The sequence below is a fragment of the Budorcas taxicolor genome, chromosome 11 (assembly GCF_023091745.1).
Source record: "Budorcas taxicolor isolate Tak-1 chromosome 11, Takin1.1, whole genome shotgun sequence".
Lineage (NCBI taxonomy): Eukaryota > Metazoa > Chordata > Mammalia > Artiodactyla > Bovidae > Budorcas > Budorcas taxicolor.
Window position 1 is genome coordinate 39,161,460 of NC_068920.1, and position 144,179 is coordinate 39,305,638.

Sequence of the window (144,179 nt, forward strand, 5' to 3'; positions counted from 1 at the left end):
GGGTTTGATCCCTGGGTCGGGAAGATTCCCTGGAGAAGGAAACGGCAACCCACTCCAGTACTCTTGCCTAGAAAATCCCATGGATGGAGGAGCCTGGCGCAGGCTACTGTCCATGGGGTCCCAAGAGTTGGATACGACTGAGCAACTTCACTTTCTATTGAGTAAGTCTTCTCAAGAGGAAATTTTACAAAGACTTGGCCTGAAAATTTGTGTGTGTGTGAATTTTAATGGCAGGCAAATAATCAACATGGATTGTGTAAATTTACCACAGAGGCTTTCTGTGGTAAATATTCTGCCATTTCAAAAAATGTGAGAATTATTATTACTTAAATTATTACTAAGATTTCTTAAAGATCCCCTGGAGAAGGGAATGGCTACCCACTCCAGTATTCTTGGGGCTTTCCTGGTAACTCAGATGGTAAAGAACCTGCCCACAATTTGGGAGACCTAGGTTCCATTCCTGGGTTGAGAAGATCCCCTGGAGAAGGGAATGGCTACCCACTTCAGTATTCTTGCCTGGAGAATCCCATAGACAGAGAAGCCTGGGGGAGCTACAATCCATGGTGTCTCAGAGTCGGACACAACTGAGTGACTAACACTTTCACCTTCATGCCCTCTTAAAACTATCCAATCTCTTATCTATCCCCTTGTCTTCCTTCTCAACTGTTTGAGAAACATTTTGGCAAAAGTAATTTTTTTTTCATTTTCCTATCTCCATTTGTATTTTTTCAAGTTACTGTTGTACAAATGATTTATTTATATTGGCTACTGTGATTCCCAAACACCAGAAGGCTTATGTTTATGCATTTATATCCCCTGGGACTCCACAAAGCAACTGCTTTCATGGCGTTTGGATCCATCCTTCTCATACCAATGAGTTTCTATGAGAATTTTTACAAGGTGAAAATGCTAGTGCATTTTCCTGCAATTTTATCTTGGAATGATTTGGGGCTTGAGAATAGTTATAAAAAGAAAAGAGGAGGAGAGCTACCCATCTATGGTATGATTAAAATAATTAAAGATCAGAGTGCTTTAAAAGATAATTTTTTTCCAGTTCTTCATAATTTCTAAAAAATTCAGAAAATATAGCATTTTAAGTTTTGTTATTAGTTTGGTAGGTACCCAGAAGGTGCGAATCTGCTGTGGGAAAAGGATTGACTTTTTCAAATTACATCTCTTGGTTCTCATTCCTGATGGAAGTGGTTGAGGTAATCCATCTTTGAAAGCTATACCTGAAAATATGAAATATGAACTCATTCATGCATTCAAAATTCATCTGTTGAGTGCCTTTATTGGGGAAGTTGAAAGATGCTATTGGAGAAGGAAATGGCAACCCACTCCAGTGTTCTTGCCTGAAGAATCCCAGGGATGGGGGAGCATGGTGGGCTGCTGTCTCTGGGGTCGCACAGAGTCGGACACGACTGAAGCGACCTAGCAGCAGCAAGGTGAACTGAACCATCATACCGTTCTGTGATGTCTAAGTGACATCTCTCTTTTAGGATACATAATTTGCTTATTTCTCTCCTTAGGATCTTATGTTGCTCTCAGCCCGATATCATCTGCCTTTTAGTGGTTGCTTTCTGTTCTCAGAAATTTGTCATGTTATTTGTAGCCGAGGAGGGGTGTGCTCAAAGATTTGGGTATATCCTTTGTTGCATCACCGTCAGCACTCCATCTTTCTGGGTACCTCCTGCTCTCAGGCCATCTAGGGTCGCTTGGGAGGCTGGTGACAGCTGTGGATTGTTTCATCTGCTTACTATACTTCCCCATCCCCCTTCTTTAGATTACAGCACTCCTTTTCTTTGGGTAATTGTTCCCTTTTTTTTCCTTATTATTATTCTGGTGGGGCTTCTCCCCTACCCCACCCCAGGATGCAGGAATGGTCATGTGACCCACTCAAGGCCAACCAGAGCCCTATTTGAAATTCATCTGGGAATGGAGAGGAATCCTCTCTGTCTGGACCTAAGGCTAGGGCTCCTCTAAGCCAGCTTCTCTACTGTGTGGGGGATAAAACCAAGGGGAAAAAAGCAGGAATGGGTGATGGAAAAAGAGGTGGTGAGTCCTGGTGTCTGGGAGCCCCTCTGCCCTCAAAGCAGATTCCTGCAGCTTATTTCTCATGGGAATTGCCCCAGCATCCATTCCCGATAAGTGAACTGATACATGTCATTTTTATTCCCTTCTTAAATTAGTTTGATTTGGGTGTCTGTTTCTTATGATCTAAAGAGCCCAAGCTAATAGAGTCATTCCTTACTGAGCTGCCCCATTATTGCCCATTTTACCATGACTAGTTCAATTTTCAGGTAACTATATTACTCTCTGCCAATCCTTCCATAATGTAATCAGCCCTGTATTTTCTGGAGTCCTTTCTCAGTTTTTTCTCCCATCTTTCCGAAGGGCAGCTAAGACAATTAGCCCCAATGTCTCAACAGCCTGGTCTTTTCCAGTAACATATTTAAACACTCTGAGAGGGGTATATATATATATATATATATATCCCCAATATATTTGGAGAAGGAAATGGCAACCCACTCCAATATTCTTGCCTGGAGAATCCCATGGACAGAGGAGCCTGGCAGGCTATAGTCCATGGGGTTGCAAGAGTCAAACATGACTTAGCAACTAAACCAATTTATTTATTTAATACAGTGATGGGAGCTACAGATGCTGTGGCCAACCAGTGAAAGAGATGCTTGTTACCCCCAAAGACTGGATTGTAAGTTTCTGTAAGACCCCTATATCTGTGTGATCCAGTCTTACATAAAAGAGCAGTGGGACTTTTCTAGTGGTCCAGTGGCTAAGACTCTGTGCTCCTAATGCAGGGGGGCCCAAGTTTGATCCCACATGCCTCAACTAAAAGTCTGTATGCCAAAACTAAACAGCCCACATGCCACAATGAAGACTGGAGATGCAGAGTGCTGCAACTAACAGCTGGCACAGCCAAAGAAAAAATTTAATATTGGAAAAAAAAAAAAGAGCCATATGGTTCCACTTCACACAGAGATGGCCAGATACTCTTATCATGGACTCTCTTTACTTCTTACTGTGAGCTGGAGGATCTTTATTTTCACAGTAGCCTGTACAGATATTGTTACAGGGTGAGACCCATTATTATTGAGAAGATGCTTGGTTAAAATAATTTTTCAAAACAAAATAAGTTTCCAAGATCTGAATAAAGGACAACTATTCTGCAGATGGGGCTTCCCTTGTGACTCAGTGGTAAAGAATCTACTTGTAATGCAGGAGACACAGGTTTCATCCCCGGGTGGGAAAGATCTTCTGGAGAAGGGAATGGCTACCCACTCCAGTATTCTAGCCTGGGAAATCCCATGGACAGAGGAGCCTGGTGGGCTACAGTCCATGGGGTGCAAGTTGGACATGACTTAGTGACTAAACGGTAGCAACAATTCTGCAGATAACAGGGGGAAAGTGTGCATAGCATTCCAGGGCAGAAGAGGTAGGGAGAATGGTGGTGGGTATTAAGGAATCACTTAGGAATTAATTGGAGAAGGAAATGGCAACCCACTCCAGTATTCTTGCCTGGAAAATCCCATGGACAGAGGAGCCTGGCAGGCTACAGTCCATGGGGTCACAAAGAGTTGGATACAACTGAGTGACCTCACTCACTCACTAGGAATTAATAGAAGAGAATCCATGATAGGGCTTAATTGGTATTTCTGGAGTTACAAAATGCCTTGGTGTGAGTGACATTTGTCTGGAAACTGCTAAAGGACTGGATATCCTATAATACAGCATGCTAAGTTGCTTCAGCCACGTATGACTCTTTGAGGCCATGGACCATAACCCTTCAGGCTCCTTCATCCATGGGATTGTCCAGGCAAGGATACTTCAGTGGGTTGCCATTTCCTTCTCCAAGGGATCTTCCTGCCCCAGAGGTCGAACCCGCGTCCCTTATGTCTCCTGCATTGCAGGTAAGTTCTTTACCACTTTGGTAAAGAATCTGCCTGCAATGCAGGAGACCTGGGTTCGATCCCTGGTTTGGCAAGATCCTCTGGAGAAGGGAAAGGCTATCCACTCCAGTATTCTGGCCTGGAAAATTCCACGGACTGTATTGTCCATGGGATCACAAAGTGTCAGACATGACTGAGTGATTTTCACTTTCACTTTCTTTATCACTAGCGCCACCTGGGAAGCCCTATAAGACAGAAGTACCTATTAGTTGGTGATGCTGGAGAGAATAATCTCAGGGAATTGGCAGCAATATTAGGTAATACCCGCATATGCAGGCAGACTGCAAATTCAAAACAATTTACTCAATAACTACTTGGCAGCAGTGTGTGAGAAACCCCTGCCTTAGCTTGAATTTGTTCCCAGGGGCAAGTTGTCTGAAACAGTAACTGTATCTGATGATATGGGAAAGCAGGTTGCTAGTTCTAATCTTGTCAGCAAAGAAAATGATAGGATTTACATGATCAAGAAACTTTCGATGGCATCTAAAAACCTCAGGCAAAAAGGGCCATTTGATTACTTCCTAACTGGCATACTGTAAGGAAATCTGTGCAGAATTAAAGATAACCTATTTCATCCCTCTGGATTCGAGGCACTAAAGGTCAGTTTATTAGCTCTTTAGCTTTTGTCATTAAAAAAAAGAAAAACAAACAAGAAAGGGCTGAGATCCATGAAGAGGCAATGCCTTTATCCCGGTAAACCTGTCAGCTTAGGGAGGGAGAAACCGAGGTCTAGTTCATTTCCATGACTTTGCAGAATCTGGGTTTTTACTCCCCCAAATTTCATAAAGTTGCTACGAACAGACAAAATTCTGAGGGCTGAGTTAAGTGAGTGAGGCCAATGGGTTAAGGGTTTTTCTTTGAAACATATGAAGAAAAGAGGACCAGGGCAAAATGATTTGGGATGGTAAGGATTTACTGAGAACACATGAAGAAAAGAACAGAAAGTTGTTTCTATTTTTAAGGCTTAGCGGACAGGCTTAGCACAGTTTTATAATCCTTGATCAAGTTAGCTATTTTTACATGCAGTTCTACTTTTATTTTATTTATGCCAAAATTTTCAACTCAGGCAAACCACATCCATGGTGAAAGATTCTTCTTTCTCCAGGAGTTTAACCAAACTGACTGTTTTCCAAATGTCAAAGGACCTTCAGTACAAGCAATAGAGCTCGAGAAGAAGTAGCTTTTCTGGCACTGAGTTAACAACCTATAAACACATCAGTAATGGCGTGCCACTCACAGACATCTTTGTTCTTTTCCTGTTATTCTAGCAACTGCTTTTTCTTAAATTCAGGTAACCAGAATTGTGGGAAGCTGGAATCCAGAGGAACCATTATGACTTTGATTTCCAACGGTGAGGAAGAACATGCATAAGTGGTCACTCAGCATTATATTTATGAGGACAAGGGCTACAAAGATCATGAACATGACCTGGTGTGTAAAGGTTGTCAGTTGGACACATCCTGACGTGTTCCTAGGGAGAGCTAGCCCCCGGCATCTTCTGCAGGTCCAACAAAAATGAATAGGGTCTGCTCTGAAGAAATTTCCAGAGCTGTTGTTCAATCTCTCAGGCGTGTCCAGCTCTTTATGACCCCATGGACTGCAGCACGCCAGGCTTCCCTGTCCTTCTCTATCTCCCCAGGTTTGCTCAAACTCATGTCCATTGAGTCAGTGATGCCATCCAGCCATCTTATCCTCTGTCACCCCCTTCTCCTCCTGCCCTCAATCTTCCCCAGCATCAGGATCTTTTCCAATGAGTCGGTTCTTCAGGAGTAAAATATCATAAACAAAGACGGCACAATAGGACTAACATGGTGGTCCGGCGGTTAAGACGCCACACTCCCAAAGCAGCGGGCCCAGAGTTCAATCCCTGTTCGGGGAGCTAGATCCTGCACACATGTTGCAATGAAGATCCCACGAGCCACAGCTAAGACCCAGGGAAGTCAAAATAATAAATAAATAAAATACTTAAAAACATAAAAGTTAATCTAAATCCACAAAAACACTACAAAAGCATACCTAAATATGAATGGATATAGAGAAGGAGGAGCCCTCTGAACCGCAGCAAATCTCACCAAGGTGGGTGGCTCCCTCTGCTCCATGGCCTCGCAGTGGAGGCCTTTGGAGATAAGAAAGCGGGGAAGGATAATAATGAACACTTTAAATCTAAACTCCCCCATGGTGCTCCTATAATTAACTCCATTAATGTAGATGGCCACCCGTGTTTTTAACATCTGTTCTCCTGCTTTCAGATGGAATATCAAAGCAATATCTTCTGAAGCAATTGCTAGGGGAATGCAAGGGCACCAAGGCCTGAAAAATGCAGCTCCATTTACTCCCTTCCATCTTCATGGTTTTTATCCTGGTTCTTGAAATGCCAATCAACCACACTTCATGCCTGTGTCCCCTCTAGGAACTTTCTTCTCCAAGACATTCTCGCGTCTCATACTTCATGTCCCCTCCTTTTCTGACTTCCTTGTATAAAATAATATCCTTAATCAATCATATTCCTTTACCTTACATCATTTTTATCTAGACACCTGACATTGTACTATAGGTTTATTCAATAATTTATTTATTGCCTTGGGCTCCCACTGGAACATAAGAGACACAAGACAGGTATACTGCCTACTTGCATTGCTTTGTTCTCCGTGCCTAGAACAGAAATTGATGTCTAATGATCTCCTAGTAAATAGTGGTTGACTGAATGCATTTCAGTCTTTCTTAACTTTGTAAGTAAGTGAAGTCGCTCAGTCGTGTCCGACTCTTTGCGACCCCATGGACTGTAGCCTACTAGGCTCCTTTGTCCATGGGATTTTCCAGGCAATAGTACTGGAGGGGATTGCCATTTCCTTCTCCAGTGGATCTTCCCGACCCAGGGATCAAACCCAGGTCTCCCGCATTGTAGACAGACACTCTACCGTCTGAGCCACCACTGCAAATAAAGTCACATCCACTCAGTCAACTACAACAGATTATCTCTGGATGTCACTGGTGCTTCATCCCAACCACTTCCAGATCTAAAATAAGTTCAAGGACAAATAACCCATTCCTTCATTCACCCGTTTGCCCACCAGTTCCTGATGCCTGTTTATATGTCAAGCCTTGGGACATAAAAAACCCAGCACCTACACTGTTGACAATGATACTGATGGTGATGTGATGGTGATGGTGGAAAAGAGAGAGGAGTGGGTGGTAAGATGAACTCCCATTTGTCATCAGAACTCGAGTTTCAGGTTGATACTCATCCATGGGTTACTTCTGCCTACTTTATTTGTGATTTAAATGATCTACTTCTACAGGGACAAGAGCTTTGCCTTCCATTTTGTTTTCCTCTTTGAATTTTCTTTAGATAATAAATATCCTTGTTTGATCAACTTTTACTATTCCATCCAAGCAATTTGTTACTCCTGACTTGAAGGACTAACCAGAAGTTTGGCTACAGGACTGGGCTTGGGGATCTTCCAAACATGGCTCAGTTCATTCATTATGTAAATATTTCAACCACAGACCACTGACCATGGGCAAGATTAATAGAACACAGGAAGGGAATTTATGGCAGATAATGGGAACATGAACTCTCTGAATTTTTTTGATGTGGACCATTTTAAAAGTCTTTATTGAAGTTTGTTAGAATACTGCTTCAATTGTTGTTGTTTGGCTTCAGAGATGTGGGATCTTAGCTTCCTGACCAGGGGTCGAACCTGCATCCCCTACATTGGAAGATGAAATCCTAACCTCTGGACCACCAGGGAAGTCACCCTTGAATTGCTTTTTTATACTATATTGGGGAAGAAAGCAGCTACTGGCGATCCTAATGTAATTATTGAGTACTGGACACCACCCTTATGGCAGAAAGTGAAGAGGAACTAAAAAGCCTCTTGATGAAAGTGAAAGTGGAGAGTGAAAAAGTTGGCCTAAAGCTCAACAGTCAGGAAACGAAGATCATGGCATCCGGTCCCATCACTTCATGGGAAATAGATGGGGAAACAGTGGAAACAGTGTCAGACTTTATTTTGGGGGGCTCCAAAATCACTGCAGATGGTGATTGCAGCCATGAAATTAAAAGATGCTTACTCCTTGGAAGAAAAGTTATGACCAACCTAGATAGCACACTGAAAAGCAGAAACATTACTTTGCCGACTAAGGTCCGTCTAGTCAAGGCTATGGTTTTTCCAGCGGTCATGTATGGATGTGAGAGTTGGACTGTGAAGAAGTCTGAGTGCCGAAGAATTGATGGGTTTGAACTGTGGTGTTGGAGAAGACTCTTGAGAGTCCCTTGGACTGCAAGGAGATCCAACCAGTCCATTCTGAAGATCAGTCCTGGGTGTTCGTTGAAAGGAGTGATGTTGAAGCTGAAACTCCAGTACTCTGGCCACCTCATGCGAAGAGTTGATTCATTGGAAAAGACTCTGATGCTGGGAGGGATTGGGGGCAGGAGGAGAAGGGGACGACAGAGGATGAGATGGCTGGATGGCATCACTGACTCGATGGACGTGAGTCTGAGTGAGCTCCGGGAGTTGGTGATGGACAGGGAGGCCTGGCGTGCTGCGATTCATGGGGTCGCAAAGAGTTGGACATGACTGAGCGACTGAACTGAACTGAACTGAGACTGTAGACTTGGAGAAAGAAATGTCAACCCACTCCAGTGTTCTTGCCTGGAGAATCCCAGGGATAACGGAGCCTGGTGGGCTGCTGTCTATGGGGTCGCACAGAGTCGGACACGACTGAAGTGACTTAGCAGCAGACTGTAGACTATAAATCCCGGAGCGTAGAGATATTGTCTGTTTCCGTAGAGATATTGTCTGTTTCCGTAGAGATATTGTCTGTTTCACTCACCTCCATATATTCAGGACCTAGAACAATGTCTGATATATAACTGAAGGTACATTCATGAGCTGAAGCTTGTTAACTGAATAAATTGAAGTGCATTAACATTAGGTTTACAATGTTTTGAATGAATCACTGAAAGAAGGAATATTGCCTTTGGCGGGGGGAAAGGTTAGGGACACTTGGTTACCTAACTAGATGGGGAAATGAGAAGGACAAACACAACTTTGACCTGTAGTTAGGCTACATAAATAGCAAGCATATTCTGTTCTCTCTACATACCGATCTCAGCTGTGCTCTGAGAGTCCCTGGAATCCTGACCCAATGTTATAAATGAATAGCGCAGCTCTTTTATTTATTTATTTATTGGCTGAGCCTCGGGGCTTGTGGGGTCTTAGTTCCCTGACCAGGGATTGAACCTGGGACCCCCGCTTCAAAAGTTCTGAGTCTTAACCACTGGACCGCAAGTGAATTCCCCATTTACTTTACAGCTGTATTCCTGGTACAGCCTGTCAATTAAAATGACATAAACTGAACCTGATTTCCCTACATTTGTATACAGGAGTCTGAAAAATCTGGATCAAGTCCAGGTCAATTAGATTTTCTAGGTCTGTGATGACATCCTCGAGTCTTGGTTTTTCATCTCCAGAATGATTATAGCTGCCTCCCAGCCCAGTTAGATCTGGTGTGGCTATCTTTAATAACGTTAGCATTCCTGTAATTACTTGAACAATGTCCGTTTGTCACCTGGACTGTATGCACTATGAAGGCATGGACCATCTGTACTGTTCCCTATTGAATCTGCAGATTGTAATAAGAGTACGCTGCACACGGTACATACTTAACAAACGTGTTGAATCAGTGACTCATGCATCACTTGGTATTCCCAAGGACACTGAAATTAAAATGGTTCAGAGTCACCACAGATGGGTAAAACATACGTCTTCGGGCTCCTTGACACACGGTAGAGAACAGCCCATACTCTGATTTCACAAATTCTTTATGTCACAGGCTATGTCACCACTCTATTTTGAAACTAAAATGTACATACCCATGGATCCCAGGGCGTTGTGTGGATGTTTCTTTTACCAGGAAGGGTTCCCTCATTTACCTTTAGAAGTTTTCCAGTGCTGCAGTCTACTGTCATACTTCAGGTATCTTTGAAAAATAATATATATATATATATATATCCAAAGTCCCCTTCATGGGTACATAGTGCATTCTCTACCGTAAAACGGAGCACAAAATTGTGTTAACTAGATCTTGAACAGTCTGGGCAAAAAGTATTCATCTGACTCAGATAATTTGTCCATCTGGAGAAGTTCTGAAATAGATCTCCAGATATCAAGTTTTAGAATAATAACATGACCTCAAAGGTAATCAGTGTGAACAGGTTCTAAGGATGAGGCAACAGGGCAAAGTGTCCGGCTTTTCTTCCTGCTCCTTTGTTTTGATTAGGCCTGGTTCTTTCCCTAGTCCTCCGTTTGCCTGATCTATAACATGGGTGTGTGAGCACCACGCCTTTCCCTAGGACGATAACTTGGACGTCAGCAAGCTTCATTACCTGCAGTTTACCTCGCCTAAGAGAACACAGGACAGGTGGAAAGTGTCTTTTAATTATCTGTGTACCAACATGCCAGGTGCCACTCACCCAGCTTTCAGAACTGAGATTGGTATCAAATAGACCAGCCACACAAGGAAACAGGGAACAACAGAAACAGAAGGCAGAAAGGGAGCCCCAGAGAGGCAGCTGAGTAAGCAAAGCTTTGGTCTGGGTCCTGCGTTTCAGGATGGAGTGATGGAGACATCGTATGCTTGGAGGCTAAGTAGACGCAGAGTCGAATCCCAACTGAGGTCTTTGCAGGTCACTTAAATATCTTACTTCCAAGATCAAAACAGGGCTATGCTATTAAATGTCTTGAGTTGTTTTAAAAATTAGAAGACACACAGGTAAACCATAAGAGGCATCGCAGCACTGTCATGAGTACTCGTCATTGTTTTTGACACTCCAGGGAGAGAGAAGGTCAAGTCTGATAACATCGTTGTATGTTCAGATGGGAGCAAGTAGGAACAGTTCTCTTACATGCTAAAAGAAACTGCTGTCTACTAACTAGACTCATAATTAGATTTTGAACATGAAATTTTGCTTCAAAAATAGTCCCTTGCCTCCCTCACCCGCTTATTTGGTTTCATTTTCCGCTGAAACATCTTGCTTATAAACTCATTTTTGGTTGTAGCTGAGGTTACTGGAAATGAGTTTAAATGACATATAAATTTCTGTCATCCTAATGGGCTTCTCTTCCTATCCCTGACACACCGCTGATGCTGTCTTATCCCATGTGTCCTGCTTGCATTGATGCTGGCCATAGACCCAAGCCTGCAGAAGGATGTCTTAGATCCAGAGTGACCACACAGACACTTGTATTGGTCCCCTGGCCCTTCTGTGTAACTCCTAAACTATTTTATAAGAACACATAATGTTACATGGAGCAGGAAATGCAGCTATAGGTATCTTTGGCAAGTCCAGCTGGTATCACTCTGGTCTTGGGCAGAGCCTTGAGGGAACTGGCATATCAATCCAGGTAAAACTAGGACTTTTACAAAGGTCAGTGATAGAGAACCTAAATATATAGGAGGAGAGTTGAAAAGTAAAGGAGAAGGAGGGAATTCCCTGGGTCCACTACTCCACATTCCCAACGCAGGGGGCATGGGTTCGATCCCAGATCAGAAAACTACGACCTTGTATAAAGAAGAAGAAATGATGAAGAAGAAGGAGGAGAAGGAGAAGAAGGAGAGAGGGTTTCCCAATGGTTTAGCCAAAATATCATCCCATATATTAATAAACAACCTTGGGCATGTTACCTAACCCTAAGTCTTATTTTCCACAGCTTTAAAATTGGGATAATGAATACCTACCACAAACATTTATTGTCATGATGAGGGAAGATGATGCTGGGGAAGGACCTTGCAGATTACCCAGTACATCAGAAATATCAGTTTCCACGTCCTTTCCAAGAGTCCTCTTCATGGTCAATTTCTGCTCTGTTTCAAGTTCAGGGACATCCTGATGGTAGCTTGAAATTTGCTGTAGTTGGAATATTTACACCATGGAAACTGGAGCCCAAGCCTCAATACTTTGGCCACATGATGGGAAGAGCTGACTCATTAGAAAAGACCCTGATGCTGGGAAAGATTGAAGGCAGGAGGAGAAAGGGACGACAGAGGACGAGATGGTTGGATGGCATCACCGACTCCATGGACATGAGTTTGAGCAAGCTCTGGGAGATGGTGAAGGACAGGGAAGCCTGGCGTGCTGCATTCTGCAGGGTTGCAAAGAGAAAGACATGACTGAGCAACTGAACAACAACAAATCATTCAGAGCTTCTTCATCCATGTCCCTCCCCAGAAAATCTGTTAAACGTTTAGCAGCGTTTACATCACTGTTGATGATATATTATTATAAATGTTAATAATGTGTTATTATAAATGTTAATATGTATTAATATCTTTAAGCCTTGATTTCCTTACCTTTAAAGGAGGGAGAATGAACACAGTCGCCCCATCTCAAGGGCTGCTACTGCTAAGTCACTTCAGTCGTGTCCAACTCTGTGTGACTCCATAGACGGCAGCCCACCAGGCTCCCCCGTCCCTGGGATTCTCCAGGCAAGAACACTGGAGTGGGCTGCCATTGCCTTCTCCAATGCATGAAAGTGAAAAGGGAAAGTGACGTCGCTCAGTCGTGTCCGGCTCTTAGCGACCCCATGGACTGCAGCCCACCAGGCTCCCCCGTCCCTGGGATTTTCCAGGCAAGAACACTGGAGTGGGCTGCCATTGCCTTCTCCGATCTCAAGGGCATTTGGTGTCACGTAACAAAAAACTGAAAATGACTGAGCGTAGTAATGATTAAGAGTCACGTGAGCAAGAGGAGGTGACGATGGCATTTCTTCCAGGGAAGAGAGAAAAGCGCTGGAGGTCTGTCACTCCTGGTGAGGTGCCGTGGTCCACGATTGGAAGCTGAGAGGAGAGGGAGCCCATTTGCCACATCCCCTTGGACTGGAGCCTTGGTCATTGAAGAAACACGGGGGAGGGAAGGAGGGAACAGCGGTGGCTCAAATACTGCAGATTCATGTAGTTATTATTGAGATTTAGTGTCTTTTCTTGAATGAATATTTCTTCATAGGCTCTCTGCTCCTAGGACAATTTCCATAATTATTCGAAGTAGAGCCGATTCACATTATTTTATGTTAGTTTCAGGCATGCATCATAGTAATTCAGCATTACAGATTATTTTGTTTACAGTTATTATGAAATCTTGGCTCTGTTTCCTGTGTCATACAGTGTATTCCTGTAGTTTATCCATTTTATACACAGTAGTTTATACCTCTTAATCCTCTACCTCTATCTTTCCCTTCCCCCTTCCGTCTCCCCACTTGCTTGTTCTCTGTATCTGTGAGCCTGTTTATTTTCTTATATTTATTTGTTTGTTTCACTTAGATTACACATATAAGTGATAACATATGGTATTGATCTTTCTCTGTCTGACTTATTTCACTTAGCATAATACCTTCTAAGTACTTCTGTATTGTTACAAAGGCAGATATCATTCTTTCTGACTGAGTGATATTCCATTATATATATATATATATATATATATATATATATATATATATATATTACATCTTCTTTATTCTTTCATCTCTTGATGGGCACTTAGGTTGCTTCCCTGTCTTGGCTATTGTAAATACTGCTGCTATGACATTAGGATGCATGGATCTTTTTGAATTTGTTTCTTTGTTTTCTTCAATTATATAAATGGCTATTTTATGTAACTTTCACCATTTATAGTTGTATCCTGTGGAGTGATCCACAGAGTTCCTCGTGCTGCCATTTTGGAAGTACAAGTAGTAGTGATTTTTTTAAACAAAACTCCAAAATTGTAAAGGGATAAATTTGTTGTTTTTTATTACATTAAAAATTTTTGTCCAAGCAAGGGTGATAGGAACTCACCTAAAGACTTCCAGTTGAAATAAAATATTTACAAAGTTGTTCAGTTGCTAAATCATGTCTGACTCTTTGTGGACCCATGATCTGCAGCATGCCAGGCCTCTCTGTCCTTCACCATCTCCCAGAGTTTACGCAAACTCATGTCCACTGAGTTGATGACGCCATCCAACCATCTCATCTTATGTCGCCCCCTTTTCCTCTTGCCTTCAATCTTTCCCAGAATCAGGGTCTTTTCCAAAGACTCAGCTCTTCACATCAGGTGGCTAAATTTACAAAATAGATTAATAATAAAATATTGTACATTGTTAATGGATATACATCTAGAATACACAAGAATTTCTAAGTCTGCAGGAAAACGATGGGCAATCTCATAGAAAAATGGGCAATTAATGACCTAAGCAGGTCACAGAAAGAGGAAACTCTTACAGCTAGTGAGTTCATGAGGAGAGAATTAACCTCATTAGTAGTCATAAAAAATGCAGTTAAAATAAGTTTCCATTTTACTCTCAACAGGGGGCAAAAGTTGAGTTATAGGCAGTCAAATGCTGATGAAAATGGGGAAACAGAAAGCCTCACATACTGCTGATGAGACTAGAAGCTTTTGGAGAACAATTTGGTACCCATTTAGCCTATAACCCAGGAAATTCCATGCTTGTAGGTACCTTAGAAAATCTTTCACAACATGAATCAGGGGAAGATGATTCATGGCAACATTGTTGTTAATGTTTGTCGGTGTAAAGATTTCAGTTCAGTTCAGTTCAGTCGCTCAGTCGTGTCCGACTCTCTGCGACCCCATGAATCGCAGCACGCCAGGCCTCCCTGTCCATCACTGTCTCCCGGAGTTCACTCAGACTCACGTCCATCGAGTCAGTAATGCCATCCAGCCATCTCATCCTCTGTCGTCCCCTTCTCCTCCTGCCCCCAATCCCTCCCAGCATCACAGTCTTTTCCAATGAGTCAACTCTTCGCATGAGGTGGCCAAAGTACTGGAGTCTCAGCTTTAGCATCATTCCTTCCAAAGAAATCCCAGGGTTGATCTCCTTCAGAATGGACTGGTTGGATCTCCCTGCAGTCCAAGGGACTCTCAAGAGTCTTCTCCAACACCACAGTTCAAAAGCATCAGTTCTTCGGTGCTCAGCCTTCTTCACAGTCCAACTCTCACATCCATACGTGACCACTGGAAAAACCATACCCTTGACTAGACGGACCTTAGTCGGCAAAGTAATGTCTCTGCTTTTGAATATGCTATCTAGGTTGGTCATAACTTTCCTTCCAAGGAGTAAGCGTCTTTTAATTTCATGGCTGCAGTCACCATCTGCAGTGATTTTGGAGCCCCAAAAAATAAAGTCTGACACTGTTTCCCCATCTATTTGCCATGAAGTGATGGGACCAGATGCTATGATCTTCGTTTTCTGAATGTTGAGCTTTAAGTGTAAAGATTTGGAACCAACCTAAAGGTTGAACAGAGAAAAGATGAACATGTGTGGTATATGCATATTATCAAATACAGGCTATAAATCAGAAAGAAGGAACTATATATATATATATATATATATATATAGAAGGAGAGTTCACAAATATACTACTGAACCTAAAATTTAAAAGCATAATGAAATGTTTATCACAATGCAGTTGATGTAAAACAAAATAATGCTTCCTATTGTTCATTGTTACAGAATTTGTGACTAAATGCATGAATGATAGAATAATAGACATTAAAAACAGGAGTATGAAAGTGAATGGAGGGCAAGGAGGTGACAAATGCATTGAGTGTGGAAGATGAAGAGGACAAAAATAAATGCATAAAATTAAACTAGAAAGAGCCTCTTGATGAAAGTGAAAGAAGAGAGTGAAAAAGCTGCCTTAAAGCTCAACATTCAGAAAAGTAAGATCATGGCATCTTGTCCCATCACTTCATGGCAAATAGATGGGGAAACAGTGGAAACAGTTGCTAACTTTATTTTTCTGGGCTCCAAAATCACTGCAGATGGTGACTGCAGCCATGAAATTAAAAGACACTTACTCCTTGGAAGGAAAGTTATGACCAACCTAGACAGCATATTAAAAAGCAAAGACATTACTTTGCCAACAAAGGTCTGTCTAGTCAAAGCTATGGTTTTTCCTTTGGTCATGTATGGATGTGAGAGTTGGACTATAAAGAAATCTGAGTGCCGCAGAACTGATGCTTTTGAAGTGTGGTGTTGGAGAAGACTCTTGAGAGTCCCTGGGATGGCAAGGAGATCCAACCAGTCCATCCTAAAGGAGATCAGTCCTGGGTGTTCATTGGAAGGACTGATGCTGAGGCTGAAACTCCAATACTTTGGCCACCTAATGCAAAGAGCTGACTCATTGGAAAAGACCCTGATGCTGGGAAAGATTGAGGGCAGGAGGAGAAGGGGATGACAGAGGATGAGATGGTTGGATGGCATCACTGACTTGATGGACATGGGTTTGGGTGAACTCCGGGAGACGGTTTTGGACAGGGAGGCCTGATGTGCTGCGGTTCGTGGGGTCGCAAAGAGTTGGACACTACTGAGCGACTGAACTGAACTAAAAGTAAAAAGGTACTACGTGGTTGGTGGCATCAATAGTGCACCAGAAACGGAGTATGGTTGGTCTTATTAGTGCTAGTCTGTGTGTCTGAGAGCCCATAATATTAATGATGATGATACAAGGAGATAACATATGTATGAATGACGAGCAGTGAAACCATTTTTGCTAATTCTCCTTTCCATTCTGTCTACCTTACAGAGATAGCACCAGAATTAGGGAGATACACTTTTGAGATGGACTTTGAAAATTTCTGCAGAAATCAAAGTTTGAATTATTTTTGTAAAAACTAAGCATGAATTACTATTATGAAAATGACTATTTATTTGTCTGAACTAGTCAATGCCTCAGTCAGGTAGAAACATAACTGGGAAGGTAAAGTTTAAAAAGAAGATATTTCAGCAAGGCAAGCTGTCACAGATCATATGAATTAATGCCAGAAAGTGAAAATAAAAATTCCTGGACAAAATCTGTAAGTCCTGAAATATGGTCCAAACATTGCCATCTGCTCATAAAATTATGGAGAGCCTGCTGGAACTTTCCAACACTGGAATGGACTGTCTACGCATAGCTGTCAAGGCAAAAATCTGTGGCACCAGATCATCAGGAGAGTTCCCAAAGGGAAGAGGTCACTGGGATGCTTTCTCTCTCCTTGGCATATTTCTATGCAGCAATTTCCAAAGTTAAAAAAAAAAAGAAAAAGAAAAAAAGAGGATTCACCCTCATAAAACACCAGTCCAAACTATATTTCCTTCCACTGCACTAGCCCTGGAGCACCCCTCTTAGGGGAAGCTCACTGATTGAAACCTCCCACTCTGGCCAAGCTCCATAGTAACCATTTGCATACGTTATTTTAGGACAGGAAGTCTCCCTAAGGAACACAGAACTAACAAGCTAGCACCAACCAGAAAAATTCGGGAAAGGTCAAAAGGAGATGCCACATGCCTTACCGCCTCCCAGAATCCTTCTTGCTGGCGTCCATCTTGGCTGAGCTATGCATGTGCCAACAGGAAGGGCCCTGAGTCAGAATGATTGGCCAAAGACAACCCAGAAATGAATCCCATCACCATAAAATCCAAAGCTGAGAGTCATGTGGCAGAGCAGTTCTCCTGGGTTCCCTTACCCTCCTGCCCTCTGCCTGGGTGGCCCTTCCCAATAAAGTCTCTTCCTTTGTCAGCTCGTGTGTCTCCTTGGACAATTCATTTCCAAGTGTTAGACAAGAACCCCTTTTGGGCCCTGGAAGGAATCCCCCTTCCTGCAACACCCCAACCTTAATACATGGCCCATCCAATTCATATTCATTCCTCCAGTCTCAGGTTCAAGAAACGGTGGGATGAGCAAGGACCTTGGATATAGAAAAACCTAGGCTCCAATCTAAATTCAGTTGCTCATGAGCTGCATGAACTTCGGTAAAGGTTGAAATCTCACCGTGCTGCAATTTCCTGAACAGAATGGGGAAAGTAATACATAATTTTCAAGTTGTGAGAATGAAAAATCTAGAGCAGACATTCAAATCAGTATTTACATATTCTGTCTCCTGGTTCTTGACTCCTCTTGTCCCAGTTGATCTCTCCCCTCTTGGAACTTCCTCAACACCCACAGGTGCAACTCAGTAACTTTCTGTCTTGATTGTAATCTCACTTCCTGGTGTAAGTTTTATCTCACCGCGAAGAGATGGGCGGGAACGTTTTTTTCCCTTCTTCTGACCTTTCCCTCGAAGAACACTCACTAGAACAGGAGCTTGGCTGCCTATTACTAAAGTACCATGAACAGGTAAAGAAGAGAAAGACCCTCACCTTTCTCTTAAAATATCCCCACTGGCAAAGTCAGAATTCTCAACAGAAAATGTTGTTTTAGGTAAAACAAAATTGAGTGCAGTATTTTCAGCCACACAGAGGCTACATTCACTTATCTGTGTGCTTTTAAAGAGGGCGTCACCAAGTGGAAGCAGATCCTTTGTTTTGTGTCCACAAACACAGCGATGACTCAACTGCTCCTTATTTTGTTGTCACAAGTGGAGCAGGACATTTTATTTTTCCTACAATAAATCTAAAGTAGATAATCACTCTTTTCTCCAGATAACCTGGCAATACTGACAGTCAAAAAGGATTCTTTTTTTTTAGTTCATTTAAACTCATAGTTTCATATAGGCCCGGAATGATATACCAAACCACAGAAATAGTTCAATTTCATCCTACTGCTCCCAGTCAGAAAAAATATAAGGCTTCCCTGGTGGTCTAGTGGTTAAGAATCTGCCTGACAATTCAGGGGACATGGGTTTGATCCCTGGTCCATGAAGATCCCATATGCCCTGGAGCAACAAAGCTGGCACTCTAGAGCCTGTGAGCCACAACCAGAGAGAGTCCATGCGCAGCAACAAAGACCAAGTGCAGTCAAAAAAATGAATAAATAAATTAATTAGATTAAATTTTTTTTTAATATTGTATGTTTTTTTAAAAAAGAAAAAAACATAGTTTAGCTGGTAAGGGATGGTATTGAAAGCTAAAATTCATCTCAAATCCTTAAGCCAAATGGATGATTTCATGGCTACATAACTATATAATCAGCCCGTTTCTCCAAGATTCACAGGAGAAAGGGGTGCTTCCTATGTTGGGGGGTGCAGAGAGCCAAGCGCCCCGCATGGTGGGAGTACCCTTCTGGTTTCCATGCTGTGGTTGTCCCCAGGAAGCCAGTGTGACTGTCCCCAACTCCAGCGTGACTGCCAAGGCACATGGGCCAAAGGACTCCACCCCCTTTAATGAAATACAAATTTCTATGAAGGGCTTCTAGCCTTCAAAGGTACTTAAAGTAATTATGCCCTGGCTTTAATAAAGAGGCCATTTGTTTCATACATATAAATCAATCCAGTTCCATTTCGATGTACTCAGTTCATATAACAGCCTTGTTGAGGTTTACTTTGCATACCCATAAAACTGAAGTACAAAGAAGTGAAGCAACTTGCTTAAGATCTGAGAGCTGGCAAGAGGGTAAGTCAGGATGTGAAACCCAGCAGCCTACATCCCATCCTCATAACAACTAAATGGAAATACCTGAGGCTCAGGGAGCTATGGAACTTGCCCAACACAGCCACTCAGTCACAGGGATTAAATTGAAACATGAGTTGTCTATTACCAAGTCTTCACTTTTTTACTAATTACAATGCTCTCACTCCAAATTGTGGGGAGCTTTGAATACAAGAGCTTCCCAACTACTTTAAAAACATTTCTTTCATGCCCATCATTCACTCAATAGTCATGGAATAAGTACATTGAAGTGAGCCACAGAGAACAAAGGCATGGTTTTATCCTGGGGGAATCACAATCTTGTGCGGAAAAAGACACAAAAGCAAGGAATTCTGATGGTAGGAACCTGTAAAAAGCATTTTGTTTGGAGAACAGGAGGGACTAGGTTCTACTCAAGGAAGCAGAGACTTGAAGAAGCAGCCCAGGAGACATGCCAATGGGAAAAGACTCTTAACTCTTTTCTGGGTGCGCTGTGCGGCATGTGAGATCTTCCATCCCTGACCAGGGATGGAACCTGTGCCCCCTGAAGCAGAAGCTTGGAGTCCTAACCACTGGACCACCAGAGAAGTGCTGAAGACTCTTAATTTTTCGTAATAGGGTGCAGATGAGAGGAGAATCAGAGCAGTATTTTGAGACAAGTTGATGGAGGATAGAAATTGATGGACAGGAGACAAATTGTTAGGTTGATCAGGAATAAGATAGAGATACTAGAATCCTAAATTAGCACCCTGAGCACAGAGAAGGGAAGATGAGGGGAGATAGTGGAGACTCTGTGCACAGCGAACACAGTTAGTTATGAAGTCCATCTGTGTGCTCAGTACTGGGCAGAAAGACACACAGAAGGAAAGGACCTGAGGATGCAAGGTGAATTCTCTGATTACTCCTTAATCTATTGGGGAATTTTGTTGACCCAGTGAAAAGGAAGAGAATCCTAAAGTTCTTGGGCATAAAACCTCCCTCCCTTTTCTCACACATGCAGTTCCTTCCTTTGGAGGTCTTTTGGGGTTCGAAAGCTATCCTTTGGCAATGCTAATGATTTTGGGAGAAAGCCTGACATCTGGGAGGAAGTGGATGAGGGGTTAAGACAAATTTTCCTCCATTTTTAATTTTATTAAAGACTCTGCTGACAGTTTGTGAGTGAAAATTCGAATTTTGAGTAGCACTTATTACTACAAGGGTACCATCTTCATTTCCTTATTTGCACTAAGTTATCAAGACCCCATTCTTCTATTTGCCATTTTTTCCACTTCCCTTGTAACCACAGACATGAGGGCTGAGCTCTGCAGTTTCCGAGGGTACAGAGTCTACTTTGAACGTGGGAGGCTCTATACCAGGACCTACTGGAAGGGTCTCCAGTTTCATAATGCAAGCTGCAAGTTGGCATTCCTTTCCAAGAAGAATCCTTGGCAGCTAAACTGAACTGCTCTCCTCAGAAGAAGGCATAAAAAGGACAAGCCTGAATAAAAAAAAAAAAAAGAAGAAGAACTCACAGTGCAAATTTCAGAGGCTATCATGGATGTAGCTGTTGCTAATATAAAGGCTAAGAGCAATTAGGGCTTCCTTGATAGCCTACAATTCAGGAACTTGCCTACAATGCAGGAGACCCCAGTTCGATTCCTGGGTCAGGATGATCCCCTGGAGAAGGGATAGACTACCCACTCCAGTGTTCTTGGGCTTCCTTGGTGGCTCAGACAGGAAAGAATCTGCCTACGATGCAGGAGACCTGTGTTTGATCCTTGGGTTGGGAAGATTCCTTGGAGGAGGTCATAGCAACCCACTCCAATATTCTTGCCTGAAGCATCCCCAAGGACAGAGGAGCCTGGTGGGCTACAGTCCATGGGGTCAAAAGGATTCAGACATGACTGAGTGACTAAGCACAGTACAAGAGCAATCAGAAAGGCTCAACTATAACAACCTAACAAGGCTACCAAGGAAGAAAAGAGGCCTAAGAAAGCATCTAAAAATATAGCAGTGACCGCTGCTAAGCCTCCCTCAAAGGCTCATAAAAGCATCTAAATAAAATGTGAGGCCCATGAAGGTTTCTGCTCCCTGAGCTGATAGGAAATATCAAATTGTCAGATCAGATTATAAAATTAATTTTAATTAATTATTTCTAGATTGATTCTAAAATAAACATCTGACTCTAAAAAAGGGATTCTGTGCTTCAAATAAGTTATACATATTCACATCTTTCCCTTTCTTCAACAAATTTGGTCAGCCTTTCAGGAGTTAGCCATCAGCTGAATCTTCGCTGCTCCCAAATATTCAGACATGATTGCCTTGAAACTCACTCCATGCCCTGTGGGAATTCAAAGTCCACCCTGAGATGACTATTCTCAGGAGGCTTCCTGTGTATTCTGATCTGAACTCCTGTTTTTCCTGAGTTCACAGGTTGGTGACTCACCTGGGAAAATTCTAGGTGCTGCCCCTTCTTCCTTGTTGAAACTTTCACTCCAAGCATGTGATATGGGACTCCCTGAAGACTTAAGGGTACTTAGGGAGGGTTTACAAAGCCGAAAGGCAGGATCTTTGAATCTCCAGTCATCCAGCCTTATCACTAACTGCGATTTTCCTCGGTCCCTGCACAGATGCCCAGTCACACCACCTTCCTCCTTTCTTCCCCGCATCTCTTGAAATTCTTTCTGCGAAGGTATGCAGGTCCCAGGTTCCAGGCTTACTGGGTATTTGAGAGCTCAGTGGCACAGTAGAGGGTCTCTGCAGAATCCAGCCTTGGTAAATGGAAATTTGTGCTTATAAATAGCAGATCTCTTCCTCCCTTCACCCCCATTACTCTCTGCCTTTATTGTTGCATGACACCTTCCCTTAAGAAACTTCAGTCTCTGGGGAATAACACCTAATAAAGATATATGCTAAGTGCTAAAAGGACAACAGGAAAGGAAAGATTTGCAAAGAGATTTGTAGGGATGAAAGCAAAGCCTTATGAGTAGTCCATCCATCGACTCACCCACACATCCATCCATCTATCCATCCATCCTCCCATCCGTCCATCAACTTATCCATCTAACATTGACTAAATGCCAGCTAAGTGCCAGACACTGCTCTAGCCATTGGCTATATAGTCATGGACAAGATAGTAAGGGCTGTGCCCTGTCAGAGTTTACATTGTAGTGGGGGCATGTATTCATTTTGATTCATGTTTTGCAGGAAGAATAGGTGTTCACTGCATAGGTAAGGGAGTCAAGACCTTTCCAGCAGAGAAGACAGGATGCACAAAGGCAAGAAATAAAATGAAATTAAATCACTAGGAAACAATATGACTGGCTCAGATTGCAGTGGGAAGACAAAGATGGAAGCAGGGCCAGGAAGGCACATAGTTGGGAGTTTGGATGTTATTCTGTGGCAAAGGAAAGGTCTAATCAATCTTATAATGTCTCTGCCTTTCTTTCTCCCGCTGCTGTGCTTTCTCTTTGTCTCTATTCCAGTCAGCATGTGTTCTTGTCATTCCCAACCAAATGAGTCCATAGTGATGGGAGCATTAATTTATTTGAGCAGACATGTGTCAACATCATTTGGAGAAAAGGCACCAGACCCATTACATACACTCAAATAATGTAATTAGGACTAGTTTGAAAGCAGCAAACCTCGAGCTTTCCTAATTCAGTCCTGACTGCTTCAGCCCACTCTGTCTCTCAGCCTGTCTTTCGAGCTAATTTCTACTTCTCCATCTCTCCACTCCTAAGCCCTTCCCGCCGCCTCCCCCACCACACCACTTATCGCAGGCTCTCTCCTGTTGTCTTGCCATAACAAACCATAATACTTACTGGATTTCCATGGTAAAGTATTAGTCGCTCAGTTGTGTCCGACTCTTTGAACCCCATGGTCTGTAGCCCGCTACGCTCCTCTGTCCATGGAATTCTCCAGGCAAGAATACTAGAGTGGGTTGCCACTCCCTTCTCCAGGGCGTCTTTCTGACCCAGGGATAGAACCTGGGTCTCGCACATTGCAGGCAGATTTTTTACCATCTGAGCCAACAGAGAAGTCCATGGTGAAGAAGAGAGAAATTTTTAGATGTTAGCTCCCTTAGTGTGTGGGAGAAGGCATTATAATAAAAACATGGCCACCTGATGAGAAGAACCGACTCATTGGAAAAGACCCTGATGCTGGGAAAGACTGAAGGCAAAAGGAGAACAGGGTGGCAGAGGATGAGATGATTAGATAGTATCATGTCCGACTCAATGGACATGAATCTGAGCAAACTCCGGGAGACAATGAAGGAGAGGGGAGCCTGGCCTGCTGTAGTCCATGGGGTCTCAAAGAGTCACACATGACTTAGCAACTGAACAACAACAAACCTTAATCTCTTCTCATCCTAATTGGAGTCATAAAATTTTAAAGGCAGTATTCGGACAGGACCTTGAGACTGTCTAGTGAAATCCTCCTCTTTCATTTTGGAAAAAACAGGCTCAAGGAAACATCTCAAGTTAACCAGGCTCTGGAGCTGAAACCAACAGAGGCTTATTCTGATATCTCCCATTGATGGGGGATATTCATGAGAGACAGTGTGTGTGTGTGTGTGTGTGGTCGAGAGGAGTGTGTGGGTGTGTGGTAGGGCTGGTCCACCTAGTCCAAGCAGAGAAGGTAAGATGCAATCCCATCAGTCATACAGCCATGCTTTATGGATGCTAGAACATTCTTTGGGTTCTGCAGGGGTTAATACAGCACAGAACTCAGGCATCCAGCCACACCCCCCGCATCAGGGAACTCTTAGTCCTTGCCAAGAGTTATGCCGGTGACAGTCTCACTCCTCTTATTTATGCGCCTGCTATTCCTGCTACTTCTGCTGCTTTAGGTTAATAACTTGGGGGAAAAACCCAAAAAAACTCATCTGTCTTTTTGTAGCTCATGCTGACTCTTGGCTTCTCCTGATTGTAGTTTCTGCTTGCTGGGTTTCTGCGGATCATCAGCTTGTTCAGTTCAGTTCAGTCGCTCAGTCGTGTGCGACTCTTTGCGACCCCATGAATCGCAGCACACCAGGCCTCCCTGTCCATCACCATCTCCCGGGGTTCACTGAGACTCATGCCCATCGAGTATGTGATGCCATCCAGCCATCTCATCCTCTCTCGTCCCCTTCTCCTCCTGCCCCCAATCCCTCCCAGCATCACAGTCTTTTCCAATGAGTCAACTCTTCGCATGAGGTGGCCAAAGTACTGGAGTCTCAGCTTTAGCATCATTCCTTCCAAAGAAATCCCAGGGTTGATCTCCTTCAGAATGGACTAGTTGGATCTCCCTGCAGTCCAAGGGACTCTCAAGAGTCTTCTCCAACACCACAGTTCAAACCCATCAATTCTTCGGCACTCAGACTTCTTCACAGTCCAACTCTCACATCCATACATGACCGCTGGAAAAACCATAGCCTTGACTAGACAGACCTTAGTCGGCAAAGTAATGTCTCTGCTTTTGAATATGCTATCTAGGTTGGTCATAACTTTTCTTCCAAGGAGTAAGCGTCTTTTAATTTCATGGCTGCAATCACCATCTGCAGTGATTTTGGAGCCCCCAAAAATAAAGTCTGACACTGTTTCTACTGTTTCCCCATCTATTTCCCATGAAGTGACGGGACCAGATGTCATGATCTTCGTTTTCTGAATGTTGAGGTTTAAGCCAAATTTTTCGCTCTCCTCTTTCACTTTCATCAGAGGCTTTTTAGTTCCTCTTCACTTTCTGCCATAAGGGTGGTGTCATCTGCCTCTCTGAGGTTATTGATATTTCTCCCAGCAATCTTGATTCCAGCTTGTGTTTCTTCCAGTCCAGCGTTTCTCATGATGTACTCTGCATACAAGTTAAATAAGCAGGGTGACAATATACAGCCTTGACGTACTCCTTTTCCTATTTGGAACCAGTCTCTTGTTCCATGTCCAGTTCTAACTGTTGCTTCCTGACCTGCATACAGGTTTCTCAAGAGGCAGGTCAGGTGGTCTGGTATTCCCATCTCTTTCAGAATTTTCCACAGTTTATTGTGATCCACACAGTCAAAGGCTATGTCATAATCAATAAAGCAGAAATAGATGCTTTTCTGGAACTCTCTTGCTTTTTCCATGATCCAGCGGATGTTGGCCATTTGATCTCTGGTTCCTCTGCCTTTTCTAAAACCAGCTTGAACATCAGGGAGTTCACAGTTCACGTACTGCTGAAGCCTGGCTTGGAGAATTTTGAGCATTACTTTACTAGCATGTGAGATGCGTGCAATTGTGTGGTAGTTTGAGCATTCTTTGGCATTGCCTTTCTTTGGAATAGGAATGAAAACTGACCTTTTCCAGTCCTGTGGCCACTGCTGAGTTTTCCAAATTTGTTGGCATATTGAGTGCAGCACTTTCACAGCATCATCTTTCAGGATTTGAAACAGCTCAACTTGAATTCCATCACCTCCACCAGCTTTGTTCGTAGTGATGCTTTCTAAGGCCCACTTGACTTCACCTTCCAAGATGTCTGGCTCTAGATTAGTGATCACATCATCATGATTATCTGGGTCGTGAAGATCTTTTTTGTACAGTTCTTCTGTGTATTCTTGCCACCTCTTCTTAATATCTTCTGCTTCTGTTACGTCCATACCATTTCTGTCCTTTATTGAGCCCATCTTTGCATGAAATGTTCCCTTGGTATCTCTAATTTTCTTGAAGAGATCTCTAGTCTTTCCCATTCTCTTGTTTTCCTCTATTTCTTTGCATTGATTGCTGAAGAAGGCTTTCTTATTTCTTCTTGCTATTCTTTGGAACTCTGCATTCAGATACTTATATCTTTCCTTTTCTCCTTTGCTTTTCACCTCTCTTCTTTTCACAGCTATTTGTAAGGCCTCCCCAGACAGCCATTTTGCTTTTTTGCATTTCTTTTCCATGGGGATGGTCTTGATCCCTGTCTCCTGTACAATGTCACGAACCTCATTCCATAGTTCATCAGGCACTCTATCTATCAGATCTAGGCCCTTAAATCTATTTCTCACTTCCACTGTATAATCATAAGGGATTTGATTTAGGTCGTACCTGAATGGTCTAGTGGTTTTCCCTACTTTCTTCAATTTAAGTCTGAATTTGGTAATAAGGAGTTCATGATCTGAGCCCCAGTCAGCTTGTACCCATTGCTAAGTCCCTCTCTCAGTCCAGCCTTTAAAATGGAGAGGGAGTATAACTGAGGAGGAACCCCTTAGGGCCTTCGCAGAACAGGCTTTCCCCACATCCTCTGCTTGAGCTCCTCTCTGAAGTACCTGATGCAAATTTCCTGAGTTGTTTTGCAGATGTGATCCCCTAACCCCCCTAAATGGAAGATGTTAACTACTTGAGGGCCATGAGCACATGGCCCCAGGCCTTCTGGAGCCAAAAGACTGATAAGTTAACTCCTGTGACATCACCCTACCCACTGTCAGCCAATCAGAGAACTGTGCACGAGCTGATCACAGACCCTGTGACAACCAACACCTGGCTTTTACAAGTGTTTTCCGGTAAGCCTTGGGGAACTCAGTGCGTTTTAGGGCTTGAGCCACCCGTCTCCATTCAGGGCCCTGCAATAAACCTTTCTCTGCTCCAGACTCCGACACTTCCATTTGTTTTGCCTCACTGTGTGTCGGACACGTGATCTTGCCTTAACAGGAGTTCCCTGGTGGCCTAGTGGTTGAGATTCCCGGCTTTCACTGAGATCTTGAAAGTCATACGGTAAGGTCAAAAAAAAAAGCCTCCAAGACTTTCGGTTCTGGAACTGATCATCTCCTTGTTTCATAGTTATTCTTCATGGATCATATTCTTGTGCCAGACCTTCTCAAAGATAGCCGCCTGACCTAGGGATCAGCTGTCCTGGGATCCAGCGCCTGTGCCCAGGGTGGCAGTAATTTGCTTCCATTAGACAGGACTTTTGGTGGCAGTATTGAACTTCCTCTCCATGCACCCTCTCCAGTTAGCTATTAGTGCCCCAGGTAGGGCTTAAATCCATGTGTATAGACATCTAACTCCATGCCCTCCTCTTCATGTCAGACTCCTCTGGGTTCTCACTGGTCCTGTGTGTTTCTTCGTCACCAGCCACTTTAGCATCTCCTGCCCCACGGGGCATTCACTCTCCCATAGAGCAGGGCCTTGGTTCAGATCCTGGAATTATTGAAAAGAACTCGATAAACTAATTATAACTGAGAATAGCTTAGTCTATATCCTGGGTATTTATATTTTAACGATGCCTTAAGCCGAACAAATTACTCTCTAATGTGGCATTTCAGACTGTGCTAGAAGGGAAGATTTGAAAGGGGGCAAATTTCCCAGGGCTACTCCAATTACCATATACACAGTAATTTACTCTTCATGCCAATAAATATAGCTTCCAGTCTCTTCTACATATATTATCTCCCTGGTCACCACCTTAATTTCACTGATGAAGATTCAGAAGTTAATAAATTTTCTGGACACGGCTCAGATTAAGGATGTCAAGATAGGCAAAAATCAGCACATTTTATGCTCTAAAAGCATGCTTGATTTTTTTTTTTTTTTTATTCTATAAGAGGCTTAGAAGATACAAGGGGAAGGATAGGAAAGTCCCTATATAAGGGAAAGTTTTCCAATTTAAAAAATCTCTAACTTTCTGTTACTCATTGTACTATCCTGCAAGGTAGACGTAAGTTGTCATTTATGGACCTGAAGTTAATTTTCATGTACTCCTGGAGAGTTATTGAAATCAAGAGCAGGAACCTGTGGGGCTCCCAGGTACAAATTCTTTCCGTGTCTCCTGTTTCTTGTTTGTAGGAAATAGACTTCATTCAGCCTCCTGACCTTCCCTGAGTTCCAAAGGATAGATTCAAACAGATGCTGATCAGGGAAGAGAAGGGATACAGAAACAAGGGAGGAATGGTCAAGAATGAATAGTGCAGCCTTGGGGCAGGGTCCTACTTCTGGCTCAAGAAATGTATGAAACAATATTTTTGTGTTTCTCTGCAGAACCAACCCCCAACCCCCAGCCCCCCACCCCAGGTAGAGGATGGGATGGCAAATTCAGGCTTGAGTAGATTCCTAGAGCACCGCCCTGGTTACCTCACCAACAACCAATCAGAAGAAAGTCACACACCTTGCAGCCTCACCCCAAATATTGCTTCTTAAAAACTTCCCCCCTGAACCATTGGGAAGTCTGGGGTTTTTGAGCATGAGCCACTCCGTCTCCTTGCTTCGCTCTGCACTCAACCTTTCTCTGCTCCAAACTCTTGACTTTTTGCTTTATTTGGCTTCTCTGCATGTCAGGCACATGAACTTTGTTCAGTAACATTTTTTTTTTTAACCAACAAATATTGTTAGAGTGTCTATTAGGGACTGGGTGATATTTTCAAAAATATTTACTTTTGTAAATATTTTAATTTTTACATTCATTTTACACTTACTGTTCTTGAACCCAAGTCCATGTGCCTGATGCACAGTGAGGCCAAACATGAACATCACAGTTTGGGCAGAGAAAGGTTTATTGCAGGGCCAAGCAGGAGAACAAGTGGATTGTATTCAAAAGACCTGAACTTCCCAGTGGTTTTTAGGGATGAATTTTTAAAGGCAGTATTTGGTGGGGGAGAGCTGCAGGGGGGTGACTTCCTTCTGTCTGGTGGTTGCCCAGAATCTCAATCTTCTACCTTCTGGTTCCAACTAGGGGTTTAGCAGGTAGTTACCTTCCCCCACCTGGGTGGGGGCTTTAGTTCCTGCAAAACAACTCAAAGATTCCTATCAGATTGTTAGGGATTTCCCTTGAGGAGGAAGGAGGACTCCCTTTTATTGCTACACTATTGTTTCTTAACTGCTTTTCCTTTGTTTCTGCATTCCCTCACTTCTGTAGTTAGCAATTGCTTAAATCTGCTCTTTGGAACTCACCGAAGGCCTAGGAGAGTAAAGCCTTTCCCTACAAACATGTTTCAATGCTATTCTCTCAAATCATCCCACCCTTGCCTTCTCCCACAGAGTTCCAAATGTCTGTTCTTTATATCTGTGTCTCTTTGGTTGTCTTGCAATAGGGTCATCATTACCATCTTTCTAAATTCCATTTATATGTGTTAATACACCGTACTGGTGTTTTTCTTTCTGATTTACTTCACTCTGTATAATAGGCTCCAGTTTCATCCACCTCATTAGAACTGATTCAAATGCATTCTTTTAAATAGCTGAGTAATATTCCATTGTGTATACGTACCACAGCTTTCTTATCCATTTACCTGCTGATGGACAGCTAGGGTGGGATGATTTGAGAGAACAGCACCGAAACATGTATATTACCATATGTGAAATAGATCACCAGTCCAAGTTCGATGCATGAAACAGGGCACTCAAACCCAATGCACTGGGACCACCCTCAGGGATGGGATAGGAGGGAGGTGGGAGGGGGGTTCAGGATAGGGGACACATGTACACCCGTGGCTGATTCATGTCAATGTATTGTAAAAACCACTACAATATTTTAACTAGCCTCCAATTAAAATAAATAATTTAAAAAAAGAAAGAAATGGGAGACATGGAAAGCCTTTTGTACCCCAGAGGACTCCATAGGATCCTGCTCGATTTCAATGCTTCAAATAAAAATGAGAATGTGTGTATCAATATATTGATGTATCAATATACTTTATCAATACAATACATGTATTGATATTCTTAATATTTATATTAACTTTAATTAATTTACAGTATTTCCCTCTTGGTAGATATTTAGGCTGTTTTCAAATTTTCAGTATTGCAATGATGCTATAAGGGCTTTTCTGCTAGCTCAGAGGCAAAGAATCTGCCTTCAGTGCAGGAGATACAAGTTTGATCTTGGTTGGGAAGATCCCCTGGAGAAGAAAATGGAAACCTACTCCAATATTCTTGCCTGGAAAATCCTATGGACAGAGGAGCCTGGCAGGCTACAGTCCATGCGGTCACAAAAGAGTCAGACACGACTTAGCCACTGCTGCTGCTGCTGCTGCTAAGTCGCTTCAGTCGTGTCCAACTCTGTGTGACACCACAGACAGCAGCCCACCAGACTCCCCCATCCCTGGGATTCTCCAGGCAAGAACACTGGAGTGGGTTGCCATTTCCTTCTCCAAAATGAAAAGTGAAATTGAAGTCGCTCAGTCGTGTCTGACTCTTAGCGACCCCATGGACTGTAGCCTACCAGGCTCCTCCATCCACGGGATTTTCCAGGCAAGAGTATTGGAGTGGGGTGCCATTGCCTTCTCCTGACTTAGCCACTAAACAACAACAAATAAGTCTCTAAATAAATCCTTATTTGCACTGATGACTCTTCCTTAAGATAGATTTCTAGACTGGGAAATAGTGAAAGAGCCTGATGATGTTCAAGGCAATAAAAAAAAAATTTATCTTTGAGGTTGAGCTATAAAGAAGCTGCAGTGCCAGATTTGGGAACAAGGCCAGGACCCCCTTCCCAAGTCCAGAGAAACATATCTGAGTGAACACTCAGTTTCCTCCAGCAAGGAGATGGAGCCTGCTTTGAGGTGTGGCTTGCATTTTGTCCTCCATTTTTTCTGTTGGAGAAATGCGCAACCAGAGTTGGTGTAACCCAGCAGGACGCTCAATATGGGCCTTCCTGGGACAGGCCTTCCCCACGTCCTCTGCTTTAGCTCCTCTCTGAAGTACTTAGATCATATTGATAGTACCCGATGCACATTTCCTGAGTTATCTTGCAGATGTGAACTCCCTCTCACCCCACCAAATGGCAGATGTAACTACTTGACCAGGGGCACACAGCCCCAGGCCTCTTGGAGCCTAAGGACTGATAATGTTAAGCCCTGTGACACCACCCTGCCACTTCACTGTCATCCAATCAGAGAACTGTACACAAGCTGATCACATCCCCTCTCCCTCACCTGCCTTTTAAAAATGCTTGGCTGAAACCCCTTGAGGAGGTGGAGGCTTTTTAGCACGTGAGCCACTCATTCTCCTCTTGTAGCCCTGCAATAAACCTTTCTCTACTCCAAACTCTTAAGTTTTTTTGGCCTCACTTTGCGTTGGGTGTGCGAACTTGCGTTAATGTTTGGAGGGCAAGTCAGTCCTTTAATATCATTGACGACATCCCACTCTCAGCTTAAACCGTCCTCTCCTTTCAATGGTCTTCACTGAGAATAACATCCAGAGGATTATTGAAGCCCACAGCATCCACATGGTGTGGCCCTGACCATCCATCGGCCGTCTTTGGCATTGTCCCCTTCCTTTAGTGCCTGGAAGGGGTTAAGTTCTTTAATGGCTTTACTCTCTGAAATATTCTTTTTTAAGATCTTCAAAAGATCTTGCTCTTCTTCTTCCTTTGGAGTCAGGTTCTCTGAAGAATCTCTTCAGAGAGTTCTTGCCCATATCACTTAGGATGTTGCTACTTTGTAGAACTTACCAAAACTTTCAATTATTTTACTTTTTTCTCTGTTGTTTTTTCCCATTTGTGATGGGAGAGTCAGCTCTCTGGAATACCCAGAGCCTCACACAGTGGCTGGCATATAACAGACACTGGATAACTATTTACTGTTGAATTTCTGTAGAGTTTGGCCAGTTATGACAAGAGGAGAGAGTGTAAGATGAGATGTGGGATCCAAAGCCAGATTTGCACAGCAGAGACCAGGGTGCCAGGTCCAAGGTTGAGTTCATCTGCATTACCTGCTGAGTTAGCTGAATAATTAATAAAAGATGGCCACGTCCTCAACCCTGGAACCCTTGACCATCTCAGAGTGAAATCCTGAGGCTTGCTTGAGCAAGCAGCTAGCCAAGCCACCACCCCCAAGGTTGGGATAGCTGTGATCTGGTTTCAGAGGCTAGAACACCATTTATGAAATGCCCAGCTCTGCAGAAATCTCAGCCACTGTAGTCATAGCACCCACTGAGGCCCCAGTTAAGCCAAAACCAGATACTGAAGCCAAAGCTGGGTGTAAACCCCAAAGGACCTCAAGACATGCTTTGTTTGTGGGAGTTGAGTATTCGAAAACGGCCTTGGGAATTTCCCAGTGGTCCAGGGGTTAAGAATCGCCTGCCAGTGCAGGGGACATGGGTTGGATCCCTGGCCTAGGAACTAAGATCCCACATGCCTCGGGGCAACTAAGCCTGTGTGCTGCAACTACTGAACCTGTGCTCTGCAACAAGAGAAGCCACCACAATGAAAAGGCCTAGCATTGCAACTGGAGAGGGGCTCTTGCTTGCCGCCTCTAGAGAAAGCCCACAGGCAACAAGGGAGATACGATGCAGTAAAAATAAATAAATAAATAAAGAGTGGCCTAGTGTCACTGAAACAGTGTGGACTGTGATACGAACTTTATTTAAATCTGGACTTGGCCACTTCCTAACTAGTTAGGGAAGCCTTAACAGTCCTTTAACCTAGCTAAGATTTTATTTTGTTGTCTATGTCAGTCATAACAGACCATGCAGGATAGTTGCGAAGCTGAGAAATTCCATTTATAGCATGCCCAGGACACAGTAGTTTGAAAATGGTGATTATTATTACTGGAGTGTCTTCCAGGGACCCACAGCCAGAGTCATGGATCAGGGACTAAGACTCTATCTTAGCTTGGTTCTCATGGATGGGATGTCTGTTCCCCTGCCAAACATCCCCCAAAGGGGAGCAGATTTAAGAAAGGGATATACTAAGGAATCAGATCCATTTCCCCACCAGCTCCCCTACTTCCAGTCTCAAACCCTGTTTAGCACCATTTGGCAAAACCATGAAATGAGAAAAAAGTGCATCTCTACCTGGTAGAAAGCCTATGAAACTTCTGTGCAAAAAGTTAACTTTCAATCCTATGTTCTTCATCTCTCAAATAAGGGTAATAATAATATCTTCCATGGGGAGTTATTATAGATAGGAAATTAAATAATACATATAAAACACTTATCAAGGAGCCTGGTAGATGACGAGAGCTCAGTCAATACTGTTGCTGAGGTCCTGTCAGCAGTGACGGTGATCCTGAGGGTGCTTAGGGAGAGGATGGTGAGGACCATGATGATGATGACAATGATGCCATGAATGTGGCTTCCTGATTAAATTCAGGGGACACCCTGGGAGCTGACAGTCTTTACAGTCTTTTCTATGGAGGGAAAAGGAGGTTTGAAGAAACATGAATTTATTCTCATCATTGTGCAATCAGAACTTTGAAATCAGTTTCACTGAGCTAAAGTCAAGCTGTCAGCAGGGTTGGTTCCTCCTGGAGGCTCTAGGGAAGAATCCATTTCCCTGTGTTTTTCAGCATCTAGAAGTCACCTCCCATTGTGGCTCAGCTGGTAAAGAATCTGCCTGCAACATGTGAGACCTGCGTTCAATCCCTGGGTTGGGAAGATCCCCTGGAGAAGGGAAAGGTTACCCACTCCAGTATTTTGGCCTGGAGAATCCCAAAGACTGTATAGTCCAGGGGGGTCACAAAAAGTCGGACATGACTGAGTGACTTTCACTTTAGAAGTCACCTACTCCCCTGAGTGCACAGCTTTCATCCATCTTCAAAGTATATCACTCTTACCTTTGCTTCTGTCGTCACAACTCCTCAATCCTTTGACCTTCTTACCTCCCTCTTATAAACAGCCTTGTGATCACATTTATGACCCACCAGACAACCCCAAGTAATCTCCCCATCTCAAGATCTTTAACTTCATCACATCTGCAGAGCCTCTTTTGCCTTATGAGGTAAGCTTCCCAGGTTCTGGGAATTAGGATGTGGATATCTGGGGAGGAATTCCTATCACAGCCACGGGTGACAATCTGTCCCCTCATTCCCACTTTATGAGCATACATTTCGGGACCCATCTCTGAGGCCCTCCTTATAGGTAACCTCCATACCCTCCCCTCTCCCTTCCACTGTAAGCTTCAACTTAAATACCCAACAGTTGTAAGTTTCAATTTGAATACTCAACCCTCCACCAGCTATATGTCTGCATCCAAACAGCTTGATCGGTCTGGAGAAAAGCATCACTGTGACACTGGGTCCCACTTTCCATTTTTAGTCCCAGATCTGAGACAGGTCCTAAGTATTTCAGCAGAGATTCTGACACAGGCCAGGCCGTAGGCAGGCAGGGGAGAGGCAGAATGGCTCATTTTGAGATAGCTGTCCAAGAAAAAAGATAGCGAAGGTTAAATGGGGATAAGACAATCTCCTTTGGATTAAAAAATGAGTTGTGAGGAACATTTACTCTGACTGGAAAGAGTTTTCATGCGAAGCCCTCTGGGTGGGTGATGGAATTCTTAGGCAGAGGGAAAAGGTCAATACAGAAAAGGGGACTCATTCCAAGTCTGCTAAGAGGCTAGAGGAAAATGCTGTGTAAGCCCAGGGCTTAATTCTTATGAGGGAGACAGAGTATGATAAGGTAAACACATGAAGATAAAATAAATGCCAGGTAGAGAAAAATGCTGATCAAAATAAAACAGAGAAGATTACAGAAAATAACATGGATTGCTATTTTAGAAAGAAGAGTTGGAGTAATGACCTATATGGGGAAAGAAGCTAAAAAAAGAAAAGGAGAAAAAGACTGTTTATATGTATGAAAGAAAGTGAAAGTGAAGTTGCTCAGTCGTGTCCAACTCTTTGGGACCCCATGGACTGTAGCCTACAACGCTCCTCCGTCCATGAGATTTTTCCAGGCAAGAGTACTGGAGTGGGTTGCTATTTCCTTCTCCAGAGGATCTTCCCAACCCAGGGATTGAACCTGGATCTCTCGCATTGTAGGCAGACACTTTACCATCTGAGCCACCAGGGAAGTCCGGATATGTGTATAAGTATAACTAAATCACCTTACTGTGATTAACATTGTGAAATTAACATTGTGAATCAACCATTAACATTCACATTCACATTAACATTGTGAAATTAACATTGTGAATCAACCATATTCAGAAAAAAGTTATTAAAAAAAAGAAAGAAGTTGGAGAGAACATCTCTGAGGAGGTGGCAAGTGAGCGGTGAGGAAGGGGGGAAGAGACAGGGGAAAAATGAAGGAAGCGCAAAAGCCCTGGGGCAGGATTTGCAAGGCGAGTTTGAGAACCAGCAGGGAAGTGGGTGTGGCTGGAGAGGAGTAAGCTTGGACGGGACTGGTAGGTGAAGGTGGATGGGTCTCCAGGGGCCACAGAGTGGAGAGCCTTGGAGGACCGTCATGCCTTTGCTCACCTGCTCCTCTGGTAGAATGTCTGTCTCTTGTCTCAAAGGTAGAGCCATGAGGCCCTTCAGGAAAGCCCTCCTATGTGTCATCTCTACTGAGAAGCCCGCCTGTATCCCCTGAAGGTGTAACTGATCGCGACCTCTTACACTCTTCCAAGGCCCTGAGAGTCTTCACTTTGGGCAAGTCTTCACTTCTCAAGATCCCAGCCTCTGCGTGGGACCAGCTCAGCCTTCCTGTGAGACAAAGGGACCCATCCTTTCCAAAGCCCTGATATCTGAGTCATCACCCTATAACAGGTTCTTTCAGAGGATTTGCTTCTCCCTCTTATGTTTGGAAAGAAATTTGGCTTTCTTCTCCAGGGAAAAATGAAAACACTAATTCAAAAAACATATCTGTACCCCCATATTCATTGCAGCACTATTTACAATAGCAAAGGCATGGAAACAATCTAAGCGTTCATCAATGGAAGGGTGGGTGAAGAAACTGTAGTATGTGTGTAAAAAAAAAGGAAAACTCGTCATTTACAGCACATGGATGGAACTCGAGGGCACTATGCTAAGTGAAAAAAGTCAGACAGAAAAAGACAAATATCGTACGACTCTCTTATATGTGAAAGTGTTACTCAGTCAGTCATGTCTGACTCTTTGTCACCCCATGGACTGTAGAGCATCAGGTTCCTCTGTCCATGGAATTCTCCAGGCAAGAATACTAGAGTGGGTAGCCATTCCCTTCTCCAGGGGATCTTCCTGATTCAGGGATCGAACCCAGGTCTCTTGCATTGCAGGCAGAATCTAAGCAACCAAGGAGCCCCCCCAAACAAAACAAAACAAAATTCCCAAAGGGCAAGCTAATAGATACAGAGAACAGATTGGTGGTGGCCAGAGGTGGAGGGTGGGGATGGGAGAAATGGGTGAAGGGGATCAAAAGGTTAAAAAAAAAATTTTTTTTTAACTTTCAATTGTTTGGCTACCTAATGGCTGGGCGCAGTGTACACAGTGAATTGAGAGAGCTGTCTTCAGCGAGGGTTGAAGTTAAGAGGAGGATGTATCTCAGGTTCTTTAACTGAATAAAGCTGCATTTTTCAAACTAGATCTGAGTTTCTGACGCCAACAGGTGTCATTGCTAAGCAACTGGGTAGGATTCTAGCTTAATCACTTGGCCATATGAGCTTGGACCAGTCACTTGCCTCTTGGAAAATCTGTCTCTTCATCTGCAATATATGATTAAGGATTCTTGCCTCATAGGATTATTATAGTATGATTTTGTAAAAATGTCTGGCATAGAGTAATCATGCAAAGTAAAAGTTTGCATGACCTGAAATTTCAAGTTGTACCTTTTTCTGAGTTCGGTAGAAATAACACTCCACCTTCCATCCCTGGCTTTCCCATCTCTAAATTCTCTGCTCTGTCTACCTTGCAAATTCCTGTGTGTTCAGTGCATCTGACAGGAGAATTTCAAAAAGAAGTATTAAGGAATTCCCATGCAGTCCAGTGGTTAGGGCTCTGTGCTGCTTTCATTGCCAGGGACTTGGGTTCAGTCCTTGGTTGGGGAACTAAGATCCCACAAGCCATGCTGCATGGCCAAAGGAAAAAAAAAAAGGTGACAGAAATTAAGGTGAAGTTATTAAAAAATTTTTTTTAAATTGCTTGTAAACAGATATACTTATTAGGAAAACAAGAATTTAATGCCTTAAAATGAAACTCAGTTTTACAATTACTTCTAAGAGAAAAATTGCATAAATTACCAGTGAAGTAATTTACAATCCTTACTGTTAAAAGTAGTGACTGTTTCTATATTAAAGACAGAGTCTAACTGATTTGGGAATAGACACGAAAGAAGGATAGGTTTTCAAAACAACCCTGTTCATAAGTCAATTCTAGTACAGACTACAATAAGATGCAATTATCCATTGTATTCACCATTATGACTTTTTTAAATTTAATATTAGTTTCAGTGCTGTGAAGAGAGATGGCTGAAAATCTCACAAAGTGACAACCACTTTGTTGATTACTCTTAAAGCTTTTGAATATTTAAGATATTTCCATAAAATGATTATTTTCCAAGCAAAATTAATGCTGCTTTAAAACTGACTTCAGATACAAGCAAGTTAGTCCAACTGAGCCTAAGACATGGTATGTGCAGAATGTCCCTCAAATGTTAAAAGTGGTTTTAAGCCTTTCATTATTTCAACAATGTATATGTTATAAACAACAAAAAAATCATTTGAAAGTGTTAATAGTTCAAGTTTTTTACCTTTATGTATCTTGGTGAATTTTGAATGACTAATGTTTTAATTTTTGTTTGTTTATCAAATATGTGTTAACTTCGATGAGAGGGACAAAAATTAAAATTAAATGTGAATTCTTCAAAACATTAAAAAATGTGGCAACTGTATGAAAAAGTTAAAAAAATGAAGCTTTCAAATAGTTTTTAAAGTTTGTAACATGTATACTTCTGAAAGTATTAATGTTTAAAATTCCAAGAAGAACTTTAGGACATACTCTGTCAAATACTACATATAGTAAGTGCTGTAAAGAATAAAATTGAAAAAAGATCAAATCAGAAGGGAAAATTTCCTCTCAAGGGAAAAAAAAAAAAATCCTTTTTTCCTCAGATCAATTGATGCAGGTAGGGCACCAAAGACGAATCATGCAAAAAACCCCTATGGGCTCTTGAAGGGGTGGGGCAGGGTGTGCAGGGATGGTGAATTGGGTGGTACCGTGGTTATATTGACTAAACTTCCATCAGCTAAACGATTCTGGGTCCAATTTTCTCCTTCTGAAAAAGTTTGCTTCTCTGTCCATTTTTCAGATGCTTCTTTTTTTTCAAGGTCTCATTTTTTATATTTTTAAAAATGTTTTTGTTTTATTGTGGTAAAAGTCACATAATACAAAGTATACTATTTTAACCATATTTAACCGTAGAGTTCAGTGACACCAAGTACGTTCACCTTATTGTGCAACACTTACCATCATCCTTTTCCCGAATTTTTTACGTTCCTAAACTGAAACTCTGTCCCCATTAAACATTAACCCCTTCCCATCCTCTCCCCACCGCCTCCCCCTCCAACCCCTGGCATCTACCAATCTACTTTCTGACTCTGTGAATTTGACTATTCTAGGTACCTTGTATAAGATGGCCGGCATCAGTCAGTCAGTTCAGTCGCTCAGTCGTATCTAACTCTTTGCGACCAAATGAATCGCAGCACGCCAGGCCTCCCTGTCCATCACCAACTCCCAGAGTTCACTCAAACTCACGTCCATTGAGTCAGTGATGCCATCCAGCCATCTCATCCTCGGTCGTCCCCTTCTCCTGCCCCCAACCCCTCCCAGCATCAGGGTCTTTTCCAATGAGTCAACTCTTCGCATCAGGTGGCCAAAGTATTGGAGTTTCAGTCTCAGCATCAGTCCTTCCAATGAACACCCCAGGACTGATCTCCTTTAGGATGGACTGGTTGGATCTCCTTGCAGTCCAAAGGACTCTCAAGAGTCTTCTCCAACACCACAGTTCGAAAGCATCAATTCTTTGGTGCTCAGCTTTCTTCACAGTCCAGCTCACACATCCATACATGACCACTGGAAAAACCATAGCCTTGACTAGACGGACCTTTGTTGACAAAGTAATGTCTCTGCTTTTGAATATGCTGTCTAGGTTGGTCATAACTTTCCTTCCAAGGAGTAAGTGTCTTTTAATTTCATGGCTGCAGTCACCATCTGCAGTGATTTTGGAGCCCCCAAAAATAAAGTCTGACACTGTTTCCACTGTTTCCCCATCTATTTCCCATGAAGTGATGGGACCAGATGCCATGATCTTTGTTTTCTGAATGTTGAGCTTTAAGCCAACTCTTTCACTCTCCTCTTTCATCAAGAGGCTTTTTAGTTCCTCTTCACTTTCTGCCATAAGGGTGGTGTCATCTGCATATCTGAGGTTATTGATATTTCTCCCGGCAATCTTGATTTCAGCTTGTGTTCCTTCCAGTCCAGCGTTTCTCATGATGTGCTCTGCATATAAGTTAAATAAGCAGGGTGACAGTATACAGCCTTGACGTACTCCTTTTCCTACTTGGAACCAGTCTGTTGTTCCATGTCCACTTCTAACTGTGGTTTCCTGACCTGCATAGAGGTTTCTGAAGAGGCAGGTTAGGTGGTCTGGTATTCCCATCTCTTTCAGAATTTTCCACAGTTTATTGTGATCCACGCAGTCAAAGGCTTTGGCATAGTCAATAAAGCAGAAATAGATGTTTCTCTGGAACTCTCTTGCTTTTTCCATGATCCAGCAGATGTTGGTAATTTGATCTCTGGTTCCTCTGCCTTTTCTAAAACCAGCTTGAATATCTCAAAGTTCACGGTTCATGTATTGCTGAAGCCTGGCTTGGAGAATTTTGAGCATTACTTTACTAGCATGTGAGATGAGTACAACTGTGCAGTAGTTTGAGCATTCTTTGGCATTGCCTTTCTTTGGGATTGGAATGAAAATGGACCTTTTCCAGTCCTGTGGCCACTGCTGAGTTTTCCAAATTTGCTGGCATATTGAGTGCAGCACTTTCACAGCATCATCTTTCAGGATTTTAAATAGCTCAACTGGAATTCCATCACCTCAACTACTATATAGATAGGGGGGAAAAAAGGTAGAATCTGTTCATAGCACATATATTAAGTTAACTTTAAAATTCATTCCAACATACATTAGGTGCAGACAAACACTGTCAGAGGCTTTTAATGCTGCTCTTATCACTTATAAAAATGGAGAGAATGGCTCAGGAGAGGTGTTGGAGTAACTATTTATCCAAAGGATCTTCTTCAACCAACAGTCAATTACTGTGAGGCCATCTCCTGTGCACTGGCTCAGCAGGTGAGCTATGAAGCTGGACTGAGACCAGAAATCAAATCACCTGACTCTTCCCCTTCTCTTGACACTACTTTGCATCATGTCAGAGTAAGCAATTTTTCTTTTCTTTTTTTTTTTCATTCATATAATGAACAGAGTAAGCAGTTCTTCTATCCATCTAAACTCCCAATTCTAATGGGTCTTGGAGTAAATTTCAAATTTTCCAACCTACTGTTTCTTCTCTAACTACAGTAGATTATAACAGATAAGCCTCTCAAAAAAAGGAACTTGGAGAAGGAATATTGAGTACATAGTAAGGGACAAGCCTTGTGCTGGTAATTTTACATATTTTATCTTACTTATTCCTCCTAACAGCACTAGGAGATATTTCTTACTATGTTAAAAATGAATAAACTCAAAAAGTTGAAGATACTTGCCCAAACTTAATGTATAAGTAGTATAATGGAGATTTGGTCTCAGCAGCAGCAAATCTATTGTCTTTTGATTAAACTATTAAGTGAGGCCTACTTTCTCATCAACTCACCCGAGAAGTGAGAAATTATTTGGGGCCCTGTGTGGAAAATCATACAGCAAAATGGGAACATTACAGGGGTGAACTCCTATTGCATATGAATGATGGACAATTCAAGATCAATGCCACCTCTCACAGTGCTCCAGATGAAAAAGAAACTAATTACCTCACTGTCCCCAAGATTGAAACAAAGGTATTATACCTTCAAAGGATTGGCTATTTTATGTTATCAAATCATCCCTCTCTTACTATCCAAGAGAGAAGGAAGCTTTCAGAACCATGCCTGCTTTGCAATTCTATTCCCATTTGATCTTACGCAAGAATGCCGTCTTCGTAGAATGTCTCTGTGGAGACTTGATCAAATCATGCCCATGTGCTTACTATCGCAATGTGCTGCCGAATGGCTGATATTCCTTCTTAAGCCAATAAACAGCAAGTTCTTTTTTAAATTTATTTTTTAAAAATTTCTTGGCTGTGTCATACAGCACGTGGGATCTTAGTTCCCTGACCAGGGATTGAATCACCCCCTTTCCTTGCATTGGGAGTGCAGAATCTTAACCTCGGGACCTCCAGGGAAGTCCCCAAGAATGACAAATTCTTAAATGAACTAGTTTAAGGAAACAAAGCTGAGGACAAAACACTTAAACCCAAGTCCAGGACATGGCACTTTAGCAAAACACATATTAAACCTTTATTATTTGTATAACGCAGTTCAGGATGTTTGATTTAAAGCTTGGAAAAGGAAAAAGGTACATCAGGTGTGTTAACTGTTCCATGGTCTGTCAAACTTTTCAATATTTCACTCGGCAAATATTTATTGAGCCAGGTCAACATCTTGAATCTTGACTATGGAGATAGAAGATGATTGAGACATAGACTTTGGCCCCATAGAGCTCAAAATGTGGCCAGCAACACAGACAGGAAAACTAACTGCAGTGTCGTGTCGTGTGCGCTATCACAGAGACATGTAGGAAAAATCTTGAGGAAGGAACAAGTGTCTTTCCATATAAGGGTATAGAAGGTGAAAGAAGATGTTAGGAAAGCATTCTTAGCTGAGGTACCACTTGAGGTTGGTCTCAAAGGGTAGATTCATAGGAAATCAACAAGCAGAGGTGAATTGAAAAGAAAACAAAAGCTAGCAAAGACTCGGAAGTATGACAAAGACAAGGTAGGCAAGAAACACAATGATCTAGCAGAATTAGCATGAAGAATCTAGGGTTTGTAGGGACTGGCAGGCAGTGGGAATGAAATTGGATGTAGGAAATAAAGGCTCCATGTGCCTTTTCTGTAAATGTCTACTCAACTTGCAGCCATGGGGAGGATTGAACCATAATCAGAGATGAGAATGAATGGTTTTATTAGGCCTTTGCACTTCACATTGAGAGTAACGAGGAATATTTGTTGGGTTTTTGGTGAGAGAAGGACATAATCAGATTTAGGTGCTAAAATGTTCATTATCCTTAGGATGTTAAGAAGTTTCTTTTGCAGGACTGAGAGGTCCAGGCAAAACATGAGACCAAAATCATGAAGTCTGTGTAATCGTCTGGGCAGGAGTAGAAGGACTATAGAGGAGGAGGTGCTGCCGCTGCTGCTGCTAAGTCGCTTCAGTCGTGTCTGACTCTGTGCAACCCCATAGGCGGCAGCCCACCAGGCTCCTCTGTCCCCGGGATTCTCCAGGCAAGAATACTGGAGAGGGAGCAAGGAGGAAAAAACTGTCAGAGACAAAATTAAACTACAATTAATTTGGAGAGAAATAGCAGGTCTTCATGACCTTGAATGAGAGGGATGATGGACAATTAAGGTCTTGCCAGGGAGAATACTTCCCAGAAGACATGAATGGCCATTCTGCTTGGCCAGAAATTCGGTCATACATAGGTGCACTGGAGACTGGGAAAAGTAGTCTTATATTCTGGATAGTTGCTCTGAGGCACATGGAAGCTTCCTGGACCAGGGATCAAATCTTCATCTTCTGCACTGGCAGGTGGATTCTTAACCAATACACCAGGGAAGTTCCCCAACTTCTTTTAAAGAAGACTTTTTTTTCCCTTGTCAGGCAGCTTGTGGGATCTTATTTCCCCTACCAGGCATCGAACCCAAGCCCCTGCATAATAGTGCTGAGTCCTAACCACTGGACAACCAGGGAATTCCATAAACAAGACTTATGATGGTATTGATTAGTCATTTTGAAGTTTTGAAGAAATAAATGAAGCTGTTATCTATGGAGATACAATGCATCTCCCTCTTTCTGGAACTAGATTGAGAAATTCAAGTGCAACCATAATCCTCTCCCCCAAATTCCATATTTAGTAGTAATGTTTCCTAGAACTTTGATTTTCACCAGACGGTACACATTAGCTCTAATATTTATGGACAATCATTTTCTTTACTGGCAGATGTTTGAAAGAACAGGTTGGAATTGATCCTCAGATTAATTTTTAGCATCTTTCAAGTGTGCATAGTACAAAAGCCAAAGCACAATATTTTAATAAGAAAACAAATAGTTGGCACCTTTCCCTTGTAGGTTACCTTCAGAGGTACTGTACTGATTCTTGAAGCAGATAATCAAGAAACTATATTATCTTTAAGTAGAAGGGGTCACAGAAGCTAGCAGAGGTCCAGCACCACAGAGTTCACAAATGAGTGGTGTGAACCAGATGGTCAAAGAGGCAGTTTCAGTATAGTGTGCCCTGTGCTGGCAGAGACTCAATGGTAAAGAATCTGCTTGTAAACGCAGGAGACGCAGGAGGTGCGGGTTCGATCCCTAGGTGGGGAAGATCCCCTGGAGAAGCACGTGGTAACTCACTCCAGTATCCTTGCCTGGAAAATTCCATGGACAGGGGAGCCTGGCCAGCTGTAGTGCACAGCGCTGAAAAGAGTCAGACATGATTGAGCTAACTGAGCACACACATGCTGTCAGAACCTAGACGATGGACGCTGTACCAGAAATGGTGGTGCTGCCAGGAGACTCTGCCTCCCCCCAGGTGAGACAACAAAAGGGTTGCCAGGTCCTCACTCACATTCAGAAATGCAGGCGGTGCCAACTATGCCCAGGAATGCTCTGTGCTCTTACTTCCGAGGCACTATGTTACCTCCCTTTCTACCCACCCACCTCCCACAAAGGCATTTGGAACTCAACTCAAAAATGTTTAATATGTTTTTGGAGGGAGAGTGTTTCTTATCTCTGTGATAAATTGATTCAGAGCTCTGGATCTTTTATTTAGGAAAATGCACCTGCCCACATATTTCAGGGGTTTCCAAGGCCTCTGGAAGAGCATCTATGGATCCAACTTCCGTGGACTCCAGGTTTGGAATTCTTTAGTTTGGATTTCCTTAATTGCATTTATTAACCCAGAGGATTTCAAATTTTGTTCCAAAATCTCCCCAAATCACCTGGAGAAGTGAAAAAAAAAAAAAAAATCCCAACGCCCAGACCACATTCTATTCCGATTCAAGCAGAATCTCTAGGGTGGGAGCAGGCATCATAGTTTGTTTTAAACATTCCAGGTGATTCTAAAGTGCAGCTAAGTTTGGGAACCAACTCACTGGTCTCTTTATGGCACACCGTTGATCTAAATGCTTTTTGCTTTTTCTCTGATCTTACTCATCGAGCCAGAAACAGTAGAAAGGCGTCTGTCACAGAAAATAACTTACTGAGAATCATCTTAGTAAAGAGGGAAAGTTGGGTCAAGGGTGTGCATACCTTCGCAACGTTTTCCTTGGATCAGAAAGCAGCTGCAAGTTCTTCAGCGAACGGCAGGGGGCATCCTGCACCTCCTTGCTTGCTCTGGACCGCCTTCTCAGTTCTGCGGGCACAAAGAGCCCGGCCTCCTTCGCGATGACATCACAAAGGGCCGATTCCCCGCCCCTTCGGCGCCACCACGTGTTTCCCTGCGCTCGGCGGCCACAAGACTCAGTCCCTCGCCGGCCGGTCAGGGCAGCGGAGGACGGTGGTTGGCAGCGGCCGGAGGCTTCGCTATGGGAAGTTGTTCCTTCGTTCTCTCGCGCCCAGCCCTCCTCCCTTGTTCTCCGCAGCCGCTGTCGGAGGAGAGCACAGGGAGGTGCGGGTTGCAGCAGCGGCTGCTTCTCCCCGTCCGGACAGCCGCGCAGCTGGGCAGGTGCTAAGCGCCCCCGGAGCCTCGCTCGCCGCCTCCCTCCTGTGTCCGGCCGTCCGGCTGCCGCAGTGCACATGGGGTGTTGGAGGTAGATGGGCTCCCGGCTCGGGAGGCGGCGGTGGATGCGGCGCTGGGCAGAAGCAGCCGCCGATTCAAGCTGCCGGGGGGCCACGCGCCCCGGGCGCCCTGCGAGCCCCCGGCTCAGCCATGGGGACCTTCACGAGCAGCAGCACCGCCCCGGCCTCCTGCAGCCGCATCGCCGGAGCCACGATGATCGCGGGCTCCCTTCTCCTGGTGAGCGCTCCGGGTGGGGTAGACGGGAGTCGCGGGCGGTGGCGGCGCTGGAGCCGAGGACGCCGCGCTCGGGGAGCGGGGCGGGTCGCGGCGCCGGGGCTTCGGGGGTGCTGGGTGCAGAGGGGGCAGGTTGCGAGCGAGGGCAGACAACAGACCCGAGGGCTTGGATCGGGTCATTTTGAGGGAGCCGCAGAGCTCAGCCCGACTCCGGAATGAAGGCGAATTGTTTTCCTTGCAGTCTGGCTGCGCCGGGAGAGGCGCTGGAGATGGCCACTCGGCTTCCTGCGCATTTCAGGGTTTCTTCACCTCCCCCGCCCCTCCGGGGCCCCCACCCCCTCGGCGCACCCGCAGGGCCCCCAGCCGCTAGCCCCTCCGCGGGGTGTGGGGCCGGGGAGCCGAGGCTGGTGGCGGCCGCCGCTTTGTTGCAGCTGCAGTGTCATGCCGGGATGCTGCTGCAGTGGGAGAGCGCGGGACCCGGGCGCGCCGGCCCCCCGGAACGCCGGGTGCCTCGACGCCTCGCCTCAGGAGCGGGCGCCTGCTCCCCTTCCCCCTTCTCTCCGCCTTGACTGGGTGGGTCCCGGTTTCGGCACGCCCAAAAAGGAACCCTGAGACCCACTCTCAGGCGCCCCCAAAGCGCCGGCTCCCAGCCAGGCGGCCAGCGCGCTGACACTTGAGTGGGGGAAGGGGAGAGCCCACCATAAAGGAAGCTGAATTTCCCCCCGTTTTTCCCCATCCCTCGCTTACCTGTGGCCGGGCAGGTGAGCATGGAGGGTGGAGCAGCTTCCTTCTTCTGCACCCGGTCTGCATTCAGCTCCAGGGCGTGCCCTGTAGCTAGTTCTCTCCATCGCTTATCTGGCCAAAGCCTGAAAGCACCTTCGACCCAAAACTTGTCCCCAACTTCCCCACATCCCTTCCCCGCCTTTCCACATATTGGCGGGGGGATGGGATGAATTAGGTGGAAGAAGAAAATTGATTTGAGATCAAACCCACGAGCCACCATAAGCTTCCGTGCTTATCTTTCTGTGTCTGCCGGGTGGATGGAGATTCTTAGCTAAAAACCGAACAAAACCAAAAAAACAAGAGCCTATTTTCATGGCAAGGCCGTGTCAAGGAGAGGTAGGCTTGCTGTCTCCATCCCGAAAAGGGCTTAATGCCCGGCCAACCAAGATCTCTTAGATCCCAGGGCACTGCAGTTGCTATGGCCTGGGAATTCATCCTACAGACACTCTGGTTCCCTGTGCGAGGGTGTGTTTTAAAGGGGAAGAGAGACACTAAAGAAAAGTTTGGTGCTGTTCGGATTTATAATGAGGCAGGTCCCAGACTCCCTTCAAAGACCCTTTTCTGCCTATTCTATAGCAGTGGCAAAGTCAAGATTTGTGTCCTTGACACAAGGGTGCTGGATGGTGGGCAGTAGGCTGGGAGGGTCCTTGAAAGCAGTGGGCATGGATTGGACAGTTGGTGTGGAGAGAAACTCATCTAAGTCCTGGGGAACATCGAGCCCAATATCAATGGAGGTAGGTCCATCCTCAAGCTGCCTCCTTCTCAGTCTTAGATCTACTGCCCTACACCTGTGCTCCCCTTGGAGTCCACTCCTGGATTAAGTCTTAAGTCAGTGCAATATTTCATTGACTTTACGTTTCTGCATGAGATGCTTAAAGTAAGGTCGTGGTGTAATTAAAGCATAGGTTGCTTTAACCTCCAGAGAAAGAGCCCAGCTCCTTTTCTGAAATCATTAAGTCTGGTTGACCTAAAAAATTGTGCACTGGATTTGCAACTGAAGACTTGAGAAAGTAAGTTTGCCTGTCTTTTTTTAAAAAGTAATTTATAGTGGAGCTTAGGTGCAACCTTGAGATATTAACTAAAATGAGAGTGCTTATTCTCTTGCTAATTATAACAGAAAAGTTCCACTGCAGTTCATTGAGTGCCCTGAGTTGACCCCTGTGTCCGGAAGGGAAACAGAGAGTGGACAGGGGTCACCAGGGTGGGGAAGCAATGTCTTTTATTTTTCCCACTCTACCAGCTATAGTCCTTAGCCCAGACATTGATAGCATATGAAATGATGATCACATGGTTAAGACTCCACGGTTGGGCACGTGTTCCATCCCTGGTCACGGAACTAAAACCCTAAATGCTGTACAATGTGGCCAGAAAAAAAAAAAAAAAGATGATTTCATGACATTGTTATAAGGATTATTTATCCCACTGGGATTCTTGGCCCTATGAAAATGGCAGACTTCAGGTACTGCAGCTCAGGTCCACGCGGCAGCATGCTCAAGGCACATGGTTTTCCTCTTCTTTCAAATATTTCCTTTTTTAGGGTGAAGATATTTGTTACTGTCATCATTTTTGATTCTTTTCTTGTGATGACAGGCTAACTGAAGGAGAACTTGCTGTAAGCTTTAAGAACCCTTTTTATATAATATATATACAGCATATAACATGATTATCGTATATATCAGGTGCTTTATAGATAGTACCTATCTTAGTCCCAACATCTCTGTGAAGCCAGTGGGATGAGCTCAGTTTTCCAGTTGAGAAAATGGAGACCGCAAAAACTTCACTGGCAGTTCTGGGCCACCCTGCTCCCAAGTGTTGAGGGCACTGGTACTGGGACGCAGGATCGCCAGGCTCCCTCTCACGACTCCACTGCCTCCCTGCTGTGCCACTCTGCGGGTTTCACAACTCCAAATTGCCCGATGAGGAAATGCAACAAGAGAGAAGACTCACTGGGGGAGAGTTGAGGCTGGTGGTTTGATTTGTTGCAGGACACTGACGAGAATTGCATGAATACCTTTTGGGGAAAGTATTTTTGCTGCTTGCACTTCTGTTTCTGATGTGTTGAGATGTCTGCATGATATTGGAAAGTAAACCACACACTGAAAGGCAAAATATTGTGTGTTTCTGGCCAAAAATCTGGAGAGCAGATGAATGAGACCTTGAGGTTTGTGCCAGTGTTAAGAAATGCCCTAGAATGGGCTAACAACACACTCAGAGATGTCTCTTGCCCTCAAGGAGCTTGCTTTGACTGCGCAGATAGAATATTGGCAGTGGGACAGTCAGAAGAAAAAGGAGATGTAATTGATAAAGGAAATGAGGTCCGAAATGTTAGAACCCACTAATCTGCGTATATTATGAATTCCTGATAGAAGAACAGTTACTGTAAGAGCTTTCAGATGAGTGCTCACCTAGAAAGTTCCACATATGGGTGTTTGTTAACGTTGTTGAGACTACATGTCTTAGTGCCATCTCCTGACCTTTGCTTATTAAAGTTAATCATCTAGCATCCTGGCATTTGACTTCGGCTATTTGACTAGATTGGTGTGGAGTAGCTGGTTGGGGCTGAAGTCCTGAACAGATGCTAGACTAAGTGACAGGTTCAAGGAGAACTTCAAATTAGAGCTAATGTTATATCCAAAAGATTTTCTCCTTCATATACACCTGAACTTCACAGTCCTAGAGTGTGAAAGCTGCAAGGGAAAACTTGGAGGGGAAAAACAGCCTAGATGGGGGAAGCAGATTATTTTTTCATGTTAACAAACCTACATTGAGCGCTTACTCTCAGAGGCACTATTCTTGGTAGTGGAAGCCCAGGAATGAATTAGAACTTGGATCTTGCCCTACAGGTACAAAGTATATGGTGTATAAACGGACATAGCTATCAATAGTGCTGGTTGAGTTTCACACTTTCAGAAAGAATCCCCAGATGAATGTACTATGCTCAAAGTAATACACAAAATGTGATGGATGTTAGCACCTTTAAACTACTTGAGGGACTTCCGTGGAGGTCCAGAGGTTGAGGCTTCGCCTTCCAAGGCAGGGAATGAGGGTTTGATCCCTGGTGGGGAAGCTAAGACCTCCAGTGCCTCACCACCAAAAAACCAAAACACAAAAAGAGAAGCAATATAGTAATAAATTCACTAAATACTTGAAAAATGATCCACATCAAAAAAAAAAAAAAATCTTAAAAGAGAAAACCACTTGAAGAAATTGTGGCTTTTAGTTTGAAAGTCAAAAGAAAGAATTTTGTAGTCTCAGAATAACATCTATTAGACTTGGTAGAGAAAATGACTCATGATCGCACAAGTCAGGTATGTCCTGGAAGGCAGGGTTTCTCACATACCATGTGAATCTCCCATCCTTATTGTCAAACTGTATAGGATGGGATTGAGCTTTTTTATCCGAATTCTCAGCTGTTTCTAAAGGCATATGGCTGAATCTGCCACAAGCCCAGTACAAAACAAACAAACCTACAGTGTAAAGAAGACACACAGGCACATCAAATCAGCAAGAAAAGAATTCCTTGTCATGGAATCCCTACTACCCAAAGTTGAGAAAATACCAGCACTAGATCCGCCAACTCGCTAAACTGCATATTTTAGTGTGGCTAAATTTGGACATAGTCTTTCCAGCTGGAGGTGGTCAGCACGGTTAATACTGTATTTTCCAGCACCATTTGCAGCAGGCCCCTTTCTCCAAGTGGATGGAGTGAGTGGGTGTGGGTTCAAGTTGGTTTCAGCAGGTGCTCTGTGTCCCATCTATTTGTAGATCAGAATGAGGAGACATTTTTCAGCCTTAGGCTTGACCGTGAGGGTGAGAGGGGACACGTTGCAAATCGGTTTTGTCCTCATCCGGCCCTTTGTAAAGCATGTAAACTATAATTGGCTTCAGGGAACTTTATTAATTGTGTGTGTGTGTGTGTGTGTGTAATGGGAAATGGTGAGAGGCATCATCAGATTATTCCAGGGCCAGAGTGAATTGAGTGGCTTTTTGTCAACTGCAGTGCCTCTTTTTCCAGGAAGCACTGACTCTGCTGGCCTTCTTCTCCCAAGCAGGCCTGGCAAAGACTTGGTGATACCAGGTCACTTGGCAACTTCCTGGAAAATTCAGGTGCTTCTCTTCAGTGACAGAAGTCTCTCATTGCCTTTGGGCTTGTGCCTGATGACCATTTGGAATGGATTCGGTCTGGAGCATTAGGTGCAGATGATGTCTGTTGGACAGAATGAAAACTGAAGCTGCAAGAGGAGTTATCCTGGCCCCCAAGTTGAATCCCCCTTTAGCATTAGCAGGACACTGGGCGTTGTAGTTGGAGTAGCAGCTGCTGAGCTGCGATTCTTTAGGAAAGCGGCGAGATGGTGAATAAATCCTGGCCATGCCCCCGTGTTTGTATTTGTCAAATACCAGAAAGTAAACAGGCATCCTGAATTGGCTTGTGTGCTTCCATACCTGGCTTCCATACCACCTTCCATGTCCAGCCTGAGTCCAAGAGAGGAGAGGAGCTGGGCAGAGCTTGTAAGTAGGAAGGGAACTGGCTGATGTCAGCGAGTATCTGCTGAACGCTCACGGGGGCTGTAGAAACACGGGGCTCACGGATGTTTAGGCTGTTGCTTCAGAGCAGTGGTGATCTCACTCTTCTTTCTCTTCTTCATGGCCACACCGAAGGGTAGATACGTGGCATCTGAGTTCCCTAACCAGGGATCGAACCTGTGCCCCCTGCATTAGAAGCGTGGAGGCATAACCACTGGATCACCAGGGAAGTCCTGTGATCTCACTCTCCTTGAGAGATGCTGAAGGCCACCAGGAAGAGTCCTTTCTCCTGGATTCTGCAAAAAAATCCCACACGTCAGCACCCTGGCCTTGAAGATGACAGATGCTTCTGTGGTGGGAAAGTTGTGCTCAATGTGTCCTCAGGGTGTGGCGCTTGGAGCCATTTGCAAATCTGTTTTGGGAAGAGGAGCCTGAGTTGAATGGATTTAGCAGGGAGGAGAGGAGTGAGATGGGTTCTGGAATCAAATGAGCAGCAGTGGCTCTAAGAGGGCTCTGGTCCCAACAGAGGGGAGGAATATTAACGGCTTTTAAGATGAATCATTGATTTTGATTATTATCAAGCTTCTTTTTATTGAGCACATACTATTGGCATTGAGTTGAATAGCTTCTACAAATGATCTCAATAGACCCTTCAAGTCCATGAGGTATTAGCATTAGCCCCATTTTACAGGCAATGAGGCTTAGGAGAAGCCATGGTCAAGAAATTGGCAACTGCCAGAGCGAGGGCTCGGAGAAGGCAGTGGCACCCCACTCCAGTACTCTTGCCTGTGAAATCCCATGGACGGAGGAGCCTGGTAGGCTGCAGTCCATGGGGTCGCTGAGGGTCAGACACGACTGAGCGACTTCGCTTTCACTTTTCACTTCGATGCATTGGAGAAGGAAATGGCAACCCACTCCAGTGTTCTTGCCCGGAGAATCCCAGGTATGGCGGAGCCTGGTGGGCTGCCGTCTATGGGGTCTCACAGAGTCGGACACGACTGAATTGATGTAGCAGCAGCAGCAGAGCGAGGACTCAGATCTAAGTCAGCCTTCATACACACTGCTCTTTCTGCCAAGGTGTGGGTCGGGCACAAGCAACCTTAATTTACTGGAATTTTGTTTCCCGTTAAAGGAATACTTTTACCTGAGAGTCGAACATTCTCTTTCCACTGGGTGAGCGGTTCTGCCCCATGGTGGCATTTGGAAGTTTAGCCAAAAGGGCTGATTATAGCATAAGAGCAACCTGTGTGTGCCGATTGAAAGGGAAGGGCGCGGAGCCACTGGCAAGCATTTTCCTATGGTGTGACTCTGACCGGCAATGGTTCCACAGTTAAGATGGAAAGATTCTCTTGCAAATTGATATGTTATAAATAAGGAAGAGATGCTGTGCTTTCCTGCTCCTGGGGTCATTTTGAAAAATATTTGCCTAGTGAGTAACAGTATGACACGAATTCTGCTTAGCAAGCTAGTTTCAACTCATCCTGAGAACTCGAGGACCTCTCAGGGTTTCCTTTGCTGCCGGCCTGATTATTCGTACAGGATCAGTCCACAGGTTTGCATCATCTGTTATTGGCATTTTCTTTGTTAACTTTTCATTTCAGGTCTGTTAGAAACTGGTTGAGCTCTGTGATTTGCAGTCTTGGCTCACGTGAGATGTTTGTATGTGGTTTATCACACGTGAAGCTCTCTCCTAAGGGAACTTTTCAACATGTCTTTTCATAGATTGTAGATGCTGAGTACACTAAAGAAAGGCAGAAGGTGAGAAGAAATTTTATCATTGCTCCTGGAAGGAGGTTGGCCTTCTGATTTCCCAAAGAACCCTTTGGAGAAGGATTATTATTTTATGATGATTATCAGAGATCATCTTAGGTATGGCCCGGTCAACATATCCAGGATTAAAAGAGGCAAGAGGCAAAGGAGGAAAAAACTCAAGGCAAATGGTGATAGGTTCCCAGAATAATCTAACTAGTCGTTCGTCCCTCCTTGCTCTTTACTTCTGCAAGTCCATGGCTCCTCTCTCTTCTTTGGTTGAAACCTTCTGTACCTGGTCCAGAAATACCGGATTTGATGAGGATTGGGTATGCTTCTGCATACAGCATGCTCAAGGCCATTGTTGTTATTCCTTTTCAGCTTCTTACAGATGACAGACAACGCACTATTCATCTTTGTGTTTCTAGCCCAATGCCCTGACACACAATATTTAAGTAATAAAGGAATGTTGAATGAATTCCAGAAGGATTTTGCTCTAAACTAACAGTTCATTCATTCTGGGCAAGTTAGAGTGTAGTGGGAGGTTGATCTGAGTCTCAGTACTTTGAGCTACATATCAAGGGTCTTTGACTTACTAACAAAGAACATTTAATTTTTTACTTTTTTTTTTTGGTCTCATCTGGGATCAAACCCATGCCCCCTGCAGTGGAAACATGGAGTCTTAACTGCTGGACCACCAGGGAAGTCCCATGATTTCCTGGTTCTTGAGTGTAGTCTCTGATGGTCTGACTGCTTTGAAGTGGTGGGAGACGAAGGAGCAGATAAGGTTGGGTCACCCAAAGTTTGGATGTGAATTTAAGGTGCTGTGATTCATCTCAGTGCAACCTTCCTGCCTGCCACTTTCTAGGCCGACGTCTCCTCTGGTTGGCAGTGTGTTGAGTCATCCTACTGTCGTTGGACCCTTGGTTGCTGTTCTCATTGTTTTCCTGCTGCAGGCAAGCAGCACAGACAGAGTTGTCTCTGTACAAACCAGTTGCTCTTTTTTCTTTTGGGTTGTTCCCAAAAGTGAGGTACTTTTGATGTGTATTCGCCAAAGTGGAATTGCTGGGTCACAGGAAATGAATGAACTGTTTTCCGGCTCTTGCTGCACGTTGCCAGATTGTCTTTAGAAAGACTGATTGATTTAGATTGTCACCAGCAACCTATAAATGTGCCTACTACACCACAAGCCGGCCAACATTGACGTTTATCATTTTAATTTACTTATGCGGCTTTAATAGAGATATGTAAAGGTCCTTGGTTGTGCAAATTTACATTTCAATAGTTGCAAGGGATATTATCAATTTATCCATGGGAAACTCAGTAGTAAAGAATCTACCTGCAATGCAGGAGACTTGGGTTCGATTCCTGGGTTGGGAAGATCCTCTGGAGAAGGAAATGGCAACCCACTCCAGTGTTCTTGCCTGGGAAATCCCATGGACAGAGGAGCCTGGCGGGCTACAGTCCATTGGGTCATAAAAGAGTCGGACACGACTTAGTGGCTAAGCAAGTTATCCATATAATTATTCTGTCTCCACTGTTGAGAATAATTTTTGTTAACTTGCTTTGTGTTAATTTTTTACATTTTCAGTTGTAAGCTTTTATTAGCTGTATATGGAATAGTTTTTTCCCAGGCTACTTTTAATGTTTTTATATTTTATAATGCAAACATTTTGGTTAGTTTCTTTTTTTTCTTTTTTTTTTTTGGTTAGTGACACCTCGAGGCTTTTGGGATTTTAGTTCCCCGACCAAGGATCAAACCTGTGCCCACTGCAGTGGGAGCCCAGAACCTTAACCACTCGACCGCCAAGGAAGTTCCACTTTGAATTTATGTTTGATCTTATTAATGTTGGATTTGTTGCATTTTTGGACTTTAGCATGTTAGTGGTGAGAACTACATCGGTGTGTTCTGCAGGATGTTCATGCTCCTGATGTGAGTAAAGGATTTCATGGTCACATAAGTTTGGGAAGTTTTGGGCTCAACTAAGTCACCATTTTCTGCAGCCCTCCTGGGTTGGGCGGGCCTCTTGCAGCATTCATGAGGCTGCCATGAACTGTGCCTCTCCAAGAGACGACTCCAGTGAGGAGCATGTCCTAAACTTCTAGGCCAGGGGTTGGTAAGCTTTATCTGTAAAGAGCTAGATAGGATTTCTGACCACGTGGACCCTACGATCTCTGTGGACACCACTCAGATCTGCCTCTGGTTTGAAAGCAGATCTAGGCAATGCCCAGAAGAGTGGGTGTGGCTGGATTCCAAGTCAACTTGATTGGTGGACACCGAAATTTGAATTTCAAATCATGTTCATGTATCATAAAATTTTATGATTGTTTTGATTTTTTTTTTTTAACCCAACTATTGGAAATGGGAAAACTAACCTTAAGCTTGTGGGTTATGAAAAAGCAGGGAGCTGGCTGGGATTTATTCACCCGTGTTTTAGACCCTAGAATCATCAACATCTTGTGGGACAAGATCAGGAAAATTCCCTCTGGAAAATGTTTCCTTAACTTTCCCTCCATCCATCTGCAGTGTACCAATAAATAACGAACGCTTTCTCCTCCTGTGTTTGCTCATCTGCTCGGTACTGTATATTCTAAATCTGTCTGGAAATGCCAGCTGGTTCTTGCTTCTCTTTTACCTCCTTGCCATGCAGTCTGTATTTTTGGTTTTGTGGCGGGCTCCAAGCCTAGTCGGGTATGTTTTAGGATTACAGTTTTTAAAAAATCTGGAGTCTTTGACACACTTATCAGGAATTGGTTATTGGCATATTGTTGTTGTTGTTTTTTAAATAAAAGGAGGCTACACCTTTATTTAACTAGTGTTGTAAAAACACAGGGATTATTATTTTTATTGAATTAAAGATTCTTTAAATTCTATAGTGCTTTGCAAATTTCAGCAGTTTCATACATATGATTTCTGTTTTGAAATTATTTTTTATTTTTGACTGCTCTGCTCTTCCTTGCGGCACCTGAACTTTCTCTAGTTGCATTGCCTGGATTTCTCTTGTTGTGGCATGGCATGTGGGATCTTATAGTTCCCTGACCAGGGATTGAACTCAAGTCCCCTGTGTTGAAAGGCAGATTCTTAACCACTGGGCCACCCAACCCAGGAAGTCCCTCTTATATATGATTGCTTATAATTCCATAATAACCCTTTGTTCCCCCTTCCCCATATCATTTCTCCCCTTTTCCTCTTTACACTAGTAACCACTAGTTTCTTCTCTATTGGGTATTTGTGTTTTAATTGGAGTGTTTTGAAAAGCTGTCTAAGCCCAAGGGACTGAAGCTAAACTAGAGTACTATGATAAATAGAAGGGGTGATGATTAAAATAGCATGCATGAAGAACTACCTTGTGTCACGACTGCTTCACCTGTTCTTATCTGTAGTAACAATTGTGAAAACAATCCTAGGGTTGTAATCGTATGTATTATTTTTATTGTATTATAAAAATTATTTTTAGTTTATTATTTAATTATATTATTATCATTATCTCCATTATACTAATGAAGAAATGGAGACACAGGTTAAACTGCTCCCCCCCTCCCCCACACCCCCATCAGGATCTGGTAGAGCTGGGCTTGCTCAGATGCTTCAGGCTAAATTAGGTTTTGTTTATACAGGCTACAGTCGCTGCCCTGGCTGGTGGTGGCAGTTTTGCCAGGTTTAATGAGGACTCTGTAAATTCTTCACCTTCACCACTGTCTTATTTATAACTTGGGTTCTCCATGTAGGTGGGGTCTTAGCCTATAGAACTAGCTGTTGTGATGGGTGACGAGTGGGCTTCGCTGGTGACTCAGGTGGCAAAGAATCTGCCTGCAATGCCGGAGACCCGAGATTGATCCCTGGGTCGGGAAGATGCCCTGGAGAAGGGAATGGCAACCCACTCCAGCATTCTTGTTGGGAGAATTTCATGGACAGAGGGGCCTGGGGGGCCACAGTCCATGGGGTCACAAAGAGTCAAACACGACCGAGTGACTAGCGTGACACAATAACATTGTGACGGGTGGTGTGCGATGTGTTTCTATGGTCCAGGCCCCTGAAGGCTAAGTACACACACTCTCCTGCATTGTAGGTTCCAGGGAAGACAGCATCTGGGTTGGTTCTGTCTTGTTTTTTTTTTCCCTTTGCCCTCCATCTCCTCTGAGCTCGCCTCCTTCTGGTCTTGTCGTCAGCACATTCTAGCCTCAGCATTCTTTGGATTCGCCAGCTTGAACGGCAGTCCCTGCTTTTGCCTTAGCAACAGAAGGCTTTTTTAAATCAGAGAGGATAGTAGACAGTGCCAGAGTCGGCCAAATTTATATAATGTAACTGGTAACGGGTCTCTCTGTGCTTTGCAGAAGCTTTTTGCTTGGCACCTTTCTCTTGGTACATTCTTTTTCTCCCTTCAAATCTCTAGAATTCCGGGCAGTCAATGACTTATGATTACAAATTTAATGTGATGTGGAAAATAAAACGGTCAGAACTTCTGGGAGTATCTCTACTCTGCCTGGCTTTTTGCCATATGAGCATCTGTTTGTATGTTTTATTTTTCTAAAGATGTTTTTGATGTGGACCATTTTTAAAGTCTTTATTGAATTTGTTACAATATCTCTTCTGTTTTACATTTGGGTTTTTTGACTGAGAGGCATGTGGGATCTTGGCCCCCTGACCAGAGATCGAACCTGTAACCCCTGCATTGGAAGGTGATGTCTTAACCACTGGACCACCAGGGAAGTCCCTATTAGTATGTTTTATCCTCACCATGTTTTTATAGTTACCATCTCAGGAATAACTTGTTTCCCTTAGTTATCGTATCCAAGGAAGCTGAGATTCCTTTTGACATATTAGTGTTAGGCAGTATTAACAATTTTTCTATAGTAAGCTCACAAGCGATCTTTCTGCTGGTCCATTATAAACAGACAAAAGTTGATCCCTGCCTTGAGTTTGCTCATTTTCTATGAAAAGTGATTGAGATTTGATAGGCAACAAGAATGACAAACACATCTACTTATAAACTGCACAGGCTCTTTCCCTCATTTATTAGAAAGATGAGGTCATGCAATAAGAATTGTTAAAGATAAATAAGCATCAGGACCTTCCTGGCAGTCTAGTGGTTAAGACTTCCAGTGCAGAGGGTGTGGGTTCAATCCCTGGTCAAGGAGCTAAGGTCTCACATACCTGGCAGCCAAAAAACCAAAACAGAGAACAGAAGTAGTATTGTCACAAATTCAGTGAAGACTTTAAAAAAGGCCCACATCACCAAAAAAAAAAAAAAATCTTAAAAAAGAAAAAGGAAAACAAGCAAAAATAAGCGTCAACATTCTGACATATATTAGCACACCTGTTGTTTCTTGGGTCCATCTCTGTCTCCTAGAGTAACAGTGATATAACAGGATAGGTGTGATGCAAGTCGTCAAGGTGAGTGTGGAGACCTTCCCTCCTTGAAATGTGCTTTGTGTCCTGGGTTTTCCCTTTAATCCGTTCATAAGTATTTGTCGTGCTTCTGTACCCTGTGCAGTTTGGAGTGGTACACTGATTTTTGTCCATCTATCATTGTTGTTGTTGAAATAAGTGTCCTCTAAGTAAATGAAAATTTTCAAATAGCTGAAGTTGAAATCAGGATGGGACATAGGTGACTTCCGGAGAATAATCTTGTTATACTGCTTATCATTCTAATCACCAAGTTACTCTAATCTTTTTATGAAATGAGAGCTATTTTAAATTCTTCATTACATTTTCTTGTCATCTTAAGCACCACACAGAGCATAATTCTTATAAGCCAGTTACGGTTCTGTGAAAACGGAATGATATCCTCAGGGGCTTTAGAGGTGAACCTGTATTATTTACTCTTACACCGAAGAGTGCCAGCCTGTTTGAGAGGCATCTTGGCTTTCTGTCACTTGATTTATCCCCAGCAACCTCCTCCACTCCCACCCTTTATTTTGCTGCTTCTAATTAATTATGGTCTACAAATCCACTCATTCATTTAGCCAACACACCCTGGTCAGGTATACCATGCATTGAGTACTGTCCTCGAGGGCTTGGAGAGCATCAGCATATAACATAGATTCTATTCTTATCCTCATGGAGCTTGTGGTCCAGAGGGGAAGACACACTAAACAGATAGATGTGTAACTACAGAATGATGATTGTCATATAGGAAAAAAAGGAATAGAGGATAGATAAACAACAAAGCCTTACTATATAGCATAGGGAACTATATTCAATATCCTGCAATAAACCATATTGGAAAAGAATATGGAAAAGAATGTGTATATATGTATAACTGAGTCACTTTGCTGGACAGCAGAAATTAACACACTGTTGCATTGATAAATCAACTATACTTCCGTAAAATAAATTTTAAAAACAAAACATTTATTAACCTAAGGAAAGGGGGTATGGGGTGAATGGGAGACCTGTTTTAAGTGGGGGAGGGGAGAGCAGGGTTGGGATTTTGGAGGAAGTCCTAACTCTGGTAAAGATTTTGCATCCACCCTAAGTCACGTGAGGAGCCACTGAGAGTTTTAAACAAGGGTTGGGAGGACCAGATTTGGCCTGTGAGTTGGAATGAGTGCTCAAGAAAGGAAGCCACAAACTCCATCACCTGCTAGACTCTCCAAGGAGGTATGAGTGTTCCAGTGAGGGAGCTCCTGGTCCCTGCATTTTTGACGTTTCTTTTGATTGCTCAGCATAGGGGTTGGCAGGCTTTTTGTTTTTTCCCTTTGAAGAGGCAGATAAGTTTGCAGCCATATGGTCTCTTGCAGTTATCCATCTCTGCCGGTATAGCATGGAAACTGCCATGGACAGTGCCTAAATGAATGCCTGTTGTTGTTTAATTCCTAAGTCGTGTCCAACTGTTTTGCGATCCCATGGACTGTAGCCCACCAGGCTCCTCTGTCCATGAGATTTCCCAGACAAGAATACTGGAGTGGGTTGCCATTTCCTTCTCCAGAGGATCTTCCTGACCCAGGGACTGAACCCCATGCAGCGATCCTGCGAGGCAGGTGGATTCTTTACCACTATACCACCAGGGAAGCCCAAATAAATGCCTAGGTTCCCATAAAACTTATTTACAGGAACAGGTGGCATGTGGGATGTAGTTTGCTGACCCTTGGCTCAGAGGATGCTCTGTTTATCATTTCCATGGTCGTCACCATTGAGGTGGTTGAGCAAGAGAGGAAATGCAATCTACATGGTTGTCCCTGGCCTTGAGCTGCTTATAATCATTATGGGAAGATAAGTATATACACTTTGGAAGTCATCAACTAACATTACAAGGCAATATGTAATTAGGCACCAACATGATGAGCAAAAGAAACAGGAAATGTGATGAGTTTGCTCATTGGCTTGGAATGAGCATCTAGGAATGGTTGTAAAGGCTTCATGGAGAAGGTGGAACTCTGACAATCACAGACACCTTGAAGTTGAATACACCTTGAATTGAATACAACCTAACCCAACCTGCTACTTTTACAAGCATGTAAACCCAGGTGGTATTGATCTTAAGGCAGAGCCTGGACAAGAACACAAGTCTTCTATTCTCTAAATCTTGGCCCAGGTAGTCTTTCTCTTTCAGGTCTGGTCCTCCCACAGTCTGAAAATACCTATCTAGTAAATTCGTGGTAGTAAAGAAGAGAAGGACCGAGAGGTTCCAAGTTATGGGTTATTTGGTTCTTGCAGAAAGGGGTTCTTAAAAGACTGAGAATAGCATGTTTGTACCTATTATTGGGGATGGCAAGGAAAGAAAAGAGAAACTAGTGTGGAGTGGGAAGGGAAGGAGGTGAATATGGATTATAGAAAGATGCATGGGTACACTGACATGTGGGCAAGGAAGCAATCTACATGTCCTCAGTAAGAAGAGTCTCTAACTTCTTTACGTGTGCAAGTTCAAAGGCATATCCGTGCTGTTAGAGTACTTGACTGCTATAAAGAAGGAAGTAGTCTGTGTGCTCTGATGCGGAAAGATTTCAGTGATGCAGTAATAGAAGATGACCAAAAGCAAGTCATAGAATAGTGGGTATATATAGCCTTTCCCCTTCATATATGGAATCCAGACCCAAACCTGAGGTAGCCAACTTGGCCAAGTGAGAGCATGTATGTGTGTTTTATGTGTAAATGCTCAGAAAATGGTCTGGAAAGATGCATACCATAATAAAGAGACTGTTTCTCTGGGGGTAGGAGGCTTTGAGCAGAGACTTTCACTCTATTTCATAATTAGAATGGTTACAAGGACTAGTTAGGGAATGTGGGTTTGACTTGTATACACTACCATATTTAAAATCGATAACCATTAAGGACCTACTGTACAGGGAACGCTGCTCAATGTTATGTAACAACCTAAATGGGAAAATAATTTGAAAAAGAATAGATAACATATATAAGTATAACTGAATCACTTTGCTGTACACCTGGAACTAACTCAACATTGTTAATCAACTATGCGCCAATATAAAATAAAAAGTTAAAAAAGAATGTTTATTTTTATTATAAATAATGATTTTAAAAAGAACAGTATTAAAACAATAAGGGAACTTCCCTGGTGGTCCAGTGATTAAGCTTCACGCTACCAGTTCAGGGTTAGGGTTCTCCTGGTTGGGGAACTAAGATCCCACAGGCCACACAGCACAGCCAAGAAAAAAAAAAAAGAAACAATAGAAAGTGCCAGGTTGGGTGAGAATTGGAGGGAAGGATCTGACAGTTGAACTGGGTTGTCTCCAAAGTGGTTCTGGGAATCCCAGGTGATTAGAGCCCAAGGGCGCCCGTCTTGTTTCAGGAAGTCCAAAACTTAGTTGGGGATCAGAATCATTGGGAAAGCTTAAAAACCAAATCAGACCAAAACAGATTGCAGATCCACCTGATCTCAGATGATGGGCTGGGGATGTGGATTTTCAAAAAGCTTCTCAAGGTAATGTTGATGTTGCATTTGAGGCCCCAGGCTTGCTTTGAAGCTCTGATTTAATTCCCCTGCCTCGGTATCAAGGAGAGATGGAAGACTCTCGATCATAGAGAACCAGCCTCAGGTTTTCTGGCTCCTGTTCTCCTCAGCTTTTTTCATTGCCTGTGTCTCTTGATTTAGATGTTTTCCCTAGCATCAGCTTTTAGGCATCATCTCAGCTTGTTTTTACATTTTATAGGGAACTTTCTTAAATGTTGTTTTTGAACTTTAACTGCCCTCCTTCCCATGCTTTGTTCTTAGGGTCTTAGGTGGCTGCAGGTCCATGCTGCGTTGATCATGGCCTCAACAAATAGGAGGTGCATCTGAAAGTATTAACTCTGTTGTTTAAAGCTCATTCAGAACACCAAGGGTCTGCCTCTGATTTACAAAATAAAAAGAAAAGGCCATTTAGCTTTGTAAAGACAAAACCTTTGGAAAAAAAAACAAACCACACTTTGTCTGTTGGTTAACACCAACTGGATCACCTGTAGTAGCAGCTTGAATATTTGTTATCCTGCCATCTCAGCTGATTTGTCCAGGTATCAACAAATGGCTACCCATCAGTTGGGTTGTAGCAGGAAGACACTATTCAGCAAGTTACTTTCCTCTTGCATTAAGATTTTAACTGCTGTGTAGCATTTTTAATATGAGTCCCAAAGTGCTTTCACATTCATATTCTCCATTGATTTTATAATCAGTTTGCAGCTTCATTTTACAGATGGAAAAAAAGAAAGCTGAGGCAAAGGTCAGGCAACAAAACCAAAACTTTGCAGCCAGGAGATCAGGCCCCCTATGGAATTGTAGTCTATTTTTTTTTCTCTCTCTCTCTTATGATGTAGCTGTTAAAAGGCACAGTACTGGGGACTTCCTGGTGGTTCAGTGGTTAAGAATCCACCTTCCAGTACAGGAGACTTGGGTTCAATCCCTGGTTGGGAACTAAGATCCCACATGCCACCAAGCAACTAAGCCCCTATGTGCCACCACTAGAGAGAAACCTAAGAGCTGCAGCTAAGACCTGATGCAGCCCCAAATAAATTAATGAATATTAAAAAAAATGGCGCAGTACTGGTCAGACTTTTGATGGGAATGATGATGGTCGGGTAGGGATTGTTCCATCCTTTCTCCTCCTCTTCCTGTGTAACATCTTCTTAGCTTTTGTTCCTCCTTTCCCTTTTTTTTTTTCTTTCAGCTTGGATTCCTCAGTACCACCGGGGCTCAACCAGAGCAGAAGGCACCAAGTCTCATTGGCAAATACCACCACGTCGACCGCATCACTGGCCAGGTGCTCACCTGTGACAAGTGTCCAGCAGGAACCTATGTGTCTGAGCACTGTACCAACACAAGCCTGCGTGTCTGCAGCAGCTGCCCCACGGGGACCTTCACCAGACACGAGAATGGCATCGAGAAATGCCACGAGTGTAGTCAGCCGTGCCCCTGGCCGATGATCGAGAAATTACCTTGTACTGCCTTGACTGACCGAGAATGCACTTGCCCACCTGGCATGTTCCAGTCGAATGGTACCTGCGCCCCCCACACGGTGTGCCCTGTGGGTTGGGGGGTGCGGAAGAAGGGGACAGAAATGGAGGACGTGCGGTGTAAGCAGTGTGCTCGGGGGACCTTCTCCGACGTGCCTTCCAGTGTGATGAGATGCAAAGCATACACAGACTGTCTGAGTCAGAACATGGTGGTGATCAGGCTGGGGACCAAGGAGGCAGACAACGTCTGCGGCCCGCTGCCGTCCTCCTCCAGCACTGCCCCACCCGCCGCTGGCACAACCAGCCTTCCACGCCCTGAGCACATGGAACCCCATGACGCCCCTTCCTCCACTCTCATTCCCAAAGGTAACTTAACCTCGTGAATTGCGTATGTGCGGAGGGCTCCGAGCCCTGTGGAGCGAGGCTGGGAGCCATGATACTTCTCCATCTTGTCTATTCCAAAGTCACCCCTTGAAGATGGGGCTTGCCTTTTGTGGCTGTTTAAAGTCTAGCTTCCATGGACCTATTAGAAACATTGAGACTCAGAAGTGTTAGCTATTAGGGAGGAGTAAATATCTGAGAACTAGGTGACATCAAGTTAGAAAATTAGAACCAGGAGAAACAAGGTCAGCGTGTAGCCTTGGGGAAATCACTGAACTTCTGCAGGCCCTGGTCACAAACTTGCCAATCATATGACACCATAAATGAGTGATTTGGCTCCTTTAAGGTCCCTTTGGATTAAAAGTTTTCTAACACCCAGTCAGTCCTGGGGAGACACAGCCGGAAGGTCAGAAGGAGAGAAAAATACCACGACATCTGGAAGGGAAAGATGAACGCTGGATCCGAGGGGAGTGCGAGAAAAGGAAGGTCAGGCAGGAATGTCAGGAAACAAACACATTTGTGTCATGTTGAGGGTAACTGGCGTTCACATCTGGAAAAGAGTTTTTTATTTTTCTCCCATAGGACTTTATGTCCTTCATCAAGTATATCCCAGTTTTCCTCAGAATTCATTTTGAATCTCAGGCAAGAATAACATTTAGCTTTTATTTCCAAATTCCTTTTGATTGAGTTTAATTTTCATGAGATGATGGCCGAAAACCGTCCAGTGAGCTCTCATGTGTGGTTATGTTTGACCTTCTGATGAGACCCCATAAGGAAGGCCTTCTCACAACCGCCACTAGAAATGAAGAAGCAGCCTCAGAGAGCTCCCGTGATCTCTCCAGGTTTCCTCAGGGGTCAGGTCCTGTCTCTCGGGACTTGAAATCCCTGGCTTTCATTCCTTAATGGAAAACTGCTTGTGGAAGCTTCTCTGAAAACACTCCACTAAGCTGCGTGCCCAAATCTTGCTGCTCTGTTACTAGCACATACTAAGCAAGTCCTGCTTGATTTTGTTCACTGAGTATCCCACCAAACCTTTCTCTGGTCCAACATAGATTGGGGTTTGAACTCTTTCCTTTATCTTAGTTATGTTTTCCATTTTACCACTGCCTTATGAAATAGCCAGTTGGTGGGAGAGGAAGAATAAAGAAATTAAAAGACAGTGGAATTCAATTGGAGCTAGTTTTCTAATAATCAAAACAATTAAGAGTTGACATAGTACGTGCAGCACAGGAGAAGCTACTGTGAAGCTCAGGCGCTTGGTCCCTGAGGATGCCCTTGCTTTTGGCAGGAGTTTAGCTGTTAAGCTTAGTTTTAACCTCCCACATAAAGGCATTGTCAAGGTCTTTGTGAAAATGTACAATATCATTTATTCTAAAGCTCCTTAGGTCATCTCTTCTTGGATTATCTGACCTGGTTTGGAGATGACTAGGAAGAGGATGAATGTGTAGATACCCCACATATAGAAAAGCTCTTCCCCCCTCCTTACTCTTTTTTTTCTAGGCATCAACTCAACAGAATTCAACTCTTCTGCCTCTGTTAGACCAAAGGTGCCAAGTGGCACCCAGGAAGGGACAGTCCCTGACAACACGAGCTCAGCGAGTGGGGAGGAGGGCATGAACAAGACCTTCCCCAAGCTCCAGGTAGTGAACCACCAGCAAGGGCCCCACCACAGACACATCCTGAAGCTGCTGCCATCCATGGAGGCCACTGGGGGTGAGAAGTCAAGCACGCCCATCAAAGGCCTCAAGAGGGGCCACCCCAGGCAGAACCCACACAAACATTTTGACATCAACGAGCATCTTCCGTGGATGATCGTGCTTTTCCTGCTGCTGGTGCTGGTGGTGATAGTGGTGTGCAGTATCCGGAAAAGCTCGAGGACTCTCAAGAAGGGGCCCCGGCAGGATCCCAGCGCCATTGTGGAAAAGGCGGGGCTCAAGAAACCCACGGCCCCCACCCAGAACCGGGAGAAGTGGATCTGCTACCGCAATGGCCACGGTGAGCCTGCCAAACTCGCCCCGAAGAGAGATTCCGCAGTTTCTGGAATCTCCTTTTATACCAAGTGCTGTTTGATCTGGTTGTGATAGGAGAAATCAGGTGGTTAGCATGTGACTATGGTAATGTTCAGAGAGAATTACTCATCTCTCCTGGTTCCCCTGGGCATTTAAAGGACGGTATTTCCAAATGAGACGTGACAGTGACCTTCAGGGTCTTTGTTTGACTTTGTTGTGTAACAGGTGAGGGGATCAAGTTCAGAGAAGTTTGGCTGCCTTGACCCAGGGGAGTCAGTCTTTCGTTTCAGCAAAGGTGGGACTGAATCCGTATCTCCTGATGAGGCTGCTGAGAAAATAGAGGGAAGAAAAAGGCAACTTGTCTGAAGTGTGCTTTTTCAAATCTGAACCTTGCGTTTAGGTTCCTATCACTTTACCCACATGTATTTTTCCCCCCTTATATTTTTAGGATCTCATCTCTATCAGGAAGATAGGAAGGTTTTTGGGGTTTTAGACACCCAAAGCTTAGTATCTTGGTCACCTGAGGCTGGCCCCATATCTCTTACCTAGTTATCAGTGTGTATGAGTACGGGCTGGAATATTTCAATTTTTTCTCTTTGGAGGGCAAAACATAGCTTATGAAACTTTTCCTGGTAGCTAAGTGTGATCTAAAGACTGCAGTTTTCAGACTGTGGCAGTAAAACTTCCATTTCTTTAATATTAAATAAGATTTTAGCCCAAGTTTTGATAATCCCATTCAGGATCTTTCTCCTTAAAGATAAAGGCATAAAGCTTAATTCCTGTAAAGTGGTTTGACCTTTTGTATTGAGTCTTAAACTTGCTTATACTCTTTGGTCCAGCAGTTCTATTTCTGTGAATTTATCATAAAGATATAAACCAGAAATACTAAAACAAAAAAATTTAAGCACAAGGATCTTGAACTTTTAATTCAACATCATGTATAATAAATAAAAACCAAAAGTAATCGAAGGGTTGGTTTTAGAGAAATGACTGAGTAAATTGTGGCATATCCATATTATGACTATGAATATTACATTGAGGTTGAGGATTATGAAATTTTTATTTTTTTTTACCCATGACATGGGAAAACGTTTATACTAGATTAAAGAATAGAAAAACCACCATACTACACACCTTATATAATATAATCTTAGCTATCATAAAACTTGGGAATAAATTCTGAAAAAAAATATGCCGAAGTGACAATGAAGTTTCTTTCAGTTTAGTGGTGTTTATGTGGATTTATCCCTTATTGGTTTTGTTTTTTATCCGACTTGTCTTTAATAAGCACATGCTACACTTACAGTCAAAAATGTGGAGGAAGTTTAAGAAAACAACTCATTTTATTTCCCTTTGCTAATTTGTGTGAATATCAAACCAAGTGAAAGACTGGGGTGAACTTCCTACTTGGGATGAGCCTGCACAGATTTGAATGAAACAACCTTTTGCTGGCAGCTGAAGAAGGAAGACTCCAATTCTCCCTTTTTAAGAAAAATCATTTTTGTATGGATATAATTGCAAAAACACACAAAAAATCACAAAATCAGTACAAAGAATATCTATATTTGTGTCCCCAGTTGACCTATTGCTAACATTTTGCCCTTCTGCATTATCCTTTGGTCTTTTTCTATAAAAATATATATGTTTCATGTTATAAAATGTGCCAGGTAATTTAGTTATATATAAAATGTCATGTACCATAATATACAATATACAGGTAATTTCCCTGATGGCTCAGATGGTAAAGAATCTGCCTGCAATGTGGGAGACCTGGGTTCAATCCCTGGGTTGGGAAGATCCCCTGGAGAAGGGAAAGGCTACCCAGTATTCTTGCCTGGAGAATTCTAAGGACAGAGAAGCCTGGAGGGCTAGACATAAAATAGTTTTTCTGAACCATTTCATGACCATTTATGGCAGCTACTTCAGTATTTATTTCCTAACAAAAAGGATATATTCTTAAAGAATAGCACAGTTTTCAACTTCAATAAGTTTAACATGGATACAATATTTTAATTTACCATGCGTATTCCTCAGTTGTCAACTGACCCAGTAAAAGGCCCGTGATAGACAGTATGCTTTTTCCTGTGATATAGGGTCTTGCCTAAGATCTGATATTTCATTAAACTGTCCTTTAAGTGGCCAGGCAGAACCTTGGTTCTCTTCTATCTAGTTAGCAGAAACAGTGTGTCCACCCTGTTCAATTAAAGAAGCAACTCCATTCTTTTAGTAGCTGTGTTTACGGATTCGGTTATGGACAGCTGTATTTCTAAAAGTCTCTTGCGGTGTAGTTTTCAGAATTCTTGAGAATACAGGAAATTATAGAAGTAAATCTAGTCCAGCAACACAAAGCAACTTAATACAACGGTTTTAGGTGTTTTTATGGCCGCCGTAACCTTGTAAACGACTATGTCTGTGTCCTTGAAACAATCCTATTTTGCAGAAAGAATGGAAGGGCCAAATCAAACAATACCTGACCCTACCTTCTGAGGAAGCAGAGCTTCAGCATTCTGTTTTTCCAGCTAAATCACAGTCATCTCATTCAGATGTTATTATCTCTTTCAGCAGTTTAACCTTTTTCCCTAGGATTTTGCCTTGGGAGGTTTATATTTAAATTTCTTTTTTTTTAAGGAAGATCTCTTCTTTCCAAATTGCTGTCCTCAAAGGTACTCTCAGGTAAAATCCCATAACAAAGAGAGGTTCTGTTTCAGAAAAACCTTTCCAGGTGCTCAGAGAGGCCTCTGGAAACAATACCTTGTTGATCTGATTGCAGTGAGTTCTGGGCAGCAGATAATCCTGTATAGTAAGATCATTTTCTGGTCCTTATCCATTTCACACTGAATTGTTCAGGAGGATAAGGGTGAGGATAAAATCACCTAGTCCTGGGTGTTCTGCATAAGAGGTCATGTAAGACTTCACTTACCCTTGGCTCACCTTAAGCAGATGGTGCTGTGTTCCTGAATGCCCTGTAGACCCCAGCACTCTGAAGCCAGACCAGTGGTTCCCACCTTTCTCATCAACAAGAGCATCTTTTTTTTTTTGGTGGTGGGGGGGTCCTCTTGCCCCTTATTGATTTATGGTTTTAAAGTTGAATTCCACAAAGCTGCTACCCTACTTTCATGGAATCCTAGTGCTGGAAACACAAGATGAGGTCTTATGTGGCCAGGAGGAAGGGAGACTGAGAATGCTGTGGCATTTTGTGTGTTTTGTGTGTTTCCTTCACTTCTAAAGTCATAGCAGTTTTCTGTTTGGCCAGTTGGCACTGTACTCCTTTGAGCTCAGTCCATTGTGGGAGAACTGGTCTTTGTTCAAATTTTTATTCATTTGTTTAATTTTGTTTGTGCTGGATCTTCCTTCGTCTCTGCACAAGGGCTCTCTCTAGTTGCGGCGGGCAGGGGTCCTCTCTAGCTGCGATGCACAGGCTTCTTATTACAGTGGCTTCTCTTGTGCACAGGCTCGACGGCACTCGGGCTGCAGTAGCTGCCGCTCTCAGACTCTCGAGCACAGGCTCAGCAGTTGGGGTGCAGGGCTTAGTTCCCCTGTGGCATGTGAGATCTTCCCAAACCAGGCGTCAGACTCGGGATCGAACTGGTCTTTATTGGGCTTATGAAGGAAGACCATTTCCCGGTTTCACAACTCTGCAGAACTTCCCCCTCTTTCCAGGAGAAGCAGTGAGAAACAAATTGTAGGAAGGGAATTGTGATTGTGTTTCTCTTATAAATATTTCCCCGAAGTTGCAGGGGTTGGTTGGGGACAAATGCTGAGTAACTGGAAGCTGTGCCCTGGATGTATCTGAACAACATTAATATACTCTTCAATCAGATTTCAGGAATGACATAACATTTCATCTGAATTATTAAAGCCACCATAAGCAGTGTTCAGAAATGAAGAACAAATGAAGTGCATTAGGAATTCAATAATGAGTACTTTTCCACGTTTCTCTGAAGTGGGACTAGGGGGTGTTTGCTACTACCAACACCGCAAGATCTTGAGGTGATTTGGGGGTGCAAATCACCCAAATAAACTGTGACTTTCTAATATAATTTTCTAACCTTATAAGAAGGGTTTCTGCCACCATTAAGTTTTCATCATCCACTTTTCTTTTACAAAGACTGGGACCGTCCTTAGGCTTCCATGGAGGCTCAGTCAGTAAAGCATCCTCCTGTCAAATGCCGGAGACACAAGAGACTCTGGTTTGATCCCTGGGTCGGGACGATCCCCTGGAGAAAGAAATGGCAACCCACTCTAGTATTCTTGCCCAGGAAATCCCATGGACAGAGGAGTCTGGCGAGCTATCAACCTTACTGAATGCCATATCCTGTTCTAAACATTTTTATAAGTTTAACTTAATTTTCTTAACCCTATGAGGTGAGCTACTGCCATCGCCATTTTCAGTTCAGTCGCTCAGTCGTGTCCGACTCTTTGCGACCCCATGAATCGCAGCACGCCAGGCCTCCCTGTTCATCACCAACCCCTGGAGTTCACCCAAACTCATGTCCATTGAGTCGGTGATGCCATCCAGCCATCTCATCCTCTGTCGTCCCCTTCTCCTCCTGCCCCCAATCCCTCCCAGCATCAGAGGCTTTTCCACTGGGTCAACTCTTCGCATGAGGTGGCCAAAGTACTGGAGTTTCAGCTTTACATCAGTCCTTCCAAAGAACACTCAGGACTGATCTCCTTTAGGATGGACTGGTTGGATCTCCTTGCAGTCTAAGGGACTCGCAAGAGTCTTCTCCAACACCACAGTTCAAAAGCATCAATTCTTCGGCACTCAGCTTTCTTCACTGTCCAACTCTCACTTCTATACATGACCACTGGAAAAACCATAGCCTTGACTAGACAGATCTTTGTTGGCAAAATAATGTGTCTGCTTTTGAATATGCTATCTAGGTTGGTCATAACTTTCCTTCCAAGCAGTAAGCGTCTTTTAATTTCATGGCTGCAATCACCATCTGCAGTGATTTTGGAGCCCCCCAAAATAAAGTCTGACACTGTTTCCACTGTTTCCCCATCTATTTCCCATGAAGTGATGGGACCGGATGCCATGATCTTAGTTTTCTGAATGTTGAGCTTTAAGCCAACTTTTCACTCTCCTCTTTCACTTTCATCACAAGGCTTTTTAGTTCCTCTTCACTTTCTGCCATAAGGGTGGTGTCATCTGCCTATCTGAGGTTATTGATATTTATCCTGGCAATCTTGATTCCAGCTTGTGCTTCTTCCAGCCCAGTGTTTCTCATGATGTACTCTGCATATAAGTTAAATAAGCAGGGTGACAATATACAGCCTTGACGTACTCCTTTTCCTATTTGGAACCAGTCTGTTGTTCCATGTCCAGTTCTAACTGGTGGGAAAACCGAGGTGCAGAGAGTCACTTGCCCAGGGTCATACAGCTATAAAGAAGTAGTGCCAGGTTTTAATCTCAGGCACCGATCTGACTCTGGACACTGCTCTCTGATTCTCAGAGTCGGGATTTATAAAAAAATCTTGATTTTAATTTTTCCAGTGTTAGAAATTTCTAGGTTTCTGTGGTTGACTTTTTTTTTTTTTTACCATGCCCAATCAAGAAAAATTTACTTCCCTTAGCAAAACCCAACTTGTTCTGAAATAAAACAACCATAAAATTGTCATCAGTAATGAGTTTGCCTCCACGGAAGCCACTCCGATTACCTCCTTTTCCCTTTTTCTTGGATTGCCTGCAGTGGAAGCATTCTCAAGCCAGGTACCCAAGGGCTGCAGGCTCTGAGGGCCGTTTGGAAACAGAAAAGCTGTTTCGAAGAAGTCCGAGGTGATGGAGTTGTGCTCATAGAAGCTCAAATCTGTTGAACTTGGTAGTGCTTTTCTCAGCCCTGGATGGCAGCAGCAGCAGCAGCTGCAACCAAGAAACCCCCCTTGCTTTGCCAGAAGCCTCCTGGACTCCAGATTCCAGACGGTCATCCTGTCTGTCAGCCCAAATTTCCTATGGCAAGTAGACTTGAAGTGTAAACACCGGGGAGCCGGGCTGAAGGGAGCAGATTCTTCCACTGACGAGGCTGCCCGGTCCTTGCTGTCTCCTTAGGGCTGCAGTCATCTCATGGGGAACAGGCAGGAACAGGCGGGCTGCTTTCCAGTCCCCCACTCCCCACCCTCTGTCTTTGCCACCTCTGCTTCCAGTAATGCTGTTTCCAGCAGACGGCACCTTTCAGTGGATTCTAGGATGTTTGAGAATTATAAAGCACACACAGCCATTGCAGGAGAAAAGCCTCTTACCGCGACAACTTCAAAAGCATTACCTCGTGCAGAGTGGAGGGAGGTGTGGCCTCTGCCCTTGGAAGGCTGCTGTCCTCCCCAGGCCCACCCTATGGTGACTTCTTCCTCTAGACTTTAGAGGACAGTATTTATGTTTTATGGAGGAGGAAACGGCAACCCACTCCTGTTACTCTTGCTGGGAAAATCCCATGGACAGAGGAGCCTGGCTAGCTACAGTCCCTGGGGTTCTGAAGAGTCAGACACGACTGAGCTACTGAGCATATTTGTTTTTGATGTATATTTTAGTCTCTCATTTATCTAACTAACAGTTTTTGAATTTAAGCTATTTGGGATACTGGAAAAACACATCAGCATTTTCACCACGTAGGGCAAAAATACAAGCAGGGAAAAAAAGTCCCTCACCAGTGAGTGTCCTTGAATCAACCTGGTCAGGTTTATGTAAGCAGATTTTGCAGAGGAGGAAGAGTTGCTAGAATTCTGTTGATCGTTCTTCACGAGTAATTAGTTGTTACCCTTGCAGTGTGTGTACAGAATTTGATGTGTTGGGTTGCTAATATGTCAAATTGTAAAAAGTAGGTGGATTCAAGTTTATAAATTAAAAAGAAATTCTTACTATATTTTGTCAAATTAAAGATGCCACTGATTGTGGGATGTACTGCTTATACTCCAATAAGGAGAAAAAAGAAGAAGGCAATGGCACCCCACTCCAGTACTCTTGCCTGGAGAATCCCATGGACGGAGGAGCCTGGTGGGCTGCCATCTATGGGGTCGCACAGAGTCAGACATGACTGAAGTGACTTAGCAGCAGCAGCAGCAAGGAGGAAAAAAAAAACCACTGCAACCGAGCTATGGAAAGGCATTGATTAAAAACAGATCACTTATATGTAGAATCTAAAAAAATGATACAAATGAACTTATTTACAAAACAGGCTCACAGATATGGAGAACAAATGTGTGGTTACCAAAGGGAGAAGGGGTGAGTGAGGGATAAATTAGGAGTTTGGGATTAACAGATACACACTACTATATATAGGGCTTCCCTGTGGCTCAGCTGGGAAAGAATCCACCTGCAATGTGGGAGACCTGGGTTTGATCCCTGGGTTGGGAAGATCCCCTAGAGAAGGGAAAGGCTACCCACTGTAGTTTTCTGTCCTGGAGAATTCCATGGACAGAAGTCCATGTAGTCGCAAAGAGTGGGACATGACTGAGCGACTTTCACTTTCCCTATATATAAAATAGATAAATGACAAGGCCCTACCATATAGCACAAGGAACTCTATTCAATATCTTGTAATAGCCTATACCGGAAAAGAATCTGAATAAGAGTATCTGTCAGCCTGTCTGTAAATCTGAATTACTTTGCTGTATACCTGAAACATTATAAATCAGCTGTACTTCAGTTTTGAAAAAGTGCTTTCAGATATCTTAGAATGTGTAAAATATGGTGGCAATGTTTTAGCCCTAGTCCTGCCTCTTTTCCATGAAGTCTGACGGCCTGATTCTAACTGCGTTGTTCAGTTCTGAGTTTTCCACTGTGACCTGTTGGCTCCCTGGGCTCCTTTCTTCCTTCCTTTGGGTCTCCTCCCACCGTTCTGGCTGTTCCTTCTTCAACTCCTTGGCTAGGTCCTCCTCTTGGACCCCACCTCTGAATAATGGAGAGCAGGCTCCTCCTGCACAGATTCCCTCCCTGGGTGACCCATGGCTTTACATGCCATTTATCCGCTGGTCATTTCCAGGTGCATCTTCCCAGCCTGGATCCTGCACCTGAACTCAGGCAGAATGCCTCCCACCTGCCTGACGGACCCAGATGTCCAGTAGGCACCTTCCAGTTCAGATGGGAAAATCTGAATCCTGAACCATCCAGTCCACATCAGTTACCCAATGCAGCAGATAGCGCCTCCAGTTTCCCCCCTGATTAAAGTGAAAGTGAAAGTGAAGTCGCTCAGTCGTGTCTGACTCTTTGCGACCCCATGGACATAACCTATCAGGCTCCTCTGTCCATGGGATTTTCCGGGCAATAGTGCTGGAGTGGATTGCCATTTACTTCTCCAGCGGATCTTCCCGACCCAGGGATCGAACCCAGGTCTCCCGCATTGTAGACAGACGCTTTACTGTCTGAGCCAGCAGGGAAGCCCTAAGCAGACCTTAAAGTCTGCTAGGTTGGGAAGATCCCCTGGAGTTAGAAATGGCAACCCACTCCTGTATTCTTGCCTGGAGAATTTCAAGGACAGAAAAGCCTGGTGGGCTGCAGTCCATGGGGTTGCCAAGAGTCGGACACGACTGAGCACGCACGCGTGTTAGAATCATCTTTAACTCCTTTCCTTCTTTCTCACCCCATATTAGATCCGTTAGCCAATCCCACCTGCTCTATCTTCAAAACAGATGCAGAAGCCGACCATTTCCCCTCCTTTTCTCAACCACCACCCTGGCCCAAGCCACTGTCACCTCTCTCTTGAATCATTGTCTTGACATCTTAACTGGTCGCTCCGCTTTTGCCTGTGGCCAGTTTTAGTTTATTCTTGACACAATGGCTAGAGTGATCCTGTTTGATGTAAGTCAGATAGTGACTTTCGTGTCATTGAAAAGTCAAAGACCCCAGTGACTTTCCATTGCATGCACAGCAGCGGCCTGGAGGCCCAGTGTGGTCTGTGCTCCCCTCCCAGCCAGTCAGCTCCAGCCTCCAGTGCCCACCATGTTCCCCATGGCTGACTTGCTCCAGCCACACCGGCCTTCCTCCCTTCACACCTGGTATTCTCTCCACAGGGCTCGCTCCCTCACCTCTAAGGCTTGATTCCAACGTTAGCTCAGTGGACCCTTCTCTGAGATACCAGGGAGCAGGCCCGTATCTAAAATTGCAGCCCAGCCTGCTTCATCACTTTCCCTTTGCTCTCTTTTCGTCCCTAGCTCTCCTGGCTGGCTGTCCAACACATGGAATATTTCATTACTTCCCGTATCCCTCAACTGAATGTAGGCTTCACCAGGGAAGGATTGCTTCATTCATTGCCACTGCCCAGTGCCTAGAATTGTGTCTGATGCTCAGTAAGGGCTCAGTGCAGTTTTGTTGAATGAATAAATCAGCATCTTCAGATACAGGCTAAGATGAAGGAAGAGGGCATTTTTGGCTTTGTGTTTTTTTGTGTGTGTTCCTCTGAGAAATGAAAAAAGGTTATTAGTTGTCCTCACAGCATCAGTGAAATTGATATCTTTCATCTGGAAAACCATCTACTGTCTTGACACAATTTGCCCTTGGTAAACAGTTCCTCTGTTAACCGCGAGACCTTTGCACAGTGGTTTTTAGCGGCTCCCTAGATTCATCTGAGCTTGTAATGATTGCCCATTGAACCTTCAACAAGATAGTGATGAATTCTGCCTTGGAAACCACGTTAGGTTTCAAATGAAATCAAAACAGTTCCCCCAGCTTTTCACCTCCACAGGGAAGGACTATTTTTAACTTGGGGCAAACCAAGTTCCTGGTGTGGATGAAGCAGTTTTCTGTGTGATGCTTTTGGGAGTGATCGTTATAGATACAGTGTGTTTTTATTGTTATTTTTTGACCATGCGGGATCTTAGCTCCTCCACCAGAGATCCAGCCTGTGCCCCCTGCAGTGGAAGCACAGAGTCTTAACCACTGGATTGCCAGGGAAGTCCCGATAGAGCATGTTCTAACCATCCTATGACATGCTGGTTACTGTGAAGCACATTCATGTGTGGGGTGTCTGCTTTTAGGAGCATTTACTGTATTATCAGGCCAGTCAGACCGTGGCTTGGATAGCTTATCTCTGGAGGAGGTTTCCTCCCTGGTGGGACCTCTTTGCCTCATGAGCTCTGGGCTCGGATGTGCAAACAGTGGACCCCCCTCCGTGGAACCCCTGGCAGAGGGAGACGTTCTTGCACAACAGCTGGGTTCCTGTGCCGGGAAGCCTGGGTTCCCCTCACTGACAGCCACATGTTGGCCTAACTTCTGGTCATGATAAAGACTGTCGACCTGGCTAGACCACACAGCAAGGATGTGATAGCCTTTGGTCCCTTTGGTCCCTTCTCAGGGGTTTAAGTTACAGACTAAGGGGATGATAAATGGCAAGGGTGAGCAGTTTAGGCAAGAGGGATGGGATGACAGAATGGCTCCCATTCATTCATTCATTCATTCATTCAGAGATACTCATTGTACTTTTTATTATTGCTAGGTTCCAGGAGTTGGTGGGGATCATGGTGATGAGAGCAGGCATGGGGCTCAGGCAAAAGAGGTCCAGAAAAGACATCTCTGAGAACATGACCATTGTACAGGGCATCATGGAATGCTAAAGCTAGGCTTTTATTCAGATTTCTGAACTTGACCTGCATTGCGCTATACAGACATTTTATGTGCTGTGTCCATCTTTGCCCTGTGTCTGCTGTTGGCAAACTTGAGATTACAACATGTGTTGGTGAAGAGCATGTTTGGGGTGAGGAGTCAGGCTGGAGGTAGAAGTGAAGTGGTTTTGAGCTCATGTGTCCTGTTTTCTACATGTATGTCTCAGGAGCCTGTGTGTGTGTGTGTGCGTGTGTGTTTGTGTAGAAACCAGCACAGGGATAACTGTGGAGTCATCTATCCTGGGAAGAGTTTGTGTACTAATTGCCTCCATGAGAGTTTTTTCATTATTTGTCCCTCCTCTTCCCCCACTTCTTTTTCTAGAAGGATAATGAGAACTGCTATACATTTCACAAGGATAGGAGATGCAGTGGAAATCTTCTTAAATGATGAGAACGTAGTACCAGCAAAAAGCTTATACTAAACACATTCATCCCTTCGATGTACTCATTCCTGTACCTCGTGGTAGTATAGCATGGAATTCAGAGGGCTGTATCATGGGGTCCACACGACCTCTGTTTCCCCCAGTTCTTTCATCACCGTTTTTTGTGTCTCTTCCAGAGAAGGCTTTACAGTGGCTTCTTAATGATGGCACTCATTTCAGATGTTTATCTCCAAAAGAAAGGAGCTTTAATACTTTATTTATAACAGTCAGTTCAGGTTGTTATTAAAAGAGGACGAACCCTTTCTTGCATGCTGGCATTGACATGGAGCTTGAAAAGAAATGAGCCTCCAGTGAGGGTTGTCACCCAGATTATATCTAACTCAGGGTTTTATAATGTTTGGGAAGATACTGTGTCTTTCACGATAACCTCATGCCTTTTTCTTGAGCTCCCTCAGGGTGGAGCTGGGCAGTCTGCTCACTCAGAAGAGGGAGCCCCCAAGTGTTATCTTGATGCTCTGCATGTGGCAGGGGAGGCGGCACTGACCTTTCACCTGTCCCTTTCTGTGAGTGGCTATTGTCTTGTGCAATGATGCCCCTTCGGACACATACTAGAAAGATTTCAAGAAACCCAGGAGGTTGGGATGCTGGAGCCTGGCTTCATCGTTCAGTGCCCGTGATCCTGGTGCTAACAGCTTGTCTTTGTAGAACTCCTACCTTTCAGATTCGTTGCTCCAGTGACTATGGTCCAGAAGTGGAAGAAACAGGAAGGAGAAAACCAGGGTGCTTTATAGTTTTAACACTTGACCCCATCCATCTCCTTATCTGGCCTATGAAATAAGAAGTGGTATTTTCATTTTACTGATGAAGACACTGAAATCTTAGAAGTCATTTGCCCCAAAGTCACACAACTAACAGGTCACAGAGTTTGAAACCATATCTTGGGATCTATAAGTTCGTGATCTTTCTACTACTTGGCACATTAAAAATCACAAGCCATTTCCCTTGGGCCAGGCCCACCTTCTCAGATGCAGCCCCTGGCTAGTACAGCCCCTGGTTTATAGGACTTGTCTCCTTCAATGACTTCTTTAGAAACTTCTACCATTCCCCAGAGCTCCAGGACCTGCAAACACAAAAAAAGCGAAGTTAACCTCATTGCCCATCAGTCAGCACTTTCATGGGTTGACAATTATATTGCTTTTCAACCTAAGGAAAAAGAAATTCAGCTAAATAAGTTAAGATTAATTCAACACCTAGTGACTGTCTTCAATGAAAATTCTCAGAACTCTGATGGACAGATGACCAGGACACCCTGCCAAGCAAAGACTTGGTCTCAATCTCAATTTCACTAGCATTTCACAGTGAGGTTAATCATTGGAGTAGGACCTTTCACTTTTGTGTGTGTGTTTCTTTTAACACAGTGCTTTTCTAAGTCTTTTTGCCATTTGATACTTCCCTCTTGTAACTGATGAGAATGTAGTACCAGCAAAAAGCTTATGCTAAACACATTCGTCTCTTTGCTGTTTCATGCCGTACATCCTGGTTTAAAGCAGTTTAAAATGCTACCATCTCAAAGGTGGCAGAACTACAGCACATGGGCTCATTTGTGTTGCTTATGGCTGCTGTCAGCTAACAACAGAATTGAGAACCTGCATCAGAGACTGTATAGTTCTCAGTATTTACTCTCGCCCTGTACAGAAAAAGCTTGCCGAAACTTCCTTTTTTTTTTTTTTTTAAAGAACTAGTTTAAAGAACTACAGTTGGTATCCTCAGAGAAAAACTTTCCCAGCATCTGCTTGGTCAGTAATAACAGGCCAGGAAGAAGCACACACGTCATGGCCATCCCTGAGTGCATTCATATGTGGACTGTGCCCGAGGAGCAGAATTCAAGCAAATAATAATGTTCCTCTATGACACCCCATTCCATACGATCCCACAGCAGAGGTACCACTAGCTAGCTAGGCAGCCTTAAAGCTGGTCATTAATCTTTCTCCATGAGATTCCTCACCAATAAAATTAAACACTTAAAGAAAATTTATATATCCATGTAACAGTATGTATATATATGAGTTGTATATGAATACATGTCTGTAGAAGTGTTATATATGTTATATATATAGCTTTAAAAGTAGTAATAAAATAAAAATAAATATCAAGTACAGTAATAAAATACAGAGACCTGTTCTCCCACCATGCAGCTTTGGAAGTTGGACCTTGTGAATACCTTTGAAGTCCCCTCTGTGCACCTGTCCAGTAATGCCCCCCTCCCTCCCCAGAGGTAGTGATCTCCGTTAATCATTCTACTGCATTTCTTATACTTGTATTACTGATTTTGCCTGAAACTTTTTTTTTCTAAACAAAGAACACTTTCAGATCCCATCAAATTTTGTGCTCCATTGGCATGACTTCATTTTCTTGGTGCTAAACTCTTTGTCTTAAAATCTCACAAGGGCTTTCAGTCCAGCAAACACAGTTAACAGTGGCTGCCCTGTGAATACTCTTGAAATACTCTGCAGGTTTTTCTTTTCCCTTTGGTGGCGATGGTGGGATTGGGCAAGTTATACCTAGAGTCATGGGCTAGTTCAGACTGGTCTTCATCTGTGGTGGTCTGTGATCCTGTGCTAGGCTGAGAGGCTGGGGTCTCCAGAGCCAGTGGTTGCCTCCGCCTTCTTTGTCTGTATCGGCTCTACAGTGGAAGGGGCCAGGCTGGTTCACATGAGTTGACTCCATGTTTACATAGTAAAAGAATAAGGTGAAACATGATTCATGGTCCTTAAATTTAGCTTCCAGTCAATCTTAGTTGAAGGAAAATCTCATTGCACCCATTCTTCATGTTTTCCTTTTTTTTTTTTTGTAATTTTTGTGTCTGAAAAAAAGTATAAATGCTGGCTTTCGGAAGAAGGAGCTATTGTTAAGCGTAAGCCTTTTAAACTCTGTAATTACTCCATAAAGCCTGCGTGTTTGCATCAGAAATGCATTTTGTCTTAAGTTGTAGTGCTCAGTGTATGGAGCATTTATAATGATGGGGTACTTCCAAAAATAAATCGACTCTATAGAAAATGTTAATCAGCTCATCCCCAGGGACCGTCTTGAGTATCTCCACTGTACATATGAGGAAATGAACATGACAGTTAGTGGTTTGCCCAAAGCCACACTGTCACTGGCATCACGAAGATTTAAGCAAAGGTCCCACATACAAGAAAACATAGTCATGTTTCCATGCAAGACATTGTAGGCCTTCCTCACATTGACCTACATTAAGATTCAGGGACGAAGCATGTTTGGAAGAATCGACTGCATCAACCACAAAGAACTGGTTTGCTTCTGAAAGTTACCTGCGGGGTTTTAAATAGGACGTTTTTTGTTTTTTTTCAAGTCTGTTTGCTTGAAATCAAAAACTATGTATCGCTAACGATTTCTATGAAAACTGAAAAGCAATGGTTCAAGTGTATTTCACACTGCCAGGGAAAATAGTGTGAGAAGTACAGTCATTTCTCAAAGTGTGGTATCCTACTTTTACCGTTTTCAAGAAAGCAGCCTGCTACCAGGCACTTACTTTCCGAAACCATTTTCAGGGGATTGGTTCAGGATATTCGCAGCCTTCCAAATCATCTGCCTCAGTAGCATGCTGTGACTGAGCAAAGGTTTCCTTGGCTATGCAAACCACAGAGTCTTCCATTTACAAGGACACTTCTGGAATTCTTAGTGCTGTCTTCTTAGGCACAAATGGATAGTTTATAAATATTTTCCTCAACAACAATTGGAACAAAAAACGTTTTGTTTTTTTTCCCTCCTGACTAACCTCTGCTGCTGCTAAGTCGCTCAGTCGTGTCCGACTCTGTGCGACCCCATAGATGGCAGCCCACGAGGCTCCCCCATCGCTGGGATTCTCCAGGCAAGAACACTGGAGTGGGTTGCCATTTCCTTCTCCAATGCATGAAAGTGAAAAGTGAAAGTGAAGCCGCTCAGTCGCTCAGTCCTGTCTGACTCTTAGCGACCCCATGGACTGTAGCCCACCAGGCTCCTCCATCCATGGGATTCTCCAGGCAAGAGTACTGGAATGGGGTGCCATTGGCTTCTCCAAGACTAACCTCTAGTTAATTGAAAAATTCAGTTAACCATCCTGGTAAATTCTTCCTTTGCTTTCTTCCCCAAGCTTCACTTGGGAACTTGACTCCTTTTTTCTTTCTTTTTTTTTTTTTTTGAGTAGTAAATGCTTTAAAGACTTTTTCTTCAAGATTTTTATTTTAAAAATTGAAGTATAGTTGATTTACAATGTTGCGTTAGTTTCTGGAGTACACTGAAGTGATTCAGTTTGACACATATATATTCTTTTTCAGATTCTTTTCCATTGCGGTTTATTACAAGGTACTGAATATAGTTCCCTATGCTACACAGTAGGACCTTGTTGCTTATCAGTTTTTTATATAGTAGTTTGTATCTGCTAATCCCAAACTCCTAATTAATTCCTCCCTCACTCCCTTTCCCCTTTGGTAACCATAAGTTTGTTTCTGCATCTGTGAATCTGTTTTGTAACTAAGTTCATTTGTGCCATATTTTAGATACCATATATAAGTGGTGCCATGTGTTATTTGTCTGTTTCTGACTTACTTAGTATGATAATCTCTAGGTCCATCTGTGTTGCTCAAATGGCACTATTTCATTTTTTTACGGCTGAGTAGTATTTCACTGGGTATATATATACACCATATCGTCTTCGCTAGCTACAGTTAGCCAAGACATTGTTAACTGTAGTAACTCTGATATCTGGGCATGTGAGTATGAGTATTGAACGATATGGTATTGACTCAGAGGATTCATTCACCTGTGGTAGTAACTACCAGAGCCGTTACTGTGGGGTTATGGTGGATAAATTTGGGCAAAGCCAATGCATGATTGCAAAGAGATGGTGCTTTATAGAGGAGGACACCAAATTTTGCCATGTAGGGAAGCCCCTACTTCACAGCAGGTGGATGCCAGGTACTTATCCTAGTTATCAGACCCCAAGATTTGATTTTGGCATTTCACACACTGATCATCAGATCTGGGAACTACAGATCCACGCTGATGGATTTACAAGTAACCGATGAGCTAGAAAGACTCGGTATCCAGTGAGTTGGGTTCAAAAGCCAACCTGCCTATCTTTGTGATATTGGGCAAATTATCTTACTTTTTTTCTTTTTTTTTTTTTTTAACCCAGACAATTGAAATGTTAATATTTTATAAAAATGTTCCAGGAGTTAATGCCTTCACATAATATCTAGAAGATAATAGCTATTGTTATTATACTGTCACTTTGCTGTTGTCTCCATTTATAGCTGTGCAAGTCAGTTTAGGAGATTGAATAATAATAGATGAGAAAGCTGCCCTTTGAGTATAGTATTTTAAAGCTTGAGAAGGAATTGGACTGGATCAGATGGGTGTTTGTCAGTTTCTGTATTGAACACCATAGCCTCGACTCTCAACACCCTTTACCCACACAGTGTGGGATTAACTCCACTTCAATTTGAACCTGTGGCTTATCTTTTTCTAGATTTCATGAAGTCACCTTTTTTTTTTCATCTGGGAGCCTCTTGTTTATTTGATTCCAGTTTTTAGCACCAAATAAAGGAATCACCTTGAGTACTTTGAGTTTGGCTTTCAAAACATCTTTAAGGGGCGATTTATTATTCTTCCAGGTTGCTCCGTCTCCTGGTTCCACTTTCCTGAGGTGACGTTTGCAGGAGGGGGGCTAGCTCATCCCAAGGATGGGCGGCGTATGCCAAGTGCTTCTAGAAGACACTGCATTCCCTTAATTAGAGCATGGGAAAGCATGCTTCTTTAAGTTTGTTAAAACAGAACGGCCTTCTATAAAGCCCTCATGTTTCTGTATTTTTTCTTTATTTTGTTTTGTGTCTGGTATAGGTATTGACATCCTGAAGCTGGTAGCAGCCCAAGTGGGAAGCCAGTGGAAGGATATCTATCAGTTTCTGTGCAATGCCAGCGAGAGGGAGGTGGCCGCTTTCTCCAACGGGTACACGGCGGACCACGAGCGCGCCTACGCAGCGCTGCAGCACTGGACCATCCGGGGCCCCGAGGCCAGCCTGGCCCAGTTAATTAGCGCCCTGCGCCAGCACCGGCGCAACGATGTGGTGGAGAAGATCCGTGGCCTCATGGAGGATACGGCCCAGGTAACGCAGCCCAGCTGTCTGTTCTTCCTACTAACCTTTAGGTCCCTGAGCTCCAGATTTTACCAGGTATATGTCAGAAGAGAAAAGAACTGCTCCTTGCTATTTAGCTTCACACACACACACACGGAGACACGCACATCTCTTCTAGGGCAGTGCTTCTAAGCTGTTTTCCATTAATCATCTAGAGAACTTTTAAAAAATTCTGGTACTTGGAACCTCACTGTAGACCAAATTAGAATTTCTGAGGACAGGACTCAGAACGAGCACTTTTAGGAATCAGTGTATTTAAAGGCCCTGTAAGTGCTTCTAATGTACAAAACTGAGAATCTGCCTTCGGGATGGAGTCTGGCATCAGGCTGTACATCTAGTTCTATTCCTTTTTTTCCCAATTTACGGTTTCATTTTGCATAACACACTTTGAACAAAAGTAAGAAGGAGGACTTTTTTCTATTCCCTTCCTCTAACAGCCGATGTTTTCTGTGATGTCGTTTAAGAAGGCTCCCTCTCACCACCAAGTATCCGCGAGGATGCAGGTGAGGCTGGCGGTGTTTAGTAACAAGATTAATATTTCTCCCTGGGCGTGTCCAGTCAGTGTCTCAGATGAAACTGAGGGGACCCGGGAGGGTGATTTGTTTATAGTCGTTGGTCCATGAGCCCCGGTTTTGGCCTCAGAAAGCATGGGATAGGAATCCTGGCTCTGACACTAGCTGAATGACCAAGTATGTTTCACTTTTAACTTTCTCTGCCTCTGTTATCTCGTCACCCGAGTTCATTAAGACTCTAGGAGTAAAGGATATAAAATGCCTGACCTACTGAAGATGTTCTACATAGCATAGTTACAGTCATGATGTATTTACTTAGCCCTTCCTTAATCATAAGGTAATTCTCTGAAAGGCCGTGAATTAACTACAAATTAGGCTATTGAATCATAGTTCTCAGATTTCAATTGAAGTTTTGCAATGTATTCTCAAGGAAAAACACTGCTGCTGAGACTTGATAAAAAACCACTTAAAATTTTAAAGACCATTCTGCCTGTGTTCTTTTCCAGTGGTCCAAACTCATTACCTAAAAGAGTGAGGGAGAGAGTGTTTTTTCCCTGATCCACTCTAATCTGCTATCATTCTGCACCACATTTGTGTATCAAGGGACTCAATTTTATATATTTAAGAAGTCCAAATGCCTTCATCTTTCTATACTAGCAGTGTAGTGTTTCTTCATTATTGAAATAAACATTCATCAGGTGAATCTTTGATCTAAGTGACTGACTGGATAAAAGTTCGTTGGTGCTAATTGACTCTGAAGGTAGTCTCTAAAGCTCCTAGTATACTTTTTAAAATTTATTTTTAATTGAAGGATGATTGCTTTACAATCTTGGTATATTTTTAACTCCTCTGAAATGTGGAAGTTCAGAAAAAAAGATTTACTAATAGAGGCGGGGTAAGCATTCAAAGGCACAGAGGCAGGGGTAAGCATTCAAAGGCACACACGGTGTCTTGTGACTTTCTGAGAAACCATCTCAATTAAATATGGTTCACAACTAAAATAAGACTTTAAGTAGCTGGATTTGGGGAAAGAAAAGGGAGATGATTGGCCTCCAATTAAATAAAATGATTGCAGTTCAAACAAAGGGGCTCAGGAGGCAAAACACTGTGCTTCCTTGGAGTCTCAGGTTTAAGGAAAGAACTGTTAGGGCAAGCAGCAGATTGAAGAAGGATTTATATACTTGGGAATAAGTCACTGGATCACCTTGATATTGCCTCCAAAAAAGAGAAAATATAATTGATGCAGTGATAAGATTTGGTTAAATGGAATATTTAATAATGTGGAAGGATGATCACGAGGTATTGTTAAGGGTTCAAAAGAAGGTTTCTCATTAGGAAAAACAAATATAAACATAGGAAAATGAAAAATGCTAATATTATGCTATTAAATTTAGGCAGTAGAATTAGAAGTGATTTTTAAAATTATTTTTATGATGAAAATATTATTTTGTGATTTAAAACATTTAAAAAAATGACAGCTGAAAGGACCCACGAGAAAGATAAGTAGGGCTTTGTTTTACTGTGCTAACTCGAAAGAGGGAACCATCCTTGTTTTAATTGAGGAAGAGCCAACAGTGGTTTATGTGCCAATCCATTCTTTCTTGGGAGGACTGGCTGAGGTTTGCTATGTTGGGTCAGATTTGCCTAAAACTTATTTCATTTTTGGTTTCTGCACATCTGTCTCCTCTTTCTCTGTGTACACTCAGCAGTCATTTAGAATTTGTTCCTAGTCTTTAAGGTGCTTTCTTTTGGGGGTGGTAATGATGGTAGTGGAGTATCATCTACACCAAGTGACCTTGGCAAGTGACCTTGGTATGCTTCTCTGATGGTTCCATTGAGTTCCATCAATGGAGCACTTGCTTTATTCCAGGCTCTGTCCTAGGTCCTGGGAAAGGTGGGCCCAAAGATGCAGATTCCATGGAGGAGACTGCATGCCAGGGAGAATAATTTTTTCCTTGTTCATATCTCCTCCATATATATAAAATATTCTAGTATCTATTTTTTTGTGGTTTATTTTTTAAGAGACAGGAGCACCAAAACATTCTGTAGCTTTCTCCTTGGTTCTAGTGTGGCCTGCATTTTGAGATGGAGGCTGAGAAGGCAGAAGCTTCTTGTTCCATGTTGTAATTATGTCCATCATTGTCTGGCAGTGTTGTGGACCCAGCTCTGATTCTAATTTTATTAGCCAATGAGCATGGATTTCTGGTTGCCAGCTCTTATTAATGGCGCAGCTTGTTCCTAGTTTATCTCTGAGATTTGTGGAGTCAAACAAGAGAATCAGAGAACACAGGGGGCCTAATTGAGACTTAGTTTTTCCATTTTCTGGTGGATTTGTATTCTGTATGTATGGTGGTACTGCTGGCAATTTGAGACTTTGCCCCAGGAGTTAATGGGCTCTTAATGTGTAAAAATGACTTTGTGTGTGTGTTTAAAATGGTTAATGTTTTTTTCCTGTTCATGAGCCTGAGAACACCTATGTTATGTTCCACTCAGAGGATTGGTCCTGGTGTTCCTTTTGGTTACCTCTGTCAGGAACAGCTAGTCCATTATTAACCTTGGTGGCCTGTTAGCCATTTATGTATTAAACATATCCAGAGTCTGACTTAAAAACAAAATTATGCATTAACAAATTATAAGTACAATTTACTTTATGGTGTACGGTTCTTTGAATTTTTTTAAAGACCATTTTTTAGAGCAGTTTTAGGTTTAAAACAAAATTGAGAGGGAAGTTACATGCACCATCTCCCCCTCATTCACCATTATCAGTATCGGTCAAAAGAGGGGTATCGGGTATCCGTCAAAAGAGTTTTTACTGAGAGGGAACCTATAATGACACGTCATAATCACCCAAAGTCCACAGTTTACCTTAGCGTTCACTCTTGCTGGACATGTCCTGTGGGTCTGGGTAAATGATGCATGTCCATCATTATCATACAGAATATTTTCACTGGCCAAAAAATTCTCCACGGTTTACCCATTTCTCTCTTCCCCACTACCCACACCTCCCCGCCATCGAGCACTAACCCTTTTCAGTGTCTCTTACAGTTTGGCCTTTTCAGAATGTCATGTAGTTGGAATCATGGGGTGTTTTGCCTTCAGACTGACTTCTTCCGCTCAGTCGTCTGCATTTAAGCTTCCCAGATACTGGGGGTGGGGGGTGGATGGACTGGGAGACTGGGATTGAAATATCTACGCTATTGATGTTGTTGTTTAGTTGCTAACTTGTGTCTGACTCTTTGTGACCCCCTAGACTGTACCCTCAGAGAAGGCTGTTTATGTCTGTTTATGACTTGATAACTGATTTGTTTTTAGTGCTGTTTCGTTGTCTGGGTGTATCCCAGTTTATTTATTCATTCGCTTGCCTGACTCTTTTCTTATCAGAAGTGTGGCCCAAGTTTCTCAGTACGCTCTTCTTTCAAGTTCAATATCAAAATGGACCCCAGCCTTCCAGAATCATCTCTATTCTTTCTTTCCCAGGCATGAACTTTTGAGAGAATCAGCAAAAGACAGTAGTTGGAAATTACTTGGACTTTGCCAGAACTCTTTAAAAAACAAAACAAAAGCCTAATACAACTTTCCAAATTGTATGTTGTCTATTTTTTCCATCCTTTAACTTTTTTTTATCTGTGTCTTATAAAGAAAGCCTTTTGTAAGTAAATATATTGCAGGTTTTAACAAATCTATTCTAACAGTTTTGTTGTTAAGAAAATTTCAGTGTGGTAACATTTTTAATGTACTTAAAGAATGGTTTCTTTACTCATATATTTGGGTTTAAATATACGATCTTATTATTTTTTATATTTGTCTTATCTGTTCTCTTCCCCTTTTGCTTTCTTGTTAATAAGGTGTTTTTATTATTCTACTTTTCCTCATTAACTTCTTAGGTACAGTTTTTTTTTTTTTTTACTTTTAATGGATACCCCAGAGATTACAACACACAGTTAAATTATGAACTATTTTATAAATGTGTACTTTTTATTATTTTCCAGACAACACAACAGCCTTAAAAGACTTTAAACATATTTATCCCTCTCTTGTGTTTTGTTGTCATACATTTTATTTTTTTAAGTTACTAATAATTTTTATTGGAGTATGGTTGTTTTATAATGTTGTGTTCATTTCTTCTGTACAGCAAAATGAATCAGTTGTATCCCCTCCCAGTCTCCCAGGCCATCCCCCCAGTATCTGTACATCCATCCTCTATCCCTGTGTCTCTGTTTCTGTTTTGCAAATAAGTTCATCTGTATTATTTTTCTGGATATCATATACAAGTGATGTTCTATATTTGTTTTTCTCTTTCTGACTTACTGTCATACATTTTAACACTACACATTTCTTAGCCTCCCAAAGGCATAATTATTATGATTTTACACAGTCACACTCCATGTAGATTTACCTGCTTACTGATTTTTTTTCTGTTGCTCATTCCCCATGTCTGCCTGAGATCCTTCTACTTTGGCCTAAAAAATACTTAGCATTGGTTTCCAGCAATAAACTCAGTTTTTCTTCATCAGGAAAATGCCCACTGACTAAAATAAATTGCATTATTTGGGCTTTGTTTTTGAAGGAGAGCCGGAAAATGGAACTTAAGCTTGACAGTTATTTTTTCTTTCAGTACTTTCTAGCCTGAGTTTAAGTTTCCCCTGCTAAACAGTAAGGGAGAGGATGCAATTTTATTTTTAAATCTGTATTACATAACAAATTACATGGGCACCATTATGCCAGGCACTTTGGGCAATGCAAAGACAAGGGGAGACAGAGTCCTTGCTGTCAGAGAAACCTATTGTTGAAGGGAAGAAAGGTGTACATCTTTTATCTAAGGGAGTAAACCCAGGAGGGAGGGAGGAGGGAATTGGTGGGTGTGCAGTTTATCAACATAAAGGCTCCAAGTCAGGATGTCAGTGTGAAGAGTATACCGGGTTAAATTCCTGTCCAGGTCACATACTTGGCATCACTGACTCGGTTTTTTCATGAGAAAATGGGAACACCCTTAGTGCTTGTCCTCTGAGCTGTTGTGAAATTAGGTGAGAGTGACCCAGAGAAAACCCTTGGTGAATGTTTACCGTGAATCACTGCAATTATTCCCAGGCTCTAAAGGCAAGAGAGATGGAAGAATGTTCTTGACTAGCTCCAACTCACATATCAATAGATTCTTTAAATCCTGAACACCAAGGGTTACTCAGTGCCGGATAGGGAGAGACTGCCAAGTTCAAGACTGCTTGATGGGTAGACGGTTGAGCATGAGGGTTGCCATCTGCATTCAGTGCCCAAGAACTGGAAATTCCAGCTAGTTGTAAATATTTATTCTTGTACTGCCTGAGTGAGTGTTCCTAGGCTGGCAGGAATGTTTTCTCTAGTGAAGAAACAAAGGGGATGGTGTATGTAGACAACCGGCTGCTCTTTCAAGGGCTGTCAGAAAAAGGATACAGAATTGAGCAACTGAATTTCTAGGTTTCCTTTTATGTTGTTGCTGGTTCCCCACCCCCCTCCCCGCCCGGGTCTTTTTATGTTCAAATAGGCTTACCCAGTGTACTGGTTTTCCTTTCTTCCCCCCTCATCTTAGACTTGATTCTTTCTCTATAGGAAACCTTAGGCAAATTATTTCTCTGTCTCCTGTTTTTCTATTTAAAATGGGAATTCAAGTGGTATTTTTTTTTGGTAAGCATTAAATCAGATAATGGCTTGTTATACTATGGGATGTAAAAACGTAGGATATGAAAGGGATGCTTACTGGCTAGGTTCAGAAGTCGTGGTGATTTGAATTTCCCAGCCTTCCTTTAGAGTTTCATTTTGAGAAAGGGAGGAAAAAGGAATTTTATGTACATTTAAAAATGATAAACAAGGTCCTATCATGTAGCACAGGGAACTGTTAATATATTCAATATCTTGTAATAAACCATAATGGAAAAGAATATGAGAAAGGATGTATCTTTGTAACTGAATCACTTTGCTGTACATCGGAAACCAACCCAACGTTGTAAATCAGCTGCATTTCAATAAAAGGGGATGATCATGTTAAAAACAACCACAATCATTTAAAATAGTATAAAGCATTACTTTAGCTGCCTGCTTTGACCAGAGATTCACAAATATAAAGAGTTGGTGTTGATCAGGCAGAGGGTTTGGGGTGTCTCAGCCCTCTCTCCCTCCTTTCATGAGATTAGCTAGATTAAAACCATACTGTAATGTACCAATTGGTGAATCTGAAACCAGTATTGTTGTGGTTAATGTCTACGTAGTAGAATGATTCTTTGTTAGAAATTCTTAATCCTTTCCAGAAACCACATTGGAGACGTCGGTCCCAGGGACAGAGTTCTCTCTCTCTCAACCATAGTGGACTCTGTATTGGAAGCTGAGTGGTTTTGCTGGGTATGATCCACTGGGAGAATCTGAACCGTGAGATGATGAGCACTGGCATTCTGTCTGTGAGGACAGTACCACTGCTTCTGCTGAAAAGGGAACTATAGTTACTGATTTTTTTTTATCAGCTTCAGGATGTACCTGTCTTGACCTACGTTGTCTGAGAGCAGCTCTTTTCAGAAATTTAATATAGTGAGGGCGAGTGGAGGCAAACACCAGCTGTACCTTTAGCTGTTGACTTTTTGGCTTTTTAGATTTGTTCTTAACTTGCCAATTGACCATCTCTTAGAAAACAGGGATTGCTGCCCTAAGGCCTTGAGATGTTAGCTAAACTGGCATGTATCGAGCCCCTGACTTCTGCTGTGTGGCCACTACATGGGGGTCATTTCAGGTCAAGTTACTTAATTTGCAGAGTGTGACTGTGGGTTCTGGGGAACTTGCAGTATGGTGAGAAGGCGACACTGTAAAGGCATGTTGACCCACAATAGGCCAGAAAGTTTGAGCGATGCTTGTGTTTAAGGTGGTGGTTGTGTACAAAGGAGCCAGGCCTATGAAGGAGCCTTTAGACATTTAATGACATTTCAGGCCATTCTACTTATTGTCATACTCCATGGTTTCATTCAGTTAGTCAACAATCTTTTGTTGAGCAGCAGCTGTGTGCCTAGTACTATGTAAACAAGAAAGGTGTGTGCCTTTCAACAGCTCACTCGGCAAGATGGAGACATGTGTGCAAATAATGACAGTTTAGTGGCATAGGCAAGTGCTGTAACAGAAGTGTGCATGAGGAATTATAACATCAGAAGATAAGGGTACTCAACCCACCACAATATACCTATAAAATAAGAACAAATGTATACATTTCTATTTGAAAGTTGTTTTTTTTTTTTAAAGACAGACTCTAATTTCTTTCAAGATTGTATTTTGGTCTTCTTGTCCAAGACTTTCTCATGAGCTTTCTGCTGAGGGAGGCCCATCTGTTTTTTTTACACTGAGGTCTCAAACTTTTGACTCTACGAAGAACATGTATTTTACTTGGAATTTCGTTTCATTTGGTTCAGCAGCGAGCTTATCAGAATGTTCATTGTTCTGTAATAGGAAAGGTACAAGAATGAGGCTTCAGTGTCTCACTTCACGTCAAGTGCAGGAGTTGGAACTTCGAATCTCCAAAAACTAGTAAAAGGAGCTGACATAACCAACAATTAGACCTTTGTCTTATAAGCATCTGGTGAAATCGCATGTAAATAGTAGAGATAATGATTGTACATGCCCAGGCATGCACTTGACATCTGCTAGTGGGGCTCAGTACATCTTTGCTACTGTTTTATGTGTTGGGATTTGAATTCCATACACTGCTTTTTTGACTCAAGCAATAGCACGCTCCTTTCTGTAAATGCATGTTACGGAGAAAGTGAACCAGTGTTTGCCTCAAATCTGCCGTGTCCCAAACACTGTCTAGGTGCTATGCATCTCCTTTTATCTAGCAAGCTTCATGGCCCCGTGAGAAACAGGTGTTACAATTAACATACATTTCTGTATTTTGTTGAAAGCTGTGTCAGCCGTGTATATACCATTATTATATTACCGCTAAGAAAGCAGTGAAAACATTGTGAATTATAGTTGTTAGATACAGCCCAATTTCAGACATGTAAAAGCGTTTGAAGTGTGACAGGTGATAGAAAAGTCTGGGAAACAGATTCTTGGGATCTTGGGACTGGGTATACACTCCCTCCCTAACACACACATACTTACACATGCTCTCTTTCTTTTTTTTTTTTTTAGTAGCCTTTACTTTTTTATTAATGAGTTTTTTTGTTTGGTTGCACCACGTGGCATGCAGGATCTTAGTTCCCCAACGAGGGATTGAACGTGTGCTCCCTACAAGTAGAAGCGCAGAGTCCTATCCACTGGACTGCCAGGGAAGTCCCTTTAGTAGCCTTTAAAGATGGGATGGTTTGACACAAGCAATTTGTTTAGCAAACATTAAAGGAACACCCATTTTGTTTCAATGTCTGTACTAGGCACTACAGATACTAAATGAAAACACACAATATATACAATGGAATACCACTCAGCTATCAAAAAAAAAAGAATGAAATTTTGCCATTTGCAGCAATGTGGTGGACTTGGAGGGTGTTACGCTTAGTGACATAAGTCAGACAGAGAAAGACAAACACTATATAAATCACCTATACGTGGAATCTAAAAAAATACACCGAACAAGTGAATACAGCAAAAAGGAATCAGACTCACAGATAATAGAGAACAAACTAGCAGTTTGGAAGGGAAGCAGGGAGGAGCAAAATAGAGATGGGGAGAAGGAGGTAAGACTATCGGGTGTAAGATAGGCTAAAAGGATATATTGTACAACACAGGGAATATAGCCGATATTTTGTAATAGCTGTAAATGAAAAGTAACCTTTCAAAATTATATGAAAAAAAAACAAAGGAAACAGACACACACCAAAACACACAGAAACAGAATCATCGCTCACGATGCCGGCATTTTATAGGAGGGTGCATGTGTGAGCCTGATGTTGGAACATCCTCTGTGAAATGGCCATACAGAGGACTTGAAATGGGCTTTTCTTTTTCTTCTTGGGACGGTGTCTCTACATTCAGAAAAGGCTGAGTCTATCAGTGGATGATAGAGACGGGGAGTGGGAGGTAAAACTATTTTCTGCCCCTTTAATCCACATCCTTACTGGCTTCCTCAAAAAGTGCATTCGAGAGAAACAGAATCAATATTGTGAAAAGAAGCTTGTTTTCGCCATGAATTACCAGTGCTGGATGTCATAGTTTGCTTTTTTAAAGACCAAACTCATTCAGACAAAGTGTAATATCTTTCAGTTTTGGCCTAGCTTCTCCATCCTGTGTTCATGAGACTTGTCTCTTCATCTGTTATAACCCAAGTGCCAAAAGCATATGCACTCACTGTTAAGGAATTATATTTCAGGCAGCAGGAGGCTTTATTGTACACTAGTTAATTTCATCGCTTTGATCACTTATGCGTGTGCGCTCAGTTGCTTCAGTTGTATCCGACTCTGTGTGATCCTATGGACTGTAGCTCACCAGGCTCCTCTGGAAATGGGATTCTCCAGGCAAGAATACTGGAGTGGGTTGCCATGCCTTTCTCCAGAGGATCTTCCCAACCCAGGCATCGAACCCGAGTTTCTTTTGTCTCTTGCATTGGCAGGCGGGTTCTTTACCACTAGACCATCTGGTAATTGCTTATTCCTCACCATTTCCTTGGGGGAGAGACAGCTGTCATTTCTGATTTCCCTATTAATTTTTTTTTTTTTACAGAAGAAACTTTGATTTATCCACAGTTTGGGCTGAGTCAGGGGCAGGCTGAAACGACCAACCATTAAAATGGCTTAGGGAAAAAAGTACTAGGGAAAGAGATGGAGCAAGTGTTTTGGTTTTATAATCACTTATTGTATAAGTAAGTGTCTTTTGAGAATGATACAAAACACAGAAGCCATACAAGAAAAGTTCAACTCCTTAAGACGTATATAAGTCAGAAAACACCATATACAAACCAAAGACAAAATAATAACTGGGAAAGTTGTTTGCAATATAGGGTTAATTTCCTTTAATAATGAAGGATTTTTGCAAGTTAATTAAGAAACCAACCATCCAAAAGAAAAATGGATGGTTTGTGAACAAGAGCGTGCACGGAAAAGAAATCCTGAAGGCTCTTAAAGGTATAGGGATTTTTTTTTTTTTGTAACCTTGCTCAAAATAGAAAAATTCAAATTGAAACCTGCACTGAGATGCAATGTTAACCTCAGACTGGCAGAGAGGAAGGTATAACTCCATTCTTGTGTTATGAAGGGAATAAAGAAGGTGGAACAGTATCCATTGCGAATGGGTATGCACATAAGCCCGCCCTAGTGGAGGGCCATCTGGCATGTACCAAAATACATGTGTTTTGACCATGGAGTCCACTCCTAGGAATACATCTTACATATGTTCTTTTTAAAAATTTACTTTATCGAGGTATATTATAAATCAATGTTGTATTAATTTCTATTGTACAACAAAGTGTTTCAGTTATATATGTATACACACACATTCTTTTTCTTATCCTTTCCCATTATGGTTTATTACAGGATATTGAGTATAGTATAGTTCCCTGTGCTAACAATAGGACCTTGTTGTTTGTCCATTTTCTGTGCAGTAGTTTGCATCTGCTAGTCCCAACCCCCCAATCCACCCCTCCTCCACCTCATCCTATGTATATCCTTAAAATACATCCTACATATGTGCAGAATGGTGCAGGTAAATTATTCATTGTAGCATCACTCGCTAGTAACAAAAAGGTAGAAGCGACACAAATGCCCTTCAATAGAGAACTGGTTATGTAAGCAATGGAACATCCATACAGTGGAACAGTACGCATTTATCAAAACCAGTGAGTCAGCTCTTTATGTGCTTAACCTCAAGAAACATTTTTAAACAAAAAAGTGCAAGGTACAGAACAGTATGGACATAAACTGTGCCACCATGTTGTAAAAAAGAATTGTAAAGAATGAAAGAGAAGGTCTAGAATAGGGTGAAGAATATATGCACCTACCAGATTGGTGTAAGTGTAGATTATTCTGGAAGAATACATGGGGAGCTGGGAACAGTTAACACTGGAAGGAAAATGAGAAGCTGACATCATTGATTAGTGAGGGGAAAGTATTTTCAGAGTTCCTTTTGCACCTGTGGCATTGGGTACCACGTATAGTCTAATTCTAATGGCATAAATTCAACTAAGATTTTTATTAAATGACACTAATTTAATCAGATTTGGGAAGTTCAGAAAATTTGAGTAGAAAGATCAGCTTGAGCCTACTTATTTCAAGGTGTTTTTATGAAATTATTTTCTGTTCACACTTCTAAAAAAAAAACCATTCTAAAGCCTTTATTTAGCATCATGTAGACTATTTCATTATAATACTTGTTAACTTCAAGACAAATATTAAAATAACTTACTGGCAGCTACCAAAGGCCCTTTGGAACAATACCTCAGTCCCTGATTGGGTGGATCAGTACCATAAGATGGACTGCCTGCATGCATGCCAAATCGCTTCTGTCGTCCGTCGCCCACCAGGCTCCTCTGTCCATGGGATGCTCCAAGCAGGGATACTGGAGTGGGTTGCCATGTCCTCCTCCAGGGGATCTTCCTGATCCAGGGATCAAACCCACATCTCTTACCTCTCCTGCACTGGCAGGTGGGTTCTTTACCACTAGCACCACCAGGGGGGAGGGGGAGGGCAGGCTTGCCTGTTGGCTTTAGTGGCAAAGAATCTGCCTTCAATGTGGGAGACCAGGGTTCAGTTCCTGGGTTGGGAAGATCCCCTGAAGGAGGGTGTGCAACCCACTCCAATATTCTTGCCTAGAGAATCCCCATGGACAGAGGAACCTGTGAGCTACAGTCCATGGGGTTGCAAAGAGTCGGGCACGACTAAGCCCACCACCTGGAAAGCCTACCATAAGGATTAATGCACCCCAATTAAAGGATCAAAGCTACTGCACAATAAGTCTCTAAACATATCTTAAGTACACAGGTACCTGGCAAATTTTAAATTCACAGGACCTCCTTTTATATAGTTGGATACTTCGATCGTGTCTTAAGGCAAGGTTATGATTCTTGCAATCTTTTTTTCATCACTAGAATTGTCCCAAGGCTGTTTTTGTGGGAAAGGCTTCCTAATGAGCAATAGGTCTCACTGAGTGAGGTTTAGGGAAACCTGTCATTTTCAACAGGGCCAACTCCTCCTGTAATGATGGGGCTGAGCCCTTATAAGGCTGGACGGTGTGTTTGATTGTGAGCTGGCTCCAGCTCTGAACTCAGGGAGCCCCCTGACTTACTCTCCTCACTTCCTTTTTTTGAGAAAGCCGGTTGGTGAGTCAGCTCAGGGTTGATGTCAGCAGCCTGAACAGCTTGCAGACAGTGGGTTGCCACGCCCTCCTCGCCTCCCTCCGGAGCCAGCTGGTTCTTACCAGCTCTGGCAGCTTTATACCACATTGCTTGTGGCTTCTTGTGCCTGTTACCCTGCGCACCCAATTCTCATAAGTTATCTTGCTTAAGGCAAGGATTGGCTAGCAACTACACCTTGGCTTAAATGTGGCTGGTTTTTTAGCCCTTGGGATTCAGTTTTGAAATGAACTCTTAAGATCAGGATTAGCAAATGATTAGGGGCAGGAGGAAAAAGGATGACAGAGGATGAGATGGCTGGATGTCATCACCGACTCGAAGTGAGTCTGAGTGAACTCCGGGAGATGGTGATGGACAGGGAGGCCTGGCGTGCTGCGATTCATGGGGTCGCAAAGAGTCAGACACGACTGAGCGACTGAACTGAACTGAACTGTATATATACGACTATAGGTAGATGGCTTCCCTGGCCGGTAGCTCAGTTGGTAAAGAATCTGCCTGCAGTGCAGGAGACCTGGGTTCAATCCCTGGGTCAGGAAGATCCCCTGGAGAAGGAAATGGCACGCCACTCCAGTATTCTTGCCTGGAAAATCCTATGGATAGAGGAGCCTGGCAGGCTTCAGTCTATGGGGTTGCAAGAGTCTGGACTGGACTTAAGGGCTAAACCGCGGCATAGAAGACTATAGCAACTGCCTTGACTGGGGCTTGAGATGCTTAAAGGAGAAGCTCACCATGGCCAGCTAACCTGTTGTTGTTCAGTGGCTAAGTCGTGTCTTCCTCTTTGCGGCCCCAAGAACTGTAGCCCGCCAGGCTCCTCTATCCTTCATTGTCTCTGGGAGTTTGGCTCAGATTCATGTCCATTGAGTTGGTGATGCTTATATAACCTGGGCTGATGTTTATATAGAATCTTAAGTAAGGTTGCAGTTGAAACACAATTCTTGAATTATTCTATGCTTGGACCAATCTAGGGTGGGTTGAGGGTATCTTTCTAAATAATACTCTAGTGGTTTTGGCATGTTTGGGTCAAGTTAATCCTGAGAGCTTCCTGAGGGTGGGTGAGTTTGTTCCGCAGGTTCTGCTGTTGGCTTACAGCTCACCTGGGAAATGCATATTTTAGTGTTCACTCAACTCTGCCACCTCTGTTGTCTGGCACAGGGGTTCCCAGGGAACTTGAACATCTTGGCATCTTGACATGGTACTTCTGTTCCTGCTTCCATCTCCTGACCTCTAGAAAGGAGATCTAGAAAGCATTAAGGCTGCAGTGTCTTAGCTGCAATCATTGCCAGTGTCTTAGTGGCAATCATAACTTGCCAGTTGATGATTTAGATTTAAATGGTAGCTCTGTCCCCTAGTTATGCAATAGAAGCCCCTCTTCACTGCCCTTTCCTATAATCTGGGCTGGGCGGGAGAAGTAAGAAGGAAGATCGACAAAGCACTTAACAATCAGAAGCTTAGGAAAAGTTTGGGGAATTTTTGCCTTCAGGTTATTTGGCCCATAGCCCTTCTTTATGTATTTATTGTCCTCCCTTTAAAAAAAAAAGACTCAGGAAACAAAGAAAAATTAAAGCATAGTACAACACACATGCGTAACCTACCACCTAGATTGAACAATTATGTTTTGAGATCTTTGCTTTATCTATGTATATGTGTGTGTATGTGTATATGTATATTTCCATTCCATGTTTCTTTTTGTAAGACTTCCCTCCAAATTTGTTAGAACTGCCAACCTTTCTTTTAAAGGTTTAGGAATCATTGTCTTCTCAATTTCCTCTTTTTTCTTTATATCTGCAAAAATTTTTACTGAGTACACTTGGCTGCTTCTTCTCATGACCCCTTTCTCTGGATTGTATTGAAACAAGAATTCACACTCAGAAGAATAAAGTCATTGTTTCCTATCAGCAGGGACTTTAACGAAACTTTCCCCTTTTATTGGAGGTGGGATTTTTTTTTAAGGGAGAAATCATCTTGTACAGAAATTCTTTAGTATCTGAACTTAGGAATTAGATAGATTCAGGTACATGTTTTGAGGAGGTGGGGCTGGTAACCATTATTATCTGAACTCTCATTTAGATCTGAAGTCCAGGAACCACATAACTTTGGGTAACAAAACCTTTCTTATTATCTGAATTCCTTTTCTCTAAACATAGGAACCACATAGATTCCAGTATCAAGAGATACTTGTATGGTAAGGAGGAAAGTGCTTGTTTTTTTATCAGAACCCAGTCTTACATATCTACATAGACCTATTAAAAGTCATGAAATTTAATTTGATCTTGGCAGCTGGGAGAGTGGGGGAAACAAGCTTGAGATAATATCATCATCCTTAAATAGTTGTAGTTATCTCTTTATTTGTGACTGTAATTCATTTGAGATAGACCTTTAGTGGAAATTGAATTTGTGTTTTTTTTGAGTAGTCACTGGTCTGTTGGGATCTGAAATATTTTCTAATAGAAAACAAGGTTATTGGCCACAGTTGAAGTATCTGGTATTTACATAATCTCTCGTCTTTACCTCCGGGCAGCCATCCAGCCGGGGTGCAAGATCTGCTGTTGAGTTATAGGTCCTCTGGCCCCTGCAGTCTGATCGACAGGGCGGAGCAGCTCCCTGTGGTCATGTGATGTCTTTGTATTGAGTTTACAGGGTTTGTCAGTATCTGTAAATACAGTGAGTCTAGACAGGCAAGTGACATGACTCAGCAAAGAGGATTAACTTGGGTAGAAACTAGACCAAACCTGATCTTTTTTTTTTTTTTTTGAAGTTTTTATTGTGGTAAAATACACGTAACATGAAATTACTATTTTAATCATTTTTAAGTGTACAATTCAGAGGGATTAAGTCTATTCCCAGTGCTGTGAACCTTTATCATCCATCTCCAGAACTTTTTCATCATCCCAAACTGAAGCTCTCTGCCCACTGAAAGATGATGACGAATGATCTCTGCTCCTCCGTCTCTGGCAACTACTGCTCTACTTTCTGTCTCTGTGAATTTGCCTGTTCTGTGTGTGTCTTATCAGTAGAATCATGCAATCTTTAATCTTTTGTGTCTGATCTGTTTCACTCAGCATTAACTGTTTCAAGAGTCATCCATGTTGCAGCATGTATCAGAATTTCATTCTATTTTAAAATCTGAATAATATTCCCTATATGTATAAGCAGCATTTTGTTTAACTATTAGCCTGTTCATGGGCATTTAGGCAGTTTCCACCTTTTGACTATTGGGAATTTGCTGCTCTAAACATTGGTGTACAAGTATCTGTTTAATTCCCAGATTTCAATTATTTTGGATACATATGCATAAGTGGAATTGCTGATTTATATGAGAATTCTTCGTTTAACTTTCTAAGAAACAACTACAGATTTTAAGTGAAAGTTGCTTTGGCCACCTGATGCAAAAAGCCGACTCATTTGAAAAGACCCTGATGCTGGGAAAGATTGAGGGCCGGGGGAGAAGGGGACGACAGAGGATGAGATGGTTGGATGGTATCACCGAATCGATGGACATGGGTTTGGGTGGACTCTGGGAGTTGATGATGGACAGTGAGGCCTGGTGTGCTGCGATTCATGGGGTCACAAAGAGTCGGACATGACTGAGTGACTGAACTGAACTGAACTGAAAGTCGCTTAGTCGTGTCTGACTCTTTTGACTATACAGTCCATGGAATTCTCCAGGCTAAAATACTGGAGTGGGTATCCTTTCCCTTTTTCAGGGAATCTTCCCCACCCAAGGATCGAAGCCAGGTCTCCCGCATTGCAGGTGGATTCTTTACCAGCTGAGCCACAAAGGAAGCCCATGAATACTGGAGTGGGTAGCCTATCCCTTCTCCAGTGGCCTTTCCCAACCCAGGAATCACACTGAGGTCTCCTGCATTGCAGGCGAGTTCTTTACCAACTGAGATATCAAGGAAGCCCACAGTTTTAAAATATAATTTAAATGTAATTTTGTGAGTGAAATTTGATCAAAATCTGTATTTTAGTTAATAATACTGTATCACATGTTAATTTCCTGTTTGTTTTTTTTTTAACAACATAGTATTTCTGTATATTCTCAGAATTGGATTAGAAGTTTCAAACCTCATTCAAATTTTTTTTTAAGTCACTAGATAGTAAGCTTTCTGGCCTTTTAGCAGTAACACTAGATGTCTGAATAAGTGGAACTGTATCAAAATTTTGAGTGAATGTAAATTAGAAATTTAGCATTCTATTCATACTTAGTTAAACAAGTGGAATCAAAATGTCATACATTTTTTAGCTAGACAAAAATGGAGTTGTTTTCTAAAATATATATTACATTATAATGCTATTTATGTATTTTGTGACCAAATGCTTTTCTATTACACTTGATAAAAGCTTGAAAAAGAACAACGAAAGAGAGAGAAACTGGAGAGCGTAAATGAAATGGGAGCACTAAGCATGAAACAGAAAAAGTGAAACAAACAATGAAAGTGAAAGCTCAGCATATAGTCCAGTTGTTTTTAAACATGGCTGCTCATTAGAATCACATCTGGAGCTTTGGAGACGATAACAGTTGCTTCTGTTGTCTTGGGCAGGTTACTTAAACCTCTTTGAGCCATGGTTTGCTCGTCTGTAAAATGGAGCTAAGAAGAGCTACCTTAGCATCAGATAGATTCCGTATGTTCGTGTTGCGCCACTTAGCTGAGCATTGATGATGACATTCTTTAAAGTCCTATTTTGTTTGCTGGAGCTGAGTAACAAGCTGGTCAGCTCAGATGGAATAAGAATTAGTTTCCACTGAATTTAGCAAGTGTGTTTCTGAAAACCATCTTTAAGTGACAGACATTTTCACAGATGTGGCATAAGAATCCTTCCTACTTGCTAAGTACTGGATGAGATCTGGAGGGAAGGTTCAGTTGGAAGGGAGACTTTTGATAGTAAGGGGCTTTCTCCTTAACCCTATCAGGCATATTTGGCTACGGAGAGGAGAGAGAAGGATCTTATGGAATCTGACTGGGTGATGCCAGGAGCCAAGGGGTTAAGTTGAACCATTTTGGCAGATTAGCAAGGGGCATTCAAGCTGGGTAATGAAGGCTTCATTTCAGGAGATCACTGATGCATCAAAGTTGTTAATTAGTTTTATGAAAACAGATTGGACAACCGCGGGGAGATTGTAATTGGGTAGTAATTGAAAATAACTCAGTGCTAAACCTTAGTTGAGGAACCAGTGGGAGTAACTTGGAAGGAGAAAGGGCGCTGGGGGGGTCTGCAGGTGGTGAGGAGAGAAAATGAAAGAGCCGTAGTGAGACAAACAATAAGCAAGACAATGTGAAGAGAGATAATGTAGAGGAACCTTATTCTTTTAGAAATGAGGAAACAAGTCTGAAAAGGGACAAGGTTTTTCTAAGACCACACAGCTGGTTATCGATTGGCTTCTTTTCTTTCCTTGCCATGATGTTCCAGGATTGGCATGTCTTTGAGTCTTAGGAGTTGACTATGAAGATCATGAAACATGCTGAAAAGAAGGCTTCTGGGGCTGGAGTCCTCCAGCCTTTCATGCTTGCAGAGTATCCTCAGGGATGCTGTTCCATCACAGGAGAGAAGCAAAGTCTTCTCAAGCCCTTGTTTTGTTTATTTACCACCCTTGCCATAACTATATCTTCTGTACCTATGGCCTCACCATCCCTGGGGCTGGAGAGACACTTCAGGCTTCCACAGTGTGTCATCCTAGGAAAGGCCAGTCAACAGGGAAGTGAGTTTTGGTTTGATATTAAAAGAGGAGAGTTAATGTTTCCTTGGGGTATAGCTGATTTACAATGTGGTGTTAGTTTCGGGTGTATAGCAAAGTGATTCAGTTATACATACACATATTGTGATATCGTTGTTTAGATTCTTTCCCTGTAGATGTTGTTACAGAATACTGAGTTCCCTGAGCTACGTGGTAGGTCCCTGTTGGTCATCTGCTTTACCTCTGGTAGTGTATGTATGTTAAGAGGGGAGTGGGTTTTGAACTTCAGTTTCAGGTTGTGATTTGACTGCACACCCAAAATGGGCAGCTGGATTTGGGGAGCTGGTTGAGGGAGGGAGGGGAGGGATGCAAGAATAAACTGGACTTTGCTCTTTCCGGTGCGACCTGGGACAAGTTACATCATTGTTCTCACCAACGCTGCCCAAGCCTCTGTAACCCAGAGACATTCAAGGCCACAAATCTCAGTCAATAGCTTGTGTACCTAATCTCTTTGGTTGGTTCCTTGTACTCAGTGGTTCTGGTAAATCAGAAAGGCAAGTAGTCAGCAGTGAAGCTTTAGGTATGACTCAGGTGTCAAGTACGGTGAACTACTTATCTCTCTTTTCTTATCAGTTTGGACCAATAAATACAGTATCTGGAAGGACAAAGTGCATTTGCCTGGAAACTAATCAGGAGAACATTTGGGGTTCATTTGGCCAAAATCCTTGGGGTATAGCTGATTTACAATGTGGTGCTAGTTTCGGGTGTATAGCAAAGTGATTCAGTTATGCGCACACATACTGTGATATCGTTGTTTAGATTCTTTTCCTGTAGATGTTGTTACAGAATAGTGAGTTCCCTGAGCTATGTGGTAGGTCCCTGTTGGTCATCTGCTTTATCCATGATAGTGTATGTATGTTAAGAGAGGAGTGTATGTCAAATCGTGTGGTCTTGCAGTTCACACAGTAGACCCATATAGATTTGGGCTACTTGGGAAGCTCTCCTCACAGTCCCTGCTCCCTCCCTTTCTTTGGTCTGTCTGACTGTCTAACCCTTATTTCTCAACTGAGTCTTCTAAGTTAGCATGAGTACCTCATGGCTATAGAGCAAAAACAGCTCTACTTTTCGAGTTTCTCCAAAGGAAACTCAAATATCTATCTGGGGGATCCGTTGCCTTTACTGGCCAAGTTTTCCCAGAGGCCTTTAAGTCAGTGTTTGCCTCACTGCAGTAAGTTGGGAGGACTGTTGTCCTTTTGTACATGTGAACGCTTAAGAAAAGTATAGAGAGGTGCTCAGTCAAGTAGATGATTTTCCAACTGTCCTGTTCCTTGGCTATCAATAAAAATAAGAACTGTTACAGCCACATTTTCCAGTTAACAGAGGGAAAACACACTTATCAGTGGTGAGTGTGTTTTAAAAATAGCATTGTTTTTCTAATTATAAAAATTAATGTCCCTGTAGAGGGGCTCTGTATCAATATAGAGGGGTGGGATGGGGCGGGAGATGAGAGGGAAGTTCAAAGGGGAGGGAATATATGTATACCTATGGCTGATTAATGTTGAAGTTTGACAGAAAAACAACAAAATTCTGTAAAGCAATTATCCTTCAATAAAAGAATTAATTTTAAAAAAAAGTAATGTCCCTGTGGAGCATTTGGAAAGCTTAAAGAAGAAAAAGGAATAAACTAAGTTAGTCAGGGTATCTTTTGTGAGTATTTTGATAAGTTTATGTTCAGATCTTTTCCGGGAGGATATAGCCTGTTTCTGTAGACATCCGGCTTTCTTGTTTAGAGCATTTGCCTTCATTTTCAGTACCTGAATCTTTTTATAAGTGTTCTTTATCTGCTATAAAGTCAATACTGAACCATGAACTTTCTGAACTGATAAAGAATTACCTATTACCCACATCCTGAACCTCAATTTCTTTTGTTGTTGTTGCTTATTATTTTTGGTTGCACTGGGTCTCCCTTGCTGTACGGGGTCTTTCTAGCGGCAGTGAGCGTGGGGTACTGTTTGTTGCAGTACTCGGGCTTCTCACTGTAGGAGCTGCTCTGTTGCACACGCTCTAGGTGCATGGTCTTCAGTAGTTGAGGCTCGCAGGCTCCAGAGCACAGGCTCAGTGCTTGTCGAGCATAGGCTTTAGTTGCTCCACAGCATGTGGCATCTTCCCGGGCCAGAGACCAAACCCGTGTCCTCTGCTTTGGCAGTGGACTCCTATCCAGTGTACCACCAGGGAAGTCCAAGCCTCAGCTTCTTGTTAGAGAAAGCGCAGGTAATACAATGTTTGAGTTTCAGTGTTGCAAACTAGTTTTGATAGATATTGTCAACAGGCAAGTAAAGGGACGAAAGAAGTTTCTAGGGGCAGTTTTTTCTTTTTTTTTTTTCTGATAGGGAAAAAAAAATGCAGGTAACTCTAGAGAAATCTGGAATGCAACCAACTACTGTGTATCTTCTATCTAGTAACAGATATCTACTTGGTAGCAAAACTGATTTTCTAGAAAGATGCATGTCGAACAGTCGATTGTGAGCGCTATTGTGGAGATGCTAAAACCATTCCTAGTGGCATTTTCCCATTCACTCAACTCGCCGCTAATGATTGGACAGCTCCGCTTCAGCATTCTGTCTTTCCAAATTGTGTTGGGAATCATGTGCTTAATTTCCACTGATAAGATCCTTTGGGAAAATTAAATAATGAGCTGAGTTCAGGAAATAGGTGGGTGGACTTCTTAGTCTGTTGGCATGTGATTTGTGGGTGGGAATTTCTTTTTAAAGCAAGAATAGTGCACTATATATTGGCTGACTGGGTTATCCATGTGCTGGAGTGTAGACAAGTGTTCTTTGTCTAATTGAGTGAATAAAAAACACGTATTGGCATGAATGGCCATGTGCATTTTCAAGGAGGAGGGGCACATGCCAAGGCCTAATGAATTCAGATCTTCAAAGCATATCTCTAAGGGCTGCCCTGGTGGGTCCAGTGGTTAAGACTTGCCCTTCCAGTGTAGGGGGTACAGGTTAGATGCCTGGCCAGGGAACTAAGATCCCACATGCCTCACACCAAAAAACCAAAACCTGAAACAGAAACAATATTGTAACAGATTCACTAAAGGCATTAAAAATGGCCCACATTTAAAAAAAAAAAAAAAAAACCCAACCTATCTGTAAAGCTTGGCTGTGGATCAGAAGGGAACTGGTGGGAATGCATGTTACCCAAATCTTCAGCTTGCCCTGGAAGCAGAAGCAGGATGTTGGTGGTTTGTACAGGGGACGGATGCTGTTGGGACATTAGACGTGCCATCATCAGAGGTCTTCAGAATCTGCACTCAGTTGCAAGAATTGATCTGGACTCAGAGGTTGTAAAAGAGGCAGTTGTGCTTTTCTTTATGCATTTTAACACTAGTCAGCATCATGCTTTGAAATGAGGGTCAGTGTCCTCCTGATTGAGGAACTTGAAAATGTTTCGCTTGACATGCGTGGAGTCTAGTCATGAGGTTTATAATGAGGGTGATTAACAGCTCTGGGAAGAGCACACATCATCCCTTGAATCCTGCCCTGTGTCATCTGGCCACCTGGCTCCCGGATTTCCCTCCCAGCCAGAAGAGCAAATAAAAAGATAAGTCAACTGACTGGGAGATGCCACCAGTGCCTGCCACATTTCTAACCTATGGTGTCAAATGACAAGGGCAAGTAGAGATATCCAGCTGGGCTGAGTTGAACATCGGCTTTCTCCCAGGATCTGTGTGCCCTCTTGGGCCTCAGTCATTTCACCTGCAAAATGGGGCGATACTACTTGTCACTTCTGCCCATCTTCCCTGTGCATCCCGGTACAAGCCACAATGATACCTCACCTGGCCACCATGGCATCATCCTGCCTGGTCTCCCCACATTGATTTTTGCCTCCCTAAAATCCAGTCTCGTTGTCCAGCCAAAGTGGTCACGATGGTCACTGTCTCTATCTGAAATCATCTTGTTTGGTGGCTTTCTTGTGATTGTCTCTCTGACCCCCACCCTGGAATGCGAGCTTCATGGTTTCCACTACATCCTTAAGAGGCCATCTGCTGGTTTCAGAAGGGTGGTCCTCCCTTTCTCTTTCTAGCTGCTTTTGCCTCTGGTGTTCTCATTCTCTGACACAGTTTTATTGAGTCCCAGAGCTAGTTTGAAATGGGAATCAGGAGAGGTAGGGTCTAGTCTGAGTCCTGCCACTTCCTGGCTGAGGGCCCTGAAGACAGTCAGTTATCTTCTCTGGGCCTTTTTCCGTACCTGTAAAGAGAAGGGTATATTCATTTGTGAGGGCTGCCATGCTAAAGTATCACAGACAGGGAAGCCTAAGCATCTGAAGTATATTTTCTCACAATTCTGAAGACTAGGAGTTTGAGGTAAAAATGTTGGTAGGGTTGATTCTCCTTGGTGTGCAGAAGATGACCATCTTCTCCGTGTCTTCATGTGGCTTCCCCTCTGTGGTCTGTATCCTCATCTCTTCTTACAAGGACGTTGGTCACAGTGGATGAGGGCCACTTCATTACCTCTTTAAGGTCCTGTCTCCAAAAATAGTCAGTCATGTTCTGAGGTATCAGGAGTTACGAATTCAACATATGAATTTTAGGGGCACACAAATTCATCTCGAAACAGACAAGAATATGCTGTATATTATCTAAACTCCAGTGGTACAAAATTATATTTTAGGTTGGGGATCTTCCTTTTCACTTTCTTGTCCAGTTACACTCCTGTGAGGTAACAGCTTCATATACACATAATTCCTCATTTTTAATCTTCATACATAATCCTCAGGTGTATTTTGAAGGGTTTATGAGTATGTGTGTAGCAATAATGTAAGTTATGGACAGTCAAAATGGGAGAATTTCTATAAAATGTTAAGTGGAACAAAAAGTGTCTGGAAAGGGCTTTTAATTTCATTTTTCTCTATAATTTTTAATTAAAAAATTATGTTTATTTTTTCAATTGAAGTAGAGTTGATTGACCATATTCTGTTAGTTTCTGGTGTACAGCAAAGTGATTCAGTTATATATATATATTTATATATATATATGTATTCCTTTTCAGATTCTTGTCCATTATAATTTGTATAACTTTGGACTGTGTAGTTCACAATGGTTTGTTTCTTCCCACAGCTGGACACTGACAAGCTGGCTCTCCCCATGAGCCCCAGCCCGCTCAGCCCCAGCCCGATCCCCAGCCCCAACACGAAACTTGAGAATTCCACACTCCTGACGGTGGAACCGTCCCCTCTGGACAAGAACAAGGGCTTCTTCGTGGACGAGTCTGAGCCCCTCCTTCGCTGTGACTCCACTTCCAGCGGGTCCTCCGCGCTGAGCAGGAATGGCTCCTTTATAACCAAAGGTACAGCTGGCTGGCAACCCGCATTCGTTCTTAAGTCTCCTCCAGAACAGCCCCTGGGATCTCTCCCTCTATCAATTCCTCGTTCCAGTAGGAGTAGGATCAACTGAATGACCTACTCTGGCCTCTGAGGTGAGGCTAGCCTGTGAGAAGCTACGTCATTACCCACCCAGGACCTGCCTGGAAAATCTTTACAGTCCTGACTGTCTGGCCGGGAGCCTGTGTCCAGGAGTATCAGTCACCCTTAGTCCTCATGATGTTATCAAGTGTTTCAGGGAAAGTCCGATAACATGTAGTCTGGCAGGGTTTTTTTTTTTTTCCTTTTTGCAAATTATTTACCAAGCTTGTAGAACACAGGGATTTAAAGTATAACTTATCTTGAGAGTCTGGAGTATAGGTTTTATTGACTCAAATTAAAATTCGCTCTGTTAAGCTTGGTTGCAAATAATGTTTTAAAGATTCTGGACTGACGCTTTTGGTAAATAATTTGCTACTTGCAGTTCTGAATAGCAGGGTAGGGAATTAACAGGTATACTGTATTGATGACTGACTTTTGTTAGAAATTTCCTAGTTTGGGTAACACCAGTTATATTTTACTGAAAGGGCTATATTTTGTGTTGTTATATTTTACATATTTATAAAATATATTCTATTTTACATGTTTATATTTTATACTTTATATAGTCATATATCCGTATAAAGATTTATATTTTAGTTTGTAATTTGGTACATATTATCTTTTAGAGAATACATTTTATAATGGTAATAATAGTTTAGTTTCTTACCCCATTTTAAGATATGACCCAACAAGCAGTATTTTCTTATTTATGTGCCTTGGCTCCTAGAAGTTTACTTTTAAAAGATAACAAAGTGAAAGTCGCTCAGTCGTGTCCAACTCTGTGCGACCCCATGTATTTCTCCAGGCCAGAATGCTGGAGTGGGTAGCCTTTCCCTTTTCCAAGGGATCTTCCCAACCCAGGGATCAAACCCAGAACCCAGGTCTCCCACGTTGCAGGTGGTTTCTTTACCAGCTGAGCCACAAGGGAAGCCCAGGAATACTGGAGTGGGTAGCCGCTCTCTTCTCCAGCAGATATTTCCAACCCAGGAATCGAATCGGGGTCTCCTGCAGGCAGGTTCTTTTACCAACTGAGCTATCAGGGAAGCCCAAAATACAACAATGTAATTAGAAAGTCAGATAAGCTGATTATTAACTTGGAATGTTTGTGGGGGAAAGACTGGGCTGATCTTTGCTTACTAACACACACTACAGATGGGAAAAGTAGTGACATTTCTTTCTTTTAAGTTCCTTTAAGTATTTCAGCATCCTCCTGAGTTTTGGAAGAACTTAGAAGTCACTTGAGTCCAGGCAAAATGTCCTGTTCCATCAACAACCCAATCAAGGAGATCCTTGTCTGATCTCTATTAGGCCAATCTTGCTTGTTATCTTAAGCACAATGTTGGCAAAACCCACCGTGTTGTTTGCAATGTGCCAGAGCTTCACTCCCTCACCTTGTCGGGGGTGGGGACAGCCTGGGGAGTGGATCACTGTCACCTTAACCCTCCTGTTCCCTAACACAGTCCCTTTACAGCTGTCCCCTCCCCTTTCTTTCCTGCAGAAAAGAAGGACACAGTCCTGCGACAGGTGCGTCTGGACCCCTGCGACTTGCAGCCTATTTTTGATGACATGCTCCACATCCTGAACCCTGAGGAGCTGCGGGCGATTGAAGAAACTCCGCAGGCCGAGGACAAGCTGGATCGGCTGTTTGAGATCATTGGAGTCAAGAGCCAGGAAGCCAGCCAGACCCTCCTGGACTCTGTTTATAGTCATCTTCCCGACCTGTTGTAGAACACGAGGAATACTGCACTCTGGAAATTACTCAATTTAGTGGCAGGGTGGCGTTTTTTTTCCTTTTTTAATTTTTATTTTTTTGGTGTGTGTGCGTGTGCGTGTGTGTTTAACGGAGTATATGGCCAGTTCTTTCTTTTTAAAAACCCGTCTGGGAAATTAGCATATAAGCCTTTTTGACTGTTTCAGAATATCCACCACTGAAGTTTTTTTTTAGGTTCCTCATTTTCTCTGTTTTGCCTTTGGATGTATTCTCAAAATTGTTCTGTGCACTTTAAATTCACTTAATGAACCACAAACGCAGTGTGGCTCTTCTCACACACTGGATTGTGAGGCTCTGAACTTCTTAAGCGGCATGGCATCTTATGAATGCTATAAGCCGTCTTCGTGTCTCAAAATCCACTTCTGCTTTTATTATTACTATTTTATTATTCGTCATTTATGGGTTTTCTTAAGGGTTCGAGAAGTGTAAGACCCCATTGAGTTACTGTAATGCAATTAGATTTTGAGTTATCTTTTTAATATGCCTTTTTGGATAGTTCATATTCATGGCTGAAACTTGACCACACTGTTGCTGATTGTATGGTTTTCACCTGGACACGTGTTGAATGCTTGATTACTTGTGCTCCCCTTACGCTAATCTGCTCTGGGCTGGAGACATGAAGTCCTCACAAGCCATCACGACTTTACTATTTGAGTGGCTTGACAACCAGGCCACCAAAGAACTTGAACTTCATCTTTTAGGGATTGAGCTCTTCTGGAACCTATTGCTGCACTTTGGAAAGTCACAATTGAAGTGCTGGTGACAACTGGCACCTTTTCCAAAGGGAATTTGCCCAGCTTTGCTTGACAAGATGTCTTGTTTTTTATACACACATAGTCAATAGGTCCAGTCTGCCCTCAAGGCCTTGGTCTTGGTGGGTTTCCTTCATTCAATCACTTTAATTAAAAATGGCTGCAGCTGTAAGAACTCTTACCTGATAAATTTGCAACTCTGCTCCCATTTATAGACGTGCTGTCTGATGCTCAGTTGATGGATTCTAACGCAAAGGTGGTGTGGACTCCCTTTGTGTGGGTGGGGTTTGTGGGTATAATGGTGAGGGACTGATATCAGAAAAATGCCTTCAAGTGTACTAATTTATTAATAAATATTAGGTGTTTGTTACTTGAGTAGTTGGAGTATATTTAATCCTTGTCTTATCTGTGTGTTCAAGGCAGAACTCTTTGATCAGTCTCTTGGAAAAGTATATTCTAAAAACTTCAGCATTTCTAGGGACCTGTGGTTCAGTGGTTACAAATCTGCCTTGCAATACAGGGGACCTGAGTTCCATCCCTGGTTGGGGAACTAAGCCCCCATGCTGCAACTACTGAGCCCACGTGTTCTGGAGCCAGTGGGCCACAACTAGAGAGTCCACTCGCCACAACTGGAGAGTCTGCATACCCCGACGAAAGATCCCATGTGAGGCAGCTAAGACCCAACACGACCAAAGAAAGAAGCATTTCAAAAATTAAAAAAATTAAAACTTCAGCCTTTCTAATTTGTGAATCATGCATATTAGCAAAGATTTGTGTTTGTAAAAGTACCCGGAAATTCATAGAGAAAGACTTCCAAGCGTTTCCTAGTTTTATGGAGGTGAATCTGAGGCTTCTGCTTTTGAAATTGTCTCCACTTTAAGCAGTGAGGATTTGGAGGTGGAGAGGTTTAATTGCTGACTAGTCCTTGGACTATATGCTTCTTACTCATTTCCATCTAGGAAACTAACACTCATGGGCGGGTCTATACAAGTTCACAGACTTCTGTATGAAGCCCCATTGCCCCTGAATAACTATGGGGAACTTTCTGGGAAGTATGGCATCTTATGTGGGTGGGACATATTACTTTACATTTTATCTATTATGTTATAGTTTGTCTCACTGCATATCCCCCTTAGCTTGGGAACCCTGGCTCTATGGAATTCTCACAGTCAGAACCCTCAGCAACTTCGAGTTCCTCTTTCAGTAAGAAATTGGAAGTGGATAGCCAGTCTGAACACTTTGACACCCGTGTCAGTGACATGAAAGGGCTTTTCTGCTTTTGTGTGCTTCCATGTGGCTGGTTTCTAGTGAGCCATCCTGGGATTTGGTTTCGTGGCTCTTGGGCCAGGTTTCCCTTCCTCTTTTGTCGACAGAGCACAGAAACTCTTCACAAAAGGAAAAGCTAAACCAGAATGGGTCCTGGATGGTGGTAGAGACAGATTTTTGTTTGTTTCTCTTAAGGTTTCAGGAGCACTGTTTATTTTATGTGGGGGTGGAAAACGTGAATGAATGAGTCAGCATTGTGGTTATTAAATTCGTAAATTCTTCATAGCTTGGGGATGCTTTTGTTTATTGTTTACACAGCTTTATACTTTATTGTGGAGAAGGAAATGGAAACCCAATCCAGTACTCTTGCCTGGGAAATCCCATGGACGGAGGAGCCTGGTAGGCCGCAGTGACTTCTCACATTTATCCTATAAGATAGGAACTGTTATGCCCATCTTATAGATGAAAAATAGGCTTTATTTTAAAGGCTAGGGAACTTGCTTAAGGACCAACAGAAGAGCTGTAGAGATCGGACTGGAACTTGAATCTGAGACTGTTTATTCAGTACTAGAACCAGAACCAGAACGCATTTGTCAGAGATCATGGTGATGAAATGTATCTGGGTTATAGGGAAAATGCTCTACTTAAGTTGAATAAATAAGGTGGCTCAGATAGTAAAGAATATGCAGTGCAGGATACACGAGTTCGATCCCTGGATTGGGAAGTTCCCCTGGAGAAAGAAATGGCCACCTGCTCCAGTATTCTTGCCTGGAGAATTCCATGAACAGAGGAGCCTGGCAGGCTACATTCCATAGGGTTGCAAAGAGTCAGACACGACTTGAGTGAGTAACAATTTCACTTTTTCACTGTAGGGAAAAATGTTATACTTAAGCTGAATAAATAATTGTGAAAATATAGCGATAGGCTGACAGCTCTTGGTGACGCAAGGGGAAAGGGACATAGGGGTTGTGGTTAAACAGAAGTTTAACATTTAAAAAAAAAATTTTTATTTGAGTATGGTTACTTTACAATGTTGTTAGTTTCTACTGTGCAAAATCTTTTTGGGATTTCAGAAGCTTAATATTGAATTAATACAACATATATAGCTATTTTTAAAAAAAGCTAAGGCTAGTTGCACTATTAAAAAACAGCTTATTCTGGTCAGAGTTAATGATAATATGATTCGTATAGTACGTTGCTCACCTTGGAGGTTTTCTCTCTGGTTGGAGCTGCCTTCCTTTGAGGGGTCTGGGAAACTGGAAGGTCTCCAGTGTAGGGATGAGGAGAATAAACAGGAGAGTAAGAAACAGGAAGGGGAGCAATGGTTGGGAAATCTACACTTGATGATGAAGATCCATGGAGGCGAGAGAAACACTGTCTTGAGTAATCCGAAAGGCTAAGGAAGGGACAGTTTATTTTTCTTTAGAGAGTCAAACTGTTTCCTGTAGGCCAATTTAGGCTAAATTCAGCGGAGCTTTGAAACGGAGAGGGCTGGTTTTTCAAAGGAGAGAATGATTCCCACCCTGGGGAGATGTTGGCTGTGCCTCAGTGCTCCTCTTTGTGTAAGTAAGCATTGTCTGGGAATAAGCAGGTTGTTAACAAGGTAGATTTCCAGAGAGTATGATTCAGGAGATTTGTGGTGACATGGAAAACGAGCTTCCCCCACAATTTTTCTGAACACCCTCATTGGGCCACATTGACAAAAGTGGTTTAGATTCTTGACTGTGGACCGGAGACCAGCCAGCTACACCATCTGGGAGCTTTTAGAAATGCATAGTTTGAGGCCACTTTGCTGTGCTCCTTAAACTTTAATAAGCAATGAAACACTTGGAGAACTTGTTAAAGTGCAGATTCTGTTTCAGCTGTTGGGGGTGGGGGTAGGTACCTGGACTTGGATGCTGCCGGCCACTGGATCACATTGAGCAGTCTGAGATTAAGCTTTGGTTTCAAGGAGGCTTACAAAGAATAGCACTGATATGAGAGAAGTTTACACCAACTCCACAGGAGAGATGATCCAAAGAGATTTCCAGAGTCAGGCAATCCTGGTCAGAACCTACAACAACTGGAATCAGCCAGGGGAGCTTTGAGAAATGTAATGCCCAGGCTAAACTCCAGACTAGTTATGTCAGAATCTCAGGGATAGGACCCAGACATGAGTGTTTTTGAAAGCTCCCCAGAAGATGCTGATGTTGTCAGCTTGGACAACCACTGATTTAAGAGTGAACGAAGAGTGTGCTTCTAAAGCTCTACCCTAGATCTGATGGGTAAGTCTTACAGGGAGGTAACCTGGGAATCTTGCTATCGCCAGTTCCACTCAGCTCTGCAGACTTGCTTTAGGCCCCATAGCACACATGCTCAGTCATGTCTGACTCTTTGTGACCCCATGGACTGTAGACAGGCTCCTCTGTCCATGGAATTTTCCAGGCAAGAATACTGGAGTGGGTTGATTTCCTCATCTAGGAGGTCTTCTTGACTCAGGGATTGAACTCGCTTCTCCTGCATTGACAGGCAGATCCTTTACCCACTAAGCCAGCTGGGAAGGCCTTTAGGACCCATAACCGTGCCTTAACATGTTATATAACTGTTAGGAATGTATACACTTTCAAGTCCAGTTGGGGCAACAATTTATGGCTTAATTGCTCTGACGAACCCACCTGCAACTAATCAATTCTTGTGGCTTTGAGCATAATATATAAGGTATGACTAATCAAGAATATTTGGGAAGGGATGTTATGAATGTATAATGAAACAAGAACACTTGGGAAGTGATGCTATTCTGATTTATGTTTCTATATATATTTGATTGAAGGTTTACCAATTTTCAAAGAAATGAAATAAGATATCATGAGACATAAAACTGCACTGATATAATAGAATCTCAGACTTTTGCAACACCTGGGCCACGAGGATGTCAATCTCATTGTCCAGTCCTGTAGATACAGCAGCTAACCTACCTTGACCCTCAACTTGAGAAAAGTAAATCCAATCTTTTTTTTAGCAAAATTCTAGTCCTTACTTTTGTACAGAACCTTGGATATCATCCAGGGAGCCTGTGGTTTTCAGGTGGGAAGTTAGGGCACTGATATAAATCATAACATTGTGGCATCCCAGAAAGAACGCTGGGTTTGGGGTCAGAAGTCCTTAACCTACAGCTGCTGTTGGTTAAGACCAGAAAGGTCTGGGACTTCCCTGGTAGTGCAGCGGCTAAGACTCCGCACTCCCAATGCAGGGGACCTGGGTTCAATCTCCGATCCGGGAACTAGATCCCACGTGCCACAACTAAAGATCCCGCATGCCATAATGAAGGCCCCACCACTAAAAGATTTCTGTGTGTTGCAATGAAGATCAAAGATCTTGCTTGCCGCAACTAACACCTGGCAAAGGAGGAAAAAAGACCAGGAAGGTCTGAGCACATCTGAGCTATCTATCAGAGTAAAGGGCTAAGGAGGCTCTGAGAGTTTCAAGGAAGCAAGGGACATAAGACAGACATTGTTACCATGGTCAGGTCAAGCTCTGGATCAGAGACCAGGATTCAGACATACTAGAAAGAAAATTGAGATGAGAGAAAAGCAATTAGAAAATGACAATGTGGAGCTGATAGCTGAGGAAAGGCTTTAGCAGAGCCAGAGATTTCACCTTCACTTTCTCCTTGGCCCGAAACCAAGTCCGGGGCCATAGGCTTGGCAGTGGGTGGGACAGACTAGGGAATTATGGACTATGGATTATGAGCCTAGCTTGAGTCAAGACAGAATCTGAAAGTTCATGTAGGAGCCCAGCTGGGAGAAATAGTTGGAGGCAGGTCCCAGAGGGTTTGGGTCCCAGGGATCTAAAATAGAACTTGTGGGTCAAGGACAATTTTCAAGGCTGCCCAGTTTACAATTAAGTGGTGGCCATCAGCCGGAGCACGGTGGGAGGTGAGTCAATGCCCAGAGGGCACGATGTTAGTACCTAGAAGGCCAGCAACATGGATGGCGCACGCAGCCCTTCAAAGATTGGAAATAGAAAGAGAAACCCCCCTCATGATGATTTGAGAGTGGGGAGATTTAAAAGATAGGGATTTTAAGCTCAGTGCGTGCTTTGCGTGTGTGCTTAGTCACTCAGTCATGTCCAGCTCTTTGCAACCTTTGGACTGTAGCCTGCCAGGTTCCTCTGTCCATGAAATTATTCAGGCAAGAATACTGGAGTGGGTTGCCATTTCCTCCTCCTTCAGGGGATCTTCCTGACCTAGGGATCAAACCCGAATCTCCCGTGTCTCCTGCATTGCAGATGGACTCTTTACTTGCTGAGTCATCAGGGAAGCCTTAAATACTCCCCAAATAGACCTACATCTTCCAAGATCAGATTTATCCATGAAGTTGGGGGCACAATTGCCTTATGGATGAAGGTGAGAGGTGAGTGAACAGACACTCCCAGAACCAAGCAAGACAATACAATCAGCATAAAAATCACCAGAAATGAGGAAGATGGGTGAGTGAGCCCCTGATTCAAAGGGGGAGCAAATGAGTGCAGATGAAGTCACAGCTGGATGCAGGAAAGTGGAACTGTCCTGCAACGAGATTCTTGGTGGTCCCTGAATCCACAGCTCATAAAATATGAAACTAGAACTCAATACGGACACTTCCACCTAACTGGTCATTGAGTCATCTTTCTTTTCTTTTTTTTTTTTTGTTTTGTTTTGTTTTGTTTTTTTCATTGAGTCATCTTTCTGAAATTTAGTTTAATTCTAACTCCAACCCACTTCTGACTCTCCTTGCCAGCCCCGCAAGGGGAGAGTGTCCGTCAAAACACCGCCTGTCCCATGGTGTACGGCCTCTCTTTGACCATACTAGGATTGTTAGGTAGAAATTAGCCTTTTCCTTTTTAAGGAACATCAAAAGTGATAATTTTAAAAAACAACATATGTAGTGAAATTTCTTAGCTCCAGATCTCTGTGGTCCAAGGACTAGAGTATTACGTAAATGGAAGGAACATTAGAGGTCATTTAGTCACATTTCTCACTCCAAAACACTCAACTGCATACTTCACGGCATTCAGATTCATGACCCTTGAAATTTAAAAACATCCATCTAGCCCTTGAGCTCTAAAAGCAGTCAAGTGCAACAACTCAAGTGCAAAGTGTGAAAATTTTAACTGCCAAGCAAATTGGGGCAGTAATGATAGAATAGATGAGTCCATGGCAAATAATTATCTACATACTCCAATCCAGTGGTCAACTGGCAACTCTAGATTTCAAGTTCTACAAATCTAACTGAAAGCCTCAGCTACATGATTAAACAATTCTTAGACTATGAAGTGATTATTTCCAAATATATTTCCACAGGTGCAATGCAGATACAGTCAATCTAATTAAAACAACCACCATAAAAGTGATTTATCTATATTACTGCCTTTCTGCTAATGGTAGGAAACCCACCTGCCAATGCAGGAGGCATAAGAGGCGCAGGTTTGACCCCTGGGTCGGGAAGATTCCCTGGAGAAGGGCATGGCAACTCACTCCAGTATTCTTGCCTGGAGAATCCCATGGACAGAGGAGCCTGGCAGGCTGCAGTTCATAGGGTTGCAAAGAGTCAGACATGACTGAAGCAACTGAGCACACATCCCAATTAACATCTGTTTTATTGCTCCAAGTGGAAGAAATAGATAAAAATAATAAGATCTCATCTAGCTTCTATTTTGAAAATGTTTTCAGGGAAAACAAATGTTTGCAAACAAAATAAATGTGCCTGCTTGGGTCTTATGCCTACTTCAACAAGCAGGTTCTTTATCAAGGAAAAATCTTTGTCGGAGGAAGTCTTTAGTAAACCAGCAAAGAGATATGCTAGTCTTGGGAGCATGCTTTCCCAGGAGATGCTGTGGAAGTTGGAAAGACTTCCAGGTGCTTGCAGAGTGCATCCTAGCTGTGTCTCCATCATGGCAGGCCTCCTTTCTCCCACCAGCTCTAAGCCCACGTCCCTACCCCAACCAATCTGTACTATCCTCCAAGGACTGTACTGTGTTTAATTCAACATTTACAATCCTTACTGTTCTCCCCCTCCAGCCACTCAAATTTATTGGTCCAGCTACATGGTACATTTTGCAGTTTCCCAAACAGACCCCAAATTTTCTTCATAGACCTTGTCAGGGCTGCTTCTTCTGCCTAAAATAATCCTCCTGCCTTCTCCACTGCCTTCCATCTGCTTTATTGGCTAATTCATTCTTACTCTTCAAAACTCAGCCACACTCAGCCACAGACCAGGCCATGGCATTTTCACTACTGTGGCCCAGGTTCAATCCCTGGTTGGAGAGCTAAGATCCAGCAAGTCAAGAGGCATGGACAAAAAAATAAAAAATTAGTAAATAAATACAGGGTGTAAATATAGAGTGGAAAATCAGTTTAAAAGGACTACAACTGGTCACTTTGTGCTCATCCTGTCTCTTCAGTGCCATGGATGCCTTGTTTTTGGAAAAATGAAATGTTTCTGAATGGTATATGTTCCTTCTCCCTTTCCTTAAAAAAATCTCATCAGAAATGATACGGTGTTTCTGGATTTGCCTCAAAATAATGTGGGTTTGAGAAGGGAGATGGTGGATTATCTATGAAAGAAGTCTGCTCATGAATGGACTATTGTTGAATCTGGGTAATGAATACCCTGGAGTTTATGAAACTTTTTTGCTTTTGTTTATTCATAATAAAAAATACAAAATAAATCCTCATGGAGAATATGAGTTCTAAGTAGCTTACCAAGCTGAATGATACACTAACTGCATATGTATACATGTCTTAATGTGCCGGGTACTTGGCAAGGCATCACATATTTACTGTGATCAGGGTAACTGTCCCTGTGTTTCCTGCTTCCTCCTCAATCTGAATCCTGGTTGTCCTGAACCCTGGCTCAGGTCATGGATGATTTATTCTGGAGGAGATGATATCACAACTGAGAAGTGGATGTAGATATCTTCTCTGAGAGGATTCCACAAAGGGCCTCTTACATACCAATTATCCACCAAAGATGGGGACACTTACCCCGCTATCTCTGTTATATCAGTCCATTCATCTACTATCCCAAGACAGGAAATTTAACGCACAGAGAGGTTAAGTAACTTGTTCAACATCACACAGCGAGTTAGGGGTAAACTGAAGATCTGAACCTTATGGTGTCAGACCTCAAAGTCAGTTCATTTACTCATTCAGGAGTGTCTGAGTCAACCCTATGCTGCCTTGATTTCCACACGCACTTCGTGCTTTCCACACCCACTTCATTTGTGCTCCCATCTTCCTGTTCTCGGATACTGGCTTTAGGGACAACGTTCTCACTCCCTTTCTCCCATTTTAGAGGTTAACTTTTTCTCTCTCTTGTGTACCTGAAGCCTGGATTCCCTTAGGCTAAATCTGATCCTCTAACTCCTCAGATATACTGTTTTTGGCTCCAGGGTCTTTCAAGTTGCCCATTATGAGATGCGGTGATATGTTGGCAAAGGAAAAAGAAGAAAGGGAGGCAGATATAACAGTGGCTGTCTTGAGATGACTGCTGCCCTCTCCTCTTTCTGGAGGTAGCTCATCAAAGAGGCAGTGAAGGCTCCTGACAGTAACACAGGACAGGGCGGATCCATGCTTGCAAATGCCGAGCACTTTGTATCAGTTTTCTTACTCAACTCTTAGAACCGCCCAGTGGGATAGGCACTATTATCTCCTTCTTACAGATGAGGAACTGAGACTCATAGAAATTGAGGACTTGCCTCAGGGTACACTGGTAGGGCGGCAGGCCAGGGATTGGCACCCAGCCTTCTGTGCACCACTGTACAAATAGGGGCACCACTTTCTTCCTTTATTTTTGGCTGTGCTGGATTTTCACTGGTGCCCAGGCTTTCTCTAGTTGTGAGCAGAGGCCGCTCCCAGGCTGTGGTGTAAGGGCTTCTCATTGAGGGGACTTCTCTTGTTGGGGAGTGTGGGCTCTAGGGCAGGAGGACTCCTGTGGTTGTGGCGCACAGGCTTTGTGCCCTGCAGCATGTGGGATCTTCCTGGACCAGGGATCGAAACAGTGTTGGCAGGAGGCATCTCAACCACTGGACCACCAGGATGTCTAAGGGCACGCCTTTCTAGTGGGCACAAAGATGTCATACAGGCAATCGGATGCCCCATGTGAACCTGCCCAAAAGACTTGGGAGTCAGACCATTGACTCTTCATCTCGCTTCCCAGGAGTCAACGTGGGCTTTTCCCAGAGCACAGAGGCTACATTCCTGGGTGTGTGTTGGATTGTTACAATGACATTTTGAGAAGAGAGAGATCCATGTGAATTGGTAAAGAAGCAGGATTCATGGGAGAAGTCAGTCCAAGCCACCCTGGGATGGATAAGCCGATTCTTTTTTAGGCAGGGAGAAAAGAAGACAGGATGTCCTGGGTAAGAGAAGATGGGGAAAGGCAGTCGGGAGTGAGCAAGCAGAGTAGGTGTGCGGGGAGGGGTGGGATCTGAGGATGCCAAGGAGGCAGGGGGTGGACTGGGGGGCACCTGCCAGGGGACAGAGCAGTTGAGACTTGAAACAGGAGGCAGTCAGGAGCCAGGAGAGTGATCTGATCCAGGGAGGGGTGAGATGAAAGCATTTTTCAGGAGGATTAGGCTGGCCGAGGCACAGCTTGTCTTGGTCTTAGGCAAGTTCAGGCCAAAGGTGGATGAGAAGTCCTGAAGGAGGGGTCCTAGTCCAATGTCTGGCCCAGCGTTGGGCCCCCAGGTGCAGTGACAGCAGCCTCCTTAGGAAGGATGATTTTCCCCGGGAACTCTGACTGGGTGTGTCTGGGACTCATCCTACCGCCAGCTTTGCCTCCACCCCGTCCCCTCACCTGCCACTTTCAGGTCCCAGGAACCAAAGGATCCAGCAGGCTGGAGTGTTCAAAGGCCATTCCCAGAACTTGCCTGGTCTGCCTCTCTGCCCCTGCAGAGAGGAGACAGGCATTGTTCAACTTGGCCTCTGTCATCATGTGCCCAGGGTTGGCCTCAGCTTCCTTGTGGCTCATCTCACACCCGTTCTCTCTGTGCAGCCCTTACTCCCACCTGTTCTTTCACTGAGCTCCTTGAAACCATCTCTAACTTTCTCTGGCTCCTTCACATGGAGCCACAGAGGAGAAATCCCACTGCCAGCTTCCAGGGGCACGGTTTGGAAAAACGCTGAGTGCTGCCAAGCCTGGGAGGGTGACTTAACGAGAGCGTGAGCCGCATGCCTCCTCCTCTCAGTCACTGGTGGTGTCTTATAGATGACAAAGAAGGCCCCTGGTGGGCATCTCTACCCCATCCCATGCACGTCAGGAACAGAGTCTGAGCTGACTTTCTCACTGTCAGAGTCTGGTCCTGGCTCAGTATCATAGTGCCTGCCTGCTAAGTCATTCAGTCGCGTCCAAGTCTTTGCGACCCCACGGCCTATAACATGCAGGCCCCTCTGTCCATGGGATTCTCTAGGCAAGAATACTGGAGTGGGTGGCCATTTCATTCTCCAGGGGATCTTCCTGACTCAGGGATCGAACCGATGTCTCTTTTGTCTACTCCACTGACAGATGTGTTCTTTACCACTAGCACCACCTGGGAAGCATCATCTCCAGGTCCTAATTCTCCATAGGGCAATGGTTGTGGAGTGGGCAAGTCTGCTAAATGCTTTCCAGCTCCATCCTTCTGGATCCCCTGAGGACCTTCCCATCCTCAGCCCTGGCCCAGGCAGAGTCCTGGCTCCAACCAGGGCTGTGGCTGCCCGGGGAAGGCACACAAATGCCACCTCTGTGTAGGAACCACCTCTGCAAACAGGAGTCACACCTGCGCTCACACACATAGACACACACACATCTCTGCTTCTTGTGATTCTGACTCATTTCTCTCCAAGAGGATGCATTTGAACCACACTTCTCCCAAGAAGCTTCCATGAAGGTACCATCCGTGCCCTTATCACTGGAATCCTCCTGCATCATGCAATGGCCCTAGGGTGAGACAAAGCCAAGGGGAATTTTATATGTTTAATGGGCTCATGTGATCCCTAAGTCAGAGAGTCTACCAGACCCTTGGATCTACCCCTTTCCCTTGAATAGCCAGATCCTTTTCTCTGCTATTCTTGACCCGCAACAGGAGATGGGTATCCCAGGTCCTCAAGACTCTGGCATGACCCACGATGCTGTCCCAGACCAGGGCAGGCCAGGGTTTTAGCTTGAAGGAAAGTATCAGTCTGGCTAAGAGAGACAGGTGATGGGCCTTCAGAGAGGTTTATGTGATAACTACCCAGAGAGGGGCCAGACTGGCAGTGGTACAAGGGTCCTCCTTTGTAGGAGCTGATAGGCTCAGGGGAGCTTTGTAGAGGTGATTCTGGATGCACGGATGTGATGACTGGAGGCTTTGGTATGTGGAATGGACTCAGGGAGATTTCCCAGGGGAAGACGAGCCAAGACGCATGTGAGAAAGATGGGGTCTCAGATGAGCCTGGGCTTGCCTGCCTGAGGCAGAGTTCATGCACAGTGGGAGATGATGTTGGAGAGAGAAGGAGGCATCAGTCAAGGATGCTGGGGATGAGCTCAACAGCTGGCACCCAGAATGGTGGGACCAGGTTGTGTGTGTAGCTGCTGCGGAAGGTGAGCTGCTTGTCGTGACTTAGTTATGAGTTAGCACTGCCCAGGAATCCTAAGACAGCCACGAGGAAATGAACACTGACAAGAGCTCCGTTTGTTTTTTCGGCCAATACCTTTCCTGAGAGCTGAGGTTCTTTTGTTCATTCTACTCCCTACAACTGCTTCAAGCGATGCCTCATAGACTCTGAGGATGGTTTTCTTGTGGGCAGAAAAAATTGCTAGCCATGCCGCGTGTGTGTGTGAGAGAGAGAGAGAGAGAGACAGTAACACACACAGAGAGACAGAGAGAGAGAGAAAGGAGATTGATAGAGGATGGATGGAGAGATGACACCGTGAAGAGGCAAGGGAGAAGAACACAGTCTAGTGTCTTCCTGTCGGCGCTCAGTAAGGGTTCGTGCTTAATAAATGCTGTTAAACTGGAGGGCAAGGCAGAATTAAAGAGCTGGATTGGAGCCACCATGCATTGCCTTGTTTGATGGACTCCTGGACCAAATAAGTACGCACCATCTAGTCATCTTGATGCAACAGAAATGCTGCACCATGAGGGAGATTGGATGTCAATCCTTGGAAATGTTTTTGCTCTTTCTTAGGCTCTGTAGTTCTTTCTAGCATTGGATTTATTAACTTTGCTCCATGCTGAGGCTATTAATAGTACCTGTAACCCTGGGTCAGTCACCTTATAAATGCACAGCCCCTTGAGACAGCAATTGGTTCCACATTAAACTGTCACTATTCTTAAAGGGACATGAAGATTTCCTGAGTTTGGGCCAGCACTGCCATGGTCAATGATAAATGGCAGGTGACCCCTGCCATCTTTCCCAAGGAACTGAGGTCTCGCTTCTGCCAAACGAGCAATCGGTTAATCAAATCAGTACTAATTGGATGTCTATTACACCTTCAGTATTGGGAGGCAGCCTCTCTTCCTTTGATACGCCAGGAATTTTAACTCTGACTTGAACTTTTCCCTACCTTTACTCCAGAATCACATGGCTTCTCTTAACTATTTTTGTTTGTCTCTGGAAACTGAAAAAATAGCTCTGACGTAAGCACTCTGGGGGCAAGTAGAGAAATTGGGTAACTAAGAATTAGTACAAGAAATTCTTCCACGTATTGAGTTTTCCAGGAATTTTGGACAATGTGGATATTTTCCTTCTTATTTTTTTTTCCCCCAGTCACTCTACAGGACTTGCAGGATCTTAAGTAGTAGTAGGACTTAAGTAGTTCCCAGAGTAAGGATCTAAGCAGGGTTCGTGGTAATGAAGGTACCAAGTCCTAACCATTGGACTACCAGGGAATTCTTCCTTCTCATTTTAAAGCTATGAGTCATTTCTCACCAAGAGAAAAGAGCAGAGTAATACTGCAGCCTCCTGGATTCTCACCACCTAGTTATGTTAGACACTAGCTTTAGCCATCACTCCTTCTGAATTTCATTTTCTAAATAAATGGAGCTTTGGAAATCCACAAACAAGGGGATATATGGATGGCTGCTTCACTTTGCTGTAAAGCAGAAACTGATATTGCATTAAAGCAACTATACTCCATTAAAAAGAAGAAAAAAAGGAATAGAGCTTTGGACTTTAATCCCAATTCCATTAAGTGACCTAGAGATAAGTTGGCTATTTCTGTGCTTTGTCTTTAAAATGAGGTGAAAGGTGTAGCTTTGAGAGGGACAAAAGTTCCAAATTTTATTTTAGAAGAATTATGAAATATGCCTAATAGAAATTTTAAAATACTTTAAAACTATTAGTTTATCAATTGTATGAATTTAACAGAGTTTAAGTAGCTCTTAATTGCCCCAACTACTAAGTTTATTTTGGAAAGTTTTTGAAAGTCTTCCTGTCTACAACATAATAAATCCATTTATCACTCTACGGTCCTTACCCTCTTCAAATTAGCCAAATCCAAATACTCATGAGGTAAGTAGAATTTAAGAATATGTCTTATTCTTTTGGTTTCAGTGCTTAGAAATTCAAAAGTTCAATGTCATTTTTCTATTTTGTCTTGGTTTAACATTTCTTATGTTGTTCTTTGGAAAGAGAGATATAGGTGAATACTAACTTCATTAATGAGCTGCTATTTGAGTCTTCTGAGCTTAAGAGTGGAATGGGCTGTTTTCCTTGAATTGAAAAGTTGGCTTGTATTCATTCATACAGAGAGCCAATTTGATAAAACTTTATAGAATTTAGAATACGTAAAGCATGTGAATAACAGTGGAAAGATTTTGAGAGATTAGGGACGAGTCAAGCAACTCCTAGGGTTATAGGTACCATTAAAAATCATTGTCTCCAAGAACAAAGACCATGCCAAACATAGCATGTGTTTATATCAATGCAAGATAGAAAGCGGTCAGTAGAGTTCAGTTTGGATGATGACACTGCCCAACACACTTGGAAACTATGAGAGGCTTAAAGATGACTAGCTAGTTCGTCATCAAAACGTATAGTCAAGTTGTATAGGCAAGCACGTATGACTAAATAGATTGCAAGGTAATAAAAAGCCAGTGCTGTAACAGATATACAAGGGGAATTCCATGTGATGAGGTGGGGACAGCTGGCTAATTCAGCAAAGATTTATGAAGCAAGTACTGAGCAATCTGTCCTAACTGCCAGGAGTGCAGAGCAGCTCAAGATAAGTTGGTGTTTGATCTTAAAAAAAAAAAGAAAAGCTAAGCTTTCAATAGGAAGAGAACTGGGGATGACAGTATAGGTAAAATAGGGAAAGAATCAGGAGAGGAGAAAACTGGTATAAATGAGGATACAACATAAAGATGTAGCGGGTTTTGAATTTCCTCAGATTTGTCTGTAATTGCAATGCCTCACCTTTAATTTATTTCTCTCTGGTAGCTCAGATGGTAAACAATCTTCCGGCAATGCAGGACAAATCCCTGGGTCAGGAAGATCCCCTGGAGAAGAGAATGGCAACCCACTCCAGTATTCTTGCCTAGAGAATTCCATGGACATATGGGTTTGCAAAGAGTTGGACACAACTGAGCGACTATCACTTTCACTTTCTAGCTTTTGTTGACATCACTTGTTCTGAGGGCTTCTGGCCAGGTCATCAGTGATTTCTCCATTTCAAACCCAACAGACACTTTTCGTCTCAAGCAGAATGAATCCAAGGAGGAACACACCGAGACACATAATAATCAAACTGAAAATATTAAAGGTAAAATATTAAAAGCAACAAGGGAAAAACAACAAACAACATATAAGAGAACTCACATAAGGTTATCAGCTGATTTCTCAACAGAAACACTACAAGCCAGAACGGAATGGTATGATATATTTAAAGTGATAAAGGGGAAGAAATTACAATCAAAAATACTCTACCCAGCAAGATTCTTATTTAAATTGGATTGAGAAATCAAATGGTTTACAGACAAGCAAAAGTTAAAACTCAGTACCACCAAACAAGCTTTACGACAAATGCTAAAGGAACTTCTCTAGCCATGAAACACAAGAGAAGGAAAAGACCTACAGAAAATAAATCCCAAACAATTAAGAAAATGGTAATAGGATCATACACATTGATAATTACTTTAAATGTAAATGGTTTAAATGCACCAACCGAAAGACATAGACTGGCTGGGTGGATGAAAACATGCGTATATATGCACATCCACTCTCTACATCACTTTGCTTGATTCCCCAAATTGTATATAATTATTTTATATCATTAGGTTAATCATGTTCCCATTATGGCTTGCAATTGTGATTATCTTTCATTTTTGTCTGACATCTATTTCTGCTTTATTGACTATACCAAAGCCTTTGACTATGTGGATCACAATAGACTGTGGAAAATTCTGAAAGAGATAGGAATACCAGACCACCTGACCTGCCTCTTGAGAAACCTGTATGCAGGTCAGGAAGCAACAGTTAGAACTGGACATGGAACAACAGACTGGTTCCCAATAGGAAAAGGAGTACGTCAAGGCTGTATACTGTCACCCTGCTTATTTAACTTATATGCAGAGCACATCATGAGAAACGCTGGACTGGAAGAAGCACAAGCTGGGATCAAGATTTCCAGGACAAATATCAATAACCTCATATATGCAGATGACACCACCCTTATGGCAGAAAGTGAAAAGGAACTAAAGAGCCTCTTGATGAAAGTGAAAGAGGAGAGTGAAAAAGTTGGCTTAAAGCTCAACATTCAGAAAATGAAGATCATGGCATCTGGTCCCATCACTTCATGGGAAATAGATGGGGAAACAGAGTCAGACTTTATATTTTTAGGCTCCGAAATCACTGCAGATGGTGACTGCAGCCATGAAATTAAAAGATGCTTACTCCTTGGAAAGAAAGTTATGACCAACCTAGATAGCATATTCAAAAGCAGAGACATTACTTTGCCAACAAAGGTCCGTCTAGTCAAGGCTATGGTTTTTCCAGTAGTCATGTATGGATGTGAGAGATGGACTGTGAAGAAGGCTGAGCACCAAAGAATTGATGCTTTTGAACTGTGGTGTTGGAGAAGACTCTTGAGAGTCCCTTGGACTGCAAAGAGATCCAACCAGTCCATCCTAAAGGAGATCAGCCCTGGGATTTCTTTGGAAGGAATGATGCTAAAGCTGAAACTCCAGTACTTTGGCCACCTCATGCGAAGAGTTGACTCATTGGAAAAGACTCTGATGCTGGGAGGGATTGGGGGCAGGAGGAGAAGGGGACGACAGAGGATGAGATGGCGGATGGCATTACCGACTCAATGGACATGAGTTTGGGTGAACTCTGGGAGTTGGTGATGGACAGGGAGGCCTGGCGTGCTGCAGTTCATGGGGTCGCAAAGAGTCGGACACAACTGAGCAACTGAAGTGAACTGAACTGAACTGATTGATTGTGAAAACTGGTAAATATCTTTTACTATTGTGATTATGCTACTATTATTCATTTCAATAATTGTATAATCATTGCTCAACAGAAAATATTAGAATTCTATATCACTAAATAAAAGGGAAAGTGTTTGTCTCTCAGTCGTGTCTGACTCTTTGCGATCCCATGAACTCTAGCCCACCAGTCTTCTCTGTCCATGGAATTCTCCAGGCAAGAATACTGGAACAGGTTGCCATTTTCTTCTCCAGGGGATCTTCCCAACTCAGGGAACGAACCCCGGACTCCTGCATTGCAGGCAGATTCTTTACTGTCTGAGCCACCAGGGAAGCCCTTATCACTAAAACTATCATTTAATAGAAAAACCTGTAATCACTTTCTAGAACCCTGATGCACATTAGAATCATCTTGGAATTTTTTGAAAAATATAATACCCAGGTATTGTTTTTTTCTCCAAAGCCCCAGATATGAGTCTAATGAGCAGCCATGTTTAAAAACAACTGGACTATATGATGAGCTTTCACTTTTATCCAGCTTCTTTCACTTTTTCTATTTTCTATTCAGTGCTTCCATTTCATTTAGTTTACGTTTTCTAATTTCTCTGTTTCTCATTTTTTGTGGTTCTTTCTCAAGCCTTTATCAAGTGTAGTAGAAAAGCTTTTGTATACATATATATAAACAGTGTGTATAATGTATATATTTTAGAAAACGTATGAATTTCTGCCTAGCTAAAAAATTTATGACATTTTTATGCAACTTGTTTGACTAAGCATGAATAGAAAGTTGGATTTCTAATTTATATTCACTCAAAACTTTGAAATGGTACATTTATTCTGGCATCTTGGCTTCCCTGGAGGCTCAGCGGTAAAGAATCTGCCTGTAATGCAGGAGCTGTAGGAGGCTCGGGTTCGATCCCTGGGTCAGGAAGATTCCTTGGAGCAGGAAATGGTTACCCACTCCAGTATTCTCTCCTGAAGAATCCCATGGACAGAGGAGCCTGTTGGGCTATAGTGTACAGGGTCGCAAAGGGTCAGACACGACTAAAGTGACTTAGTATAGCATGTTACTGCTAAAAACCCAGAAAGCGTATTAAAGTCAGTGATTTTTTTGAAAAAAATTTGAATGAGGCTTGAAACTTCTAATCCAATATTGAGAATATAAAGAAATACTGTTAAAAAAAGAAATTAACAACTGATACAGTGTTAGTAACTAAAGTACAAATTTTGGTCAAATTAAAAAAAAAAGATCCAGTGGATGTTCTTTAATCCTCATCTTATTTGACCCCTTGGTAACATGGCTGCCATGGTCCACTCTTGCCTTTTCACTCCTCCTTTGTTTTCTACAACATTTCTTTTTCCCTAAGCTCTATTCTCAGTTCCCTTTCTCTGGCCATTCCTTTTCGCCTCAATTCTTTATACATACATTTTATTCTCTTGCAATAGATGCTCCCTTCTCATACTATATGCAAATCATTCTTTCTTAAAATATTTACTTATTTATTTTTGGCTGTGTTGGGTCTTAGTTGCGGTGTTCAGGCTTCTCTCTACTTGTGGCACGTGGGTTTAGTTGCCCTGTGGCATGAGGGATCTTAATCTCTCAGCCAAGGAGCTAACCTGAGTTCCCTGCATTGGAAGGCAGATTCTTCACCACTGGATCACCAAAGAAGTCCCCCAAATAGTTCTTATTTACTTTTCAGATCTCAGCTCAATTATTTTAAAAAAATATTTTTTATTTATTTGGCTGTACTGGGTCTTAGTTGGTGCACTTGGGATCTTCAACATTCATTGACACCTGAGGGGTCTTTAGTTGTGACCTCTGAACTCTTAGTTGCCATATGTGGAATCTAGTTCCTCAACCAGGAATAGAACTCAGGTCCCCTGCGTTGGAAGCTTGGAGTCTTAGCCACTGGACCAGCAGGGAAGTCCCTCAGCTCAATTATTACTTCCTTTAGGAAGTCTTCCCTACTCTACTCCTCCCCAAATCTTGCCCCTGTATAGTCAGCAGCCTCTAGATGAACACCCATAGTACTCAGATATCTTCCTAGATAAGTACTGGGTATTTTCAATACTTGTATCATCTAAATCTAAATACAGAAGTCATGTTCACCATTATATTCCTAACACTTAGGAGAGTGGTGGACTAATACCAAGCGCTGAATAAATGCTTCTTAAATGAATGAATGGATGGTTTATTCAGGTGACATAAAACAATCTGCATTAGTTAAAATAGGGTGTATACAGAAAGAGATGGGGGAAAAATAGATTGGGGAAGATTCTCAGCTTTCAAAGAAAAAAGTTTTAACTCCACTCTATAGACAAAACTGACCCTTGAAAAACACCTGGGCTAGAGAATGCCATGTTCTAGCATTAGTCTACTGCTGCTGCTGCTGCTAAGTCGCTTCAGTCGTGTCCGATTCTGTGCGACCCCATAGATGGCAGCCCACCAGGCTCCCCCGTCCCTGGGATTCTCCAGGCAGTCACACGGGAGTGGGTTGCCAGTTCCTTCTCCTCCAACGCATGAAAGTGAAAAGTGAAAGTGAAGTCACTCAGTCATGTCTGACCTGCAGCGACCCCATGGACTGCAGCCTTCCAGGCTCCTCTGTCCATGGGGTTTTCCAGGCAAGAGTACTGGAGTGGGGTGCCATCGCCTTCTCCGATTAGTCTACTAGTCTGTCCTATCAATGGGTGTAGTGTGGCTGGAGAAATGACACACAGGATAGTCTGGTTGAGCAACTCTAAGGACAGTAAGTGATCATCCACTTAAGATGCATAGTTATCAAAGCATGCTAAGGGACGATGAAAGAGAGGATCCATTCTCTTGTCACTACCATTCACGGGGACAAGGAGTGCAGAGAGAGAGCCAGGGTTAGAAGAAATGCGATTAGACAAAGAAGAAAAAGATTAGAAGAGTGAGATCATTTTCTATATGGTTTGAGTTGATAGGAAGGATACTTTGGAGGCATTGCTAAGAAACAGTTGGAAATTCCAGCCTGTAGCTCAGAGAAGGTTTGAAAAGAAATATGGAGTTGAGAGACATTTGAAAAGAGGTAATAGCTGAAGATGTGAAAGTGCCCAGGGAGAGAAGAGAAAGCAAAGAGAGAAGGACCTTGAAGAAATCTCTCCTTTTCAGTGCAGGAACATAAAGTCAGCAAAGAGCAGATGAAGAGATTTTTCCAGAAGGAAAAGGTAGTCACACTCAAATATTGCTGTGGTTATAGTCTTCAGAATGTGGGAAAATAACCTGAAAGTTGGTAGATAGCAGGACAGAGATGGAGAGAAAGTGATAATCTGACATGGATTTCAAGGGAGAAGAGTTTGTTGAGCTCAGAAGGTAGAAAGTTTTTTGCAAAGATGATCCAGAAGCAACAGAGGAGTGGAAGGTAATGAGAATGTGAGCTTTCTTGATTGAGATGTAGGAGAAATTAGGTATAATCTCAAATTACACTTGAGAGGGTAAAAAACTAGGTTAAAGAGAAAGTTAAGTGCTCAGCAGTGCAAAGAAATGAAAAGGAAAGAAAAAGGTGAGTGTTTAAGCCCAAGGTCCAAAGTGTAAATGAATTCATTGACAGTGGAATGAGAGGTTTTAAGATTACAGTAACAAGGTCCAGTACTTTGGCCACCTCATGCAAAGAGTTGACTCATTGGAGAAGACTCTAATGCTGGGAGGAACTGGGGGTAGGAGGAGAAGGGGACGACCGAGGATGAGATGGCTGGATGGCATCACCGGTCGTGAGATTGAGTGAACTCCAGGAGTTGGTGATGGACAGGGAGGCCTGGCGTGCTGCAATTCATGGGGTTGCAAAGAGTTGGACACGACTGAACAACTGAACTGAAGTGAACAAGGTTTACCCAGTCAATACATTTCACCGAGTCAGGTCAACGTGAAGATATATAGAGCATCTCATCAACTATCTGTCCAGATATGTACATAAAAATAATCATTAATTAATCATTAGCATTCCCCCCTTGCTGATTTTTGATCTTTCAGACAACTACCTTCCTCCTATTATTTTCTTTAAATGGACTCATGCTTTCTTTTTTCAATTTTATTTATTTTTAGTTGGAAGATAATTGCTTTATATCTGCCATATATCATTAATTCTGCCATACATATGTTACATACATGCATCTGCTATACATACATTAATTCTGCCATATATCAGCATGAATCAGCCATAGGTATGCATATGTCCCCTCCCTCTTGGCCTTCCCTCCCACCCCCATCCCATCCCCACCCTACCCCACCCACCACTCTAGGTCATCACTGAGCACCGACTTGAGCTCCCTGTGTCACACAGCAAATTCCCATTGGCTATTTTACATATGGTATATATTTCAATGCTATTCTCTCAATTCATCCCACCCTCTCCTGCCCCTGCTGTGTCCACAGGTCTCTTCTCTATACTGTGTCTCTATTGCCATTCTGCAAATAAGTTCATCAGTACCATTTTTCTAGATTCCATATATATATAGTAATATATGATATTTATTTTTCTTTTTTCTGATTTATTCATTCTGTATAAAAGACTTTAGGTTCATCCATCTCAATAGAACTGACTCAAATTTGTTCTTTTTTTATGGTAAGTAATATTACATCAAGGAGATCCAACCAGTCCATTCTAAAGGAGATCAGCCCTGGGTGTTCTTTGGAAGGACTGATGCTAAAGCTGAAACTCCAGTACTTTGGCCACCTCATGCAAAGAGTTGACTCATTGGAAAAGACTCTGATGCTGGGAGGGATTGGAGGCAGGAGGAAGAGGGGACGACAGAGGATGAGATGGCTGGATGGCATCACTGACTCGATGGACGAGAGTCTGAGTGAACTCCGGGAGATGGTGATGGACCAGAAGGCCTGGTGTGCTGCGATTCATGGGGTCACAAAGAGTCGGACACGACTGAGCAACTGAACTGAACTGAATATTACATCATGTATGTATATATGTATATGTATATATACATATATATATATATCTCACGGCTTTATCCATTCATCGTCGATGGACATCTAGGTGGCTTCCACGTCCTAGCTGTTGTAAATGGTGCTGCAATGAACACTGGGGTACATGTATCTTTTAGAATTGTGATTTTCTCAGGCTATATGTCTAGTAGTGGGATTGCTGGTTCATATGGTAGTTTTATTCCTAGTTTTTAAAGAAATCGCCATACTGCTTTCGATAGTGAGTGTAGCAATTTACATTCCCGCCAACTGTGCAAGGGGGTTCCCTTTTCTCCACACTCTCTCCAGCACTCATTGTTTGTAGATTTTTTTTGATGGCGGCCATTCTGATCGGTATGAGATAATACTTCATTGTAGTTTTGATATGCATTTCTCTAATAATAAGTGATGGTGAGCATTTTTTCATGGATTTATTAACCTATGTCTTCTTTAGAGAAATGTCTGTTTCAATCTTTTGCCTTAAATGGACTAATTGCTTTCTTATCCTCATTCTAAACAACAATATCCGGAGAAGGCAATGGCATCCCACTCCAGTACTCTTGCCTAGAAAGTTCCATGGACGGAGAAGCCTGGTAGGCTACAGTCCATGGGGTCACTAAGAGTCGGACACGACTGTGTGACTTCACTTTCAATTTTCACTTTTCACTTTCATGCACTGGAGAAGGAAATGGCAACCTACTCCAGTATTCTTGCCTGGAGAATCCCAGGGACGGGGGAGCTTGGTGGGCTGCCGTGTATGGGGTCGCACAGAGTCGGACACGACTAAAGCGACTTAGCAGCAGTAGCAGCAAACAACAATATCAATGAAATCACTGGTTCATATTTGTATTTTTATGTTCTGTAAATTAAATATGTAACAGTTAAAATACAAAATGTATATACAGGTAGAGCCTGGGGTCTGGTACCTGACAATTTAATTCATATCTTATCTCCACCACTTACTAGCTGTGTGACCTTGGGCAACATACTTAACCTCTCTGTGCCTTGGTTTTCTCTTACATAAACTGAGGATGTTATCGGAAGCTCTGGTCCACTATGATTGCCTTCTTCTCTCAAACTCTAAACTCTTCTTGTCTCATTTTCTGAACAACCTACTTGTCACCTGTCATATACTACCTTCAGTCTTCATTCCAGGAAAATTATGGGGCACTTACCATATGCCAGTTACTGAGAGGCTGAGTCCTGGGCTGAGTCCTCAATAAGGTCACCAAATAAAACTTCACTTGCAACTTTTAGGTTGTGCATTTTCCTTTAGCTGACATTTTCAACACCAAAGTGCTCACAGCATTCTTACTTTGATTTGCTATCTCATTTCATAAGACCAGGAACAATACTGCTTTGTTGGAACTCCAAGGCTTACCTGATTCAGGGACAACAGAGAAGTCACTTAGATTTGGGCTGGGAAAGGATAAGAAACAGGACAGAGAGTTAGTGCCTGGAGAAGTATGATTCAGTAAGTAAAAGGAATGTCCCCATCTGTCGATAAGACGTAGGATGACAGACTAGACTTTTAGCAATCCTCTCCTCCCTGCTTGGGACTTACCGGAGCACTGAAATCTTGGTTCACATTTGAAATCTCAATCTGGAGAGATTCAAGAAAAACTCTTTAGTAGCTCCAGTGGATAAACAAAAAGCAGACACAATGGTACATATCAACGAACTGATTGTTGCTATCTTTCTCCCCAGATGTAGAACGTTTCTAGGCTCCAAGTGAGCCCTCTTCATTGAAGAAGCTCTGAACTTCAAAGGCAGTCCATCATGGTCTTTGATATTTGTTGAACTGAATTTGGGAAACTGCAAAGAATCTCATTTTCAATTTAAGCTGAGGGAAGGTTCTGGATTTTAAACAAAAGCGGTGAATCTTCTCTGGAATCTGTAGTCTGTCTGGTTAATCAGAAGACCTTTTGGATAAACACCAGTTACTTCTCTGACTTATCTCTGAAGTACGAAGTGCCTTCTGTGTATCTTGATCACTTGAATTCTAGAAAAGAGAAAGCGGAAGTGACAACACTCTTTATAGCTTTCTGGAACTACTGATTTGCCATTTATTTTGTGTATCAGATTGCAGCCATGAAATGAAAAGATGCTTGCTCCTTGGAAGGAAAGTTATGACCAACCTAGACAGCAAATCAAAAAGCAGAGACATTATTTTGTCAAAAAGGTCCGTCTAGTCAAGGCTATGGTTTTTCCAGTGGTCACTTATGGACGTGAAAGTTGGACCACAAAGAAAGCTGAGTGCCGAAGAATTGATGCTTTTGAACTGTGGTGTTGGAGAAAACTCTTGAGAGTCCCTTGGACTTCAAGGAGATCCAACCAGTCCATCCTAAAGATCAATCCTGAGTGTTCATTGGAAGGACTGATGTTGAAGCTGAAACTCCAGTACTTTGGCCACCTGATGCGAAGGGCTGACTTATTTGAAAAGACCCTGATGCTGGGAAAGATTGAGGGCAGGAGGAGAAGGGGATGACAGAGGATGATGGTTGGATGGCATCACTGACTCACTGGACATGAGTTTGGGTAAACTCCAGGAGTCGGTGGTGGACAGGGAGGCCTGGCATGCTGCAGTCCATGGGGTCTCAAAGAGTCAGACACAACTGAGTGACTGAACTGAACTGAACACCACAAAGGCAAATCTGTGCTCACCAATGATAATTATGAACTAGATGCAAATTGAGATCTATTTACTGGACATCTATATGCCATTTCAAACATTTCATCACATGTAATCACATTAATCTTCACAAGAAGTTAATTATTAATTCTGTCATTATTAATATTATTAACATATTGTTAATCTTGTTCTAGAATGAAGAAATTCAAGAGATTCAAGGTCACTTAGCTAACATCTTCCTCAAATGATAACCACAAGAAAATCATTTTTAAAAATATATTGTTTGTATAAGCCTGCAGAGCTAGTTACTGGCATAGTTTCAAGTTAAGCTCTTAATCCTGAAGAATGCATTATTTGCTCTGTACCACAGTCCCTTGTTTATTCTATAAATTTCTGACCCTATAATTTTTAGATAATTACAACTTCTCTACCTCATTTGTAAATTGAGGATAATGATGAAAGACTGTTAATGAAAAAATGACACTATATATCTTCATATAGTGAAACTCAGGTATCCATGAAGAAATGAAGGGAAATTCACAAATAAATCTGTGAAGTCTAAAGTTATAAATTAAGTGTCATGAGATTAACTATAAATGACTTTAGGGTTTAGGCTATGTCTCATTTTTTCTTTCACCCCCAGGCCCCAGTTTAAAGAGAGATTCAACAAATGTGGAGCAACGTGGGTGAATAATAATAATTTCCTTAGGCCCTGGATAAATGTTTATACACTTGAAGGAAATAATGGAATTCTAGAACTGGAAGAGATCTTGGAACCGTCTATACCCATGGTTCTTCAAACATTAACGTATGGCATCAGAATCCTCTGGAGAGTTTGTTAAAGCACAGATCGCTGTGTTCCAGACCCCCAGAGTTCTTGGTACACAAAGTCTAGGATGGGCTTGAGCCTTGTCGTTTCTCTTTTAGAAAGACTTACTTATTTATCATTCGTGTTTTGGCTGTGCTGGATCTTTCTTGCTGCGCTCGGGCTCTCTCTGGTTGTGGTGAGCGGGGGCTACTCTCCAGTTCTGGCGCGAGGGCTTCGCATTGTGGCGGCTTCTCTCGCTGTGGAGCATGCGCACTAGGCACGGGGTCAGGCGCTGTGGCACATGGGCTTAGTTGCTCCTGGGTATGTGGGATCTTCCCGGATGAGGGATCCACCCGTGTGCCCTGCATGGGCAGGTGGATTCTTAGCCAGAAGACCACCAGGGAAGCCTTGAGCATTGGCATTTCTAACAAGTTCCCAAGTGAGGCTGATGTTGCTGGTCCAGGGACCACACTTTGAGAATCACTAACCTGCCACAGCAATAACTAATATTTAGTAAGGGCTAATTATGTGGCAGGCACTGTGCTAAAGGTATAATTCATATTAGGTCATTTAATCATTACAATAAGTCTACGGATGGTGACATTATTAGCATCCTTATTTTAGTTATAAGAACAATGAGACCCAGAGAAGCCAAGTATTTTACCCAGATTCATCTGCCTAATAAGTGGTGGAACCAGGGTGATGCTTTCAGGCTGTGTGATGCTACATCTGGCTCTCTCAGGTGATATTACAACTTCACAGAGTGAGGTGCCTTGTACATCAGCCTAGATGAAGAAATGGAAGCCCACCAGAAGTGACTCGCCCAAGGTCGCGTGATGAATTGGAAGAGAAGTATGAATGAGAACACTGTCTTCCTAATTCAGCATCTGCCATCTCTTGCCATAGAGCACGAGGAGCAGGCAAGGGTTCTACTCCGTCTTTCAGTGAATCCCCAAGGCCATCACCTCCTAATCAGTTTGAGTAGTACAGATGTCCTCATGGTGCTCTAATATCTTAGTCATTTTCCTTATTTACCCACTGTTTCGTAACTTAAGGAGGTGCTGGTGTTTGTAGAGAGGAGAGTAGGGGTTGATGGATGAGTCATGAGGCTGGAGGCTAAAGACCCAGAAAGGAAAGGGGTTAATCAGACTGATGAATGGCTCAAGAGTGGATGGAAGATATGTCTCTGTGTGTCTTGGCAAGTCCTCTGTAATATCTCTTCCCACACTTAGAAAACCCAGCTCTCAGGGACTTTAGGTCACTGTACCTCAACCACCCGAGTCTCCCAGGGATGCTGGAAAGGAAAATTAAGAATGTTTGGTTTGGGGAAGATTGGGCCTAGGAGGGCTCTTAAAATTCTAAATTCAGTCCCCAGAGGCTCCGTCCTTAGATATGCTGTACTCTCTGGTTTCTGTGCCCATAAGTTTGTTTGTTTGTTTGTTTTAAAGTAAAACATAAGTCAAATTTATTAGATTTGTCCACGGTCACCAATGGTGATCTTCTTGCTGGTCTTGCCATTCCTGAACCCAAAGCACTCCATGGTTTACACGATATTCATGCCCCCCTTCACCCTGTCAAAGACCATGTGCTTGCCGTCCAACCGTTCAGTCTTGGCAGTGCAGATGGAAAACTGGAAACCATTTGTGTTGGGGCCAGCCTTTGCCATGGACAAGATGCCGGAGCCTGCATGCTTCAGAGTGAAATTCTCATCAAATCTCTCACCAGAGATGGACTTGCCACTGGTGCCATTACGGTGGCAAAGTCACCACCGTGGCACAAAAATCCTGAAATTATTCTATGAAAGCAGGAAGCTTTATACCAAATCTTATCTTCCCAGTGCTCAGGGCATGAAAAATTTCTGCTGTCTTTGGAACTTTGTCTACAAAAGCTCAGAGGAGATGGGGCCCAAGGGCTTGCCATTGTCGGCAATGTCAAAGAACAGGGTGGGCTTGACTGTGGCTGAAGGCTCTGGGGTGGCACCGTCTACAAGGCTGTACCCGTAAGTTTTGCTAAACAGGTGTCTTTGAGCTCCACAGTGGTCAGGGTAAAAACATTTGAAGTGAGTTTAACATCAGAATTAAAGAAGAAATTTGTCCATTATTCAAAGAGTAGGCTGTACCTGACACCAAGCAAATACCGTCAAACAGCAATGGCTAGGTCGCACTGGTGGTCAAAGCTGTCCTTTCTCTGGCCAGGAAAAGTTTAACATCCCTGTCTGCAAAATCTGATTTCTTTAAGGACCCTCTGTCCCTCATCCCTCCCTCCCTTTTCCTTTCACCGTGCCCCTCCCCCCACCTCCCCATTCCCCAGGCACTTTATGCAAAAGTGCACAAAGCTCCTCAACATTGAGATCGTGGGTATGATTATTACGGGCAAATTCCCTAACTTTCCAGAGCTTCAGAGGCATGAGTAGCCTGTGAATGTCTGTGTGGTCAGTGAGTTTGTTCTTTAGGGTGAGAAACCTGGTAAGCATGCAGGCCCCAAAGATCAGGTGCTCTCAAATGAGTCATTGGTAATGAGTAGACGAAACACAAGGCGCAGCTGTCCACGTTTCCTTCCCCGGGCCCCTTCCACCCCCTCTCCAAAATCTCCCCTGCCCTTGCTGGCCTTCCCCACCCCCCGCACGTAGAACAACTGGCTGAAAAGATGCATTTTTTTTTTGGTGGCCGAGATAAGGTTAGAATGACTGTTACCATGACCCAGCTTCAGTTCAGTTCAGTCGCTCAGTGGTGTCCGACTCTTTGCAACCCCATGGACTGCAGCACGCCAGGCCTCCCTGTCCATCACCAACTCCCGGAGTTGCTCAAACTCATGTCCATTGAGTCGGTGATGCCATCCAATGATCTCATCCTCTGTCTTCCCCTTCTCCTCCCACCTTCAATCTTTCCCAGTATCAGTGTCTTTTCTAGTGAGTCAGTTCTTCGAATCAGGTGGCCAAAGTATTGCAGTTTCAGCTTCAACATCAGTCCTTCCAGTGAATATTCAGGACTGATTTCCTTTAGCATGGACAGGTTGGATCTCTTCGCAGTCCAAGGGATTCTCAAGAGTCTTCTCCAACACCAAAGTTCAAAAGCATCAATTCTTCAGCGCTCAGCTTTCTTTCTAGTCCAACTCTCACATCCATACATGACCACAGGAAAAACCATAGCTCTGACTAGACAGACCTTTGTTGGCAAAGTAATGTCTCTGTTTTTTTAAATGCTGTCTAGGTTGGTCATAACTTTTCTTCCAAGGACCAAGTGTCTTTTAATTTCATGGCTGCAGTCACTATCTGCAGTGATTTTGGAGCCCAAAGAAATAAAAAGTCTCTCACTGTTTCCATTGTTTTCTCATCTATTTGCCATGAAGTGATGGGACCGGATGCCATGATCTTAGTTTTCTGAATGTTGAGTTTTAAACCAACTTTTTCACTTTCCTCTTTCACTTTCAATCAAGAGGCTCTTTAGTTCTTCTTCACTTTCTGCCATAAGGGTGGTGTCATCTGCATATCTGAGGTTATTGATATTTCTCCCACAATCTTGATTCCAGCTTGTGCTTCTTCCAGCCCAGCGTTTCTCATGATGTACTGTGCATATAAGTTAAATAAGCAGGGTGACAATATACAGCCTTGACGGACTCCTTTCCCTATTTGGAACCAGTCCGTTGTTCCATGTCCAGTTCTAACTGTTGCTTCTTGACCTGTTACTCATCAGAAAAGCATTTGCAAAGGCTGCGCAATCATGGATGAGCTTGTTAAACTGCTTTTGTCTTTTTGTTTGATTTACAACAGAGAGGCCACTGTGGCAGCTTTTTTTTTTGGAAAATAAGTGCTAAATGAATGCAGTACCTGGAATACTGATATTTATCTGGAGCCAAAGGTATTTTTGGCCAATAAAATGGCATGGGCCTGCTTGGGGTCCCCAGTCACACTACGTTACAGGTCCTGCAGATGTCCACACAGCATATGAGTTTGGAGTGATGGCGACAGACAGCTTCCGGCCAACTACCAGCTTTGTGGCCCTGCCTCTCTCCTGGCCCCTAGTCCCAAAGGTCCTGGCATCTGTCTGTTTGCTAGGGCTTGGGCGCGTAGTGTCCTTGGATGGTGGCATCTTTCCTCATACTGAGTTATTCTTAATTAAGCCTATAGGACTCAGCTTGGCAGTCTAGTCCCTGGACAGTCTGTTCCCAGCCAACTGTTGTCACTGGCTTCTGCCCCGTGAGACCTGTGCCTTTTCTTACTTGGTAGAATGTTCTAGGCATGGGCTCTGGAAACAGAAAAACCTGGCTTCTGATCCAGCTCAATCTGTTGTTCTGAACTAGATGGGGCTGTAACTTGACCTTTCCCACCTCCCCGCTCTTGCTCATACCATTATCTTGGCCTGAAATCGTATCTCTGCTTCTTCACACACAGGCAAACCCGATTCAGCTCTGAGTGAAAGTGCAAGTGTTAGTCACTCAGTAGTGTCTGACTTCTTCTGACCCCGTGGACTGGAGTCCACCAGGCTCCTCTGTCCATGGGATTCTCCAGGCAAGAATACTGGAGTGGGTTGCCATTTCCTTCTCCAGGGGATCTTCCCAACCCAGGGATTGAACCCAGGTCTCCCGCATTGCAGGCAGACTCTTTATGGACTGAACCGCCAGGGAAGACAGGCTCTAAGGTTGCCTCTAAGGTCAAGTGCAAATACCACTGTGAGCCCTTCTTACCCGCACAACGAGGTGTGATCTTTGGAGTTATCTCAGTGTCCCATCTCTGTCAATTTCCATATCTTGGGTTTAATTGTTCCCAGAGCTCTTTCTTTCCTGCGTTTCTGCTTTGAATCTCTGCCATTAAACTTATTACACAGCAGGGTTGCCAGATAAAATACAGGACGCTCAGCGAAGATTGAATTTCAGATAAACAAAGAGTACATTCGTTCAGTATAAATACGGCCCAAATATTATAAGGGGGAAAGCTTACATTAAATTTTTTCTGTCATTTATCTGAAATTAAAATTTAACTGAGCACTCTGTATTGTGTGTGTGTATCTGGAAGCCCCTCACACCTGACTCTTTTTAACAGTTGTAGACTTTTCTGGATCCTTCATTGAATGGCACAAGATGTGACGGTAGCAAGCTCGTCTGCAAGGATTCATCTTTGCATCCTCTTATTTCTTCCTCCAAGGAGTTGCTTGGTGAAGTCTTGTTGGTGAGTAAAGGGACTGTCACACCAGCGGTTATGAGCACAGTTCTTAAGAGCCTTAGTTTTGGAATAGAGGGCCAGAATGTGTTGTGTTCCTATCACTAGACTAACTACGTGTGCCTTAGCAAGCTACCCACTCATGACTGTAAAATGGGAAGAAGACAGGATACCTTTTATTTAGGTACTACCTACCTTCTATTCTCTGAATGTACGTCACCATGAGTTGGACACGACTGAAACGACTTAGCACACACATGTTGGTTGCAAACAGAAAAATGCAGAAGGGATCCCAGTCTTCCTTTGAAGAGGCATCTTATTTGGCTTTTCTTTCCAGTATCTCAAGTCAAAGGTATGTCCTTCTCTTGGGCTAATGTACTTGTCTGGCTTTTTAAGATGTCAGTTCTTTGTCTCTATTTCTAAGACTCCTCTATAGCTCCCCGAGATGGTATACGCTCTTATCCAGCCCTTTATGACCATATTTTACTTCCTTCTTCTCACTTTCCCCAGATCCTGGGTGCTTTGTTCCCTAGCTAGAAATCATTTGCCGCTTTGCTTAGATACTATTGCCTTTTGTGTGTGCGTAAAGTGTTAACTGTGTGTAATGTGCTGTGTGTGTGTGTGTATGATGCGAGAAGAAATAAGTCATTCTGGCTTCTCCTAATTATCCAGGCCCAGTTGGATGAGTGGCTATTAGCAAAATCACTCAAGTCTGACAGGTATTTAACTCTACCAGGCTAAGTGCAAAACCCACTCTCCCTGTGTTTAATGGCCCCTCTACCAGGCACCCTGAGATGCTTGGCTTAGAGTGTCCCATTGAATATTCACAAGCGCTCATAGGTTTATGTGCTTATCTCAAATTTGTGGATGAGGAAACAGAATGAAAGAGGTTAGTAACTCACTCTAAGGCCTCAAGGCTGGTAACTCCCAGCTGCAATTCAAACCCATTTTCCTGACTCCACCCCTCAGGCTCTTTTCTCCAAAGCCAGTGGTTCTTCACCCTGGCTGCACATTTTAAATCGACCCATATGTCCAGTGGACTGATGGCTGGACCCCATTCCCAGAGATTCTGATTTAATTGCTTTTGACAGCCATTGCAATTGCACTGCTCTCCTCTCGGCCTGTTTATCAGGTCATAAGACAGAAGGATCAAACATAGCCTAATTTGACCTCCCCCTCCCGTTGTCCCCACTGGTGGAACTTGGGCCCTTAAACTTTTTAATGATTTTTAGAAATATTTTGTATTTTGTGCCTTGAAATTTTGCACATTAAAAAGTGTTTCTTTATTTCATTATTTTTGGCTATGCTAAGATCTTTGTCACTACACAGGCTTTCTCTAGTTGTGATAAACAGGGGCTACTCTCTAGTTGCAATGCCTGGGATTCTCACTGGGGTGGTTTCTCTTCTTGTGGAACACAGACTCTGACTCTAGGGCTTATGGGCTCAGTATTTGTGACACACAGGCTGACTTACCACTTGGCACGTGGAATCTTCCTGGGCCAAGGATCGAACCTGTGTCTCCTGCATTGGCAAGTAGATTCTTTACCACTGAAGCACCAGGGAAGCCCATTTTCTATGATTTGTAGTCAAGGATTATTTGTCACGTTGCTGGGATCAATCCTAGCTATAAGTACGTTCTGTGAAACTGTGGAAATGTGGACGCAACTGCTCAGAAGTGCCGAGGTGGAAGAAACAGCATGTCCTGCTCTCCTGCTGTGTGAAGAGTTCTTGAAAAGGTATTTTGGTGATTTTCCCCCGACTTCTTAAGTTCACTTTACACTGCTTTCTTTTTGAATCTTCCGCAGCAAGTTACCCCATTTTCAAAGACTTGTTTCTTCTCTGTGAGCTTTACTCTTTCACCCCATCTTTCTCCAGGCCAGAATGGGAGCTGCCTGAGGCTGTACAATTCATTTCTTGTGCCCAGTAGAATTGTCTTCTTTCTCTTTCCATTTTAGTCTAAGAATTTCTCTGGTTACATTCACTTCTCCCTTTTCTCTCGACTTCAGGTCACCTTAGGAAGTCTTCCCTGCCAAGAAAATTGTCATGTGCCATTAACGATCCACAGTTGGAAGCTGATCTTTCTTTCAGTACCATTGGCCTACTTATTTGGACTGTGATCTTTAGCCAGTTTCATTTTGGAGAATTTCAGGGCTTTTTAGATTGCTAAATGAGGCATAACACAATCTCGCACTCATGATTTCCATGAAAATTCATTCTCTAAGCACAATTGGCATGTTTATTTGTTTAATATATCTCCTCCACTCAACTGTAAGTTCTTCTAGGCACCAAGCCTGTTTTGATCACCACTGTGTACCTGGTGCCTAGAATCGTGGTGGGTTTAGCAGGTGTTCAGTAAATGTTGCTGGAATGTTGACTATTGAGTGGGCTTGCTGGGTTCTGAGTGCCTGCTGTACCACTTACAAGCTGTGTGTTTGTGACCTTGAGCAAGTTAATTTCTCTGAACCTTCATTTCTACATTTATAAAATAATAATATTCTTGCTTGGAGAATTCCCATGGACAGAGGAGCCTGGCAGGCTGCAGTCCAAGAGGTCACAGAGAGTCAGACATGACTGAGGGACTAAGCACAGAACAGTACTAGTAGTAACTGTAACAGTAGCAATAAGCCTCATATGGTGGTTGTAAAGACTGGAAGATATATGCATACACAGAAATCATTTCAGTGCCTGGTACATAGAATTTCCTTGCATCTGCTAATGAGGATGTTGGGGTTGTTGATAAATATTGATTTTCACAATAATATTGCTGGGAAGTGGAAATATAGTCCAAAATTTAAGAGCTATCCTTCAAAAAAGAATAGCTATTTAGCTCCAAAGAGATAAATGAAACAGAAGTTTGTCCACTTTCCTTTTCATATATATAATATTTTCATCCTGTAATGAGTTTTTGCTCAAGAAGAAAACAAACAAGTTGAGAACAAGTTGAGTCAATTCATTTACATGCCAATAATCAAGAACATACTCTGGTAATTTAAGAGAATATGAGTATCTTCTCAGGGCTTCCCAGGTGGCTCAGTGGTAAAGAATCCACCTCCCAATGCAGGAGATGCAGGTTCGATTCCCGGTTGGGAAGATCCCTTGGAGAAGGAAATGGCGATCCATTCCAGTATTCTTGCCAGGAGAATCCCATGGACAGAGAAGCCTGGTGGGATACTGTCCAAGGAATCATAAAATCGTTGGGTACAACAGTGACTGAACAACAACAAGTATCTTCTCTTGGCCATAGGAGGCTGCTGATGGGATGCAGGAAGGCTTTCAAAAATATTTAATTATTTATTTGGTTTTGCTGGGTCTTCATTGCAGCTTGTGAAATCTAATTCCCTGACCGAGGATTGAACCCCAGCCCCCTGCACTGGGAGTGTGAATCCTAGCCATTGGACCATCAGGGAAGTACCAGGATTCAGGAAGATTTTTAAAAGAGGGTGGAAAGAAGCACCCATGCTATGGAACCAGAGGCCCCTGGGATCATCAGCAGCTCATTCAAGTAGCAGTTGTAAGGCCCATTTATTTGACTTTCTTCTGTTGGTACAAATAGAAACACCCTGTAGGGTTTATTAAGAGCAGATGTATTAAATATCAACACTCAAAACTGGTTTAACGGGGAAACAAATGAGCAGTAAAAACAAACAAAAAAGAGAGACTACACAGGGGTCATGAGAGAGTAAAGTGACAACTTTCAAGGGTGCTGGCCAGCGGAAAAGCACCCAAATCAAGGGCATAGCCAGGTACGGTCAGTCACAATGTTACTCGCTAAGTCATGTTGCCTCTTTTCGACCCTATGGACTGTTGCCTGCGAGGCTCCTCTGTTCATGGGATTTCCCAGGTAAGAATACTGGAGCAGGTTGCCATTTCCTTCTCCAGGGAGTCTTCCTGACCCCGGGATCAAACCCAGGTCTCTGGCATTGCAGGCAGATTCTTTACCATCTGAGCCAAATATTAGTTGCTAGTCACAATGGGAAGAGAGCAAATAACACTCACTTCTTTACCATTTGTGCAAGGAAGAGAACCAGCTTCCTGCCTGGATTGGTTCTTTGATGCCTCCTTGCCGATCCTGGAGAAGGAAATGGCAACCCACTCCAGTACTCTTACCTGGAAAATCCCATGGACAGAGGAGCCTGGTAGGCTACAGTCCATGGGGTCGCAAAGAGTCGGACACGACTGAGTGATTTCACTTTCACTTTGCTGATCCTGGGATTTCTAAGAGTAGAGCCCACTGGTTTATACTTCAGGGCAGGATACGAGTGGCAAGACCATGCCACTGTATACAGTGGAGTGCTCAGGGCCCTGCTATCCAGTGAACACCCTGTGTACAGTTACAAAAGGAAGCTTGTAGGTGGATGAATTACAAAAATGTGACTCTTCCTCTGGGCTGGCACAAGGTTTGGGGAGAGGACTGTTTGCTGGATTTAAGCCCCCAGGTCCCCCTCAGCTGGGTCCATTTGTAGAGGGACCCTACATCTTGTAATAGGCTTACATTACCACACTCTTTACCAGACTCAGTGGTAAAGAATCTGTCTGCCAATGCTGGAGATGCAGGAGATGAGGGTTCCATCCCGGGACTGGGAAGATCTCCTAGAACAGGAAATGGCAACTCACTCCAATATTCTTGGCTGGAAAAATCCATGGACAGAGGAGCCTGGTGGGCTATAGTCCATGGGGTTGCAAGGAGTCAGACAGGACTTAGCAACTGGGCATGGCGCACTCTGTAACTGTTCATTGTGGCTTTGAAAAGTTCTTTACTTTTCTATAAGTGTGTCCCCCTTTCACCAGTGAGGAAGCTAGGAGACTAAAATCTTTATTTATTTGTTTTTGGTTATGTTCGGTCTTCATTGCTGCCTGCAAGCTTTCTCTAGATTCGGTGATTGGGGGCTACTCTCTAGTGCTTGCCCTTCTCACTGCAGTGGTTTCTCTTGTTCTGGAGCATGGGCCCTAGTGTACAGGCTCAGTAGCTGAGATTCATGGATTCTGTTGCCCTGCGGCAAGTGGAATCTTCCTGGACCAGGGATCAAACCTGGGTCCCCTGGCCTGGCAGGCAGATTCTAACTACTGGGCCACAAGCGAAATCTGAGAATAAAACATGCATTGACCAACTCAATAGTCATAGACTTTTTTTTGGGAGGTACACCATTCCCAAGTGGGCCTTCATCAGCCTCATTGTATAGAGCACCTACTATGTGCAGATTACTCTGCCAGGTTCTGGGATATGGGCTACGTAAATGGTTGCACATTTTGAATATAACTTTGAAGGTAGGCAGTGCAAGCTCTGTTCTATCTGA

The 144,179-nt window shown here is 43.0% G+C and overlaps 1 protein-coding gene and 1 pseudogene across 1 annotated transcript; one reads left to right on the forward strand and one right to left on the reverse strand.

The window, feature by feature from the left end:
• Nucleotides 1-44,753: 44,753 nt before the first annotated feature.
• On the forward strand, nt 44,754-109,013 carry TNFRSF21 (TNF receptor superfamily member 21). Its single transcript, XM_052648462.1, has 6 exons — nt 44,754-45,207; nt 62,365-63,016; nt 64,532-65,026; nt 81,918-82,183; nt 105,814-106,042; nt 107,656-109,013. Exons 1-6 carry the CDS (start codon nt 45,121-45,123, stop codon nt 107,883-107,885), a joined length of 1,959 nt encoding a protein of 652 aa, XP_052504422.1. The 5' UTR covers nt 44,754-45,120; the 3' UTR covers nt 107,886-109,013.
• Nucleotides 109,014-135,198: 26,185 nt separating this feature from the next.
• Nucleotides 135,199-137,818, reverse strand: LOC128055610 (peptidyl-prolyl cis-trans isomerase A-like; annotated as a pseudogene).
• Nucleotides 137,819-144,179: the final 6,361 nt, after the last annotated feature.

Bases quoted from the DNA above. Each gene is read 5' to 3' on its own strand.
- TNFRSF21 (XM_052648462.1), top strand. From the start codon at position 45,121: ATGGGGACCTTCACGAGCAGCAGCACCGCCCCGGCCTCCTGCAGCCGC. The intron at 45,208-62,364 runs GTGAGCGCTCCG...TTTTTCTTTCAG, and splicing joins TCGCGGGCTCCCTTCTCCTG to CTTGGATTCCTCAGTACCAC. The intron at 65,027-81,917 runs GTGAGCCTGCCA...TGTCTGGTATAG, and splicing joins CTGCTACCGCAATGGCCACG to GTATTGACATCCTGAAGCTG.